Here is a 144179-nt window from a genome sequence, read left to right as displayed (position 1 = left end):
TGATCCGCTGGATAAGACCCTTTTTCGTTGTGCGGTTTTTGCTGGGTGCAAGCTGTCTGAACGTGAAATAAACCTGGTATGTCTGTTTGAATTTCTGTTGTGCTGCTTGTTCCTTCGCGCACGGAACGGACGGGCTGACGCCCCGAGGTTGTGGGAACTTAGGTTTCCACAGTTTGTAGAACTCGACTGGGAGGCGATCGATGCAGCGACACTTCCCGTTCGGTACTGACGAAACAGCGGCAAAAAGTTCATTTTGCGTGAGCGGCCTGAGTCTGCGAACTCCATTTGTTTCATTGGGAGTGGGCACTCCGGGCTAACCACCGGCCCGTTGGATGATGATAAAGGGCTACGCAATTTTCACGCATTGCAGCTCGAATGTCATCAGGTTGTGTGAGAAGTGAGCCGTCAGCTGACCGGACAACGGGGATATCCGAGGCCGGGTTTCCTGCCATATAGCGCCGGAGGAGTAAGCGGGAGCGGTATGCTTCCCGACACCAGCGTTCGAGGTTTCGCTGAGCAGCGAAATTGCGCCAGGAACGCATTCTCATGGCCTTTGTCGCGTTAACGTCTCGAGGACGGGAAAGCAGGGTAACAGCCCACATGAGTGCCAGACCAAGAATCAATCTTTATTTACCCGTGCGCAGCCTTTTACGCTCTTCCAAACATACGAACACAAGCTGTCAAGGACACAAAGATATGATAGCGATAGCTCGCTCGTAGGCTCGGTGACAGTGCAAGCAGATAACACCACATCTCCCTTTTCTTCAGAGCGAACAAACTAACAAAATGAATAAGTTGTCGCACTGGCGAATTCCGATAAACAACCTGGGGAACTGTCCAAGCGTTCAAAGCACATCGGAAAGTTAACTGCAAAATTAACACAGGCGGCGTAGGCACATCACGTACAGTTCACTTTTCAATTCGTAATCTTACCGACTGGTACGCTTTACGTCCGTATATTGTTACTGCTACGGGCGTTCTGTCGCCCTGATTGACAGGAGTGGGACGTTCGGCTCTTGGGGTTTCCAAACCCGGAGTACGACGCTCTCCTACGTTGACGACCGGACTTGTGCAGGGTAGAACAGGTAGGTGAAGCAGAGTCCTCGTAGAGTCCGACGGAGTGGAACCTAGCGGCACCAGGTATCTTCGGTTCATTCTAAAGCACCCACTCACAGTTCGAACCAAGTACTGTCAGGGACACTTCTAACTTTCTACTCGGTTCTGTGGCCGCGCTCTGATAAGCGCCACGCTAGCGGACAAGGTCGCAAATAAAAAGTGGACTCGTCCATGGGTGGCCGGGTGCCGACAAGGTATCGCATTGCCGCACGAAGGCGTTGGAAGGACCGAGGAAAAAACAATAAAGAAAACGTAACAAGGGAAAGCAGAGGCGACAACAAAGCGCAATCTTCTTGCTCCTTACAAAACATGGCACGACAGGGCAACAGATTACGATAGTGATATAATTCCCTGTCACATCGTCTGCTTTCCTTTTGTTACGTTTTTCTTTGTTTTTCCACGCTCTTTCCAACACCTTCGTGCGGAATGCGATACCTCGTCGGCACCCGGCCACGCCGGACGAGTCCACTTTTTGTTTGCGACCTTGCCCGCTAGCGTGGCGCTTATGGGAGCGAGACCACGGAAACGAGTAGAAAGTTAGAAGTGTCCCTGACAGTACAAGCGAGGTGTCCCTGCATACTGTTTGACCGTTGCACTTTTCTTCAGGTCCTTCACCCACACCTTCTCACCGGGCTCTAGCAGATGAAGTTCCTTGATAGCGTGCCTCCGGTTATAGTGTTGCCGTTGTTTCTGACGAACTCTTCCTCTCGGAATTTTGCGAAGGCTCGATGTCTTGGTTGAAGGAGATTTCCATACACAGGAACTCTCGTCCGAAGCCTTCTACCAATGGAAATTTCCGCTAGACTCGTTCCAGCAGGTCCCGGGGTATCCCTGTAAGCTAGGAGTGCAAAATATGGATCTTCGGGTTTTAGCAATAGTTTCTTGACCGTCTGTACCATTCGTTCAGCCTCACCATTCGCTTGTGGATAACGTGGGCTTGATGTTTGGTGACGACAATCATATTACGTGGCGAAGTTTGCGAAATCCCTGCTCGCAAATTGTGGTCCGTTATTAGGGATAACAAGTCCTGCTATGCCGTGGCGGGCGAAAATACTTTTATCGCTGGGATCACAGACGATGACGTTGTGTTCGAGAGTAGTGCTATCTCCGGGAAGCGCGACAAATAATCAACAACAAGAAGATAAGTTCTTCCGCCGAGATCAAAAAGATCTGCTCCCACTTTCTCCTAAGGGTAACTGGGAGTTTCCGAAGATATCAGCGGCTCGGCGGATTGTGAACGAAATTGCGAACACGTGTCGCAGTTGCTTATCAACGTTGACAGCTGCTTGCTCAGCCCTGGCCACCACACGGATTCTTGCGCTTTGGCTCGTGTTCTAGCGATGCCTTGGTGCCCATCGTGAAGAAAACGTAAAATGTCAGCCTTCAGCGCTTCTGGTATGATCGAACGGGTTCCTTTGAGAAGTAGTCCGTCGCAGCAGGTGACGGAACCACGTTCCTGCCAGTAACGTGATAGCTTGAGAGGAACGGCTTTGTTCCTCTCAAGTGTCGCAATAAAGTTTTAGCAGCTTACATATGTCGTCCGAGTGTTGCGCTGCCTTTATCCTGTCCACTTGAATATCGGAACGCAGACCGCTGATGGACGCAATGACGAATTCTTCTATTTGTGGCACCGAGAGGCTCTGCCGCTGCTTGTCAAGAGCGGTGATTGGCGACCTGGACAATGGGTCTGGCGTGATGAATTCTTTCCCGTGCACGTACACAATGTCAAAGTTGAAGCGCATCAGTCTCATTGGAAAACGTTGTATGCTCGGTGGCAGTGCGTCGAGTGCAGATTTTCCAAGAAGAGTGACCAACGGTTGATGATCTGTTTCAAACGTTGCAGTCAGTCCACAAAGGTACTCATGAAACCTTTCAGCTGCTCATGTCAGAGCCAATGCTTCTTTTTCTATCTGCGCGTAGCGCATTTCCGTCGGCGTCAGCGACCTTGGTGCAGACGCTACTGGTCCTTTTCCTCCGCTTGGCTGAACTTGTGCCAGAACTGCCCCGATGTCGTAAGACGATGCATCCGCTGATAGAATAGTGGGAAAGCTAGGGTTATACCGCGCGGTGCAGCACGCTGATGAAATTAAGCTTTTAACCTCGTTGAACGCAGTCTCTTGGTCCGGACCTCAGGTCCAAACAGCGTTTTTCCGTAGCTACGGAAAAACGCCCTTACAAAAATGGCTGTTAACTTTTTGTTTCCATTCTACAGAACACAGTCAACAGAGAACACAGACATTCAGTAGACTTTCCATTGACCTCATGTTTTCATCAGATATTTATTTTATATTGACTTATGGAACTTTAAGTCTTGTAGACAATTTTTCACAGGAAGGTAACAAGTTTTTCTGTAGACTTTGCATATCCTTTCCACAAATTTCCTGTGACTTTCACATGTAATATATGTTTTCAATTTCTCTGTTGACTACTTGTTGACTCAGCTGCCGCTGCACATAGCATTTGCCATGCACACGTGCATTGCTCAATAAAACCAACTGCAATTGTGTTGTGTATCATGCATGCAGCTAAAAGGAAAACAGTGGACTCCAAACGAGCATAATGACTATATTGATGGCGTTATCACATCATTATCACACATATGTTGGATGTTCGTGCATTTGACTTGAGATGAAGTGGGAGAAACATTCCGTTCTCAGTTCTGTGGCCTCGACAGTTTACTAAGCATCGCTGCTAGGCTGTTCTTGATCGGCCCCACAGGCTGGCGGAACTTCTGGCATGTGTAACCTGCAAAGAATAAGGCGTTAGTGAATGTTAAATGACAACAATAGCACTGCAATGTGTCACTTAACCATGTTGAAGTGTGAAAGTAAACATGAAAAAGAAGAAGAAACAAAAAGAAGTTGCAAGAAGTACGCATTCCATTCGAAGACAGCCCTAATGCTTGCACCCGAAATTAGTGCAGGGAGTCTCTAGCTGTCACCGAAGCCATGTAAGTATTTGGAAGCTGTCTCTCTACTTGCGTGTGCTGTGCTAGCAAAAAGAAGCACAAATGTAACAGGTACAATTAATGTGCGACGCCAGTGTTATAACATACGCAACAAAAATGAAAACAGTACAGTGTATCTCGTAATTTATGTATCTGCTGTTAAGTGGTACAACTATTTTATGGAGTTCATAAAAACAGTACAGTGTATCTTGTAATTTATGTATCTGCTGTTAAGTGGTACAACAGGGTAGGAGAACCGGGTGAGACAGGTCATTGTGCAGCGTGTTGGGCATACCGGTCACAGCGTTTCTTTTTTACTCTAGAAGTTTACTAACCGGCTCAATTCCATTTAGACAAGGCCACCCCTGGTACCCTACCCAATGGCCTAGAATCTCAATGACATCAATGAAGTATTCAGTTGCTGAAAAAATGGCCCAGTTATTACATTTAGCACTGAAGGTGCTCCAAGCTACGACTGTTTATGTCTCGCACTCAGCATGGCTCGTTGAGGCACCAACGCTTCTCTCATGTTGTGATATATTATTTTTGATACGTGGAAATGGCTGTTCGACAAATGGTGGGTTGAATCCCCCGAAGCCATTTGTCAGTGTTTGCCGGGTGTGACGGTGTTTCTCAGTATCTTGTGTAAGTCAGGATCGGTCGGGAATGGTCAGCTCTGCTCAGACTATTTTGTCTCACTTGTTTCCTCTAGCCGTTATTTCAGATCTGGATGACCACATGTGGAAAATGGGAAAAAGACGGCCATTGGTCTGCTTGTCTGTCATCATTTTTTAAAGTGAACAAGAGAGAACTGATGTTCTGAGGCTGGAACAACATTGAAGGGACAATCACATACAAGGCCTCAAGTTGCCTAAGAAATTAACGATGAAAGATGAAAGTGACTGAAAAAGCTAGCCAGCTGTAAGATTCGAACCCACATATTCTGGATTACCGGTCCAGGGCTCTACCAATTGAGCTAAGCTAACACGCCTTCGCAGCGACTTCCTGAAGGGACAAACCAGTCACTCTCTCTCACTCATCCTCCTTTCACTCTTACATTTTTGTTCAACATTTGCTGCTTGCGTCGATCCCTGTCGTATGAGTGTGCAAAAGTGTAACAGTGAAAGGAGGATGAGTGAGAGAGAGTGACTGGTTTGTCTCTTCAGATGACGCACCCTGGAAGTCGCTGAGAAGGCTTGTTAGCTTAGCTCAACTGGTAGAGCCCTGGACCGGTAATTCAGAAGATGTGGGTTCGAATCCTACAGCTGACTAACCTTTTCAGTGACTCTAATCTTTCATCATTTTTAAAGTGAGTTTGGGTGCTTTATTTAACTATGGGTGGCTTATTCTGTTCACCTTATGTTGTAAGCGGATATTGTGTGACCATGTGATACCCCCGTTTGTAACCCTTTTAAGCAAGGTTGCTGGGCTTTGTCTATACTATTCTGAGTTTGGAATAGAATCCTATCTTGGATAAACATCCAAACTGTTGTCTTTACTAAACATCGGGACTCTTCGCTTGACCACGTCCCATTTTAACCTAACCACAGGTACTCGGAACCCGACCAGTCTGGACACTGACCACCTCGGATCGTCGCATTATGGGCTACTTCGTTATCCCATCTTTTTTTATCATTTCTTAACTTGTGTCAGAGGAGGTCTACTACCCTAGGTTACGTACTGGGCATAGGGCGAGGTAATGACAGAATCGGCTCACCATTGTAGGCCTCACAGAAGTGAGTCTACGTACCAAGAACAGCATCCAGCTTTTCACGGTCCAATGGCGGCTTCGCATCACTGCCCTTGTTGGCATTCGATTGCACTCCGTAGAGCGACTTCCCAATAAGGTTCTCCCGTCCAAAGACATTGCTCAATAGCACCCGTGCATATGTGTTGGCAGTGTTTGCACATTGAGACTCGATTCTTGCAAGAGTGGTTGCCTCCACAAGCACTCCATATCCGATGTCAACCTGAAAGTGGATGCGCCTCAATGAGTTATTGATCTCCTCACGTGTTCCTATGATAAGTACAGGAGCGGACAGTAATCATTATCTCGATATCTCCACCAAGAGCCATGGTATCACACATATGCGCAGTGGCATAGCCACGGGAGGGCCAGGGGGGGGGGGCTCGAGCCCCCCCCCCCAACCTGCCACGGACCGACCTATGCAAATGTGCAAATCCGAGAAGAACGTAATACCGGGGGGGGGGGGCAGTGTGACGATCGCAAAAGTCCTCTCACATCATGTCGTCTAGCTTAGCAGCACTCTTGAATGGTTTTCAATGTATGAGCTTTTCAAAATATTTCCAATCTCGTGACACCACCTCATTGGTCATGGCAGCCTTACATGTAATCGTATTGCGAACGTCCAAATCAACTTTTTTTTTGTTCATCCGCACTTTGCAGTGTGCACAGGTTTCTGTGTGTGTCGCATACAGGATCAGCGGGGGGAGGGGGGAGTTTTGGTACATAGTCCCCCTACCTTGGAGGTCTGGCTACGCCACTGTATATGCGTCCCTTATGACTACAGTGTTCTGTTTATGGCATTGAAAAAACAACAACAAGGATAAGCAATTTTTCACCTTGCTGGCTTCTGCTGTCGGATTGGGCAAGAGCTGCTCAATCTGGCTCACAATCTTCTTCATGAGTCTTAGCATCCGTCCCAATTCTAGAAAATCAATAGTCAGGAACAGGTTGGATGCCCCCCCATACAATACCGTATTTTTCCTCTGAGTCCTCCAATTTTCTTCTCAGCTGGTCACGTTCCTCTGCATTTGCCTTTTGCCCCTCCTCTGCGCCCTTCAGCTGTCTTTTCAGTTCTTCACAGTCCTGGCAGCTATCCCTCTCAGCTTCATGCTAGAACGAGTCAAGCAATCACTGACACAGTAACTCTAGGTGGAGGGGGAAGCTTTCCCAAGATAAACCTGGGAGCACTGGAATTTTGCAAACAGGGCAGGGTGAAACGAGCCTTCTCCGCATGTCAAAACCATGAAATTGATCACAAAACAGTACGGGCTTCCTCTCAATTTCTGTTTCGAATCGCGCTCACCCATTACCAACACGGTAAAAATACGAACGCAAATTTGTAACAGTAACGACAACCCCAACAGTAACTAAGCTGCGGCACGAACACCCTAACTAGATTGATATGTATCAATCTAGTGACGTCTCAGAAGAGTAGGCTCGCTGCCTGTCAACAGAAGGCCACGCAGTTTTGTTTAGTTCGAACTGAGTGAAACTAACAGTCATGGAACTGATTTCCCTTGCCACTTGCAGTGCCTTCGCATACCGATCCCGTTTTCTTTCCACTTCGATTTGTGAACCTGCATGGAATAAGTGCGACCTTTCTAAAGTAAAACATAGACTACACAAGCATGACGCCGCAATCGTTGATAATCAGCGTCTATTAGTAAGACAAAGAGGCGTCGCACATGAATTTGGTCATAAACAGGACAGAAAAAACGCTGTCGGCAGTGAGCTTTCAAGATAGAAGTAAGCACTTACCTGCAGTTAATATGTAACGAGACGACGGGTGCCTCTTTGCATGCCACTTGATTTCAACCAACTGCCCTTTCAGTTCAGAAACGCTTTTGAGCTTCTCTTGAGGTTTCGTTGCAACTCAGCGTCGCAAAGTGCGCTGATAGGGTACACGTCAAACAGTGTGGTGTCCGGCCACATCACAATCACGTGCATCATCTTGAAAGCTCACTCTATAGACAAAAACGAACAGAACCGAGAGAACAAAATAGCCGAAAATAGCAACCACGCCAACTGACAGCTTCACGGCGGGAAAATCGGGGCGCGTACGAAGCGACGCATAGCGATCTGTTGTTGCAACGACAATTCAGAACAAATATTTTGTTGTTATGCATTATCAGCCAGATTTGATGAAAGATTCAAGCGTTTAAAACTAAGAGGAAATGATGGTTATGAATAGAGTCTGTGTGTGATTCCGAATGTTTTTTGTAGTTACGGTTTCCGTTGCAGTCATCGCAGTTGTAGTTTCGGTTTCCTGTTTCTGCAAGCTTGTGCCATTAGCGATTTCCATTGTTGTCTCTTTCTCTTGTGTGAGTGAACATTGTACACAGATACTATGTAGTTCAAGCAGCTCGAATCTCGAAACGACGACATCAACTTAGCAGCAGCGGGATCTCGGGTGATGTGAGGAGCTTGTGCACTGGTGCTGTGTGAGCTTCCCGTCCCGAACTAAGATATTACAAGTGCGCCGGCATGGCGTCGCAGCCGAAGAGATGCAAGTATCTGCACGACACCAGCGTAAGTCTCCCGCGAACAACCAACTATAGACTACAGTTGCGAGAAGAAAGCCAGAGTTTTCGTCAGCAGGAGGATGCAGCTGCTACTACGGAGCCGAGAAGTGACGATGATGGCCGTTTCTGTAATGGTGGTGTTAGCAGCAATTGCGGCGGTGATTCTTCGGAAACAAGTTTCTTGGACAGTTGCCAAGAAAGAGAAGGTCGAGGTTTTGCCCAGACCTCGAACACTTCAAGTAAGACAGATTCCGATGTCGACAGCTCCGACTTCGCTGACAGTGACGACGAAACACAAGAGCCTGATAGGGAAACACCAAGCAATGTAAGTGCCAATGTAAGAACTAGCTGAATTTCGAACACGCATGTACGTCAACTTCTCCCGAGCCACTCAGCGATTTAATGTTACTTGGGGCGAAGGGCGTCACGGAAAGTGCAGTACACGAGCATGACCTGGGCCTTCCATTCAATATATATCCCCCCCCCCCCCTGGGCAAACACTGCTTAATTTCTTCATTGTTGTTCTTGCAGGATGAATTGCTTTATGATGGCGCACGGATTTCCCGCAGTGAAAGTCTACTCCTCATCATGGCACATTCGCTTCGGTACCAGTTATTGAAAGAGGCAACAGAAAGCCTCCTGGAGGTATTAGAAGCGCATCTGCCAATGGGTACCACCTTGCCGTTGACAAAGTATCTGTTTTTTAAAGAATTTGATTATGGAAAAAAGTTCAATACCTGCAAGTTTTTGGTGTGCTGCATGTGGAGCATACGTGGGGAAGGAAGAGGACTGCAGTGGCCCAGACCGTGTACTTAATTGTTCTATATGCAACGAGCCATGTGACTCTCGGGAGAAGCTCCGGAGTGGACAGTACTTCATAACCTTTGAGCTGGAGGCTCAACTGGCGTACCAGATGAATACAAATGAGTTTGTGTTGCTGTCACGTAGCTCCTTACCACACGACGTTGGAGACATCACCAACAGCACTTCATATGGTACCCATGCTACTCATATTAGAAAATGATATTTCCATAACGTGGAACACAGATGGTGGCCCAGTTTTCGAATCATCACAATACTCCATATGGCCGTTACTTGTGCAAGTGAACGAGTTCCCGTATAGACTGCGGACTCAGAATGTGCTACTTTCGGGCATCTGGTTTCGAAGTGGCGAACCGCATCTGCAGTGCTTTCTAAGACCTTTTGTTGACACAATGAACAACCTTTCATCAGCTGGGTTCACTTGGACCAGCAAATCTGGTGGTCAACACACGACAAGAGTCTTCCCTGGTCCCTGCACAGTCGATAGTGTGGAACGGTGCCACATTTTAAACATGGCCCAGTTCAATGGAAAGTATGGCTGCTTGTGGTGTGAGCACAAAGGAGAAGTGGTAGAGGTTCAGAGCGGCTATGCTATGGTTTGCCCCATTACAAATAATCTGCCTCGACCAAGGACGCAGGAAAGTGTCATGCACAACGCTGAAATTGGAGAGGCAAAAGTGCAGCTTTTCATGGCATCAAGGGGCACAACATCCTGTTCCTGCTAACCTTCTTCGACGTTGTGACAGGGTGTGTTGTGGATTACATGCACGCCGTCTGTGCTGGTTTTGTTCGAAGCACGGCATCCATATGGTTCAGCAACAAAGCAAGACATCCGTACCACTTGGGTGGAAGACTAGATGAAATTGACGGCAGACTTAAGGGCTTTAAGTCAGTATGGGAACTATCGCGTCTACCTCAGTCAGTCAAGAAGTTGAAATATTGGAAAGCGTCGGGGTGACGCAGTTTTCTGCTTTACTTTTCACCACTGCTACCGAAGCGCATTTTACCACGAAAGTATTACAAGAACTGGCTCCGTTTTGTGTGTATCATGCATCATCTACTTAGAAAGGATGTACCTCTTGGACAGCTGGCCGACCTGCAAAAACACATGGTGTCCTTCCTGACGGAATACCAAAAGTTGTATGGTAAAAAGCACATGAAATACAACACACACCTAATGATCCATTTAGTGCAGTGTGTGAAGGACTGGGAGCTTTGTGGAACTACTCCACATTCACGTTCGAGAACATGAACGACCGGCTGCTTAATCTGGTGCATGGAACACGCTACGCCGCGGAACAAATTGCTCAAAGATATTTGTTTATGCAAAACATATCAAGAAAGTTGTCGAACCTCCCAGTGCACCGGTACTCAAGTTGTGCCAAGCCTCTGCTTGATGAGTTACTGAAGGCATACAAGCCCCACAAGAAAATTCGTGCTTCTAGTAATATTGTACTCTATGGCAAAGGGAAGGCATTGCATGGAAAGCTATTTTATAGAAAGTTCACGCGTGGCCCGTCCACCTTTTGTGTTCCTCGATTGGATAAATAACGGCGATCGAATTCTTATGTCAGAGCTGGAGAGAGGTTTGGACAGATTTTGGAAATATACGTTTGTGAGGAAAGAGGTGCGCCTCCGGTAGAAGCAAGAACGGCTCCAGTAATGTTAAAATTGCAAGTTTTCCGGACAAAGCAAACTTTGCTTCATGTTCTGCACAATGACTTCTGCATAGACAGCTTTGCATGTGTCGAACAATCTGAAGAAGTTCTCGTGATTGATGGGTCACAAGCCGAAAAATGCATTGCCTTGGCCATTGACGGGTCAATATACTTGTGTGCGTTGCATGATAATCTTGTTGTTGAGGCTACCTGACCATGCACCTTTCACAAGTTTCATTATGCTGCTCTATTCACCATTTATGCGATGTCTTGCATGACAAGTTTTTGAGTGCATTATTGCTAAAGCCAAGCAACGTAAACACATATATAACTATGCCAACATTAAATTTTGCTTCTTACTGCATTATTCTGCTTCCTACTGTCTCGATCTCAAATACTGTAAACTTATTGGAGTATCAAGGTGACAACATATTTGAACATTAGTGCCACTACGGAGCAGCCCAGTTGAAAATCTTGCACGTAATCAAAGAATTTGGCATGTCAACAAAATTTCAACACAGACACCTGTGGACTACATTTCTAGTAAGTACACAGAAATGCATTCAACAGGTTGTACACTCACAGTTAACAGGAATGTCGGTTGCCTTACTCAACAAAAAGTTAAAGTCAACAGCCTGTCAAATTAGGAAACAAAACATACACAAGAAGTCTGTAGAAAGTAAAAGTTCATTTTTGTAAGGGAGGAGTGCTCTCAAAGGCATAGTTCTTTCAGCAAGGTGAGGCAGGAACCTGCTCATACAGGGTGTCCCAGAAAACGTGTCATTGAATTATAATAAAAAAAAACTACGCCACCTAGAATCATGCGGTCAACGGCATTTGTTCTTATTAGGTTTGTGCCGCCTTGTAAAGTTAATGTTATGTACCCCAAGTTTAATTATGCAAACATTTGCGAACTGAACTCAGAAATTTGCCAAGGCAAGGTCACTTTTTTACCCCACCAATATGAAGAGCGTGCCGAATTCACTCCAATTCATGATAATTGACAGTGATATTCACGAGCTATCGCATCGGAAAAAATAGCCGAATATCATGCTTTTCGGAGCACCGGACCATAACGCGCGATGTCTTTTTGAGCGCAATCGCTCGCAGTCCGACGAAAGGAGGTTCCGAAGCCAGCCCACAGAGTGATAGTAGAAAAAGTAACAGTTCCTAAAATTGGGAGAGGGAAAGTATTATCCCAGCGAAATTCGGACGTGATAAGCCACGCCTGCGTTATCTCTTTCTGCGATGTCGGGGAGGGCTGGGTTTCCAACCTCCTTTCGTCGGACTGACAAAGATTGCGCTGAAAAATTCATCGTGCGCTATTCTCTGCTACCTCCGTAGAGCATGATGTTCGGCTATTTTTTTTCCGATGCGATAGCTCATGAATATCCCTGTCAATTATCATTAATTTGAGTAAATTAGACACGCTCTTCACATTAGTGGGGTAAAAAAGTGACATTTACTAGGCAAATTTCCGGGTTCAGTTCGCAAAAATTTACATAATTAAACTTACGTTACACGACATTCACATGAGGAGGTGGAAAAAACCCAATAAGAACAAATGCCGTTGACCGCATGACTCTAGGTGGTGTAGTTTTTTTATTATAATTCAATGACACGTTTTCTGGGACACCCTGTACATGTGACCATCCCAAGAACTCTCCGGACGCCGGAAACATCTGTTGGCGGTGGGGGCTTCGGTATCGCTTCAACTTTACTTTGATCCGGGCCGATGCCCTTTTCGTTTACGACGTATCCAAGAAACGAGATTTCTTTCGTCTTGAACTTGCATTTTGTTTCGTTGAGGTCACTCTCCCATAATCATCTCTCACACACTCACCGTAGTTTTGGCGCTCTATGGCCTTGTTGCCTTTGTGCCATTGAAACCATAATATCTCTCTCTCTCTCTCTCACTCCCGCTGCTGCGATTCGTTGCAGTACCTTGTGCAAATTTCTGTCATGTTTCTCAGCGCCGTTACCGTAGACAAATATGTCATCCATCATTTCGACGACTCCCGGCAATCCACTGAGTACTTCGGTCCTCTTCTTCTGAAAGTATTCTGGAGCCGACGTTATGCGAAAATGCATCCGTGTGAAACAGTACCTCCCAAAGGGAGTCATAAACGTAGTCAGCTCCTGACTTTCTGGCGACAGCTTGACCTGGTAGAAGCCTGAGTTGGCGTCCAACTTAGAAAATACGCTTGCGTTTCCGAGTAGCCCTAGGATTTCTTCTACCATTGGAAGCGTGTACCGTTCGCGTAGAACACTAGCGCTGAGCTTTGTCAGCTCGACACCAATTTGACGTCCCCCGATGGCTTTACAACCTGAACAATCTCTTCACACCAAGCAGTCGGCCCTTCTACTGGTCGGGTGGCTCCATTTTTTTTCCATCTTGTCCAGTTCTCGTCTTACTCTAGCTCTCAAGGGTATGGGTATCCTCCTTGCTGCGTGTATCATCCTGCTTGCTGAGGCAAATGGTATGCTCCCCTCCTACGGTCCGAAAGCCATGAAATAGTTCTGGGTATTTCTTTTCCACGTTGTCTGGCGTTATAGACTCTACAAAACTTGACGATGCCCAAAGCTTCTTGTGCTGGTAGTCCCAACCATGGCACGTGCAAGGAGTCAATCACGTACACACATTGCTCAGGCTTCTTGTCTTTCCAGACTATCTCGGCCGTGAACTTCCCAATCACCGGCCTTCCCAACCACCTGCCTATCTGGCATGACGGGCCTTTCAGCACTTTTCTTGACACCACAAGGTGCTGTGGAATCCCTTGAAAGGAAGCAGGTACTGCACATACTTCGGCGCCAGAGTCCACTTTTGCTTCTATCGCAACGCCATTGATGAGAACTTGTACAAACGTTGCGACACTTGCGACAGGCTTCCAACGAAGTACGTGTCGGGATTATTTGCAACTGTCGAAACCGTCAGCTTACGACTTTCTTTAAGAATACTTTTTTTAAGACTTCTTTTTGCAGGCTCTGGCGAAGTGCCCACGTTTACTGCAACTGTAGCGTGTCGCCGACCTTGCAGGACACAATACTCGAGCATGAGCTGGTCCTTCACACCATATGCAGGCAGTTTTGAAGCTCCTGTCTTGACTCGGATTCCGCCTGTGCGAAGCTCGTGCAGACTTCCTTTTGTGGACGTTGTCGACGTCTTGCCTCGGCTGAAGACCTATTTCTTGTGTTTGCGCTGGGTATGCGCTGGGTAGGTCATGCTGCTGCTTAAGGATCCTTTCTCTTAGTCGAGCTTTTGCCAGCGCTGCCTACTCGGTCGCTTCCGAGTCCATCTGAAGAGATGGGCCCAAAGTAAATCTATCTCTTGGCATCCTCTCCTTCAAGTCGCCGAACTTGCATCTGTCCGCCATCGTATGAAGACAAGTCATGCACTGGTCAACTGTTTCCGTCGGCTCTTGGGAACGGCGATGGAAGCAAAAAGCTTTCGTAGACGACATTTTCTACTTGGAGGATATGCTTGTCGAATTTCTCTTTGACCTTTTCGTAGTCCTTGGCGTCAGCTTCCGACAGTTGAAATGTACTGAAAATATTTCTTGCCTGGCGTCCCATGGTGTAGAGAAGTGTGCGAACTGGTGCTTCACTCGTCCGTTCACTAAGTCCCGAGGCGTAGCGATAATTGTCAAATTCTTGGATCCAACTTTCCCATTCCACTGCATTGCCAAAACTGAATGCTTCCGGCTGTCGTACGGCGAAAGGTGCACAGCTAACTGTCGATGCTGTCGACTGTTTTGTCATTGTAGTATGTTAGGTGGAATGCTATCCCAGCCACTTCTGACATCATGTCGCGTTAACGTCTCGAGGACGGGAAAGCAGGGTAACAGCCCATATGAGTGCCAGACCAAGAATCAATTTTTATTTTCCCGTGCGCAGCCTTTTTCGCTCTTCCAAACATACGAACACCAGCTGTCAAGGGCACAAAGATATGATAGCGATAGCTCGGTCGTAGGCCCGGTGATAGTGCAAGCAGATAACACCACAGCCATCAGGCGCCTATGCACATCCGCGATATCAGATGCAGTGTCATGGCTGCAAGAGCCAGGGTGGCGTAGAATAGCTAAGACCTGCCTGAGTGCGTCTCTACATTCCCTGTGTTCACGCGCGCGCCGTGTACCCCAACACCAAAAGCGATCGGCGGCTCCCAGCTTCAAAGCCTCCCAGTGATCAGACCCAAAATCGGGTACGAAACATTTTTCCGACAGCCAATGTTGCATGCCTTCTTTAATCTCGTGGTCGTCTAGCAAAGACACGTTCAATCTCCAAATGGAGGGACTGGAGCGAAAACTCCTCAGGCCCTGACAGAGATAAAACGACCCCATGATGATCAGTGAGGTCCCCGGCCCGGATTCGTGTTCCACCCACAGAAAGAACTCAGCATTCCTGGAAGCACATAGAAGCAATCCAGCCGAGTGTGATGGCCACGGGAGTTAACCCAAGTGAATTCGTATCTGTCACCATGAACGTGAGACCAGGCGTCAGTTAAGCCAATGTCGCTTAATAGGCGTTGCAGTTCTCTGCACGCCTGCCTCAAGTGTTGGCGGTCGACCATCAAACTAGAATCACCAGCAAGTATAAGGTTTTGATTGCCTAGAGAGCAGCCAAAACCTGATATTTGCTGGTGATTTTAATTGCACGATCGATCGGCAACCGTAGGATAGGACAAGCGAAAGCTTGCCCACATCACATTTAAAAAATATTAGCCCTTTCGCCCTCAAAACGAAGAACTGCAACTGGAACATGTATTGTCATCAAGCAGGAGAGCTGCCTATGGAGGTAGGTTCCTTTACACTAGACGCGCGCTATGCTGAAAGGCAGAATATAACGCTCTTAGGGGATATTGCTGCTTCTACGGGCCTTGCCACGCGAACAATCTATGATATACGGGAGAGTCGCGACGGAGGACAGTACAAGTCTAGCAAACTGGCTAGAACAGAATGTGCCACTCACCTTGATCATAGCGAAAGATGCGAGTGGAGCAGAGCCAGCGACGGGATCACTCGACTGAGCCGAGCACTGCCTGTTCCCTGGTGATCAGCGCCCGTAGTCTAGTGCGAACTGCCTGAAACAAACCTACGCTCCCACAATCGGGGTCACCGAAGGCCAACCTGCACCGGCGTATCCAAATTTGGAAATGTATTTCCGCAATCAAACACCCCAAATGTTTCCGATCCCTTGCTGCCACCGGCAACGGTTCCACGAATCTTACAGTGGACCATTCGACTCTTGGAAGGTCACAAACAACAGCCGCTCTGCTCCACAGGAGCAGCGGAATCTGGCACTGAAGGAAGCAGTGCTCTGGTGACTCAGAGGTGCCACAAGACGCGCACTGATCCGTGCGACAAATATGGAAGCGGTGTAAACGTTGACGTAGCGGGAGGACACCATGAGCCAGCTTCCACTGGAGATTCGCTCGACGAGCGTCCAACCTGCCAGCCGTGATACGTCGCCAAGCGCTTCCGGAAGGACTATCCACGGCACCAGGCAGGGAGGGACGTACGCCACGGTATGTGGTGCTGAATACGCGCAGAGTTCGGGGGTGGCCGATTAAGCGCAAGAAGTGCCATGTAAAGGCGCCGCACAGGCCATGATGTTATGTCATCAAAAGGGAAAGAAGCTCGCAGGCTGCGCATTGCCACAACGTATGCCTTCAGGTGGGGAGCCACGCACTCTGAGCGCGGGCGAGTGTGTGTCAGCTCAGACAAAAACAAAACAAAACGAATGTCGGGTCCTAACAGAAAAGTTAGCAGACCCTGAGCAGGATGCCGCTGCTCTAGGAGACCCTGGAAGACCGCGCGCAGACCTAAGGCAAGGCACTTCACTTTGAAATCGGGCACCAAAAGGCCGCCATCTACGCGAGGCCGATACATACGACCTCTTGATACCCATTCTGCAGAACCGCCCCAGATAAACTGAAACGCCGCACGTGTAGCGGCCTAGAAGAGTAGTCCGCGGAGGGATGGATATATTGGCTAAATATCAATATTTACTCAGAAACCAAGACGCAGCAAGGCGCGCTCTGCAGGTAATGGGGAGTACGAGCTCTTCCAAGTCCCGGAGTACAGGAATACTACTCATATGGACACGTGCCCAGGTACTGGGAGATATTCCTGAAGGCAGGAAATCATACCCAAGAACGCGCATGGCATTCTTCACAGGAATACCAAAGGGTGCGGAGCACGACGGGATGAGGTTGACGAAAAGTAGTGCGCTTTTATCTCTATTGATCTGTGCATTAGAAACCCTAGCGTAGCTTGCAATTACCTGGAGAACATTCCCGATATCTTCCTCGTCGGTAAGGATGAGAGATAGGTCGTCTGCATACGCAAAAAGCGATAACGCGGATGTGCCCGGGAGGGCAAGCATCCGGGATGCAACCGAGGATGCGAGGGACTCCAAAAACGGGCTGAACACTAAGGCATACAGTGCCGGTGAGGGGGAAGCCCTGGCGGACACCCACCTTTATGGGGAAGTTAGCAGAGGTACCCCCATTGACACCAATGAAAGCTGAAGCACCAGCATACAGTGTCCGAAACCAGGATATGATCTCGTGATCAAACCCACTCGCCTCCAACACACGGTACATGTATTCATGAAGCACACGATCAAAGGCCTTCCTTTGGTCAAACGACACTAAAACACAAGGTAGCCGCCGACTATGTCCCAGTACAAGGCGTCTCTTAAAGCCTGCGTATGAAGCGTGATGGACCGCTCAGGGACAGCACAGTCCTGGAAAGGAGGAATGACTGTACCAAGAACTGGAGAGATGCGTTGCAAAATCGATTTTGATAAAATTTTGTAGTCAGTATTAAGCAGTGAAACAGGTTGATAGGCATTTGGGTCTTGTTTTTTGGAAGCATCCTTGCACAACAAGGTGACAATGCTGTCACGCATGGACAGACAGAGGAGACGTCGTGCCAAGCACTGATTCAACAGAACTGTCAAAGACCTCCGAAGAGTGGACCAGAAGCATTTATAAAATTCAGCTGGGAGGCCATCGGAATCGGGAGACTTTCCTGTGTGAAGAGCTTTGACGGCGGCAGTATATTCGTCCACAGAGAACGGAGCTGCACTGAGCTCGATACGTCGTGCGTCCGGCAAAAAAGCTCGACCCTCGACGTCGGCAGGCTGCACGGAGTCAAAAAGCGCCATAAAATGATCACGCAGCAGTGATCGAACTCCATCAGGGTGCTCCTGAACCGAACCGTCGGTTGCAACAAGTTGCTCGATGACTCTGGGAGGCCGACGGAGGTAACGGCCAAGCAAAAGTCGAGAGCAATATGCTTCTCGCGACCAGCGCTCGACAGTCTGTGCTGCCGCAAACTGGTCCCAGAAACGTAACCTCAGAGAGGCTAGCCTCCCTAGCACGTCCTGTATGGCTTGATCATTGCCTGGGCCTCGCTACCCAGGATGGCGCGAAATAGACAGCACTTGCCAGAGGTGCACAAATTCCTCCCGGCACTCCCTTGCACGCCTAGCTCTCCATTGACGAAAAAGTCTCGCGGCTCCTAATTTGCTCTCTTCCCACCATTCCGATCAACAAGGAACGCTTTGACGTCGTTGCGAAGTTCTGTGTCTCGCAGTAGCTCGGCACAAAGCCTCCAACAGCCGGATCCGCAGCGAGAACCTCGCAACCCAGTGAGCGAGAGACGCACACCCTCATAGTCAGAAAGATCTCCAGCGGGAAGCACATCACATTTCAAAACGTGGCTACCCAAACAAGGAGAAACGAACAAACGGTCAAGTCGGCTATGTGCACCCTGAGCATTGCACCACGTGTACTGGTAAACTCCAGGATTTATGTGCGAAAATGCATCTATGAGTCCTAGGCCGCCAACTAATTGCAACAGGCCCTAGTTTACAGGCCTGTTTCCACTCCCATGACCGTCTCCCGCAATCACAAGGTTCGGGTTACCCACCATGAAATAATCAAGTCCCCTAAAAATTTCCATAAATATATGTATTGGCATCATCGTGGAAGACCAGCCATATTGGCTGGCTCCCTTTAACGCAACAAACGCACTAGTCTACAACCATCGCAATGCCAACACCCAAAGACGAGCTCACGGCAGGTCTGGGATTGATGTACGTGCTAGATGCCACCTCGCAACAAACCAAAACTCACGGAGAGTTGCTCGTGGGACAGCAGCACGAAGGATATTAGAAGCGGATGACATACCTACCATGGCTTTCTTCGAAGAGGGTCGCTGATGTTTGCCACCGCCTACCAAACTGCACGGCCCCAAGAACTGCTCTCTCCCTGTATAACACTCTACGGATGCCCGCTCTGAACGGAATGCCGTAAAGCACCTCAGCCTTGTGCCACAAAAAATCGGGGAGTAGACAGTTAATTTCCATAATCGTGTAGAATTACGGCGGCAATCACCGCAAACGCGAAATTCGAGCCTAGCTACTGCTACATACCATCAGTGCCAGTTATCCAACTTTGCTGGTGTGGCGGATGCGTTTAGAATAAAAATGTTCGTCACTGCCGCTCCCCTCGCGGTACGCGATCACGACGACACTTGAGTTAAATGGTTCTGGTGGCAGCATTCTGTGAAATATTGTATCGAGCGAAAAAGCTCCCTTTGCCCCGAAAACGTTAAACTTGTTGGGAGGATAAGATAACCAATAACATAAATTACCAATGACAGCAATTTGGTATAATCATGTGCCTATTTTAAGCCTGGCGAAACGACACTTTTCAAGAAAATGGTTTTTCAGAAATCTTCCCGGAAAGATCCAAAGGAAACCCCGAAAACATGTGTATTTGTTAAAAAAAAAGGATGGCCAACTTCATGGGCAGGCTTCCTGTGCCATCTCAGCGTTGTTCAAACCAGAGCGTCGAACGAAACCGAAAATCGGAATTAACCGTAATTTTTAGCTGGAACTCAACCGGAATCGAAGCTTAATTACTGCGCCACCTTGGAGCTGAGCCAGATCCGAACCGATATAAAAACTTCGGTTACGGGATCGGTTTCGTGTGGGAGGGTGAAGGAGGGGGGGGGGGGATTCGAGCAGTCTGTCTGCTTAGATTGGCTGCCCGTTGCTCGTGGAAAGGATGAATGGGGTCCTATAATTTTGTTGCATATGAGAACCTCGAACAGGGTCCCAACCGGTTTAGAGCCTCTGAGCCGGTTAATCGAATCGATATATGTGAGCTCTCCGATTCAGCTCCGGAGCTGAACCGGAACCGAACCTTTATGGCCGAAGCCGAAGCCGAAACAAACCGAAAAATGTTTCGGTTCGACGCTCCGTTTCAAACACATACTGAGTACAAACTCTCGCACAGGGACTTCGCCTCTGGCACCACCGTAGCGGTATGTAGTGACGACGACACTTGAGTTTTGAAAAGTGAAATACCAATGTTGATTATAGCGGTATGAGGGGCGCTGAATCTCTAGTCTGCCATAGTATGAACTATCGTCGTGGAAGTATAGTAAGACGATGATTTTGAAACAGTTTCTGAGTTAAGCGGCATAAGAGTCGACATATAGGCTGAATGTGTACAGAGCAGAATAGCGAAACCACAAGATAATAGGGTAGCTGACGCCCTATAAACTGACACACTTTGACAAAATACTCGCCACCATGTCTCAGTGAAGATGTAAATAGTACTCACAAAATTCAATGAAAAAACGCAGACAATAAGTTTCGCTAATTGACTGGTTATAAGAATGAACAGGACGGAAATAAGCTTGCAGTTGTCAACTCCACCTATTGTCGTATTCAACGAAAGAACGGAATATCGGGAGCGGACTTTGCAGAGAGTTAGCATATTCTTGTTACATTTCCGTTATATCCGCTCAGGACGTGCAATAGGGCAGTGTACTGCCTCAGCTGCGGTGAATCGCCCACGTCATCATCATCCTACGTATGTGTGCGTGTGTTGTTACATTTTGCTTTAGTGAAATGCAGCTATTGCCCGAAACAATATATACGTACAGCTTTGTATTGCCAACGTTTCAAACACACTGTTTTAATCTGGTTGAAGATATCGGGAGAAAAAGAGACTTCCGAAATGCCGCTTTGAGCTTAAACATTCCGGGTGTCTCAGGAATGATCTCGGCTACATAGTTCGTACACAGGCGGCACTATTCCAGGGTTTTCTCTTCAGTGAGCATTCTTGAGACATCGGCCCAGTATTAAGCAATGAGTGACTCATCAGCTACGCTCGTTCAATAAATATAGTTCCTAACTCCTAAGTTCTACATAGGAGGCTTTCGGAACCTCGCGGGGTGGGAGGTGGGTTGTTGGCACATGACAATTTGCAGCGAAGACGACAAAGGTAACACCAACGCAGCCAGCGAATGTGAAACTTTCAACCTTTGATCATTACCAATATTTATACATGAAAATTGGTTGAAAGTTCCACGTTCCCTGTCCGTCCATCTGTTGCTTTCTTCGTCTTCACTGGTGACTCTCTAAAGCTGTCCTTGCGTCTGGTTTTTACTGCATTGGTATTACTAGTACATTCCTACCGAAAGTTCCGTGCAAACCCTACATGGTCGATTTGTAATATGGTGCCTTCAATGCCAAAAGCAACGGTCTAGTTGAGTCGCAGGTTTGGTGACCTCGCACGGAAATTCGAGTGAGGATCCTCAGAGTCTAGGGGACTTGAAACGGAGATTTTTGCCGCGTTCTTTTCCGCAGTTGTAAATAAGTTCCTGCCGAATAGACTAATAAATTGAACTTACTGACCTCCAGTGCGACCCACTGATAAGAACAAGGTCCACGAGACAGTCGACAGCTGAAATGCTTGTGTTAACCGGCGCAACAGAAAAAAAAGAACATAAAACAGTACTCTGCTGTTTCACATGTCCCGCAGGACGGGCAACCGTCAGAGCGAGAGATGTGAAACCGGCGTAGTTCTCTCGCGGAGAAGAATACCGTCGTGGACCATTGAGTACTGGCGCGGACTGCGGGACCGGACTGCAACTCCCTGATAGCCGGATCAAAACGGAAGGATAATTCTATTGTCGCGAAAAACTCACGTGACCCCTAGCGTCGTGGCAATCGTTGGACGACGGTTGAGTAGCTTTCCGCTTTGCTTTATGTTGTCTCCCTGGGCGACAGTAGTAATGTTACAACCCAAGATTTACACGGAAAATCCACGGCAAGTATTGCACATTTTACTTTAAATTATTTTAAAATTACTCTAAAATTTTTAAAAAAATTGAAATTTTTAAAATTTTGAAATTTGGCAAAATCTGACTCAGTGCAATACTTGTCGTGGATTTTCAATGTAAAACTCGGGTTGTAGAAAATAAAAAACTAGATAGAAAGGAAGCAGACAGTGGGAAATGATTTATTTGAAAATCAACGACGTCATCTTGAAGAAATCACGCCGGTGCGGGCGACTGGAGCACGACGGTTGCAGAGGCAGGTGGCACGCTAGTTCCAAGGCATCACACCAGATGGCGCCAGCATCGTAGCTCTATACGAGAAACACAGAGAACAAGAAAGTACTGGCGACACGTAAAAATGGCAACACTGCTCGACAAGTCTAACCATGCCAGAGCGCGGGGAAAAGGCCTAACCGCTACTACTACTAAACAGCACGGAGAAAACACTACACATCAGGGGGAAAGGCTTAAGGCAATCGACAAGGCCTAACCACAGCGTCACAACACTACGCGGCTAACACATGGCGGGAACCACTAGCCACACGATGGTAAACGTGCGTCAACAGGCTTGGACACCGCTAAACAAGTCTAAACATTCGCGTACGGCGAGAAAAGGCTTAACACGAGCACGGTAAAACAACGCGCAAACATCGGCAAATCACTCACCTTTTTCCCCGCTGCGACGGAGCGTCCGCTCTCGTCGACAGCCAGGGATCAAGTGACGACGGAGCGACCGGCCGCACGACTTCTCCCTACGAGAGCCAGAGCTGGACTGTCTGCTGAGGCGGCGCGGCAGCTACGCATGCGCGCGCGCGCTCCTAGCGCCCTCTGCTCCACCCGACCGCGCATGCGCGCGCGCCCGCGCGCTCCCAGCTCCCTCTGCGCCGCCCGCGGCTGTTTTCGGTTTCGGCTCTCTGCTGCGCGCGCGCGCGCTCCTAGCGGCGACGGTTTCAGAGTTTCGGTGTCACGGTGTTTCTTTGCGCGCGCGTTTATCTGTATAAAGGCAGCGCGCACCGCGCTCGCGTCATCATTCTGTCCAATACGTGGAAAACGCCATGTGTGGTTTATTCTCCTGCGTTTCTCGTCGTCGCAAGGAAAAGACAAAAAACGAAGAACTTCGCGAATTTATACGCGGCATCGTGGAGGAAGCCTTTCAAGTCCACCGCCTGGAATGGTTGCAAGCGCGTCAAGAAATGTGCCAGGACAAGATGAAGACGCTCGACCGCATCTTAGTGGGGGACAGACTGGCGAAAAAGAAGTCCAAGAAGATAGAAGGCCTGGATAATCTGTATTGGGAACGCAGTTCCGATGTAGAGGACGACGACGACGACAACGTGTAAATAAAAGCGATGCATTTCTCTTCGAGTCTCAGTCTCTTCTTTCTCTTCGTGAAACGTGTACGCACGCAACATGTCTTCCCCCGAACCTTTTCGTTTCCGTCATCCTTTTCGCTGTATCTTAAGCGGCCCCTCCATGTGCGGCAAATCTACTTTCGTTGCTAACGTGCTGAGGAACCTGAACGACGTGGTGGACAAGCCTCCGTCACAAATATTCTACGTGCAGAAATATGCTTCGCCGAGCATGCAGGACGAATTCGGGGACTCCGTAAAATTTACCAAGGAGCTACCGCGAGAGTGGGACACGTCGCGCGCTACGCTGATCGTCGTCGACGATCACATGACCGACGCCGGTTCCTTGAAGGAGGTGACCGATCTTTTCATTCGGGGTTCTCACCACGCCAACGCGTCGATCTTCTTACTCGTTCAAAACATCTTTTTCGACAGTAGCCATTTTAGAACAATATCCTACAACGCCAGTTACGTCGTCCTGTGGCGCACCGTGCGCAGCGTGCACCAGATGGAACATTTCGGCCAACAGCTATTTGGCAGAAAAAGATTGGAGTATTTTCTGGACGCATATAAACAAGCGATGTCGTCGCCCCACGCATATTTACTCGTGGATCTTCACAACTATACGCACGAGGATCACAGGTTGCGTAGCAATATCTTTCCGGGAGAACGTCAATATATCTACGCTCCGAAATGAATCTCCGCCCTCACCTCACTTTACTCAAAGTACTCTCCACTCTACCCCCTCCACGCCGTCGCGACGTCTTGAGACGTTCGTCCTCGTCCGACATGAAACACCTCTCCGAAATTTGCCTCAATGTATTGAACGGAAAGGTGGCTCTAGCTCCAGATACGTTCGCGCGTTTGAAGAAGCACAAACGCTTTTTACGACGGCTCGCCTACAAAAAGATTCACAAGAATCCGCAACGTTTGAAGCGCTATCTGTCTCAGCAGCGAGGACAGGGCGTTCTTTCGTCGGTGGTTCCTCTCCTGCTTTCCGCCGTGTTGAACCTTTTCGCCAATGGCCAAGAGAATTGAAGTGACCACCTCCTCCTCCTCCATCGGAAACATTCTTTCCTCGAAGGAGAGTGACGACGTCAAAGTGAAACTCATACTGCAAGCACTGTATCGCATACTCAAGCAGTACGGATTTGACCCCTACGACAATAAAAACAAGGCGTCCGACGCTACAAATGACTTTGACTATTCGCTCCTCTCTCCAGAGGTGGACGAAGAGGAAGCGGAAAGGGTCGTCTCGGAATTAAAGAAGGTTCTTTCCTGGGATCGCGAGGGTTGTGTCTCCGTGTCGGGCAAGCCCATCAGACACTCCTCCGTTTACGAACTCGTCAATTATTTGTTGCAACGTAAGACGGGAAAGAAACCTTCCTGGTTCCCCAAAGTCTCGAAACTATTGCGTCTGATTTCTCTACCCAAATCTCGCGAGCCTCAACAGCAGCAGCAGCAGGCCTCCATTGCGTGGACGACTTATGGAGGGATATGAGAAACCAGAGGGTGGTTTGGGGGGTGTGGAACGCTATAGAAAAGCGCATCACTTGAGCAAAAAGAAGGCTCTCGCCATTCTCAGAAAGCTGGATGCCTACACGCTCCACCATCCGGTCAGAAGAAAGTTTAATAGGAGGCGCATCATCGCGCTCAAGATCAACGACGTGTGGCAAATGGACCTCGCCGATTTTTCAAAATACAAGAGATTCAACGGTGGCTACCGCTACATTCTCGTGGCAATCGATTCCCTCTCCCGCTTTCTGCGCACCCTCCCGCTAAAGACGAAGCGCCCCGCCGAAATGAAAAGGGCCATGATAAGACTTTTTCGGGGAGGTAACGTACCTACACGCATCTTTTGCGACAGAGGCGGGGAATTCTACAACAAGACCGTCAAGGAGTATCTCTCACGAAAGAAGGTACACATGTATTCTACCTTCTCTCCAGTAATCAAAGCATCGCAGGCAGAGCGCGTCATACGCACTTTACGCGACAGAATATTCCGTTATTTTAGAGTAACGGGAAAATACCACTTCGTTTCCGCGCTTCCCAAGATCGTGCGCGACTACAACACCACCAAACACAGGACTTTGGGCATCAGCCCGTCCGAAGTCACGCCCGAAAACGAATTGGAGCTGTTCAATAAGATAAATGGGAAGCCCGTCGTACCCTCCGTCAAAAAGAAGCTCAAACTGGGGGATAAAGTGAGGGTCCTACTTCACAGAAAAGGTTTTCATAAGAGCTCGGAAGGGAGTTGGTCGCCTCAGATTTTCACCGTCTCCCGCCTGAGAGACACCTCTCCTCCCGTCGTACACCTGGAAGATTACCGGGGTAAGGAAGTGGACGGATCTTTCTACCCGGAGGAGGTACTCGTCGTAACCCGAGACGCCAATCAGCCTTGGCCAGTAACGAAAGTGCTGAGAAAGAAGCAAGTGAACGGTCAGAGCTTCTCCTTGGTTCGCTGGTTCGGTTACGACAAAGAACACGACAGTTGGGTTCCGAGCAGCGACGTGGTCAAGATTGGGAAATGACGTCAGACATCTACGTCCACCTGCTCTCGAACGCCAGCATGGATAAGTTTCCCTCGAATAAACTCAACGCCTTCACGGTAGCTTTCGATACTCCGCTTCAGCTCTCGAACCGCTATAAAGTCGGTCTGATGGATCTCAGCATAAGCAACGATTTTTTAAATATCGGGTACGAAAGGCAAGATGCGAAAATCGAGGTTTCTTTCGAGGACACGGTCGAAGCCGGGAGAACTTTTCGTGTCACCTCGGATCTCGAGAGGGATTTGGGAAAAGCCCTTTCGGAATTTAACGTTTCTTTCGCGTACAATAAATCGCGATACGACTTCGTCTTACCCGTGGACGTGAAAGCCGTGGAATTAGACCCTCGGCTCGCACAGGCGCTCGACGCCTCGCTAGCGTCCCGCGAAGCAGGTCGTGCAGTCAAGCCTCCCAAATTGAGCGAACGCGAAGCCACCTCCATCTTATTGGAGCACGCCGCACCCGTCGCTTTCGGCGACGTCACTTTCAATTCGGAAACCACGTCCCTACGGAACACACTCAACAAGTATTTCCAGACGCACAAGCTGGACGCCTCGCTAGAATTCACGGATAACGTCTACTCTCTGAAAACGCCGAAAGGGTTGCACGTACCGGACCCCTTTGTCAAGCTGCTACATCTCACACCCGTCGAGGGACACGGAGAAACGCTACGCGTCTCTCTCCCCGTAGCGCGCCGATTTTCTTTCACGATCAAGACGAAAATTCCTCGATCTTTGCAAGTACATCTGCCTCCCGGCTATTATGCGACGCCGCAAGCACTTCTAAATGCGATTAACCAGCGCGTAGGCGAACGCGCGCGCTTCAGCTTCGACGGAACCGAACAGAAATGTAAAATTCGGCTTTCCGAGGGCACCTCCACCCTAAGACTTTCCGAGTACCTGGCCGTGCTTTTGGGCTTCGAATCGCGTACCGTGTTTACGGGGGAGGATGCCACTAGCTCCGTCGAGGTACTCCTGGAACCCCCGTTTCACAACATAATCGTCTACACGGATATCGTGGAACCCACGTACGTGGGGAGCGGGAAAAAACCGATATTAAAAATACTACCCTTTTATTACGAGAAAGACAAGCACGTCGTCACCTACACGTTAGATAACATCCAGTATTTTAACCTGTCTCAATTCGAAATTCCCTCAGTGACGATCGTTCTCGCGGACGAAACGGGAAGACGTTTGCCGTTGCGGTCCAAAGGCAGAACCAATCTAACATTGCATTTCAAATATGTACCGTAATTCCCCCAAAATAATTCCCGTGTACACGGGACCCCTTTTCCAACGAGGGGGCGGTGTGTTGAGCAACATATCCAAGTTTATCGTTCCCATGTGGCAGCAAATAAAACCGATCGCCAAGAGAACGTTGAAGCGCTTGGCGCGGAATTTGGCCGATGGCGAAGGAATATCGCGCGCAGTAAAAAAGACGGCCATAGCAACGGGGAGAGACGTGCTGGATTCCATGGAGGGCTCTGGAAACAACAACAACAATGGAAAGAAACGCCGCAAAAGACAACAAAAGGCGCCGACACACGACGCACCTGCAGATATCTTTGGTACGCCGTGAAGGTCACACATCCGCTGCGCGCGCTCCGTCATGATGTCAACGAAAGCAAAAATACAGACGCAACGGTCACCGCATTGTCTTACGAGTGACGTGATGATATTCGAACCCCCTTCCATTCAATACGGGGTGGAAGATACTTCGTACCAACTCTTTTATCCGGTCAACGGGGTAAATAATTCCGTGATCGAATTTTCTATTCAAAATTTGCAAAGGGCGCACTTGGATCTCTACGGCAGTTTCGTGTCTTTGACCGTGCGCATTGTTCGCGACGACGGGGAAGAAATGGACGAGAAAGATGTCGTTTTCCCAATAAACCACCTGTTGAGCGGCATGTTTAAGACGGTCACCGTTTATGCGAACAACAAGCTCGTCAGTTCCAACGAGTTGTACGCCTACAGGAGTATTTTGGTCGTCGTGCTTCATTCCACGCCCATGGCTCAAGAAACAGTGCACGCGGCTGGACTTTATGTCGAGGACGACGAACATTTAAAGGACGATTACGACGTCTCTTCTCGCGGTCCGAAACAACGTTACGAAGCGACGAATGGTGGAAAATACTTTAACCTGGTCGGACAGATCAATACCGACCTGTTTCAACAGCCGCGCCTGGTGGTACCTGCCGTCGAGATTCGCGTCGTTTTCCTCTTAAACAACGACGAATTTAAACTCATATCGGTCCCTAACGACAAGAAAACGTACAATTACGAGGTGGACATTAAAGAAGTGACGTTACACTTGAAAAAGGTGACGCTGGCACCTTCCCTATTTTTGGAATACGAGCGGCGGCTTCAGACCACGCCAGCCATCTACGTGTTACGCGGATTGGAAACCAAGGTGCGGAGCTTGAGTGCCGGGAGCTTGGACGCTCACTTTGAAAACGTTTACCCCGAAAGGGTACCTTCCAAATTATGCGTCGCCCTACTCGCCACGTCCGACTTTCTCGGCGACATCCAATCGAACCCCTACAAATTCCGTCATTACGACCTGTCTCATTCGATGCTCTCCGTGGACGGCCTGCAAGTGCGAGCCGAGTACGACTTTCAGAACGACCTCGTCAAAATTCCCTACTTTAACTTCTTGCAAGAACTGGGAGAGAAACATTTCAAGTATAGCTACGAGCGATTTAAAACGAACGGGTTCCTTCTGTACTTCAACTTGGACGTGGACAAGTGTTCTTCTCCTTCGCATTTGAACGAGTGGCGAAAAGGAAACGTTCGCCTGCAATTACGCTTCGCTAAAGCCCTTCCACACGCGGTCACCGTCCTCTTGATTTCCGAGTGTCCCAAGCTCATGTGCGTCGACAAGGACCGTACGGTCACCTTTCCATAAGAAAAGATGTACGAGAGCGACATCTTGGAACTCGTGTCCCTGAACCCCCTCGCTTCCTCCATGCTGAGAGGCATTTGCGCTTCCGACGAAGCCTTCGTTTTACGCAAGCCCGGCTATTTAATCATCAATACGGAAGAGCGAAGAAGGCGCGGGCAGCACTGGGTGCTCTATCTGAAAAACTACGACGGGTCTGCCGTGTTTTTCGACAGCTACGGACTTCCCCCCATCGAAGCAAACCTTCGAAGGACTTTACCTGTAGTGGACGAGTATAACGACAAGTGTATTCAATCACCCTTTTCGCCTTACTGCGGGCTTTTTTGTATCTACGTAGCCACGCGCATGTGGAAACGCTACAGCCTGAAAAATTGTGTATCCATGTTTTCCTGTAACCTCGAAGAGAATGACGAAACAATAAAACGTCTCCTCGTGAGCGAACTCGTTTCGTAAAAATAGACTATTTATTTTTTCACGACATACACAAGACCCTTGCGAGACGATCTTCCAACGTGCTGACCCGACGCTCGCCGTCGTCGCCGGTCTGCACCGTGACGTCGAGGGATGTGTGGAGAAGCCAGTAGCGACGGACGATAGGTCGGTTGAAACCCGCGTTGATGAGACACGGGTCGACTGTCTCTCCTCGTCTATACTTTTCCAACAGCTCGAGCTTGTAATCTACGAATCGCTTCATTTTCTTTGCAATCTTCCCACTGACGGTGAACAGACGTAAGGGTATCGTCTTGAGAATCGAGCGAAAGTCTCCCTCGCAGCTATCGCCGTGAATATAATCGCGTAATCGCAGCAAGTCCCGATACATTCGCGTTTGCACAAAGGTTGCAAACCTCTGCTCGGGCGTCATCATGACTGAGACGGAATGAGAGTAGACAACCTTTTTTATTTCTCGTTACACATGAATTAGGCTCCAGCTTTGGTTTCGTAGCCGGGAAGGCAGCCCAAATACGGACGAAGGCTCGAGTCTAACCAATGGCTGGGGTTTCTCGACCAGAGTCCACCGCAACGACAGGTGGTCAACTGATCGCCGATCCGCAAAAAGAAGGTCTTTGGAGGAGGCTTGAAGGTTAGGACCAGGGGTAGATCTCCCGTCAGTAGCCATTCGTAATCTGCAACGAAAGGAGTGTGAGAAACGCGTTTCTTTTTTTTTTTTAATCTCAAACACACACGTACAATCTTCTTCAGTCACAGAGTGACACTGATGGTCCATCTTCTCCATCTTCCTTCAATAGTCGAAGTCCTTCGCAACGTACGTCGAACGGTACCGTCCGACAGCCGAGAAACGGGCGAATCAATCGGTCCGTCCAATGCTTTTGCTCTGAAAAAATGTGAACGATTATAGAACGTATTTTAAAAAAAATAACGAGGAAGCGTACCTTTGGACCACAATCCACCGCAATTGGTGCAGAAGAAGCGGGCGCTACCAATCTCCCGAAATATGTGAGGCGGAAAAAAGACCGACTTCACGCGCAGCAAAAGTGTTGTACACTGGAAACGAAACTCTTCAAACATTTCGACGATGATGACGTCATGGGTATTAGTTACGAGGATCTACCAAGCTGATCATGATGGAATGACGATCGACCATTCGCTTCGACATTTATAGTAAAGCTTTGCCTCTCACTCTCTATGACGTCAGTGAACGTGTTTGAACATGTTAAGACGTGTTTGAACATGTTTGGACGTGTTCAGACACGGGCGGCGAAGTCGCCCCTGGACACACTCGTTCCTCTCACCCTCTCTATGACGTCATTGAACGTGTCTGAACATGTTTGAAGAGTTTCGTTTCCAGTGTACAACACTTTTGCTGCGCGTGAAGTCGGTTTTTTTCCGCCTCACATATTTCGGGAGATTGGTAGCGCCCGCTTCTTCTGCACCAATTGCGGTGGATTGTGGTCCAAAGGTACGCTTCCTCGTTATTTTTTTTAAAATACGTTCTATAATCGTTCACATTTTTTCAGAGCAAAAGCATTGGACGGACCGATTGATTCGCCCGTTTCTCGGCTGTCGGACGGTACCGTTCGACGTACGTTGCGAAGGACTTCGACTATTGAAGGAAGATGGAGAAGATGGACCATCAGTGTCACTCTGTGACTGAAGAAGATTGTACGTGTGTGTTTGAGATTAAAAAAAAAAAGGAAACGCGTTTCTCACACTCCTTTCGTTGCAGATTACGAATGGCTACTGACGGGAGATCTACCCCTGGTCCTAACCTTCAAGCCTCCTCCAAAGACCTTCTTTTTGCGGATCGGCGATCAGTTGACCACCTGTCGTTGCGGTGGACTCTGGTCGAGAAACCCCAGCCATTGGTTAGACTCGAGCCTTCGTCCGTATTTGGGCTGCCTTCCCGGCTACGAAACCAAAGCTGGAGCCTAATTCATGTGTAACGAGAAATAAAAAAGGTTGTCTACTCTCATTCCGTCTCAGTCATGATGACGCCCGAGCAGAGGTTTGCAACCTTTGTGCAAACGCGAATGTATCGGGACTTGCTGCGATTACGCGATTATATTCACGGCGATAGCTGCGAGGGAGACTTTCGCTCGATTCTCAAGACGATACCCTTACGTCTGTTCACCGTCAGTGGGAAGATTGCAAAGAAAATGAAGCGATTCGTAGATTACAAGCTCGAGCTGTTGGAAAAGTATAGACGAGGAGAGACAGTCGACCCGTGTCTCATCAACGCGGGTTTCAACCGACCTATCGTCCGTCGCTACTGGCTTCTCCACACATCCCTCGACGTCACGGTGCAGACCGGCGACGACGGCGAGCGTCGGGTCAGCACGTTGGAAGATCGTCTCGCAAGGGTCTTGTGTATGTCGTGAAAAAATAAATAGTCTATTTTTACGAAACGAGTTCGCTCACGAGGAGACGTTTTATTGTTTCGTCATTCTCTTCGAGGTTACAGGAAAACATGGATACACAATTTTTCAGGCTGTAGCGTTTCCACATGCGCGTGGCTACGTAGATACAAAAAAGCCCGCAGTAAGGCGAAAAGGGTGATTGAATACACTTGTCGTTATACTCGTCCACTACAGGTAAAGTCCTTCGAAGGTTTGCTTCGATGGGGGGAAGTCCGTAGCTGTCGAAAAACACGGCAGACCCGTCGTAGTTTTTCAGATAGAGCACCCAGTGCTGCCCGCGCCTTCTTCGCTCTTCCGTATTGATGATTAAATAGCCGGGCTTGCGTAAAACGAAGGCTTCGTCGGAAGCGCAAATGCCTCTCAGCATGGAGGAAGCGAGGGGGTTCAGGGACACGAGTTCCAAGATGTCGCTCTCGTACATCTTTTCTTATGGAAAGGTGACCGTACGGTCCTTGTCGACGCACATGAGCTTGGGACACTCGGAAATCAAGAGGACGGTGACCGCGTGTGGAAGGGCTTTAGCGAAGCGTAATTGCAGGCGAACGTTTCCTTTTCGCCACTCGTTCAAATGCGAAGGAGAAGAACACTTGTCCACGTCCAAGTTGAAGTACAGAAGGAACCCGTTCGTTTTAAATCGCTCGTAGCTATACTTGAAATGTTTCTCTCCCAGTTCTTGCAAGAAGTTAAAGTAGGGAATTTTGACGAGGTCGTTCTGAAAGTCGTACTCGGCTCGCACTTGCAGGCCGTCCACGGAGAGCATCGAATGAGACAGGTCGTAATGACGGAATTTGTAGGGGTTCGATTGGATGTCGCCGAGAAAGTCGGACGTGGCGAGTAGGGCGACGCATAATTTGGAAGGTACCCTTTCGGGGTAAACGTTTTCAAAGTGAGCGTCCAAGCTCCCGGCACTCAAGCTCCGCACCTTGGTTTCCAATCCGCGTAACACGTAGATGGCTGGCGTGGTCTGAAGCCGCCGCTCGTATTCCAAAAATAGGGAAGGTGCCAGCGTCACCTTTTTCAAGTGTAACGTCATTTCTTTAATGTCCACCTCGTAACTGTACGTTTTCTTGTCGTTAGGGACCGATATGAGTTTAAATTCGTCGTTGTTTAAGAGGAAAACGACGCGAATCTCGACGGCAGGTACCACCAGGCGCGGCTGTTGAAACAGGTCGGTATTGATCTGTCCGACCAGGCTAAAGTATTTTCCACCCTTCGTCGCTTCGTAACGTTGTTTCGGACCGCGAGAAGAGACGTCGTAATCGTCCTTTAAATGTTCGTCGTCCTCGACATAAAGTCCAGCCGCGTGCACTGTTTCTTGAGCCATGGGCGTGGAATGAAGCACGACGACCAAAATACTCCTGTAGGCGTACAACTCGTTGGAACTGACGAGCTTGTTGTTCGCATAAACGGTGACCGTCTTAAACATGCCGCTCAACAGGTGGTTTATTGGGAAAACGACATCTTTCTCGTCCATTTCTTCCCCGTCGTCGCGAACAATGCGCACGGTCAAAGACACGAAACTGCCGTAGAGATCCAAGTGCGCCCTTTGCAAATTTTGAATAGAAAATTCGATCACGGAATTATTTACCCCGTTGACTGGATAAAAGAGTTGGTACAAAGTATCTTCCACGCCGTATTGAATGGAAGGGGGTTCGAATATCATCACGTCACTCGTAAGACAATGCGGTGACCGTTGCGTCTGTATTTTTGCTTTCGTTGACGTCATGACGGAGCGCGCGCAGCGGATGTGTGACCTTCACGGCGTACCAAAGATATCTGCAGGTGCGTCGTGTGTCGGCGCCTTTTGTTGTCTTTTGCGGCGTTTCTTTCCATTGTTGTTGTTGTTTCCAGAGCCCTCCATGGAATCCAGCACGTCTCTCCCCGTTGCTATGGCCGTCTTTTTTACTGCGCGCGATATTCCTTCGCCATCGGCCAAATTCCGCGCCAAGGGCTTCAACGTTCTCTTGGCGATCGGTTTTATTTGCTGCCACATGGGAACGATAAACTTGGATATGTTGCTCAACACACCGCCCCCTCGTTGGAAAAGGGGTCCCGTGTACACAGGAATTATTTTGGAGGAATTACGGTACATATTTGAAATGCAATGTTAGATTGGTTCTGCCTTTGGACCGCAACGGCAAACGTCTTCCCGTTTCGTCCGCGAGAACGATCGTCACTGAGGGAATTTCGAATTGAGACAGGTTAAAATACTGGATGTTATCTAACGTGTAGGTGACGACGTGCTTGTCTTTCTCGTAATAAAAGGGTAGTATTTTTAATATCGGTTTTTTCCCGCTCCCCACGTACGTGGGTTCCACGATATCCGTGTAGACGATTATGTTGTGAAACGGGGGTTCCAGGAGTACCTCGACGGAGCTAGTGGCATCCTCCCCCGTAAACACGGTACGTGATTCGAAGCCCAAAAGCACGGCCAGGTACTCGGAAAGTCTTAGGGTGGAGGTGCCCTCGGAAAGCCGAATTTTACATTTCTGTTCGGTTCCGTCGAAGCTGAAGCGCGCGCGTTCGCCTACGCGCTGGTTAATCGCATTTAGAAGTGCTTGCGGCGTCGCATAATAGCCGGGAGGCAGATGTACTTGCAAAGATCGAGGAATTTTCGTCTTGATCGTGAAAGAAAATCGGCGCGCTACGGGGAGAGAGACGCGTAGCGTTTCTCCGTGTCCCTCGACGGGTGTGAGATGTAGCAGCTTGACAAAGGGGTCCGGTACGTGCAACCCTTTCGGCGTTTTCAGAGAGTAGACGTTATCCGTGAATTCTAGCGAGGCGTCCAGCTTGTGCGTCTGGAAATACTTGTTGAGTGTGTTCCGTAGGGACGTGGTTTCCGAATTGAAAGCGACGTCGCCGAAAGCGACGGGTGCGGCGTGCTCCAATAAGATGGAGGTGGCTTCGCGTTCGCTCAATTTGGGAGGCTTGACTGCACGACCTGCTTCGCGGGACGCTAGCGAGGCGTCGAGCGCCTGTGCGAGCCGAGGGTCTAATTCCACGGCTTTCACGTTCACGGGTAAGACGAAGTCGTATCGCGATTTATTGTACGCGAAAGAAACGTTAAATTCCGAAAGGGCTTTTCCCAAATCCCTCTCGAGATCCGAGGTGACACGAAAAGTTCTCCCGGCTTCGACCGTGTCCTCGAAAGAAACCTCGATTTTCGCATCTTGCCTTTCGTACCCGATATTTAAAAAATCGTTGCTTATGCTGAGATCCATCAGACCGACTTTATAGCGGTTCGAGAGCTGAAGCGGACTATCGAAAGCTACCGTGAAGGCGTTGAGTTTATTCGAGGGAAACTTATCCATGCTGGCGTTCGAGAGCAGGTGGACGTAGATGTCTGACGTCATTTCCCAATCTTGACCACGTCGCTGCTCGGAACCCAACTGTCGTGTTCTTTGTCGTAACCGAACCAGCGAACCAAGGAGAAGCTCTGACCGTTCAGTTGCTTCTTTCTCAGCACTTTCGTTACTGGCCAAGGCTGATTGGCGTCTCGGGTTACGACGAGTACCTCCTCCGGGTAGAAAGATCCGTCCACTTCCTTACCCCGGTAATCTTCCAGGTGTACGACGGGAGGAGAGGTGTCTCTCAGGCGGGAGACGGTGAAAATCTGAGGCGACCAACTCCCTTCCGAGCTCTTATGAAAACCTTTTCTGTGAAGTAGGACCCTCACTTTATCCCCCAGTTTGAGCTTCTTTTTGACGGAGGGTACGACGGGCTTCCCATTTATCTTATTGAACAGCTCCAATTCGTTTTCGGGCGTGACTTCGGACGGGCTGATGCCCAAAGTCCTGTGTTTGGTGGTGTTGTAGTCGCGCACGATCTTGGGAAGCGCGGAAACGAAGTGGTATTTTCCCGTTACTCTAAAATAACGGAATATTCTGTCGCGTAAAGTGCGTATGACGCGCTCTGCCTGCGATGCTTTGATTACTGGAGAGAAGGTAGAATACATGTGTACCTTCTTTCGTGAGAGATACTCCTTGACGGTCTTGTTGTAGAATTCCCCGCCTCTGTCGCAAAAGATGCGTGTAGGTACGTTACCTCCCCGAAAAAGTCTTATCATGGCCCTTTTCATTTCGGCGGGGCGCTTCGTCTTTAGCGGGAGGGTGCGCAGAAAGCGGGAGAGGGAATCGATTGCCACGAGAATGTAGCGGTAGCCACCGTTGAATCTCTTGTATTTTGAAAAATCGGCGAGGTCCATTTGCCACACGTCGTTGATCTTGAGCGCGATGATGCGCCTCCTATTAAACTTTCTTCTGACCGGATGGTGGAGCGTGTAGGCATCCAGCTTTCTGAGAATGGCGAGAGCCTTCTTTTTGCTCAAGTGATGCGCTTTTCTATAGCGTTCCACACCCCCCAAACCACCCTCTGGTTTCTCATATCCCTCCATAAGTCGTCCACGCAATGGAGGCCTGCTGCTGCTGCTGTTGAGGCTCGCGAGATTTGGGTAGAGAAATCAGACGCAATAGTTTCGAGACTTTGGGGAACCAGGAAGGTTTCTTTCCCGTCTTACGTTGCAACAAATAATTGATGAGTTCGTAAACGGAGGAGTGTCTGATGGGCTTGCCCGACACGGAGACACAACCCTCGCGATCCCAGGAAAGAACCTTCTTTAATTCCGAGACGACCCTTTCCGCTTCCTCTTCGTCCACCTCTGGAGAGAGGAGCGAATAGTCAAAGTCATTTGTAGCGTCGGACGCCTTGTTTTTATTGTCGTAGGGGTCAAATCCGTACTGCTTGAGTATGCGATACAGTGCTTGCAGTATGAGTTTCACTTTGACGTCGTCACTCTCCTTCGAGGAAAGAATGTTTCCGATGGAGGAGGAGGAGGTGGTCACTTCAATTCTCTTGGCCATTGGCGAAAAGGTTCAACACGGCGGAAAGCAGGAGAGGAACCACCGACGAAAGAACGCCCTGTCCTCGCTGCTTAGACAGATAGCGCTTCAAACGTTGCGGATTCTTGTGAATCTTTTTGTAGGCGAGCCGTCGTAAAAAGCGTTGGTGCTTCTTCAAACGCGCGAACGTATCTGGAGCTAGAGCCACCTTTCCGTTCAATACATTGAGGCAAATTTCGGAGAGGTGTTTCATGTCGGACGAGGACGAACGTCTCAAGACGTCGCGACGGCGTGGAGGGGGTAGAGTGGAGAGTACTTTGAGTAAAGTGAGGTGAGGGCGGAGATTCATTTCGGAGCGTAGATATATTGACGTTCTCCCGGAAAGATATTGCTACGCAACCTGTGATCCTCGTGCGTATAGTTGTGAAGATCCACGAGTAAATATGCGTGGGGCGACGACATCGCTTGTTTATATGCGTCCAGAAAATACTCCAATCTTTTTCTGCCAAATAGCTGTTGGCCGAAATGTTCCATCTGGTGCACGCTGCGCACGGTGCGCCACAGGACGACGTAACTGGCGTTGTAGGATATTGTTCTAAAATGGCTACTGTCGAAAAAGATGTTTTGAACGAGTAAGAAGATCGACGCGTTGGCGTGGTGAGAACCCCGAATGAAAAGATCGGTCACCTCCTTCAAGGAACCGGCGTCGGTCATGTGATCGTCGACGACGATCAGCGTAGCGCGCGACGTGTCCCACTCTCGCGGTAGCTCCTTGGTAAATTTTACGGAGTCCCCGAATTCGTCCTGCATGCTCGGCGAAGCATATTTCTGCACGTAGAATATTTGTGACGGAGGCTTGTCCACCACGTCGTTCAGGTTCCTCAGCACGTTAGCAACGAAAGTAGATTTGCCGCACATGGAGGGGCCGCTTAAGATACAGCGAAAAGGATGACGGAAACGAAAAGGTTCGGGGGAAGACATGTTGCGTGCGTACACGTTTCATGAAGAGAAAGAAGAGACTGAGACTCGAAGAGAAATGCATCGCTTTTATTTACACGTTGTCGTCGTCGTCGTCCTCTACATCGGAACTGCGTTCCCAATACAGATTATCCAGGCCTTCTATCTTCTTGGACTTCTTTTTCGCCAGTCTGTCCCCCGCTAAGATGCGGTCGAGCGTCTTCATCTTGTCCTGGCACATTTCTTGACGCGCTTGCAACCATTCCAGGCGGTGGACTTGAAAGGCTTCCTCCACGATGCCGCGTATAAATTCGCGAAGTTCTTCGTTTTTTGTCTTTTCCTTGCGACGACGAGAAACGCAGGAGAATAAACCACACATGGCGTTTTCCACGTATTGGACAGAATGATGACGCGAGCGCGGTGCGCGCTGCCTTTATACAGATAAACGCGCGCGCAAAGAAACACCGTGACACCGAAACTCTGAAGCCACCCGTCGCCGCTAGGAGCGCGCGCGCGCGCAGCAGAGAGCCGAAACCGAAAACAGCCGCGGGCGGCGCAGACGGAGCTGGGAGCGCGCGGGCGCGCGCGCATGCGCGGTCGGGTGGAGCAGAGGGCGCTAGGAGCGCGCGCGCGCATGCGTAGCTGCCGCGCCGCCTCAGCAGACAGTCCAGCTCTGGCTCTCGTAGGGAGAAGTCGTGCAGCCGGTCGCTCCGGCGTCACTTGATCCCTGGCTGTCGACGAGAGCGGACGCTCCGTCGCAGCGGGGAAAAAGGTGAGTGATTTGCCGATGTTTGCGCGTTGTTTTACCGTGCTCGTGTTAAGCCTTTTCTCGCATGTTTAGACTTGTTTAGCGGTGTCCAAGCCTGTTGACGCACGTTTACCATCGTGTGGTTCCCGCCATGTGTTAGCCGCGTAGTGTTGTGACGCTGTGGTTAGGCCTTGTCGATTGCCTTAAGCCTTTTCCCCCGATGTGTAGTGTTTTCTCCGTGCTGTTTAGCAGTAGCGGTTAGGCCTTTTCCCCGCGCTCTGGCATGGTTAGACTTGTCGAGCAGTGTTGCCATTTTTACGTGTCGCTAGTACTTTCTTGTTCTCTGTGTTTCTCATATAGAGCTACGACGCTGGCGCCATCTGGTGTGATGCCTTGGAACTAGCGTGCCACCTGCCTCTGCAACCGTCGTGCTCCAGTCGCCCGCACCGGCGTGATTTCTTCAAGATGGCGTCGTTGATTTTCAAATAAATCATTTCCCACTGTCTGCTTCCTTTCTATCTAGTTTTTTATTTTCTACAACCCGAGTTTTACATTGAAAATCCACGACAAGTATTGCACTGAGTCAGACTTTGCCAAATTTCAAAATTTTAAAAATTTAAATTTTTTTTAAAATTTTAAAGTAATTTTAAAATAATTTAAAGTAAAATGTGCAATACTTGCCGTGGATTTTCTGTGTAAATCTTGGGTTGTAACATTACTACTGGCGACGTGTGACGCTGGCAAGCATGGAGGAAGGAAACACAGGAGCGGCCGTTTCGAACAGATTTCCGTGGGACCCCTCTGGCGGTCGCTCCTGTCAAATCCACCATTACTTCCTGTCCACCACGTGATCCTCTCTAAAGTTTCGGTTTGGCAACGCTTTGTTGCTCACGCTGCTTTCCGTGCTTTTATGCATTTCGAACGTCATTTATTCTTAAAATGTGAGCACCATTGCGGAGACAACGTTACGTTAACGTGTTCCGACCACGGCTGCGGCTGTCGTTCAACAGAAAGCGGCTTTCTCATGGGAGTAACGTTTCATTCGTCGGTACGTACTTGATCGGTTGTTTCCATGGTTGTTTCGTACCTCTGTCTGTGATAGTCATCTTGCATCGTTCGTTTGCAAGCTGGCGCTGTGCTACAGTTGCAGACTCATTTGATTTCCTCCATTGTTGTGCAAGTTTGATTACTGGCACGCTTTACCACTTCAGCAACGACACAAAAAAGGTAGCGACGTCGTTACACAAACGTCGCTGCCACGGATGATGTTTCTAGTACTGCGTGCTTGTCCTACAGACCGTGACCGGTCTCGTAGTAGAAGGAAAAACCAAGAGTAAACCTCCGAATACACACAAATAAAACTGGACGTGCGGCGTTCATCACAATGCAACTCCAAGAGAATCACTACTCCCGTCGTCTGCTTAGACAGCTGGCCTGCGCATGCTCTTGGGGTCACGTGAGCGGTCACATGGTAGACAGGAGCATCCCAGAATGCAATGCGAAGGCCGGCACGCTCGTCCCAATGGCAAAAGGTTGTAAGGGCCGCTCCTGTGTTTCCTTCCTCCATGCTGGCAAGGCTTTCTATTTCTCATTTGCCCTCTCCCCCTCCGCGCTCCGCTGGTTTGCCGGTGTCGTCTTTCGTTCCTGTCGAGTGAAATCAATAAGAAGACGAGGAAGTTTGTTTCTGTCACACAATGGGGGTGCATTCTTTTTTTTTTGGGGGGGATAGGCATTTTTAAGTTAGAAATATGGAGTTTGCTGTAGGCCAGCCACACACGAATATGAGATTAACATCGTTTCTGAAGTTCGAGTGCTATGGCGAAGCAACTTTCTGTTCACTCATATCTGATATCTCAAGTGTAAGATTTCACAGTAGAGCAACTGTATATTGACTGCAGAGGTGGACCCACTGACAGGTGCAGCATGATACAGAACAGGTCCATATCTCTTTTCTGCTTGCGTAGGCGTCTCTTGACCCGTCACAGAGGGACATATGGCAGCTGGTATGTCGTAAGATCAAGGTCCTTCAAGCGCTCAGAGTTGCATGCCCATGCAGATGCTTTTCTGATATGGATATGACTTGAGTGCTTATACCTGAGCAAGAAAGATCAGAATAGGCATCAGAAACGTGAAAACCAGCAGCACTCCAGGAGACACATAGAAGCGAGACAGGCTACTGTGATGGCGACGGCAGTTGAACGAAGTGAATTCGTATCTGTCGCCATGAACATGAGACCTGGCATCAGTTAAGTCAATGGCGTTCACAAGGCGTTCGAGTTCTCTGCACGCCTGCCTACCGTGTTGGCGGTCGATCGAGCAATTAAAATTGCCTGCAGGTACCAAGTATTGGTTCCAAAGTGAATCGACGGAAGAAGTGCGATCGCTCAATACGTCGTAGCCGCGCGTAAACATGTACAATTCGAAATAATTTGTCGTCAAGCTCAAGCTCCAAGATGCTACTCTCCCATCCGTATCGTTGTCAAACCACCGGGTGGTTTCGCCCAGTCGGTAGCATCCAGTCGTTTGGCTCGCTTGCAAAGCAAGGAAACAAAAAGAAGATAACAAGACACAAACATACAATTAATAGATAGTCAAGTGACGTCAGGATCGTCGGGTATCGCCGATGGTTTTGAGCACTTTGTTGAGGTACTATACAAAGGTACAAAAAAGTGTCGTTTCCGTAGCTGGTGGTATGAAGTCTTCGTTTGACGTTACGTGTGGTGTCTCACAAGGATGCCTTCTCTCCCCTGCCTTGTATGCCCTTGCAACCAACCCCCTCATCGAGAGGCTGCGTTCTGTCCCAGTTATCCTAAGGCTACCTAATAAATGTCCACCGTTGACGATGTCTCCATCATACTCCGCCGGAGAGTTCCCTAGAGCAAGTGTTGCAAGCATTTGAAGACTACGGTACGGGTTCCGGAGCAAGTTTGAACAGATCCAAGAGTGTCGCTCTTTTTTTAAAAGTTTGTCCAACCTACGGTGCACCGTTTGAATCCATGTAAGACCTCAGGTTAAAATCCTGGGAGTTGGTTTTGACAGTGCAGCGATCTCTGCAGTCAACTATGTTAGAGCATTCAGCCTGTATTCAGAAAATTTTCCGAAACAGAACCACGAGCGATACTGCCTTGACGAACCCGGCAGGTAATATATTCTATTCCCTCGATGCAACGAAACAGGAACAAGGACGGACACAGAAGACGCACTAAGTTTCAACCAGATCTTCATAGGCACATGTATCGTCCGGTTATCCAATGGCAGCGTTATCCATACCGGTTTTGGCTCCCAATTGGCACATCACGTTGGTGTGTGTGGATGTGAGCCCTTGTATAAAGACACGACAACAATCAAATTTCCAAAGGACCTGCACACACGCCACGTAGTCGAAACAAAAACGATAATACAAGAAGAGGACGGCTGCGTGAGCAAATCAATAGCGCTTCTCACAGTTAAGCAACTTGGCCTTATCAACTCAAAAACCTGGTATGGATAACGCTGCCATTGGATAACCGGATGATACATGTGCCTATGAAGATCATCCACATCTATTGTAATAAATCTGGTTGAAAGTTAGCGTGTCTTCTGTGTCCGCCCTTGTTCCGGTTTCTTAATATATGTTTCTTTTTATCTCCTTAATTAATAAAGCAAATTCTTTACGCTGAGTGCGCGGAACCGGTAACCGTTCTACGAGCCGCACGGTGGCCAGGGGAACAGTCGAGAGCAGAACTACTTGCGTTAACGTGCGTCGTGGAAAAACAGGAACGTGACAACGCCTAAAAGAGTGCTCGACCGTTTCACACATTCCGCAAGACGGGCAACTGTGAGTACGAGAAATATGAAAACGGCGCAATTGCTCGCGAAGACGAAGAACATCGTGGGTTATCTTCCACTGAGGACCGGCGCGGCGGGCATTTAGCTAGCCCGCAGTGAATCGACGCCAAGACAGCTTCGTCGCCACCGCAGGGACTGCGGGACCGGACTGCAACTTCCTTATAGCCGTATAAAAATCTCTGATAGCCCATAACTGGATGTCAGCATCAGGAACCTTGGGTCGTAAATGTCTTACAACATCAACGGAGTCAGTGTATTGGTGAGGCAGGACTGCCTCACCAATCAAAAACATCAGGCAATCATCAGGCAGTCATCGACATCAGGTCATGCCTCGAAATAAATGCACGATTGATGTGCAAGGTACTTGGCGAGCACCACCGACAACGCTAAACGCCCTGGACACGTGCACGGTGCAAGCAGAATATCGCGACGCGAGAAGAACGGAACGAAGAAAACGGAACGCGTGCCTAGTGACGGCAGTACCGATTAGTGGTGGTGGCGTGGCAACGACTCCTAGGAACCACAAGCAACTGTAGTACAGGTCACTAGCAGGTGAGCGCGAAAACTGATGGGCAAATCAACGACCTTAAGCTACCGCAGGACAGCTCTGCAACAATAAAACACACGTGGTCAATTTACGATAGATATGCCTGTGCAATCGAAAGTCACACCAAGAGTTTTGACGTCTTGCCTCACTGGAACAAGGACAGGAGCTCTGCAGGAAGGCTGGAGGTTCAAAAACAGTGCTGCACTTTTTGATCTATTCAGTCTTGCGCCTGAAACAGCTCCGTAATCTCCAAACGCCTTCAAAACAGGCCCTAGGGAACACTCGCGGCGAAGGATCACACAGATTTCATCCCTGAACGCAAAAACAGGTAGAGGTCATCCATTGGGCAGTGCCAGTGTAACAGGAAGCCAGCACGGTCTCTTGTGTAGAGGGTTGATGGCGATGGCGTACAAGGCGGGAGAGAGAGGTCATCCATGACAGACCCCACAAGTTACATAAAAGGGGGACGACAGGCCGCCAGCGAGAGAGACAACGCTTCTAGCGCCCCTATTACAACGTTTCCACATACCTCACCCAAGTAATGGCGAGCCCGTATGCCGTAGCAGAGAGAATAGGTATTTTTGTCGCACACGATCAAACGCCTTGGATTGATCGAAGGATGCCACCACAGCGGGGGATGACCACTTTTAATCCAGTGGATGGCATCGCGAAGAGCGACTCTATGAAGGGCTGAGGACCTGCCGGGGACAGAACATGCTTGGTAAGGATGTAGCACCTTCTGCAACAGAGCTGAAACGCGTAACAGAAGAGTTTTAACTATTATTTTATAATCGCTGGTCTGTAAAATATAAGCATCTCCAGTTTCCGAAGCTTGTGTTTGCACAGAACAACAGCAACACTCTAAGTACTAGGGGATAGCAACCCCTGGGATAAGTAGATGTTAAAAACCAGAGGCATGCAAGAACCAATTACGCTCACGAAGCGCTTGTAGAACTCAACTGGGAGGGCTTCAATGCCGGGACACTTTGCCCTCGTCATTGAGGAGACAGACGCACAAACGTCATTTTGCGTGTGCGGCCCTGAGTCAATATGCTCCTTTGTTTCGCGTGCAGTGGACACTCTCGGCTGACAACAGCCTCGTCGTGAGGTGATTCCGGATAAAGGGCCGCGCAGTGCTCACGCTTTGCTTCCTGAATGTTACCGGGATCAGTTAGAATTGAGCCGTCACCTTACCTTCGGTGTCTGTGTCGCACCATCGGACGGTACCCCGGAACGACGAGAACACTAGAGTACCCGTGCCTGCCCTGTGCGACGAGCCAGACTGAAGAAAGCTCTGAGCCCATGGGAATCTTCAAGGGACTTGATCACGCGCCAGGAAAGGCAACCAGTCTCTTGAAGAAGGAGATTCTCCACACCAGCCAACTTTGCCCAATCGACAACCTCCACCTGCTTGGCCTCTCTGCTAAACCCCCCGCGTGTAAGCTTGCAAGACTGAACATAGACATTGAAAGGAAAGAAAATACAGCGAATTTAACATTAGGACTCGTCGTCCTCAACGTCCATTTAGCGACAGAAGCGCGAATATCCCTATCACCCTCGTGAACTGTCTTAGGGTCCTCATCGATCACCAAGCGCTCGGAGTCTGAGGGCACAACACTCATCCTCGCCACCGTTAGCTTCGATAATCTGGGAGTTACAACCTGCCACAATGCCACCAACAACAGTACATGAGGAAGGTCATACTACACAGAACAGAATGATTTGATTACGTGTTTGGGAGATTATTTAGATATATGTACTGGCATGTATTAAATGTATGTGTGTATTGTCATCAAGCAAGATAACTACCTATGGAGGTAGCCTCTTTTACACAAAATCTATCTTACACACCAGATAACAACGCTCCAAAGGGAGATTGCTTTTTGTACGTGCCATACCCTGCGAACAATCCTGAAACTCCAGAAGAGTTGCTACGGGGGAGCAGTACAGTCCTAGTGGGCTTACTAGAACTTGATGTGCCACTCGCGTTGATCACGATCAAAGAGCCGAGTCGCTGTAAGCCAGCGGCGACAGCACTCCACAGAGCCAAATAATGACTGAGTAGGTGGGCGACGTTTGACCGAGTGGCGTCGGAAGGTCACGTGGAACGTGATGTCCTCCTGTCAGGGTGAGAACCTCACCTCTGAAAGCCCAGTGCGAAGCCAGTAAAGTATTAAGTAAAAAAAAAGCAGAGGCTCTTTGGCTACACGTTGAACATATGCTTATAAGCCTATGCTTTTTTTTTCACTTCTTTCAGAGCTTCTCACCCTGACGGGAGGACATCACGTTCCACGTGACCTTCCGACGCCACTCGCTACACATCGCTGATGAACGACGCCCGCCTACGCATCGCTGATGAAGGCCCAATAAGGCCGAAACAGCTGTCCAATGCTGGTGTTGCGACATTTGGGACTTATAAACATATATTTAACGTACAGCCAAAGAGTTTATGCTTGTTGTTTTTTTTTTTGTTTTGTTTTTTCACGCAATACTTTACTGGCTTCGCACTGGGCTTTCAGAGGTGAGTTCCTCACCCTGACGGGAGGACATAACGTTCCACGTGACCTTCGGACGCCACTCGCTCAAACGTCGCCCACCTACGCATTGCTGATGAAGGCCCAATAAGGCCGAAACAGCTGTCGAATGCTGGTGTGGCGACGTTTGGGACTTATAAACATATGTTCAACGTGCAGCCAAAGAGCCTATGCTTTTTTTTTTTTTTTTTCACTTAATACTTTACTGGCTTCGCACTGGGCTTTCAGAGGTGAGTTTCTCACCTTGACGGGAGGACATCACGTTGCACTTGACCTTCCGGCGCCACTCGCTCAAACGTCACCCACCTACGCATTGCTGATGAAGGCCCTATAAGGCCGAAACAGCTGTCTAATGCTGGTGTGGCGACATTTGGGACTTATAAACATATCTTCAACGTGCAGCCAAAAAGCCTATGTTTTTTTTCCCACATATATACAGGGTGTCCACGCTAACTGTGAACATATTTTTTTTTAAATATGTATAACACTTTTTTCCAAGATGAAATCATTGCAATATAGCATATGCTGAAGGGCACTCCCTAGCAGGGCATTAGCAAAGTTCAAAGGCAATGTCTTAATTAACTTTCATTAATTAAGTTTTTAATTATAAAAGCTACAAAGTTGTCCCAATGAGAACATCTGTTCCTTTCGGTCACCTGATATCGTAGCCGTTTTGAGAACAAAAATCCGTTCGATAGATCGCCCGCAAAAAATTCGTGAAGGAACGCCTTTTTTTCCTTTATTTTGTTCATTGCGCATCTTCGGAGACGCGTATTTCCTTCATCCCCAACGGAAGAGTGGGAAGGAGCACAGTGCCGCCTCATACGTCGAAGATGAGCTTTAACTTGCGGAAACAAAACAAAAACAAATGTATCGGGTGACTCTATCGGGACTGGCCTTATCTTGGGTTGCATTTTCTGTATCCTTTTCATGTTTTTCCAGGACGCAAGAGGCGATAGTGTGCCTTTTCTCCCTCTCACATTGGGGGTGAAAGAAAGACGCGTCTTCTAAGAAGCGCAATGAACAAAATAAAGAAAAAAATGGCGTTCCTTCACGAAATTTTGCGGGCGATCTATCGAACGGATTTTTGTTCTGAAAATGGCTACGATATCAGGTGACCGAAAGGAACAGATGTACTCATTGGGACAACTTTGTAGCTTTTATAATTACAAACTTAATTAATGAAAGTTAATTAAGACGTTGCCTTTGGACTTTGCTAATGCCCCGATAGGGAGTGCCCTTCAGCATATGCTATATTGCAATGAATTCATCTTGGAAAAAGGTGTTATACATATTTAAAAAAAATATGTTCACAGTTAGCGTGGACACCCTGTATATATATATATATATATATATATATATATATAGGCTCACAGGCGTCGCTCAAAAGCTGCCTACCTGCGTACTGCTGATGAGGCCGAAGAAGGCCGAAACAGCTCTCCGGTGCCAGCATGGCGACATTTGAGTTACAAACATATGCTATGCGTGCGGCCAAAGAGCTCCGGCTATTTATTCTCTAGTATACTTCTCTGACTTTGCACTGGGCTTTCAGTGGTGGGTTAGCTCAACCTGACCGGAAGAATTACGTGTTACGTAACCTTCTGACACCATCCGCACAAACGCTGCCTGCCTGCGTACTGCTGATGACGCCCAAGAAGGCCGAAACAGCTGTCCAGTACTGGCATGGCGACGTTTGAGTTACAAACATATGCTATACGTGCGGCCAAAGAGCTCCGGCTATTTTTTCTCTGGTATACTTAACTGGCGTTGCACTGGGCTTTCAGTGGTGAGTTAGCTCACCCTGACGGGAGGAATTACGTGTTACGTAACCTTCTGAAGCCATCCGCTCAAAAGCTGCCTGCCTGCGTACTGTTGATGAGGCCGACGAAGGCCGAAACAGCTCTCCGGTGCTGGCATGGCGACATTTGAGTTACAAACATATGCTATACGTGCGGCCAAAAAGCCCCGGCTATTATTTCTCTAGTATACTTAACTGGCGTTGCACTGGGCTTTCAGTGGTGAGTTTGCTCACCCTGACGGGAGGGATCACGTGTTACGTAACCTTGTGACACCATCCGCTCAAACGCTGCCTGCCTGCGTACTGCTGATGAGGCCCAAGAAGGCCGAAATAGCTGTCCAGTACTGGTATGGCGACGTTTGAGTTACAAACATATGCTATACGTGCGGCCAAAGAGCTCAGGATATTTTTCTCTAGTATACTTAACTGGTGCTGCACTGGGCTTTCAGTGGTGAGTTAGCTCACCCTGACGGGAGGAATCACGTGTTACGTAACCTTCTGGCACCATCCGCTCAAACGCTGCCTGCCTGCATAGCGTGGGACTGCTTGTGTCCTTCAGCAAGACGGGCGTACCCCTCGTTCTTCGTCTTTGGGGCGATGCATTGTTTTCCTTTAATTGTATGCTACATGGATAAATGAGATCTGCAAAAATCAGAAGGCAAACAGAAGAGAGAAGTAATGTCAGTGGTGGACATTAATTCGGATAATGCTTTATTATTACACGGTCTTCCCGTTGGTGTTATCACAGAAATATTGGCGATGTTGCCGCAAAATGGGCTTGGCAATATGGGCAGCCCATATTGGTCCAATATTGGACCAATATTGGCTTGCTGGTTGGGTAAGCTTGCGAACAATATCCCGTGTTTTGTTTACATGTCAAACGCTTTTAACAGTACACAACGGTACGCCTCGCAAGGCATATATGCTTCAATAAGCATAGTGTTTCAGAAAAGCAGCCACCCTTACCATACTACATTGTACTGTGAACCCACGTAACAGAACAACACAGAGTAGCCGACCTCCTGAAAATGAAGCGATATAGTGCGCGGACAATGGGTTTGAAGAAGCATATCGTCTGAGAAGTACTCCGTGTCGACTGTGCTGTTGACATCAGGAACACCGTATGGAAGCGTTTCATATCTCTCAATTATTCAAATTTCAATGAGACACTTACTGCGGATTGTACACCGATGGATATGATGTAGCATCTCAGAACAGGCGGTATCAAAGAACAATACGCTGAAAGCCGGACAAAATGCTTGAACAGGGTTATTATTTGAAAAACACAAAGAAAAAGAACAGGAGGCTCAACTGTCAACTGTGCTGTCGACTCATGTGGCACATGTACTCCTAACCGCAGGTCTAGTGATAAGCAACAGCCGAAAAGAATATGCGAAGCTGGAGGAGGGGGAAGGGGGCACGATCAAAAACCCGATGAGAACGGAGGGGAGGTTAAGAAAGAATGGGGATAATGCCCCAGCCAAGCAGCCATCCGCTGCTTTTTGGCATATCCCCTCAAACTATGTATGTGTTCCACATTCGCAATAAAGAAAGAAAGAAAGAAGATCGGTCTGCGCATGCGCAATTCCCCGGACATTTTTGCCGCGCTGGCCATTCGTTAGCGCTGTGAGTGGCTCGTGTAGATCGCGTATCACGATTTTGGAACTCCTCCTTGGAGTATGGGCTTCTGCCCGGAGTGAGCCACGTGGTCAGTAATCGGATTACAGATTACGGGACTGTTACATGTATAATCGCAAAGGACAAACGGTGTACAACTTTTCCATTAAAGGAACCTCCTTGGACAACCTGCACCAAATAGTCATACAGCGGCAAAATGAAGTGGTAGATTGCCGTCCAAAAGGACTCAATATGAACTCTATTTCTTGTCTATACCCGGTATGCACCTTTTTGTAGAAAGTCTACAGAACGGCAACAAAATTAAGAAAGAGCAGTGTCGAGATCCGGATAAAATGAAGCAATAAAGAAAACTTCAATCAGAAAAGCGACGTGGAGTCAACCCGATACGCACGTGTCTGTCATTAATCAATGTTAATTAATCAATTAATGTCAAGTGTCTCAAATTAAAATTTGTGTGGGACGGATTCTGCTACGCATGTTCTCCAGTGTTTTCAACTAGAAGGTCACCGTCATAGGAATAGCCCACAACGAGTTCACTGCGCTGGCCCTTGCTCCATCGCCACTGTAGGTAATGGGCGATGAGGTCACACGTAATTAGGAGTGGAGCCAGATGTGTTTCTCTGGTCCCCTTCGGAAAACCTCTTAGCAAAATCGTATCTCATCTGTCAGGCCTGTCGTATGCGCATACTACTTTGAGCGTGTGTTTGCCCTGTTGCAGTTCTGAAAAACTGCGAACTCGGCGGCCGCAGAGCACAGCTGGGATGCGGAGACATGGTTTTGAGGCAAATGTACACCGCAAGTAAAACGAGGGAGTCATATTTAGAGCGAAGTATGAAAGGACATGCGTATTTCACATAACCGGGTATCGCATAGCCATTTGCGAGGTCAGGATACTGTTGGAAGGGAACTTTCCCTCTGCAAACTTCCATGGCAAATATGATGATTATGGTGCATTATAAGTAACCCGCTATGAACCACACTATGGCTTATGATAGTGTTGGCACACTGTAGTCTCAGTTGCTCTGTTGGTTATCAGCTATATAAAGCCCAATCATCATTATCATTACTGTTATGATTGTCGGCACGTATGACTGTACGTATAGGCACGTGCGGGTATGGAACATTGCATGTGCTGATTGAACAATACACTACACATACTGGGTCGGTGCTGGACGAAGCAAGTTATTCTAAAATGAAGCTAGTTATCCTCGCTCTTGTATCACTCTGTTTCTCAGGTGAGTCCAGTAAAAACCTTTCAATAACCGGGAGTTTTTGACTGTACATGTTTTGCATCTTCGCCTACTTCGGGCGATTATGAAGCGTTCCTCTTAAATGGATAAGAGTCTGAGTGCGTGTCCTTGTGAGATGAGAGTAACGCGCTTGCCGCCTGATGATGCAGCCTACATTCAATGACCAATTGGCACCTTCGTGCAGAAACCCCGCGTTGTGTCAATTCTTAACAAGTACCGCGTGCACCAGTACAGAGTGTATGTTGTACTATGTACCACGTACCAAGTGGATCCTGGTGCTATCGATCCGTGCAGATCCTTGGTATATATCCAGCCGAGGCTTCCGCCGCAACGTTAATGTAGCCCCTTCAGTTTCCAGCTTTAAATAAATAACCCTTCCTTACTTCCTACACCTTCGTTGTCAGCTTCTATATTTATACAAATAATTATATATAGGGTTGTAATGTTCCACACGGGAACACGGGAACCTTAACTTTATTGTTTTCCTCGCCTCCTCTTCTCTTCGTCTTCTGCCCACTACAAGGGTGTCCCAGCTAAATGTGACCATATTTTTTTAAAAATGTATCTATTACTTTCTCTAGATGAAATCAATTGCAATATAGCATATGCTGAAGGGCACTCCCTAGGAGGGCATTAGCAGAATCCTAAAACTAATTCTTGTACGGAAATGCCAAGCACTGCTTTCTATTTCTGTATCCCGATGTATCCCGATATAATATTTCCAGATTTCACTGCAGCAGAGTGCGCAAAAGATATGCTGGAGTCGTTATCTGCAGCCAAGGCTGAGTGCGATGCAAGATATAGACAGGAACACGGTCTCGGCACTAGAAAACCCTCAGATTTGTTTCACATCACAAGATGCTGGCAAGTATTGTTCCATATTTAGACAGGGGCTCCGAAGCAGCATTGTGATACACAGAGCCACAGTTATGTGCAGAGCAGTACGGCTAATCGCTTGGCCCGCGTAGCAGCGCGCAAAACGACTGTGAAATAGCACAGGATGTAACTTCTTGGGCGCGACAGGACAGCGAGGGACGATCGCAATAACCGGACGATTGCGTTTGTATTTCAGCCCCACAGGAGGTGGCGCAAGAGACGACAAGTTCACGGGGCTGAGCGGTAGACGTGCTGTCCATGTCACGTCGGGACATGTAGGCACCAGGGTTTCAGTCCTGGTGCCTGCTGTGCTGGCTGAGGTGTTTCCACGGTTTTCCTCAGACGCTGTCGGACATACGTCGGCACAGTTCCCTTAGAATTCCGTTTCCTTAGAAGTCTGCCCAGGACGCATATTTCCCAGTGCCTTATTTGTAATGTTGTCCATCTCTCTGAGGCCCATAACGGCGAGCTCTTTCAAAGTGCCTTTGAGAGAGCTAAAATAAATCACCAGGTCGTGCAAGATCGCTGTAGTGCGGCATAGCAGATGAACGCACCTCGTTGTGGGTACAGTCGAGGAATACGTTGTCATTGCACAGACAGTCTGAAGTGAGAAATACGTCGTAATGACAAGCATAGGAAGAAGTAGGAACTTAGCCGGGTAGTAGAAGACTTCAGTATTAAGCCTGGTGGTGTGCACTGCGATTTGCAAAACGGGTTCCCCGATGAAAATATTCATTAGCGGCTGGTGAAAGGAGTTGCCAATTTGTATAGCTCCTCCAACGGATACAGCAGAGAGAAGCACCAGTGTCGACCAAAGCAGGAACGGCACGTCCATCGAATTGGAGAGTATTAACATTGTGGGGAGAATATCTGAGGCATTGCAGTCTGTAACATCGCACATTTCAACGAGTACAACGCAACTAGAGCACGGATGAGTGTCCACTGAAAACCCTCAAACGTACGTCGAACTGCAAACTAAAAATCTCCAGAACTTGTAGTAAAAGCGCTCAGAATACGCGATGTTTTTCCTTGCTCTTGGAAATAGCGGTCTGCATTTTTAGGATTCTGTCAGCGAACGTGCTGCAAAAATCACACATGCCATAGTATGGGTATAAACAAGCATCTGTTGTGCTTCCCCACTGTCGTGCTACTTCTTCATTACACGCGACTTGTGCTAAAGAAGCTATTTGAAGCAGTGGGACAAAATACAGCTATAGGGTGGGGGCAAAAGTTTACTGAACAAGGCACTGGCAAGGCAAAGTGGGCAGTGGAGACCATGCAACTGAAACAACAATATTTCTGTAGCGTCGAAAGTATTAGATTCCACCCCGATTTAACCAAAGGAGTCGGGAAGCAAAACATTCCACGACAATGGGACAACAGAGCAAGACTCTGGATAAGCTGGTTCTCTGGGGCCCGTCTATATCGAATGCAGTAGCGTTCAAAATATGATTGGTTATGCAGCATATAGCATCCTTATAATAGGTTCGAAACCTGGACACAGACTGCTTTTTCATCGTCAAAGTACGGAAGCATTATTTATAAGCGAAAAATATGCATGTGCATGCAAGTCCACAGTCTAGTCACGATATTGCGATCGGAACGCAGGCTTCTCAGGGATGTTCTGCATGATGACGACGCATGTTTTCCATGAGCCTAGTTCTGCTGGATTACCTGGATCAATGAGTAAAACTGGCACTGTGCCTATTCTTCGTTCTTAGGACGAGGCATTATTTTTCTAACGCGATGCAACGTGGATCAGTTAGAAGATCAGCACGAAACAAATAAAAGAAAGACGAATTAAGTAATGTCACTTTTACTGCTGGATATTATATCAAAATAAAAATATTATTATTACGCCGGCTCATATTTATATTATCACGGCAGAATTGGAACAATACTGCAGAATGGGTTTGCCAATATGGGCAGCCCATAGTGGCCCAATGGCGAGAGCCTGCGGCTGCACTTTTTACGCGGGACCAATATTGGCAACCCATATGGGAACTATATGGCGAACTACGCAGCCCGCGTTGGCCCGATATTCGGCTAATATTGGTGTGCTTCCTGGGTTGTCATTCTCAACACACAATTTCGCACTGTTTTTCTTTTGCACAGACCACCTAACCGTCTGTTACTAGCATTGGCAACCGCTGCTTGGTTTTACATTTACTTATCATCTAGTTTGAGAAGATACATTTTCGCAGTTCTTCGTCTCCAAAATACGGTGTGCAGCGAATGTGCGAAAGGAAGCTGAAAACCTTTTAGGAAGCATGACTACTTTGGGAATCTGCAACTGTTGGTGCAAACTTATAAGCAATGACTTGTAAATTTATTGCATTATGTAAGCATGGATCATCACAATCAGTTCCTCTTTCGTATTTGCTGGTTCTTATCGACACAGCGTTGGGATGTGACACGCTTTAGGCTCGATACCAACAGTGACTCTCGGCGTGACATCAACGTTCCAGGGCACCAGCCGCAGTGCAAAGCTAGCAAGTACAGTTAACAAACAGAGAGATGAACAGAAGGACCGTGGCTGCACGTGAGGACATACGATTACACGTCAAGCGTCCAGAAAACCAGTTGTGGACGGCAGTTTCGAGCTTGTTGGAGTACAGGGTGTTAGCAACACCCCCGGAGCCCGCAGTGACCGGATTGAATTTAACCGATCAAGCACCTCTCGCGCGACGCATAATCAGGTGCTGAAGCAATCCTTTTCTAGAATCATTCGTGTTTTATGTGCGTTCTTTTGGACATCTGCCGCTAAAAGCAGCACAGCGCGACGCTCACCCAGACTTCTTGGCATGCTTTCAACAGTGATAATTACCAACGTTAATTCATGTCGGCAGAATTAATTTCCTTTAGTAAATCATGTTTAATTTCGATCGTACCGATGTGCACTGTATGACTTATTCACTGGGGATTTACGAATATCATTCGAAGTATTGACTTCGTAGTACTTCTTACTCACAACATATACTGCTTCGTGGCGCTACAGCCCAACAGTAAATAACAGTAAACAATACAATTCGTTTGTATACATCTCTTCCAGTATGCTGATTTACGGCAAGGCTTGCATTCCCTTACGGCTCTCAGAAAAAGGATGCGATCAGTGGAATATTGCGCCTTTAAAAAAGATGTGGGGCAAGCTAATAGAGGCTGCATGTGAACCATCAGACTGGAACTGTGAGTACAACGGTGCTACAAGACTGCTAGACGCATAATCTGTCCTTCATAGCGTATCCGTGACGTCGGTGATTAAGATATCCACATTTTAGAATCAGTGTAGTACATGACCGATGTCAGTCCACTTCATGAAAAAAAAAAGATCGACTGGTTCAACCGAACTTCAGACAATGAATAAACCTTAGACTCTGAGATTCGATTAAGAAAATCGATACGGCTTTGATGAATGATGACAATATTAGCAATTACACCTTTCCACTGTAGATCTATGCGGAGGTCTGCTTTGTATCCTGTGTGTTCGCATGTCATATTGTTTGTTTTCAGGCCTTCTTGAAGCAAAGTGCGACGCCCCAGCAATATCCGACGCGAACACTGATTGCTACAAAACATATAACCAGGAACACGGCGTCGATACTCGAAAGCCTAGTGACCCACTTGAACCAAGTGGGGATGTGGAACTACTCTGCTGGTAAGGGCTGTTCAGGCCATGGTCTTACAGCGGTGCCATCAAAAGGAAACAAAAAGTAATACCAATCGCTAGAAGTGAAGGCCACGCTAATGGAAGGTCACAATGAGCGAACAGAAGAGCACTCTAATGTAAATGTAGCATCCCTAGACGAAAACCCCGAAAATATTGTTTGTTGCTCCATCTGTCGTAGGTCACCTTAAGTACACCCGATCGAAGGCTATGTCAGGCTACGTTGCCCATCAGAAGGTCTCTGTCATTTAAGGGTTGTGTAAATGCTATCTTTTCCAGTATGTTAAAATACAACAAGTATTGCGTTCCGAAACTCCTAGAAGAAAAAGGGTGCCACCCCGACGCTGTTCTACATTCTGGTACGGCGATAGAGACGAGAATGAAAACAACTTGTTCGTCGTCCAAACCGAAGTGTGAGTATTACAGAAGGGATGATTCCGAAAACTTTGTCATTTTACCGGCCGCCGGTGGCTCAATTGCGAGCAGTGGTTTATCCGGAATACCAAGCACGGAGGGGTGTTGAAAAAAATGGGAGGGGATTAGTATTATAGTTACGTCATTAGAGCTTAACATATCATTACTCACATGTGTCTAAAGCAGAAGTTGCTAGGACAATCCTGTTGGGGGTACAGAGGTGAAAAAGGGGGTGTCACTGACATTTGGGGGGGGGGAGTGTTTGGGCGCACTGATGTCTCGTTCTTGAACGAACCCTTCCAATTGAACGATTTATTCGAGCGAACTGAACGAACAAGTTCACCGACGAGCAACACATTAGTTCAACAGTTCAGTTCACTCGGCCTCGGAGCCCGGAACTGCCCAGAACCCCACAGCACCCCAGAAAACAATCATCCCAGGGTTACTCTAAGGTCGTCGGATGGGGACAGGGATGGTATCCCTGGGGTGTGAAAATCTGATCCTCAGAGCATCATCATTCTGCAATTTTGACATATGAAATGACGTCCCCGAGGCTGTCCCTCACTCATCCTCTCTCCCTCACTTCCCTGCTTCAATTTGTTTTACTTTGCTATTCCTGGCGCGCACACCCGTCAAGTGCTTACAGAAGAATTGCAATGACACTAGGACACTTAGAGCCACTAGATAACCTTCGTTTTACAGTATCGACACTGAGTTCCAAGAGCTAGCACGCGCCACCTTGTTTCCACGCCACGGTAGCCACGCGCACGCGCACTTCAGTGCACGATGCCATCTATCGTACGCAGGTTAAATGTTCCTTTCTCTTTCAAGCAGCTCATGAAGGCTGAAGGCCCCGAGCTCTCCTTGACACCCTCAGGACGCTCTGGTTGACAACACATGGATTATCGCACAATAATCATACACGCTTCTCTATCGCACAGTGAGGATTATGTTAGTCGTCTTATATCTTCAACTGGGGATGGTACAGGTGTGGTGCGGAAACAAAATGGCGCTGCTGCTCTCCCTTGGACCTTAGTGTCGATTCTCAGAAGCCAAGCTTATTTAGTGACTCTAAGGACACTCGAGGCAATGAAATATTCATTCTTCAGGCGACCAGGCGACATCAGTATCGCTGCAACATGGGTTTTAAAGAAATAAAAATCGGGTACGGCGTCGCACGCGAGATCGCACGTTCGAGAGACTTCCCATGCGTTTCGAACAGTCGCAAACGCTGCACACGCTTGGCGTCCCTCGCGTGTGTGCGTCGTTTCGCTAGGGGGAAAAAGTCCCATGCGTATTGGCCTGTGGACTTTGAAGCAGAGAGATGTAGTTTGTCATGTTTTCTAAGCCTGTCGTTCGTGGGTAAAAAACAAGTTCGATTCGCTGCCTGTCTATGTTGTTTGTGTTACCCACTTCGGTATTTGCACTTTTAGGTTGCGGTGTCCCGCCAGCGGACATTTAATAATTGGGTGTTTACGTCGCGAGACAACTGAGCCGCCAGCGGACAATACTGGGTGTCTTTTTTTAGGCGATACAGATTTTTCATCCAAAAACTATAAGGGCTATAGACATCCTGTTTTCACTTCTATCATCTCTGGGCCGGCGGACGTTCTTGGCCATATGTTGCTCAACAGTCAAATCACTAATTACCTGAAATCGTTACTTAAATTTTTAATTATAAAAGCTACGAAGTTGTCCCAATGAGAACACCTGTTCCTTTCGGCGACCTGATATCGTAGCCGTTTTCAGAACAAAAATTCGTTCGGTAGATCGTCCGCAAAACATTCGTGAAGGAACACCATTTTCTTCTCTATTTTCTTTATTGCGCATCTTCCGAGACGCGTCTTTCCTTCACTCCCAATGTGAGATGGTGAAGGAGCCTCATGCGTCGAAGATGCCGCCACAGTGCCGCCTCATGTGTCGAAGAAGAGCTTTAATTTGCGGAAACAAAAAACAAAAAAACACATGTATCGGGCGACGCTATCGGAACTGCCCTTATCTTGGGCTGCATTTTCTGTTAATCTTTTTCCAGGACGCAAGAGGCGGCAGTGTGCTGTTTCCCCCTCTCGCATTGGGGGTAAAGGAAAGACGGGTCCCCGAAGGTGCGCAATGAACAAAATAAAGTAAAATATGGTGTTCCTTCACAATTTTTTTGCGGACGATCTACCGAACGGATTTTTGTTCTGAGAACGGCTACGATATCAGGTCACCGAAAGGAACATATGTTCTCATTGGGATAACTTCGAATCTCTTATAATTAGAAAGTTAATGAACGATTTTTAGGTAATTAGTCATTTGACGGTCGAGGACCATTTGGCCGAGAACGTCCGCTGGCCCAAAGATGATAGAAGTGAAAACAGCACGTCTATAGCCCTTATAGTTTTTCATGAAAAATCTGTATCGCCTAAAAAAAGACACCCTGTATATACAGGTCGCGTAGTACCACTATGCTCTACGTCTGAAGTAGCAAGATTGAGGACTAATGTACCTGGTTGAGATTAAAAGGACGAAAACGGGACAATATGGGAGGTGGAGGTGCGGGACGGACGTTGAACGCAGCGTTTTCTTCTGACAAGAAACATTCCCCTATTGGTCTGAGATTGGCAAAAGCTACTACTAAACGTTTTTGAGGGATTCTCAAATAAATTTCGAATATCCGATGAAGAGAGTTAAAGGGACGGTCTCGTACAGCCGGGGCGATTCCGAAACTTAGCCAAAACTAGCTTCACGAGTACTGTACACATACAATCGTCAAAGTTTCATTCGGATTTACCAAGTCGTTTTCGAGGAATTTGTCGAAACGTGCCGTAAGAGCAGACGACGAAAGCTGCGCTTCTCTCATGCATACGTCACGTATGACGTCGCCTGCGGGTGCGTCGTCGTTGTCATGGTAATTGTAACTTGCAGAAGCACCCTTTGCTCTCGAAATGGGGACAGTCAGGCATATACCTCCGCGAGTGGAGAATGTAGTCCGAGCATTGACTGTGGAGTCTCCGATAATGTGGCGCATAATCCGATACGTGGAAGCTAGGTCACGTGTTTTCTTTCCGCGAGTATTTAATGCGGTTTTTAAATAAACACGCACTCCTTCTCCATGTACGTCGTCAGCGACACTTCATTTCGAAGCATGATCAGTGTACAACGGGGAGTGTAATGAAAGCGCGCGTAATATATTTTTGGTCGGAGCTGTAATGCGACTGCGCGCGCCGATGGCCAGCGACTACAAATTTGTGATTGTGGATGGGGTTGTTCTGCGACTTTTAATTTGTCTCTGAGGGTTAACATAGTTGTTCTGAACCACCATCCTTGCCACTACTTAGAATGCGTGTTTTTCACCTGAGAACTGAAAGAAAATGTACGAGAGTTGCCGCGGTGCCCAGTAACTTCTGAAAATCGTCTGCTCACGCCGATGCACTAGCGCGCGCAAAAGCAGACGATTTCTGTATCCTATCACGGACTTACCCGCAGGGCGACGTGGCCGTTCTTATTGTTGCCAACACAGTTCGCGGCATGCTCTGCAATCTTTATAAATTTAATTCGGTTATTTAATAACTGTGGCGTGTTTTGTCGGTTAAATTAGCAGTATTCCATTTTCAACAAAGGGCAATCGAACGGTACACTTTATGAAAGGGGCAGGGAGTACGAGACCGTCCCTTTAAAGGAAGACGAAGAGGGCCACTGACATTTGGGACAGAGTACAATCCTATGGAGTACAATCTCTTCTAAATCCTTGACGCATGTTTGTTGGGGCGCTCTGCTTATACCACATCTTTCGTTTTCAGGCGTCCCTCCACCACAGTGCAATGATAAAACCTTATCAGACGCCAGGCTCATTTGCGAGCAAAGATATAAAGAAGCACACGAACCAACAGGTCCGAAACGTCGTGTAGACCTACAACCTAGAGATCAGAGCCGGGAAGAGATGCACAAAGAACATTGCTGGTAAGCGCTTTTCCGCGTGCAAGCGGCCGTTCAAGTCGCGCTGCGACATCATAGTAATGAATGTGGATGAAAACTGTTCTCATCCAGTTCTACCCCTGGCTACAGGAAATATTCCTCAGGTATTTCCCGTGCATTGCACTATACTACGTGTTTGAATGGACGAGTAACTGAGAAACACCGGAGACAATGGGAAGCTTGACTGTGACTGAGCTTTCGGTCCTTGCACTTCCGGAGGCAGAATAATGAGAGGTACCACACCCGAGACAGGGACGAGACACAAACACACTGACAAAAAAAAAGTTATCATACACAGTAAAGATCAATACATGACAAAACCCTATAGATTCATAAACTTCCGAAGCGGGGAAGACGAAGAACAGAGGGATTGCTTACGCAATTACAGGTATGGTCGTCACTGTAGTTTCCCCGAGGATTGCCTGCCAAGTGGTATTTTCTTTGTACAAAACACTAGTTTTAGAGAGAAGGGGTTTACAATTGTTACATTCACGGAGATGCAGAATAAGTTCAGTAGGCTTCTTCCAGTGTAAAACTGCTGTTTACGGACACGATCATTCATTCAGTCCATTCTGGACTTCATAACCCGAAAAACGCTTAAACATGGTACAATAGACATCGAACTGGTTGCAACAGACGCAGTTTGCGCTGATTTGCAGCAGTACCTCCGTAGGTAACTCGTCTGCTAGATGACAATACAGTTGCAGCACGGACATGAAAAACTGAAGAAAATCCAACTTAACTCAACTTAAAAGCATCGCAGAACACAATCCTGATGTCCAAATGTAGAAGGATAGAAAATCCAATCTACCTCTAAGAGAGTATAAGGGGAATGCCTCATGACGGGGCCTGCGATATTTCCAAGAGAGAATCATCTTGTGGGCACCGTCCGCGTATTTCGAAACCCTGACCGATACAGAAGTGCGGCGGCAGCGGCGGCAGAAAACCCCGAAAACCTGATGCGTTTGCTGTACAGACGCCGACGGCGGCTATTTGTAAATTTGTACGCATCGCCCACAGGGCAGGGCGGAGGGTGGTGATATGTGCTGGAGAACAAGGTTAGGTTGGAACACGCACGTAATTTTGAAGTTCTTTACTACGTGTTTGGATTACAAGCAAGGGTGGGTCAAATTTGACTACCCCTTGGACTGTAGATGAGACGAAACGTTACGAAGTTATAGTTAAAACCAGACAGACATTCGGAGAATGTGTTACGCCATATAAAGCAAGAGGGCAACAGCTGTTAATTTGAACGTTCGGAAACTGTCACACAAGGAACAGTATGTTCTGTCGCACTGTTAATGTCAATGTAGTCCTTTCCCTGTCTGATTTAGTATGTTCCTCGAACCACATTCGAAGCACATCAAATGAGTCTCTTGCGTCAAAACACTTGTCATTTAGAAGACTCCACTAATAATTCATATGCTGTGAGTAAACAAGGTGCGTAGAATTGACCCACTGTACTGAACTGTCAATACGCTGTGTCACGCTATGTATTGCTGTAGAGTGTGTAATGCCAAGGCTTAGACGTACACTGGAGGCAGGAACACAAACATGCTATCTGTATTTCAGTGCAAAAGTGAAGACCATTGAAAACCAATCGAAACTGGCAAATTAATTCTGTATGTGTTAGGCTGGGTTGCATTAGTGCAGATTAGACCTCCGTAAACTTGAGAGTGCGGTGCCATGGACTGTGCAGGCAATGGCTCATTTCTTTAAACATTTAAATTTTACTTGGGACACTTTTGGAACGTCTGTTTTACGTATCGGAACTCTGAACCTTCAGTGAAAAATATTTAAAAACTGGTGATTTTTTCAAGTTATCAGTTGGTTTCAGTTTACACATTTTTTTGTACAGAGAAGAGCTATCTTACTCAGCTCACTTGATGTATCTATCGCATGTTCATTTGTCTGTCACACAAACAAAGGTAACAAACGATAAGATAGCATTCACACAGGCCAACTTTCTGCACCAACTGCACATTCATGACCGACTCAAATTGGAGGGAATCTGTCACCGAACGAAACCTTCAGAAATTGGTTGTGCATTGGCAAATCAGCGAGAGGAGCATTGTCACATGACTTGCCCACACTTCCAATGATGATGGCACACACCACAATTTTATTTGTGTCATAGTGCCATAATACTATTATTAGCATAATGTAAAACCCCAGACTAGGGAACACGAAGTCTGTCCTTTCGTGTTCCCTAGTCTCGGGGTTTTACATTATACATCATCTTCACCAGCTCGCTTGCTTCCTAGCCATTTTTTCACTATAATTAGGTTGCATTGGTTACAAATTGTGCAGGTGTCTGTGAAAAACAATAGTTATTAGGTCAAAGCCACAGAAGCATCGTTGTCGGCATTCCTTAAGACAATGTTGTTCTCTTGGTGAAATAAGATGATGCGAGATTGTTTGTCTGCGGAGCTGCCTAGTATACGCAGATGGCACCGCCTCTAAGTTGGCCTGTTGGTCTGTGTGAACACTGCTTAAGGAGCAGCCACAAGGCATGCTTTGGAATCCTTCTCTACCTGACTTGTAGACAGCAAGGGTGATGATGTCATTCCGCAGATGAGACAGCACGAGTGCTGTGCACCAGTTCAGTAGAGAAGGATAATGCAAAGCAAAGTGTATCTTTCATCTGACCCCTAATTTCTGCCCCCTATGTGTGAACCACGTGGATGAGGACAAAACTGACAGCAGCCAAAGAGCTTCAAAAGCTTCACACAAGAAATACATCAACAGAATCCAACTAATAACTCGAAAAAGTCACTGAGTGTCAATGCAGTTCGTTCTCAGAATATTTTTTGCTGAGGGTCCTGGCCCGCTTGCACCAAACGTCTGCTAGGATGCTAACCTTGAGGCATTTCCTTTAACACAGCTCTCGCAGTACATTTAGCTTATAGGAAAAATTATGTCAGTGTGATGACCGCTCCCGGTAGGAACGACAGCACACGAGATAGGGGTACCTTTGGGGTAGTTTGTGGAAGAAACGAGGCCAACACCAGTAAATAATGGGCACACAATTTAATCTAACACAAGAGATCTGTACACAGGCTGCCGGCTCACCACAATTGGACGTTGTCCTTGGGGCACAATCTGTGACGGCACAGTGTTGATGGACGCTGTCGAGCTGCTTCTTGAGAGGTTGCACAGTCTGAAGTCCGTTTCGGGCCTTGCGACACCAGTTGTTCCGGGTTCTCCGTCCGAGCAATGACTTCTTGCTTCAGGCGGTTCTGTGACGAGTCTTGGTCGTCCGCCCTCACTTCTCCTTCTCCCTGGTTATGGAGCTGCTCCCCCTTTATGGACTCTCCAGTCGCCATTCCCACTCGCATCCCTCGCTTAGGGAAAAGCCGGCAAAGTAATGAAACGGCTTCCTGGAATCGGCGGTTTCGTGTGAAGTCGTGATCGCCTTGCCTCTTCCCATCTGTCGCTTCAGTTTACGTGCCCAGCTAGCCACCGCAGGCCATGGCTGTTCCCTGCTTTGGGAAACGTCGGGAAAACAGGGAAATTGCTAAAAAGAGAGCTTTCTCCGCACTATATCTTCGTGCTAGACGTTGGTTCGTCAACAGTTGAGTTGGCTCTGGGTGGGGGCGTTCAAAGAATGTCGTGCTGTCCATTCTTTTAAACGGCCGCTGTCACTCCTGGGGTGCTCATACACACCCAAAGAAGATGCTAGTAGTAATATACGACTGGCCTGCTCGATGGGCACATCTGGGGAGCCCATTTAGTGATTCTAGGAACCTCGCTTCCTGGGAACATCACATTGTGATGACCGCTCCCGGTAGGAACGACAGCACATGAGATAGGGGTACCTTTGGGGTAGTTTGTGGAAGAAACGAGGCCAACACCAGTAAATAATGGGCACACAATTTAATCTAACACAAGAGATCTGTGCACAGGCTGCCGGCTCACCACAATTGGACGTTGTCCTTGGGGCACAATCTGTGACGGCACAGTGTTGATGGACGCTGTCGAGCTGCTTGTTGAGAGGTTGCATAGTCTGAAGTCCGTTTCGGGCCTCTCGACACCAGTTGTTCCGGGTTCCCCGTCCGAGCGATGACTTCTTGCTCCAGGCGGTTCTGTGACGAGTCTTGGTCGTCCGCCCTCACTTCTCCTTCTCCCTGGTTATGGACCTGCTCCCCTTTTATGGACTCTCTGATGTGCACTACCATGTTGGACTGTTGAGAGGACGTCGAGCACTGCATCCGTGGAAATGCGGTGGCGACGAAAGCCTGCCATTTCGTGAGGGAATTCACCTTGCTTTTCGAGCCACCAGTCGAGATGACGCAAAACAATTCTCTCCGTAATTTTAACCACACAGCTTGTCGGGCTCACTGGGCGAAAAAAGGACAGGGCATTTGGGGTTTTGCCTGATTTCAGGAACAACAAAGAACGCCTCCTTGCATGTAGTTGGTAGGGCTCCCTGTTACAAAGATGTGTTGTAAACATGAAAGAGCGCTCGGCGTGACCAGACGTCAAGGTTACCCTGTGCGTTGTAAGTGATGTTGTCTGGTCCCGCTGAAGTATGACGATTTACGTTTGATGTAGCCAGCGGCTTCAATGCAAAAAAAAAGAAAGAAAAAAGAGAACGAGAGAGAAAGAGAGAGAGAAACTGTTTTTCTCTCCTGCGAAGCGCGCACATTGCTGTCTACTCTATGAGATGCAATCAACCGCGACGTGACAATTTATTAGCCCTCAGTATGTTAAGAATAATCTCTGATTTATGTAATATTTACATGCTACCTTTTCCAGTGTAATGGAATACAGCAGGGATTGCGTTCTGGGATATCTAAAAGAACACGGATGCAGCGATCCAGATTTTCTTGAGATTTTTCTCGAGAATATACGGACCGAATGTGGAGCATCCAAGTGGAACTGTACAGGTGAGCGATATTATGGAAAACGACGTACTGTAACAACCAGACAGGACCTAGCGAAGAGACCACAGTATTTTTTTTTCTCTGCGCGACGTAAAACGTTTGAGACGGGGCACAACCAGAGCACACGCGACTCAAAGCAGCCTAAGTTTCATTTTTACGAAGCAACTAACATGATATAAACGTGACTGGTAAGCAAAAGAGTAGGAAAAGGGACGAAAAGTGCTAACCAACGTGAGACAGAAAGGAATCATGTCAAGCCAAAGTACAGAAGGCGGATTAGTCGAATGTGCTCTCTCCCACGTTGTTGCCCCATTGCGACCAGTGATTTCCGTCGTGACGGCATCCGCCAGTCAAGGAAAGGAAATATTACATCATGAGGTGTCCATCATGAGGACCAACCAGTTGATAAGATTCTGAGTCACACGCGACTGTGTTGGGTTCCGATATAAACTATAACCTTACCAATGGTCTGCTAAAATTGCCTATTAGCTCCAAAATTTGTTTCGTTTTACGAATTTGCCAACCATGAAAAACAACATACTAACTGCCATTCTGATGCCTCGAAGTAGATTTTATTGGCAACATTTTTTAACCCAATCTTGACAGCATGAGGTATGACACTTTATGATAACACTGGAAAAAATGTGGTCTCGTTCCCGATCGCGATTACAGCTACCCTTGGGGTCATGAGGAAATCTTAATTGAACAGAATTATTCGTTAGTTTAACGCAAGGATTTTGATCACTCAACATTCGCCCAGTGTCCGAAGGGTGACTGTTATCGCGCTGGGAACTGGGACCGAATTTTCTCCTGTGTTGCTATTAAGTTTGACTGGAGCTTTACATGAACCGCGCCAGACGCAACTACAGAAGGCCGTCATGCGCCTCGTTGAGAAACACAGGTGTCGCTCGCCATTTTATTCACTTCCTGTTAAGGTCACTTAGAGCCAAAGTGTCGGCATGCCCGCACTACGTATGCTTACGGTATATTCGCACGATTCCTGGCTTTTTATACGTCATACTTGGATCACAAAATTTGGCATGGAACCACGAACAGGCAACGCGAAAAGCCTAATGAAGATGTTTAAGGTATATAGGTAGGCATATCGCTTCCACCGCGAATATGATGATTTGCAGCTAATCCACTTACCGCTCATCCCGTGTTTGTTCGAAATGTAGTAGAGGGCGATGCAGTGAACTTGCTTCTTTTGCGAAGTATATAGGGGAAAACGAACCTTACTCAATCAAAAGCATTTCGTTCCCAGCGCTGTATCGAGTGTGCGCAACGACTCAATGGGCAAAAATACTATTTTTTACGCAAATGCAAAGCACTGCCTTTTATTTCGAAGCGTATACGAATGCATCTCGATATAATATTTCGCTCCATTGCACCAGAGTGCAAAAGAGAAGATATGGTTGAGAGATTTTCTGAGGCCGACGCTGAGTGCGATGCGAGGTACAGACAAGAACATGGTCTCACTACCGGAAAACCCACAGATTTGGTTCCCGATACGACCAGATGTTGGTAAGTGTTACCTCCTAGTGAAATAAGGGCTCCGAAGCACCATTATCATACCGAGGGCGCTTTCGAAGGCAAGCTGTTATGTGCAGAGCTCTATTGCTAATCGCTTGATTCGCGTAGCAGCGCACAAAGCGACTGTGAAATGGCACAGGGCAAAACTGCATGGGAACGGTGGGAGAGCGAGAGAGGGTTGCAATAACAGGATGCGGGTTGCGCACGGTTTCCTTTGCATTTTAGCCCCACAACCCAAGCAGCACAACATTGGAGAGTCAAATATTGGACCAATATTGGCAATGTTGGCTCAAAGTTGAATCAAGGGTGAATCAATGTTGGTCCAATATTTGGGCCAAGATGTTGTGCTGCTTGGAAAGAGGGCAGCTCGCGTGGCCGTGTGGTTAACGTGCTGTCTAGGTCACGCCGAGACCGGGTCTGAATACCGGTGCTGGTGGTGCTGCCTGAGGTCTCGTCTGCCATTGGTCATCACCCCTTGACGGTCGCGCCTTCTTCACGTAACAACAAATGACTGGCAAAGACAAAGTAATCGAGGTCGCACAGTTTGACGAGAATAAGGTCATTGGGGTGTTTGCTGGGTTCTCTTCGGACGCTGTGAGACGTATGTCGACATACATACTGCCCAGGACGCAAATTCCCCGGCACGGCAGCCAGCATGTGTATGTTCCTGTTTGCTGCTATATACGGTGTTGCTCGAATGAACGAACGCGACACCGCTGTGTTCCCACAATTCTTTCCCAAGCTGTACCCGCTGAAGGGTGAACACCACCCGTCTTGGTACCGATAAACAGTGTTGTACGTAGCGCCGTTACTAGTAGCGGCGGTACCGTATCTGTTACTTTTTTCGGTAGCGGAGTAGAGATCGCGCTACTTTTTTAAACTGGTAACTAAAGAAAAACCGTTACAAATTTGCGGTGGCGCGATCTTTGAGCGCTGCCGCTACTTTCCGAGGTGGGCTTCGCGACAACTCGTTTTCGACCTATCGATGAAAGATGAAAGTCGCTGAAAAGGTTAGTCTGCTGTAGGACTCGAACCCACATCTTCTGAATTACCGGTCCAGGGCTCTACCAATTGAGCGAAGCTAACACGCCTCCCCACCGACTTTCGGGGAGCGTCATCTGCAGGGACAAACCAGCCACACTTTCTCACTCATCCTCCTTTCACTCTTACATTTGTGCTCACTCATACACATTCATACGACGGGATCAACGCAAGCGGCAATCATCAAGCGATCATTTGTCTCATGTTCGACCTATCATTAAGCCTCCACTGTGCCTGCCTTCGAACAAGCTGCCCGATATCACAACTCATTCTGCGAAGACCGGGCAAATAGCCGAAAGGAGGGCACAGAGGCCGTTATCTTGCAAAGAGACTGTCATCCACGTGTTCCCTATTTGGGATTAACCTTCTTGAAGATTTGGTGTATTGTGGGAGTTTTCTTCAAACTGACGTCACTCCTACTGCATTCTGGAACCGTCCTCGCTGACATTCACATGACAGTCAGACAGTCATGACATTCCACATGACATTGCACCACGTACGCTTAGGTGCTTGACCGTTGCCATTTCTTGTACGCTGCAATGGAGGGACCATGGCCTGCTACCAACCATCCAACCAAAACAGTAGACGTGATGTTTAGATGTCTACTATGCGCCTTGGTGGGAAAGCTTTATCTGTGCGTCAAGGAAGTCAACGTCCAATTTGAAAATGCACAATATGATATGTTTACTAGCTTCTCGTTCCGGGCAATCTGAGTTCTTTTTGTGACAAAGCTGTTGAACCTTTTATCGGTAGACTTGCTTCGTGCTTTATTTGCTTTAGAGGTAGAGGAAAGTATATGCAGGATATCGAGTAGGCTTTAGTAAATCTGTAAAAAACTGTTTTCCAAATTTTAGCCTTCAGGCGACCTACGTGTAACACCCATTGGACGTCGATTTATTATTTTGAGATATTATTTTATTTTATTATGTATTATTTTAAGACGTTTGAAGTACGCCATCAACGATACTGTTTGTTTCTTTCCTCAAAAGTACACATGAAGTATCGCGTTACTTTTTACAGGTAACGGTAGCGCAACTTTTAGGTGCGTGTAACGATATCGGGATTTCGTTTTTCGAGTAACGGGCACAACACTGCCGATAAATGAAGAGGCGAAGTAAAGTGGCCGCAGTGGAAGAGGTTTCTTTTCTTTCGTTTTGTCCCGGTCATATTTCTGAGAATATAACGAGATATTACGAGATTTCTGGGATATAACAAGAATTTAAACACCCTCGTTATCCAGGCACGTCTCGCGTACGTGTTAGTGTGTGTGCTTCGAGCCACTTTAAAGCTGAACCAATTTCGCAAACTGGACAGTAGGGACTGTACGATTGAAGCAACAAATATACTGCAGTAACAAGAATATTAAGGGGATAAAGACGAAAACAAATTATTCGACGACAACGGTGCAACAGAGCAAGTTCCTGGATAAGCTGGTGCTCTGGCAGGTGACGATATCGGATTATTGAAAGAATGCACTATATTCATGCATTTTCATACAAACTATGCCGTAGCGTTCAAACATGCGCTTTTATGCAGCATAGTACCCTTCTAATCAGTTCTGAACCTGGTAAAAAAAATGTCCCATCGCCTATTTTCATCCCCCAAATGCGAAACGAAGACATGCATGTGCATGCAAGTCCACGTATTGCTATCTCAACGAAGGCTTCTGAGGGGTGTCTGGCATGATATTTTGCATGAGGGGTGTTTTGCGTGGGTAGTTCTGCCGGACTACCTGAATCTTTGAACAATACCTGCGTTGCGCCTGTTCTTCGTCTTTAGGAAGAGGCATAATTATTTTTGTAACGTGATGCAACGTAGATGAGATAGGTGAATTTGAATTGAATTGAACGGACCAAGCGGCTCTCGCGCGATACACATCAAAGCTCTAAAACAGAGCTCATCGCGAGGTCCCTTGCCAGGCCTCTTGTCATTCTTCCAACAGCGATAAATGTTAATGTTAAATCACGCCCGTATAACGAATTTGGTTGGTATATTTTGTATACTTTTGACCGTACCGATCTGCAGTGCGTGACTTATGCACTGGGGATTTACGTGTCTTTGCATTTACGTTCATTGGTGAAACACGTTGCAGTTGTGTTGTGTGCGTATCGTGTATATATTGCCCCCCCCCCCCCCCCCCCGTCTATGACTTGATCGCGCTACAACCACAAGTAAATAATTGAATTCGTGTTTCGACCATCTCTTCCAGTATGTTGCTTTACGGCAAGGACTGCGTTCCCCTTCGACTCGTAGAAAAAGGATGCGATGCTTGGATTCTCGCAAGATCCGAAGAAATGTGGAGCAAGCGAATATTGGCTGCATGTGACCCATCGACCTCGAAGTGTGAGTACCGCAGTAGCAAGACTGCTGGATGCGTAATTTGTCCTCCGTAGCGTCTTCGTGACATCCGTGATAAAGACGTCCACATTTTTGGGTTCTCTCTAATACAGGACTGGTGTCAGTTCACATCAACACATTACTTCGCGAACAAAAAAAAAAAAAAATCGAGTGCTTCAACCGAATTTCGAACAAGGAAGTTGTCTTATATATGCCGAAGGAAAGGGGTACGAGCGACGGCGGAGTTCAAAAGGTCCCAAGTACATTAGAGTTTAGAAATGCTCAACGTAGCCATAGCAGCACTGCACAGCTGTTTCGGGCTTATTGGGTGATCGTCAGCCATACGCAGGCATGTGAAGTTTGAGCGAGTGGCGCCGAAAGGTCAAGTGACACGCGATGTCCTCCCGCCGTGTCAGCGACTCACCACCGAAAGCCCAGTGCGAAGCCAGTACTTTACTGCGGTACTTTACCAGCACCTTACTGGCCTTGGGCTTCCCTTAACTCTTGGAAGCCCTATGAGGCCACTTAATACGACCAGCTGTCATTTTCCACTTGTACAGTAGATGTCGGAGCTTCCGCCGTAACGTAGACTTAATATAAATTTTCCATAGCGCTTATATATAGGGTGTTTGCTCTAACGTGTCCAGAAATTATATTTAGAGCGAGCGATAAAAGAAGCAAATGGTGCCTTTCTGCTACGTGAGTAAGAAACAGGTACTGCTTCTCTAGTAGTTTCTTAGTCAAGCAGCCGAAAAGTAGCACTCGTTTCTTGAATAGAATTCCTGGACACGTTAGAGAAGACACAATGTGTAGAAATATATACAGTGTGGTCCACCAAGCATGACAGAAATTAACAGTAAAAACGTCGGCCCTGGAGGGACATGCGGTCAAGGGATTTTTTTCTGCCAATGACTTTTGCCGTAAATTGGTAACATTTTTACTTCATTTCAACTGACTGAAACTTAATTTCTTGAATTGATCTCCGAAATTTCCCGAGGCAACCTAATGTTTTATTTGCGTAAATTGGTTCCCCGTGGTTACGTTTACTCAGTATAGCAGTTAATACCACTCGTAATGCTATGGCAATTACCGAAATAAATTTGCCGAAATTCCGTGGAAATGAGTCTTACACTCTAAACCAGGTAACGCATATGTAACGGTTAAGTACCACTTGGCCAAGAGGTACATTTTTTTTTAAATGTACCTTTTAAATTTAAGAGGTACATGCGCCATACAATGCGGTACATGCAACGGATAGCGCGCAGCGATCTAGGCCTACCCGTCGGGGTGGTTCCCCCTTCTACGCTATGTTAACAGCCCCAGAAAGCTACGCTGTACGATAAATATCACAAAGAAATACCTTTGAACAATCTGTTGGTCCATCTGTTGGTTCGATCGATATTCAAAAATTACATCAATTTCCGGGGTGATGCTTGTCCATCCCGAGCGTGCATTGTCATGACTCATGATGCACAAACGCCGAACACACGGGGCACAACGTATATGGATGAACGCTGACCACTGCATCTCTCCTTCACTATTATCTGTGGTCACGCTTCTTTATCTTTTTCACACCTTTGGATTGCTGTTCTTTCCGCAGAAGCTAACACCAACCACAGAAGATGATTGACTCACCCATTTACGACATCGCCTGGACATAACCTAGGAGAAAATACAACGTAAAAAAACCCAACAACCGAAATACCTTACCTGGAAAACATGCCTACTTGCCTGTGTAATCCAGGTGTAAAGTGCAATATAGGCTTCTCTAATTCACGCATCAACGTTCGCGTATGAAGCGCAAAGTTCGTTGTCTCCGTCAATCACTCGTTGTGTCCAGCCTGCGGGTGATCAGGACCATTGAGAATCAGAGCGAAGATGTACGAAAATGCGTCGTGCGGACGAATACCGACTATGCGACCTCATAGATATAATACGGACCTTAAATGACTCTAATCTTGAAAGCGTCGAACGAGTTTCTTCAAAGACCGAGCAGACTCGTCCTCGCTCCCCGACGTTTCAAAACAAACTGATTTGCCAGCGGTTGCAAGAAACGCGTTCTTCCCTAACGTGCGATCCCTCACGGTCACGGGTTCTAGTTATTGCACTTCTTTGATAGAATGATAGTGCTGACCCATTATAGCACTGCTGCGTAAGGGAATTTATTGACTGGTATTCGGAATCACGCGAAATATTTTTGCTGCGCATGGAGATCGTGAGACGGCGTTTGTACTCATGCGCCAGAAACACGCGGTACACATGAGGTATAGAGGATGGCATTACTTGCTGCGCACATCCAGAATGTCCGGAAGGCGCTACGTATACAATGAGCACTCCGTTTTTGCGAGCTGTATTTTGGAAGGTGTAAGGGCCGTGGATAGCACGAGCCCTACCAGGGGTACCTTCGCGTACCACGACCAGGTTTCCTACGCGTAGCACAGGGATCTTGGTCGAATGGCGCTTATCGTAGGACATCTTCATTGATTGTCTGTAGCTCATTTCTTCACGAGGAGTAGTGCGTTTCTCATGCAGCTGTACGCCATCGCGGATATCAAGTTCTTGTCTGCATGGAGCACTGTTGCCCACCGGAAGCCGCAAAATGGGGTGAGCATCCAAGCGCTGCTGTTTCCGATCTATTGTGGTGGTAAACGGCTGCTTCAAGAGAACATTTTCAGCCTTCCGGGAACTCGGGGTACAACATGATGTACTGTTTGTTATCCCGGATTGCTCGTTCAGCAAGACCATTTCCCGCAGGGTGGTATGGCGATGCATATCTGAGTGTGATGCCACGTTGGTTCGCCCAGTCTTGTAGGAGCTTGCTCTTGAATGCCGTTAAGCCTTGAAAGCGTTATCGGATATTGTAGTCTTGGTGTTTTGAAACATGCGTCGGCTCAAAAGGGCTAGTATGGTGTGCTAATTTTCTTTTCCCACTCGCCCTGCAGTCATCCGTGTGCATTGGTCGATGGCCAGTCCGGAAGGACTCAGTTTTCTTCGTACTCTCTGGCTTCTTCTGGATCTAGGCAAAATCAATGTGGACGACTTCGAAGGGCACTGAAGAGTGTAATTACATCGGGTTGTGGCTAAAATTTCGCTTTTGCGAGTTGACATATATGACAAGATCGGACGTATTAGGTTACATATGCCATCATTCCATGCCAAGTAAAGCGCTGCTTAATTTTTGCATATGTACGGGAGAATCCGTCGCCACAATGGGGAGTGTCTTGATAAAGCGAAAGAATCGTGGCGTGTAGCGACGGTGGAACCAAGTACTTGCCGTCTTTGAAGCTCAAGTCTTGCGATGTGTTGAAGACTGTGAGATGGTCACCATTGTGGTTATGCGATAGCCCTGAGAGCGCGTCCCTATCCTGAAGAAGTCATCCAGGACGATGTATGACTTCACAGTCATAATGCTGGAGCTCTAATATCCACCTCGCTATCCGGTTTTTCTTTCGTGCTGTCTGAAGTAGATGCGTAAGGGCATCACCATCTGTGAGAAGGTGAAACCTTCTCCCATCCAGTTAAGGTTGAAAGTACCTCAAGGCCACAAGGGTTGCAAGTGTTTCCTTTTCAGTCGCAGAATAGTTGAGTTTAGCTTTAGTAAAGGTGTAGGAGTACTATCCTATGACATGCAATTGTTGGTGAGTAGATGCGGTACAGTTACGGTGATAGAGTGTAGCAGCAGTTCCATAGTAAGACGCGTCAGTATGTACCTGTAAGGGAAGTTTAAAGTTTGGCAGCGTAAGGACTGAATCGGAGGAAATGTCAGAAACCAACTGCTTGTACGCAGCTTCGCATTCTGCTGTCCCTACAAAAGGTACGTGTTTCTGTGTTAGAAGAGTCAGGCGCTTCGTTTTCCTAGCGTAGTCTTTGATGAAACCCCGAAAGTGTCCAGCCAGACCAAGGAAAACACGAAGCGAGTGCAAATTGTGTGGCTTGGCAAGCTGAGTTATCCGTGCTACGGACTCTGCTTTTGTTGTCTTTGTGTAGCCCTAAGTAGGTAACTTATAACATGAACTTGTAACGCAACCCTCACTTGTCCTGCATGTTTGAAAAACTCACTTTTCTTAAAGTTGACTTTAAGTGAGGCTCTGCAAAGTGCCTACCTCACTTGTGTCAGATGATGTCCTCCCGGCTCACGACGTGTCCCCACGCCAGCTCTCTGTTCGTTCCGGCTTGTCCAACCGCGACTACGAGCTCGTGCGTGGTAACGACGTCCTCCATGGGCAGAGGTGCACGAGACAGCGCATCTGCCACCTTGTTAGAGGTCCCCCTCCGATATTCGATCGACAGGTCGTACCGTGGCAACGTCCGACTCCAACGTGTAAGTCTTCGGGCGGGATATTTCAATCTACTCAGCCAGGCGAGTGCCTGATGGTCAGTCTGGATTGTAGATTTCGCAGCATCCGGATACATGTTGAACTTATTCAGTGCGAACATGATAGCTAGACTCTTCTTCTCCGTCACGGTGTAGTTTCGTTCAGGCGACGTCAGCGTGCGGCTTGCAAATGCCACAGGCCGAACTTCACCTTCGCGCTGTTGTAACAACACCGCACCCAGTCCATAATCACTCGCGTCTGTCTGCACTACAAATGAGCGATTAAGATCGGGGAGATACTGACAGGTGATCTGCGCTATCGCTTCCGCCAGAACGGAGAAATCATTATCTTGTGCTTCCCCCCATGACCAGCGCCCACCTTTCCACAATAGCCAAGTTAATGGCTCAGTTATATCCGAACACCTCGGTATGAATTGTCTATAAAATCCAATCATACCAAGGAAGCGCTGCAAGCTCTTTACATCCTGCGGGCAAGGGTAGTCTACGATAGCCTTCAGCTTGTCCTCGTCCGGCCTTACCGTGCCGGACTCCACCGTAAACCTGAGCGGGTCGATTGGGTTAGTGACCAACTGCATCTTTTGAGGATTGACCGTCAACCCAGCGGCTTGCATGCGTCCCAGCACCACGTTCAGATGAAGGTGTTCCTGGAATGAACGTGAGAAAATTACTACGTCATTCATATAGGCCATGGGCGAAGTTGTACTTCGCATCGCCGAGAACCTCGTCCATCATTCGCTGAAAACTAGCCGGGGAATTTGGCAGACCAAACGGAGACCGGACGAGCTCAAACAGTCCCCTATGACAGGTAAATGCTGTCTTTTCAACATCAGGTACTATCATCAGGTACTATCAGTATCTGCAGGAATCTTTGACCGCAGTCCGAGATTGTTAACACACGGGCTGACCCCATCGTGTACATGATCGAGCCTATAGAGGCTCACCTCGTTCAACCGACGGGAGTATACGCACAACCTTGCGGTTCCATCTTTCTTCGGAGCCAGCACCAGCTGAAAGGCCCATGGGCTGCGGGGGTTCTCACAGCACCCGTCTCGATCATCTCGTTAAGCGCAGCATCGAGCAACTTGCGCTTGTGAACGCTAAGCGGCCGAGGATTTCATCTCCAAGGCCTTGCGTCGCCGGTGTCTATGACGGTTCCAGGTAATCGGTCAAACCAGGTTTTTCAGTAAACATCCATGACGATGGTAGCAATGCTTGCGCCAGCACTTCCCGTTGCCCCGAGGTAGCTGCAAATCCTCACAGGCCCTCATCCAAGGCAGCAGTTGCAACTATAGGCTTTCGGTATTCTGTTCCGTGATGCACCAACGTGCAGTGATGGTCCAGCGAGGCGAGGTACTCCAGCGGCTTGCTGCTTTGGTTCATCGCTGTTGCCAGTCGGTTCCCGGTTTCGCCGTGGCCAGTCGCCTTGCACCAGGGGTCGTCCACTCCAGTAATGGATAGAAGGTACAGCTCCATGGGCATGCTGGTATCCTCCGAGATGTAGGTCCAGAATGAGTCCCCTAACGGATAATGAAGTCGCGCCCCAGGATCATTGCTCCAGCACTCCATGGAGGTAAGCAAAGCGTTGTCTGACCCGATGTCCATCGACGGTCGAAGTAAGGCGTATCGCACCACCGGCAGGTAAACCGCATCACAGGCGAGCCTTAGGCGATTTCTGGTCGTCCGTACCGAGATGTTCCGCCCTCGACACCAATCGTGGATTGGTGTCGCCGATCGGGGAAACAGCTGCTCCGGTGTCCACCAAACCTGCAGCGTTTTTGCCCTGAACGCGCACCACGATGTCATCTTGCAATCGGCAAGCTGGACCGAGGCCACTGTATTATCAGAAAAGACAGCACGGTTCGAAATAACCTGCCTCTTATCGCTGTTCGCTCCGGCAGAGACGTGAATGCGTGTCACCTCCTTTTTTTCCTCTACGAGACAGTTCGTTCCCCCATACAGTTCCTGAATCGCCCGAACTTTTTCCAAAAGGCTCTCATCACTATGCTGCGTTCGGGCTGCAAGCTCTTCGCGCATACGCATCACATAGTTTAGGGGGAGGAACTCGTCCCGAAACTGCTGCTTCAGTATGCTCAGAGAGAAATGGAGGCTGGGACCTACGCCACAAAGCCGCAGTGCTGCGGCTCAAATATTGGTTCAATACTGGACCCATATGGGCTGCCAAGATTACCAATATTGGACCAATATGGGGAGCGCAACCAGGCTCTATATTGGACCAATATGGGCTACCTATCTTGGCAAGCCCATTTTGCGCCAATGTTGCCCATATTTCTGTGATAACGCCAACGGGAAGTCCGTGTAATAATAAAGCTTTATCCGTAATAAAGGTTTAACATTCACATCTGATACTATTTCTCTCTTTCCCCCTTTTTGATTTTTCATTTCTGCAAATCTCATTGATCCAAGTTGCCATAGATTTACAAAAAAAAAAACACTGCATGGCCGCAAAAACGGAGAACGGGTGCTACGCCCGTCTTGCTGAAGGACACGGGCAGACCCACGGAATTGCCAGTGCCAAACATCCCTCAGAAGCCTTCATTGGGATCGCAACGGTCTATAAACCAAAAATTTCCAACCCGCTCCGAGAGTACAAAGGAGTGAAACACTTTCCTGACGGTGACGGACATACGCCAGAGGAATTCACATTGCTTGCATTAACTTGAAAACACCTAACTTTACAGGAGCCATCCCTTGCTATCAAACATTGTGTTTTTTACTTGACCTGCCGCAATTCCTCTATCATTTGAGTAATTAGAGACATTTAAGGGGAGGGGGCGTATCAAACGTCCGATCCTACTGTCGCGCATGCGCATTAGCTGTAGGACGCGTGATTTCGCTCAAACGGCCACGCTCGCTCTCAGTCAGTTCGACCTAGTGGCATCGGCATCGCGAATCAAGGTGGCGGCTGCTTTCAGTGTGTGGAAAGTTGAGTTGTCGAGTTTTAGTGAATGTTACAATGGGATTGCTAGAGTGTGTTGATTGTTTCGGATCGCTGGTTGTCGATTGTATCATCTGCGGGAAGTTCCTGGATGTAACGATGTATTGAATTGGGCATTCCACACGCTTCAACGTCCAATCTTGCCATGCTGCTTGGGCATTTGTGCAACACGAGTACGTGCCATTTTCTGTATTTCAATTAATATTCATATATCAGTCAACATGGGGTGTGCACAGGCAATATGAGGCCCATATTTCCAGGATTATCCTAATATTGGCTCAAACTGGGCATTATGGGACCCATATTGCCAAGATTTTCCTAATTTCGGAGAAACGGGCCCCATATTGCACCCGTATCGTCAATGACCAGCCAATATGGGCACAATACTGTGTGCTGCTTTCGGCAATATTGTGTGCTTATTTGACGGGAACAAATCAGCACGGGGAATCCCCGGGGGAATGACACGGCGGGTCGAAAACACCAGTGTTGGGCGCCAATTTTCTGGGATCCGCGGCCCACAAACCCGTGGTGATTTCGAATACGACTCGCCGTAACCCTGAAGAAGACGAACACAACAACTACAGAACGACGAACAAGGTTTATTTTCTTGCAGAGACAAACTTTCGCCACCAACTGGGCCCCAACAGTGCGCTCCTTATCACTTAAGTAGCTCCTTAGCAGGCCGTAATGCGCACGGGTGAGCACACGTTTGCTCCCAGCCTGATTTTGTTATTGCGCCGGTGCTATCAACGGGTTTCACGGCGACATGACACCTCCCACACCACATATATTAAGTGAATTAATGGATGTTAATGTTAATTGAGGATTAGTCGTTCAGCAGTTACATCCGCTGTCATGCAAGATGTCTTGTGTTCTGAAGTCGGAGCTATATTACGAAAATGTGAAAGATAAAGAAAGCCCATATACTGCATCCTCATTGTAAACACCATACTTTAATGCGGGATTATTAAATGAATATATTCTGCGCCCCGCCGCTGTACACTCAAACTTCTGTCCGCATTATTTCGCAGGTGATTCCACACGCGATTTTTTTTTCTTTAGTATGCATCCATGTCAGCAGGTCAAGCGCAAAGTTACGCGAGCAGGTCGAACGCTCTGTCATATAGAAAGTGGCGAATATGCTCTCTAGCGGAATTTTGTTCCTACTTCGAGGCATGATTTCGCTGGCTGTAGGTGTCCCCCATTGCTGTACTTGGTATGATTTTTTTTTCATATTTTAATGCCTCTTTCATTTTATGTATCGCTCATACAGGTATCTGCTGAAAGAGGCACACGTTTGGAATATTTCGAAAAAAAAAGGGATTTTACGCGCCCGTTTCTCGAAAAGGCCCCTTTTCATCTGAGTCATGTTTCGCCAGGACACTTAAGTCTGAAAGCAGGAAAAGTTTTGCACTGAGAAAAACTAAACGGAAGTCCAAGATAACGTAACAACCCAACCACAGAAGGTTAATTTACCAGTATAGATGCACAGAGCTTCGTTTTCTTCGTCTGAGCAAACTACAAGAGCTGGTTGTGCTGGATGCGCGGTCATGGTTAATATTTGGTAAACGTGCTCGAAAGCCATACAATACCCACCTGTTGCATACCGGCACTTTCATAACTGATCGGCGGATGCCAACTGTGCACGGATGCCCCGAGTGACAAGTTCGGTGAGAGTTACACGATGTCAACTGTGCGTTCATACAGCCCAGCAGTCTAGACTTTGGCATTTGACAACGCCACGCCGTCGCAATCTGTCAGTCAAGGACAGAAACCCATCGACAGAAACCCCCCGAAAACCATCGCGAAAACCAGAGAGCGGCGTCCGCCTGACTCTAGCCACAATCAAGCGGCCGACGGTTGCACGCAAAGTGATGCAATCTGCAGCACTGACACAGTTTCGAATTTGGCAACATTGCTAAGCACCAGGCTTCTATCCGGCACACTCTTTCGCGAGGCACTCAACAAACAAAACAAATAAAAGCATCCACTTTTGTTTCCGTCAACACATGTAGGGAACTTATTTTACTTGTCTCGTTACTCCATTATCTTTGTTTATTATTGTTGCTAACGTTTCGGTGGCACTGCGGATAACTCTGGCAGGCAATTAACGAGAGCAGCAAAGAATATCCGCGCTTTTATTCGTCGCCGGTTTTTACCGCTGATATATCTATGTGGGACAAGTCAAACTGCTAACAGGGGATATTCCCTAGGCAAGTTATAAAAGGGGGACTCTGAATTGCTTTATGAGTACCCAAATATGTCGTCTTGTTCGTTTTCAGGCTTGCAGTGCAATCAAAAAACTATATCCGATGCCGAAGATGTGTGCTTAAGGAAGTACGAACAGGAACATGGCATTATTTCTATAGGCCTGATGTCCGGCAATGACAGAGGACTATGCTGGTAAGCTCTTTGTCGAGTGCATGCGGCGGTTTCACAGGGCCATCGCGATAAATAAGAAAATGCGTAAACAATTTTGCGGAAGGCTTCGCGCAAGGCAGGGCAGAGGCTTTGTTGTTTTAGGTTCTGACGTTATCGGCCAAGTTAACATCTTTATCCAGCGTCAGCCCCTGTTCCAGTACCAACCTGGCACGAACGCATTGGTCTCGCAGACTCACAATGAATGCTGTGAGCAAGGAGCAAGCACAAACATCCGTTTCAGTTTCACACGCACAGTGAGCGATGATGGCCGAAAGGCGTTGCACGAAATCCTTTACTGATTCCGTACCACCTTGCTTTGTCGTGAAAAGCTTGAGGCGTTCAAACTGTTTTTGGGAGTATCATGACCAGCAAGTCTGCTGGTCAGCCCTGAAATATGCCGCGGTCAAAACTTCGTGAGGCAGAACAAGGTTGCACAAATGTTTGGAAACCTCTTGAGTCGGAGACGTTATTAGCAGGCTGCATTTGTCCGCGTCTTGGGTGAACCTAGCCACGGGAACAGCTACTTCAAACCATACTGGGTACATATTCCACTTTTCGTTCGAGAGTGCTATCTTCTAGAGCCACTCTTTGCTAGGTTACTCCAGGTGGGGTCGCCATTCTGGTCGCCAGTTGAGGTGACCCAAGACGTGCCAGTAGCAAGAATGAAATATTTAATGAAACATAGCAGCCAGATAGAGATGAACGGAAGCAGCCGCTTCGGAGGAAAATGAAAAGCCAAAATAGAACTACGTGCACGCACGCAGCTCTTCTTCATACGAGGAAAACACAATGTATTGGCGTTCTCTGTAATGGGCAGTGAAGGAACACCTGCAGGAAGGGTGCAGAGGAACACCCTAAGGAAAGGGAGTCCAGGGAACACTTTTGGCAAGGGAGCAAAAAGTCATATTTGTGACGGTCGTGAATACCCCCATGGGAGTTTCCCATACTCCTTTTTTCTTTCTTCCCACGGGGTATAGCACTCGTAGCGCTGAGGACCTAATTGCCATGACATGCTCGCGGAAATGGAGTTTGGCGTCGAAAGTTACACACAGATCACAAATAATGTCCACACGGCATATCTCATCAATGCATGAAATAAGTGGCAATAAGTTGCAAAAAATAGTGGCATTCTTTTTAGGAGCGAACTAAACTACCTTAGTTTTAGCGCTGTTGGTTTTAAGATGATTGTGAGAGAACCAAGAAATGATATTCGACACGTCCTCCTGTGGCAATGCACAATTAGAGCTTGCGCACACAGTGGTAGGGAAACGGAAACAGGGAGCCAATGACGGGGAGAGGGTCTTTTTTTTGGCGCGATTTTCCCAGGACTACCGTGTTTCTCTGTTTAACTTCGTTGCTTACATAACCGCAGTGAACTCCTTCGTCGGGTTCCTGGGAAGAGAGTTGTCGTGAAGGGTGGTGGTGGGACGACGCGAGTCTGGTCCGCGGCGAGAGAGCCGTGTATCAATGAAAGTGACTTTAAACAAAACCCACTGGAAAGAAATAGGCAACCGAGTAAACCGGGTTCTGGCAAACAAAATAAAAAAATACAAACAGCAGAGGGGTGTTCTCGATGATCATAGAAACTTAACAGCCGCTTTTTTGGAACACAGAACAAGCATCGGAATCAAGGCTGATTTTCGAGTTGGGGCGATGCCAAATAGGAACATGCAGGTCCATGCGTACACATTCGAGAGTATGTGCGTGCGTGTTTTCCAGACCCAAAAATTTCTAAAGAAGGTACTTTCTCGCGCCAAGTGTCAACTGATCGAGAATAATTCCCCTTTCCAAGCCATGCTCCTCAATCACGTACAACAGTTTGCCTATTTTGTGTTTGCCTATTTTGTTTTGTGTTATTATCGGGGAAAGAGCTCAGTCTTGCTAAATAATTGCCTTGGCGGAACGAAGTACGTCCACCAAACAACAATTTTTTGATAGGATAATAGTTCACGGTTTTAATGGTACCAGCCTTCGAACAGTAGGGTACCTACCCCACTGAACACAAAAATTTTGTTCTACTGAAACCACACCAGTAGGCCCGGCAACCTGGCAGCACCCGAGGTAACCTAACATCATACGTTGACCAGAATAACTATTACAATTGAACGACTATTTTTGTGTGTGTGACGTACGGTCACTTGTGAATTACAATGCTTACGCTTTTCTTCTATCGTTTTGAGTGTTTCACCGTTGTCCCCAGTGTCCTGCGGAAGTGCTGTGCATGTATATTTTTCTCATCCACTAGTTTTCGGCCCGTGGGACAGGACCGTATCCTATTTACGAACATATTTTTCGTTGCGTATAACAATAGGTTATCTACTGTAACTTTTCCGCATTTCATAGGAAGCTGCAGTATTATTCCCGTGAATACACTGTTCTTGGGCAAGACACATGGGTTAAGCATAACCGCCCGATTCCTCCCCCTGCTTTCTCCATTTTTACAGAGATCTTGCAAGAACCAGTGGAGCATTATTTAGTTTGGATAGCCTCAAACGTGATGGCATTTTCTGTGGTAACCTACCGTTTTGGAAGGTAAACGAGTCGGCACAGCGAAACCGATAATCTCCGCGTCCCCGTCAGAGTCAGGCATAAGCCATTGTTCGAGTCATTTCGCAGGCATTTGATGACACTTAGCCGAGCCTACAGAGGGGTCATTTAGATGTGATTAAAGGTTACCGAGCTACAAGGTTTTTACGTTTCACACCAGAAGTATATTTTATTGATGAAGGACGGACTCCGTCCGAAAGCTTGTATTTTAGTAAATACATTATTTATGTTTCAATATCTTTGAATACTTATCTTATTCTATCAAAATACTTCACTTTTCCGAAAACGCCGCCTCTGTATTGTGACACTCTCCTCTGTGACACTCACGAAAATGTTGCCATGCTGCCTTATTTTATTAATATAAATCTTTGAAGGTACCACTACCTTATTTATTTCTGAAACCTTCCAGAAAGTGTTTTCCTGGCAACAATAGGACTATGCACAGCTGATGTCACATTAACATATTTTGCCTCCGCCAATTATCCCCAGTGTTTGTGGAAGCACTCACTGGTCGCTGATCTTCCATTTTTGTGCTTAATGTTTACGACTTCACCACTGATCACACAATTGGCGAGCACTACGTATATGAGAGTCGAAGATCATGTCATGGTCACCCCATGGATGTGCTTGCTACATACAATGAATGGCCGGATTACTTATGCCACAGAAATAAGAAAAATTACATGATGATAGCAGATTTACGCCTTCTTCCATTGTTTCGAAAATGCGAATGTAAAAGTTAAAACTTTGTACCCCGACAGTGGAACGCAGGTCGGCAGAACCGGCGGCGGCGGTGCGCCGTTTGAAGCGACCGGACGGTGGCGGCGAGCACAAGTTTACCGTGGCGGCTCGGCGCACACCAGGGGGGTCGGATTCGCTCAAAAAAGCGTGACCACACGGGAGCAGCTGCCATCCGTTGGTCATGGAAGGCGTTGCCTTCCGTTGGCTGCTTCATTCCGCTAAACTTGACGTGCTCGTTTTCCTAAATTCATCACTTGCTATCTAAATTCGGCGTACTGTGTACGTTATACAATGTACGTATGTATTCGTTAAACAAATAAGCATTGAATATTTTCCCACTACAACACTTGCTTGTGTGCTGCCGTTCGTTCGTCACTTTATTATCACGGTTTACTGTGTGTCCTGCTGTGTGTATTCATCTTTGGAATTCTGTTGCCTTCGGAAGTACATGCCTACATTCGTTACGATGGTTAACGATTCATTGATCTCGCTCGCAAAGCATACAAACGCCACTTCAATACGTCATAGGCGGTAAACGTCTTCATCCGTGTCGGTGGAAAGCAAAGGGTTGGCGGTGTCGCAGGTAATCTCATAGATAATATATGATTCACGTTTGATATGGCAACGTTCACCTCGTGATTCCGATAGCACTACTCAATTCTGCATGTATCCCGAAGCTTCGTGCGTACTCAAATACACGGCTGGCCTCGCTTCCAACAGTGGACGCCGATGCCTCCGTCGGCGCGTTCCCCCGTGTTTCGCCCGACGTGACTGCACAGGGTTGGCAACAAACGGAGCAGCTCCGCTGTAGTTAGGGGGCTGAAATTCGTCCACTAACACTGCCCATGACCAACGGATGGCTGCGCCCGGGCGGTCACGCTCCGGGATAGGAGAATCCCATTGACGGCGCGCCAAGTACGTTCTCTAGAGTCTTCCTATATTAACTCTATGGCGCACACCTATAACTGTCATACAGTGCTTTAATGCGTTAGCGTTAGGAGCGTCAAAATGGAAAAAGCTGTATGTATGTATGTGTGTGTGTGTATGTCCGTATAGACCAGAATTTTAGCTACGAACCAGCGCGAACGAGGCACTCCCGGTACTCTCGCCACAGCGCGCCACCTGCGAGCACGTTCGGCGCGGGGACTGCGTGTGAAGCTGTCGGAATGCAAGTTCACAGTAGGCGCGGTGAAGGTTTGTGGCATTTTCGTACGTCCTGGATTATTCTAAATCAACAACATATGTTTATCTGGATCACACTGCTCCGTGGTTGATTATACGAAGAATAAACGCAAGCAAAATGTCCAGTTGGACGGGATTTGTAATACGAATGAAGTCGAAAGGGCTATTGCATTGCGTGTACACCAGCTGCACAGAGTTCTCGGTGCTTGAAAGGCGTCGGAAATTCGTAACCGCTGTCATGTGGATGCACGTTGTTTTACGTATTCACCGAATAGGAAATTCTGGTGTAGTATTATTATATAATAACGAGTTCATTTTGCCCGCGCGTCCGGCAAACCGTTATTTTAAGTCCGAAGATTGTTTCATTACACATTTCAATGCCAAATGTGTACACAGCAGCCAATGCTTTCACCAAATAAGCAAATAAGCTTACCGTAGTAGTTGTCGTTGTTCAAAATTCAAGCAAATTTAAACTGAGGATCCACAGCGAACTGCCTGGTGTTCATCGCGAACTACGAAATTCCTAGCGTGTGCACAGCATAAAAAAAATTGTAGTAAGCAATTCGGCAAATCAAATTATGAAAATCTTGTTCATGCAACGTAACAGAGTTAGCATTTTACATTCCATATTGCGGATTAGTGATAACAAACTTTCTTCCTTTGCCGCTCAGCGCTTTGGTCGTGTAACTTTACCCTTTTATGCCGGTCGGTTGACGGACTGTTTTCCAGCGAAGAGCGACATAAAAATCGAAGTATGGGGCATTATGAGTTAACGACCTGTTCTACCATGAACTATTAACAACAATCAGAAATAATGATGCTGTTGATATTACTGTTAGAGTGTGGGGTCCTTGCTTCACACGTGTACTTATTTAATTATGTAAAGCAGTCATTCCCAGTCAACACAACATTGCAAATTCAACGCTGAAAACAGGTTGCATGTGAATGCAGGGTCAACGTTAACAATTAACGTTGATTCAGCCTGGCTGATGTCACAGGAAGAAACGGGTTAAATTAACAGCGACCAGAACGCATATTCCACGTAACTGAAACGTAGTTTACGCGTGAATTCAACGTTTACCAATGTTGAAAAACTGGAATAATCAACAGCAAACTGACAACGTATAATTAACGTGCGATGAAAATGCAAATTACACGTAACTACATTTTTAATTATTATTGAATACATGTTATTTCTCGACGCTTTTATTTCACAAATAGGCATATTGTCATGATAATAGCCATAAATAATAACACAAGAATATGCTTGCCGTAAGGTTTTATTCTCCTTACATTTGATTAGCACTACTACATTTTTCCATACTCTCTCTTGTGAACAATAAAGGCAGTTAACTGACCGTTCTAATTGTTGAAATGCACTAGAACCTCGCGGGAAGCAACGTCATTTCGGCATTTAGGCTGTCTTCTTTCTTTGCGACTACGCCTGCATAAAAGTGAACACAAACAAAGCAAAAGATCAATTCGAACAGCTAAGAGAAAACTTACGTTACATCTGTGTACAGGCTCGCCCTTTCCTCAACATCTGCCTTTCTTTCACGCATCGCTCTCTGTCCTGAAATACAAGTGACGATAATTATCGCACGAATTTGAAAGGGCCAACAACGCTGAAAAACAATTCGGGAGCCCACCATGTAATAGTGGCCCTATTTGCACACTCTACAAATGTAAAGAAAATTATGAACTCAAAACAGATGTGCACATACCTGCGCTTTCTACGAATCACTCATAAACCGCACACACTGGACTTGCTAGCAGCGCCGATAATCTCTGAGTCAGCTTCCTGGTAGTAGAAAGCCCGTCGTGACCGTCATACCCGATTCGTATATCCCAGCAGTGTGAGTGAAACCTGTGCTTACCGATATCACAGTCACCAGCACAAACCGGTTCGAAACCAAAACAAGCTACAAAACAAAGAAGGAGCCGCAAAAGCGAAATAAACTTGAAACGCAAGCATCAGTTCATGGCGGTTACGATCTGAGGAGAATGGCGTCTGGTGCGGCTTCCCCGATTCTCGCTTTGAAAGGAACTGACTTGAATTGGATCATGGATGGGATTGGATTGGATAATGCAGTTGCTTTACGTATGATAAATCAACGTGATTTCTACGTGTGCACTTTGCATGTGAAATCATGAAGTAAAACTTGTGCAGAAACAACGTTGTTCGTTCTACGTTTCCGGTTACGTTAAATTCCAGCGTAACTATCAACGTTGTCATAACGTGCTCCATTCCACTGCTGGTATATGAGTGTTGAATCAGCGTTGAATTCCTGCATTACAATTCGCATGTCGAAATTTTACGTAAAATCTGCGTGAAATTCATGTTCTCAACATGAATTCTCAACACGTTTCTCAACACGTTCTCAACACGTTTCACATTGTTCAACGATATTCAACGTAGATTTTACATTCTGTCAACCATGTGTGTTGACTCGGTTTTTTTTGTTCACTGCAACACCAGCAAGCATTCGTGCGAGACAAATTTAAATGTTCGTAAGTGTTCGTATGTGACAGGAATATTCTGGTAGTCAAGAACGGCGATACTTAATTGGAAGTGAGAACGGTGAATGAGAAACACATAGCTTGACAGGTGAAGGAATATGTGAAGACAAAATCATGTCATGACATCAACAGTTCATTGAATACTACCCGCAATGTTAAAACATACATATAGGGAACATAACTATGTTCGATATGTGGTTCAACAAAAAGGAAATGCATGTAGCGCCTGCGCTATCGCAGAAGTTTACTAGATGCCACGAACTTTGCTGACTTCGGTTTTTGCTCTGTTTCATTTCTAAGTCTTATGAAACCAAATTCATATGCATAAATATATACACTTATGCATCTCTAAAGCCCACGGGGCGCCCGAACAACGATTCATACCTCGAACGCACAGCTTCGCCAATGGACTGAACCGAAGCGCCCGCAGTCCCAGCAGGAAAAACCCGCACGATGGCGCCACAGACGCTACAAAATGGCCGCGCAGTGGAGCCGGCGAAAATTATTGTCTATATGAGATTGCGAAGCCCCACCGAGGCAGTGGTATATAAGTGGCCATGTAAGGGGATATGAGAGGATAGATATAAATAGAGCTAAATGATTCATGAATTGAAGTAGTCGAAAGACCTTAAGAGTAAGAGGTAAGAGTAATTTAAGGTAATTAGAGGTAATTAAAGGCAATTAATGAAAGAAAGTTGAGCTTAAAGATAATGAATGTAAGATATATATAATTAAGAGAAATATCAAATGAAATTATAGGTTACCATAGGTAATTAAGTGTAATTAATGTCAACTAAAGCGGAATTGAGAGTAATTAAAGCAAGTAACCGCAATTCAAGGGAATTAAATGAAATGCAAGATTAGCTCATGTAATCTGCAGTTACCTAAGGTAATTAAAGGGTAACTACATGGTGATTGAAAGTAATTGAGGCTGATTAAAGGGTAATTAACTGTACTTAAGTATAGTAATTGAAAGTGTCGAACCGGAAGTCAAGTATACACCGGAGATGGACAACCGGAAGTCGAGTTGGATCGGAATTGGATACTGGAAGTCTAGTATTGGCGGGAAGTGGATACCCGGAAGTCAAGTATGAATCGGAAAAGGCGCTTAATGCTACGCGTTACTGTCCCATTTACCACTAAATCGCCACTGAATTTTGTGGCTACCGACGGTCATTGACATTCCATGAGTATTTCCATAATATGGGCCATTAATCAATTTTATGGCACTAAGCCTGTTTCAAACAGTGTCATACAGCGTTTTGTGACTCTCGACGGTCCTTATGACATGCAATTACTATATTCAAGGTATGTGCCATGAATCGATTTTATGGGCCTACCACAGCTTCAAATACTGTTGTACAGTATTTTGTGGCTACCGACGGTCTTTATGCCATTCTATGACTATTTTCATATGACTATGATTTTGGTCATGACTGGACTACATCCAACACACAAAACGTCGCAAACCACTATGTGACACTGTTTGAAGCAGCTCTAGCCCAGTAAAATCGATTCGTGTCAGATATCATGGAATGTCATAATGACCGTCGCTGCTCAAAAAACACTGTATAACACTGTTCGAAGCAGCTGTAGTCCCATAAAATGGTTCACGGCACATATATCAAAACAGTCATGGAATGTCATAATGACCGCGGTGATCACAGACTACTGCAGACACCAGTTGAACCAGCAGGAGTACCATAAAATTGATTCATGGCGCACATGGTGAAAATAGTGATGTAATGTCATAATGAGCGTCAATAGTCATACAGCATTGTATTACACTGTTTGAAGCAGCAGTACTCCCATAAAGTCGATTCTTGGCATATGCATGAAAATAGTTATGGAATATGGTAATTACCGTCGGTGGTTATAAAACACTATGCGACAGTGTTTGAAGCAATATTGTTCCGATCAGATTAATTTGTGCGCATATCATGAAAATAATCGTGGGATATCATAATGACCGTTGGTTGTGACAAAACACTGCGTGACGCAGTTTGACGCAGCTGTAGCCGGGTACAATTGATTCATGCCACACATCATGCAAATAGTCATAGAATGTCAATGACTGTCAGTCGTCACAAAACACTGTGGCACTAGTTGAAGCTGCACTAGCCCAGTAAAATTGACCCATGCCACGTACCATGAAAATACTTATGAAATGTCATAATTGCCGTCGGTAGTCATGAAATGCTGAATAGCATTGTTTGAAACAGCGGTAGTCCCATGAAATTGATTCATGAAACACATAATCAAAATAGTCACGGAATCTCATAATGACGATCGGTAGTTACAGAACACTGCAAGGCACTGTTTGAAGCAGTGATATTAAAAAAGTCATAAATTTGTTTTGCCATGTGTCGAGATTTGGGCGCACGTTAGATAACCCTACGGTTGGCAAAATCAATCCAGAGACCCTTCCATTTCTGGCGTCGCTCATGATCACAGTTGTGTCGCGACGTAAAGCCCTGACTTAGAACAACAGTCGTAAAAGCAATTCATGGAGCATATCATGAAAATAGCCGTGAAATGTCATGATGACAAAAAGCTGCCATAAAACACCGCATGCACTGCAAAACCCATGGCTTGTTGGCTCGGTAGCCATAAATCATGCTACATTCACGTAATCATGAAAGTCTCAGTCATGACAGTTTCCATGACGGAATACGTTTACATGTGTTGCTTGGGTTAAATTTGGTTGACCACTGGATTAAGTTCGGTAAAGCTTGGATTAAATTGAGTGACCTATGGATTAAAATGAGCGGGGAATGTTTCTTAATTTCCAAAATTTCTTATTCCCAATTCAAACAACTGTGGGATAAGAGCCTTATGCGTCTGTGTGTGAAAGAGGCGTTTGAGGCGGAAGTGTCTGTATCGTCCCTAATTGTGCTCTAGCTGGGCCAATGCTCCATATTTCTAATAACTTCAGCTTTTGGCTTTTCACAAATTCAGCTTGACCGCTGAGCAACTTCAAAGTGTTGGCAACATGTCCCTGAGCATGGGAGAAGTATACAAGTATACTCCAGCTCGCTTGCATTTTACTCCTATCTTCAACTTCAAAGTACCCCGATGTTCATTCTCATCTACTGATGAGGGTTGCTGCAGGGTGCAGTCACTCTGCTAGCTGCTGTTTCCTCATTGATTCCTCAGTTCGTATTCCTAATTCCTCGCACAATACCAGGAGATCGACTTTTAGAAGCGATTTCAGGTCCATAATGGCAGAGGTGAGCCTACCTGTTCCAAACTGTTATGCCTAAACGCACACGTGTCCATGTCAAACGTCCAAAACATTTGAGCTTAGCGTGCATCAAGAAAACCTGAACCATCTCGAAGAACGTGGACTCCACCCGAGTAAGCCTCGATGCTTTTCGTCTGGGAGCACCTGCTGGCTTCATGTATCCCATCGATCCGCCAGTTGTTGCACTACTGCCCCAGAAGAGTGGAAGGTCACCAGCAGCAAGCTAGAGAGCTAGCGAGCAAGCTTATGATATAAATCCATACTGAAGCGATCAAATAGTTAGAAAGCAATCTTTTGTCCCCGTTTTTCCGTGTCCCTCGTCTCGGCATTTCTTCTGTGTGGAAAGCTAGAGGAGACCTTGGGCTGTCTCGCTTCCAAGATGCAATCTAAACTAACATGACAATGGCCTCAGCTGCCTCGTGATAGCCTTGACTAGCAAATGCACCCGGTGCTATGAGAAGGGAAGATCGTAAAACGCTGCCATAAACGCGTCTGCGCCCTCGGTTGACGTGGCTCCGCCTATCGCCCGAGCTGAGTTTTTGACGCCGACCACAGGAATTTCTGAGGGGAAGCTCAGTAATGCTATCCACTAATAATGTAGATAAAACCTACCATTACCCAACACCCTGTCGCAAGTGGGGTCCCGAGTCAGCTGTTGAGAATGCTTCTTCTTTGAATGAATGAATGTCTGACAGAAAAAAACGCGAGGAAATGGAAATCATGATTGTTACTGTTGTGTACAGCCTCTACCGGAGTCACAATAAGTCGACACCAGGATCGACACCATTTTGGTGTCCTAAATATAGCATCCCTAAACAGAACACGCATTTGCGTTTTCATGAATTATCTGTATTCATGTTTGACATATCTTGCCGCACCGAATACAAAAGAAGTCTTCCACCACCCCTGCGCGGGCCGCTGTACACATCGACCAGTTCTAGTCGAAGCCTATATGACACTCACGAAAATGGTCCCTCTTATGTAACATATATTTGTATGCTATCGTTTGCAGCACGTTGGACTACAAGAAGAATTGTGTTCCAGACCAATTAAAAGCTAAAGGATGTGATGAACAACTTCTTCAGAATTATGTTGCAAAGATACAGCGTGAAATAACAAACCAATGTGCAGCATCGAACTCGATCTGTGAGTATAACCACAGGAAGAGCGCTGGCGCATAATGCATCCTACATGTCTTCTAGGAACCGTAGTTTTTGTGGTGGCGGTAGTAAAGGTCGCCACACCTCAGGAGGAGTGTGTTATACCATCTGCTGTCTTCCATTGTCGTTCTAAGGATTGTTAGATTTTTAATATTTCAATTATTTAGTAAGGCACGTAATTAGGGGCGTGGCATGAAATTTGTGAGTGAGATTACTCTTTGGGGGGACACACAAGCCTTATCAGCAGGACCAGACCGCGGTATTGTAACCCTACCAGCATTGCAGGTAGTTGTCCGTGAGTCATATTCTGGAACATTCCGCAAGTTCAAGTCCGTTTGGTGATATCATTCTTCTTAGTGAGCCAGCTCAGGGTGAGCTGTACTGAGGGCGTAGAAAACTGAGGGCTGAAAAGAAAAAAAAGAGGGAAAAAAGGAAAGTATATCCCATCTAAGCGACCAGATTCATTAGTGTTGCAACTACACCGGGATCTTCGTTAATGATTGATTGGAATTTGTAAACGAGGTAAGACTTGTGTTGTTCCCTGCCTTGACGGAGTTTGATCGAAGCATAAAAATAAATTCGAATTCGAATTAGAAAGAATAAAAAAAAATTTACAAATTAAAATCAATCATTAACGAAGATACCAGTGTAGTTTCAACAGTAAGGAATCTGGTCGCACAGAAAAGAAATTCGAGACCGCTACCTGTACCAAATAAAAGTAACGCAAATACTTTTGTTATGCTATTATCCCCCTACTTACCTCCGCGTTCATGCGTGTTTGGCGACGGTCGGTTACTTATATTCCTCAATAACACGGCGTACGGCATGAAATACTCAAGTTGCACCCAACATGCCGTTTACGAGACAGCATTTGTTCAACAACCCGATGGTTTTATTATCTACAGAACTTGTTTACAATAAGGCTGTGGAGCGGCACAGGTATAAGCATGGTTTCTGCACCGGGGTTATGCGGTCAGGCGTACGTCCTGTGGGAAAACGCGTACATCTACTGCACGACTAATTACCTGAAATACGTCAGTTCACTTATTGACTGCTTTCGGAGAAGTAAAAGATAGCAGGTTTTCAGCAAGCCGTTATTTAAATCCTAGCTCCTTTTCTGCGATCCGAAGACAAGAACGTAAGAGAGATAATCCGAATCGGCATGACCTTCGGTGTCGGCAGCTTATATGGGCCACAAATAGGGCCGATCTATCTGAACAGCAGATCACCCATCAACCCAATCAGCTTCATCGCCCGAAACCACGTGGCCCTTTGACGTGGAATGGGCGTCGCTCTTTTTGCACACAAGAGTTTTGGGGATTCAGTTACTCCTCATATGCATAGCAAACTTTAGCGATTTGTGTTTCAAAGTAAGTGTTCGTTTGAGGATACGTAGTACATCACGCGTTTTACCCCCAAAAATATAATAAGTTGAATTTCAGGTAATCAGCCATCCTGTAGTTCCTGAGAGGATGTCCACGGGCTCGTATAACATGCCTGCAAGATGGCGTCTCAGTTTTGCTTCTTTTTTTTTCTCCAAAATCTGTAAACAATAAAAGCACACTGTACATAATAAGGGTTCATACAGTAGCTTTCCAGAGATCATTTTATAGGTGTCTCGCTTTCTCTCTCTTTTTTTTCCTCTGTTTCATCACGGCACAGTGCAGAGAAATATAAAAACAGGAGCTAGAGGAAGCTACAAAATAGATGAGTGTAGAAGAACAGGCGAGGTAAAAGGACACGCGCTTCATCTCAACAAAGAGAAAAATCCGAAAGAACCATTGAGTCTCAAGGATGATAACGACCATGATGTCGGTGCCAGTGGCTACACCTTTCACACACAGTGTTTCATTCGTAATAGATTTTTGTAAAAAAAATCGTAAGGATAGAGCAGCGTAGATGCCTTTTTGCAGTTGAGCGATACAGCCCAAGCAGCACAGCCCATTGGCAGACGCGCAGACCGATGACGGGCGAAGATCCTGACAAATCGGGCGCGTGTCGCCTGCAGGCAATGGTCCTACGCACGTTTGGCAATACTGGGAAGACATAGGCCCGATCAGAATTCCCGATATCTGCTCCGGACTCTTTCCCCGAAAGTGTCCCATTACCATGCCCTCCACGCATTCCGGTGTATTTTTTTTTTACTTATACGAATTGATGAACGAAAAGCAGAAGCAATCTGAATAACGTTTTATAAAGACATGATGCATTATATATACGTAACAATTACACAACTGGATGAATATATTCCTGACAGAGATACACAAGTGCACAACAGAGATTCAAAGTCTTTAGCATCAGAGCACTGGGGAAGGACAGGAGGCCTAAAGAGCAATGATATCACGAGAGGTGAAGTGACTGCTCAAAACGTACTGTAGCCAGTCCTCCTCAGGTACCCGAGGATGCGGCTGTAGAATATGGACCACTGCGCCCATCTACAACGTTGGAAGCTCATTGGCCGAGACTGTGTCCGCTCTCCGATTGTGCTTTGTGTGGATAAAATGTTTCTTTTAGCCAAAGGTCGCTTCAGTTACTCAATACCGTACAACGGTGGGAGGCGTGAAATCCAGTAGAAGTTCATGGTGGCCAGGACCGGCTGAAAGTTCAGCAAAACGTTGAAGCTCCTGATTGGCCCAATGGCTATGCATAATATCTACGACGTCGCACTCTGATTGGTCGTGTGCCCAGTGTTGTGAGCCTGCTGTAACTTCGCGGGGCAATATGCTATATCACCAATGATTGAAAATTATGTTTAAGAAAGACTATAATGCAGACAAATGACCAGCCGTACAAACCTAGTGGAATATGTTTGCAATCGGATCCAGATACCATACAGATACTTTAGATGCAATGAACATCCATATGCTGCAGGAATCACACTTGCAAAGACGTGAACACTAAACCGATTGTGTCTCGGTTCACAATTCACAAACTGGCTATTAAGTCGTATAAGTTCTTCATAAGCGCGTAGGGGAAACGTTGGGGGGGAGGGGGTGCTGGACCTGTCCTGAATCTCATTTAATCCGGGATGTCCTGTACAAGCCTTCCAATCTACTTTTTCATGTCAACAAGGAGTTCTCGAATTCTGCAAGATAACACATGTTAAAAAACTGCACGACGCGAGTGTAATGGGGCACTTACTCTGAGCTCTTCCTAATAAAACGGCGTCGCACCGGAACGATTTTACGGAAGAAGCATCAAGCCCTAAACACTGGCAACGACCACAAATGTACACGAATGCACTTGTTCGCCATGACCTGTCTGTATTCTAGACAGGTCATCGCGAAAAGTCTGCAAGAGAACAGTAATCTTTCAAACTGTAGGAACTTAAAACGTAAGTCATATGAAAAATTGACTACCACGTAATCACTGTTGGATGCATCTTCTACTGGGTTTCTTGAAAGCAGGGAGATAGTCTTTCTGAAATTATTTGTACAAGTTAGTTGGGGCAACGTTACATGCATAATTGTTCCCCTTTTCAGGCGACGTTGCATCAAAGTGCCCAAACAAAACGTTATCACTTGCACAGACTGTCTGCGAAGAAAGCTTTATGAGGGAACACGGCCTCGTCCTTCCCCCCGAATATGTGAACAAAGAGGCGAACAAATGGTACTGCTGGTAAGGACTTTTTCACGTACAACTGCCGGTTCCACAGTCTTCTTGAGATACTTATCCGGACCAAGGCTGTCTTCACCCCACACCCTGTTAGAAGAAGTCTGCCACAGATACCGCCCACCTCGTGTTTCACTGGATGAGTGACTTAGAAACGCGTGACGAGACAGGAATCATGACTGATTTGTCCGGCCCTGCACTTGAGGCAGATAATTCAGGTGAAAGCCAAGCTGACGTGCTACAAAGGTGACATCGCTTGACGGAGATCCGGAGAGTGAAAGTTCGAACCCTGCCACCACGCGCATTGGCGTTTTCCTGAATTGTCGTTTGACGTAGCTTGTCGCAGTAGTATTCAGTCATGTCCAGGCTACGGCCGGTCCACTCAGCAACCTGGACCCCTGGGCCCTGCCCCTGAGCCCTGCGCGTATTTTTCCCCACGCGGCGCGTGTGCGGAGGGTTTTCCGCGCGCTTATAACATGCAGAGGCATGCGAAGAAGGGTCATACACAAAAAGTACAAGTGAAAATATATTTATTAATGCCAATTGTAATGCCAATCAAGTTGAGATATATATATTAAAGCCAATAGTGCTGGGAATTGTGCCGATTGTGATGCCGATCAGGTGAAGGAGAAAAACCCAGCCGAGAAAACTTCACGACCTGTAACAGAAGAAACAAAAACACAAGGCAGTACATGTGAATAATATACATAATTTATTTATTAAGTCCTTAGATTTTGAAATTAAAATGCAGTAGCACATTTAATCAAAGAAAATGTTCTTAATATGATTACAATCGAAATTACAAGTTTTATTATAAAAAGTCCGAGATGTGGGCACCTGATAGATGTAATTTTCGAGCATAATATGGAAGCTTAGTTTAATATTCCAATATGACACACATTTAATTAATCAATTTCTATTGAAGTGAATAGCGCAGGAATAAAGCAATAATTCGAATCAACACATAGCATTAATACAGAACCAATAATCCAACATGTAGGGAAATAATAGCTACACCATATGAAAACGAGAAACGATGACCACATTTAATCAAAAAAGATATTCTTAATCATTGTGATTACAAACAAAATTGTAAGTTGTGTTATAAAAAGTCTAATATTCCTATACCTGAGAACCATCAGTGCAATAGCGGGAAGTTCTGATGGTTGTATGTAATTAACTGTGAACAGCAGAGACCCTGGAAGAATATGGGACATGAACACAAGAGGAAATAAAACATATACCACTACAAAGAAGATATTCGTAATCAATATGATCACAATCAAATTACAAGTTGTGAGAACCATGTGAGAACCATCATTGCAACAGACGCAAGGAAATAATGAGAAAAAACACAATCAACAGCTACAAATAATAGAAAGCCAAACGTGCACACCATCCAACACGTAGAGAAATAATAGCTAATCAATCTATCAAAAGGAGAAATATTACAATATAGCACAGACTTAACACTGAAGAACAGAGGAACACTCTAAGCGGCGACATGTAAACAACAACAGAGGAAAATAATCTATTATGAACCATCATGAAATCGACCAACATACAATTTTCATTCTAACAAACACTACAAATCTTGATGGAGATATCCAAGACATAGAAAATATGCAATGTTTACATCTCCGTTTTCACTCTTTTCCTTAAAGCCTGGAGACTTTATGTCTCTATCTAAATGACCAAGACGAAGCAACTCCCATGCTTTATCACCCAAAGGGTTGGTGGCTAATTCCTTCGTCCAGCAAACAGGGCGTTCTAGAGGTCAGATAAGATAGTTCAAAGGCTATATATTTTATTGTGCCACGCAAATAGATGTCGATATTATTCGCGGGGATCACTATATTTTCGTATCCTTTCCTTGAAACGGAAATCTTCAATCAAAGTGGTTGAGAAGTCGACTAAGTTTGTACAGATGCGATATTATTATTGAACATCTAGAGAAAGTCCAAATTATTAAATGGTAGCAACAATACTCAATCAAAAAACGAGAAACAAATTTAATTACATCAAGTTTGGTAATATCTTGCAGCAGAAAGTTCTATATGGATGAACCACACAGAAAAATCAAATGTGAAACACAACTCAGAAATATCAGGCATTCCCAACTCAGACATTATTTTTACTTATCTCAATCGAGTGAATAATTGAAACAAATATGACACAATTAATACATCATGCATACATAATGTCCAACTCATAGAATATCAGTCGAACCTGAAACAAAACAATAATTAATTCAGACAAATCATTTCTAAGCTAGCAGCGTGAACACACCGTAGAATCTGTACAGAAACTTGCCATTTTCAATGAATAAACATGATCAACTAGTGGATTCAAGCGATAAAGTGTGATGAAACCCGACGACCCCCAACACCAACATCAAGTTAGGGAGGGTCGGGCTCTAGTATGGCCTTGTGCATAGAATCATTGAAAGCGCACATTTTTTTCTTACTCATCACATCTTTTTGTAAATCGATTTTCATAATTCTCATGGCATGTACATATTAAGCCATTCTAAAAAAAATTATCAATAAAATGAGCATAGATATGCTTTTAATTAAGTGTAGACGCGCACTTGAAAACAGGAGAGACAATTGTTCTACATTGAAAAGATAGACAGATTTTGTAATCGCTACCATAAGTCATGGGAAGATGTGATAAAACACTGATTCGAAAACGAAGAGCCGCGAAACGAAATATGATAATTTGATCTGACTGCTTTCTTGATGAACGCAATGCCCATTGCAATGATTACAATTACATCTGCTCTAGTGTATTTCAATTCTTCGTTAGCAAATCTCAAAATCTCCGCCATCAATCCCAGTGGCCCTTCCGACGTTGACGACGTATTGAAATGCAGCGATAATGAAATCGTTTCGCGGCTCTTCCTTTTCGAATCAGTGTTTTATCACATCTTCCCATGACTTATGGTAGCGATTACAAAATCTGTCTATCTTTTCAATGTAGAACAATTGTCTCTCCTGTTTTCAAGTGCGCGTCTACACTTACTTAAAAGCATATCTATGCTCGATTTTTTTAGAATGTTATTAATATCTACATGCCATGAGAATTATGGAAATCGATTTACAAAAAAGATGTGATGAGTAAGAAAAAATTTGCGCTTTCAATGATTCTATGCACAAGGCCATACTAGAGCCCGTCCCTCCCTAACTTGATGTTGGTGTTGGGGGTCGTCGGGTTTCATCACACTTTATCGCTTGAATCCACGAGTTGATCATGTTTATTCATTGAAAATGGCAAGTTTCTGTACAGATTTTACGGTGTGTTCACGCTGCTTGCTTAGAAATGATTTGTCTGAATTAATTATTGTTTTGTTTCAGGTTCGACTGATATTCTATGAGTTGGACATTATATATGCATGATGTATTAATTGTGTCATATTTGTTTCAATTGTTCACTCGATTGAGATAAGTAAAAATAATCTCTGAGTTGGGAATGCCTGATATTTCTGAGTTGTTTCGCATTTGATTTTTCTGTGTGGTTCATCTATGTAGAACTTTCTGCTGCAAGATATTACAAAACTTGATGTAATTAAATTTGTTTATCGTTTTTTAATTGAGTATTGTTGCTACCATTTAATAATCTGGACTTTCTCTAGATGTTCACTAACAATATCGCATCCGTACAAACTTAGTCGACTTGTCAACCACTTTGACGAAAGATTTCCGTTTCAAGGAAAGGACACGAAAATATAGTGATCCCCGCGAATAATATCGACATCTATTTGCGCGGCACAATAAAATATATCGCCTTTGAACTATCTTACCTGACCTCTAGAACGCCCTGTTTGCTGGACGAAGGAATTAGCCCCCAACCCTTTCAGTGATAAAGCATGGGAGTTGCTTCGTCTTGGTCATTTAGATAGAGACATAAAATCTCATGGCTTTGAGGAAAAGAGTGAAAACCGAGATGTAAACATTGCATATTTTCTATGTCTTGGATACCTCCATCAAGGTTCGTAGTGTTTGTTAGAATGAAAATTGTATGTTGTTCGATTTCATGATGGTTCAATGATAGATTGTTTTCCTGTTGTTGTTGTTTACATGTCGCCGCTTAGAGTGTTCCTCTGTTCTTCAACGTTAAGTCTGTGCTATATTGTAATATTTCTCCTCTTGACAGATTGATTAGCTATTATTTCTCTACGTGTTGGATGGTGTGCAGGTTTGGCTTTCTATTATTTGTAGCTGTTGATTGTGTTTTTTCTCGTTATTTCCTTACGTCTATTGCAATGATGGTTCTCACATGTAGGAATATTTATAATACACCTTGTAATTTGATTGTGATCATATTGATTAGGAATATCTTCTTTGTAGTGGTATAGATTTTATTTCGTCTTGTGTTCTTGTCGTTCGTGTTCCGTGGTCTTCCGTACATCTAACGGCACCCATCTTCAACAAACCAGGGCAGATATCATCAGAGCTGGTTGTTGGCTAGGAGCGTGCTATGGGGTGAAGTTCATTTTTAACATATCTATTTTCTGTGTTGGATTCATAAAACAAAGTGTTTGTAGTGTCTCTTAGAATGAAAATTGTATAGTGTTCGATTAGATTATGTCACGAGGATGATTTTATGATAATTAAAATGATAAATTATTCTCCTTTGCTTTTTTGTTTAAGAATAACTTCTTTCTAGTGCTATAGATTTTATTTCCTCTTGTGTTCGTGTCCCATAGTCTTCCAAGGTCTCCGCTGTTCACAGCTAATTACATACAACTATCAGAACTTCCCACTATTGCACTGATGGTTCTCACGTATAGGAATATTAGGCTTTTTATAGCACAACTTATACTTTTGTTTATAATCATATTGATTAAGAATATCTTCTTTGATTAAATGTGGTGATCGTTTCTCGTTTTGCTATTATTTCCCTACATGTTGGATGATTGGTTCTATATTAATGCTATGTGTGGATTTCTGGATATGTGGATGTCTGCACTATTCACTTCAATAGAAATTGATTACTTAAATTTGTGTCATGTTGGAATAGGAAACTTAGATTCCCTATTGCGCTCGAAATTACTTACATCTATCGTGTTCTCACATCTCAGGCTTCTTATAATAAAACTTGTAATTTTGATTGTAATCGTATTGGTTAAGAACATCTTCTTTGGTTAAATCGTGTTCTCCCTTCTGATTCACTGAAAACTTGTGTGTATGATTACAGTTAATAAGAAATATTGTGTTTGATCTGTGATACCTATTCAATTTTGTTGTATTGTACCTGTAATAAATATTTCTTTGTTACACGTATTGTTTCTCTTCTGCTTCAGGTTTTTTGGCTGGGTTTTTCTCCTCCACACAGAGTGACAGCATAATTCCTAGCACTATTGACTTTAATAAATACTTGTACTTTTGTGTATGGCTATCCTTTGTATGTAAACAGCCTACTGTACACCTGTTGTAGCTGAAAAAAAATTATGATTGAAGTCGACACAGATTGAAAAATGACAAAAGAAGTCGACCCAGGCTGAAAAGTGTGAGCTGTTAAGCGCGCACGCAGCCCTCCGTCCACGCGCTACCCACCGGTAAGCGCCTCCACCCGAGCGCCGCCCGGCGGGTGCGGGAACAAATACGTGACCCAAGTCGGCCAAGCCTCCAAAATGTCGAAAGAAGTCGACCCAGGCTGAAAAATGTGAGGGTAAGGGCGCATGCAGCCCTCCCCCCGCCGATAAGCATGTGGACAACCCTCCACACACGCGCCGCGCGGGGAAAAATACGCGCAGGGCTGAGGGCATGGCGCAGGGGTCCATGTCGTAGTTTCGCCCTGCCGTAGTTTTGGCATGACAGAATACTACTTGCCGCTTCCAAACTGGCGGAAAAAGCTGCTTATTCGCTCGTGCGCAGCTCACTGCGTTGTTCATTCGGCGCGAACCGATGTTACGTGCCCCTGTAGTTTAACAGCTATTTCTTCACGATGTTTTCCAGTATGATGCAGTACAGCCAGAATTGTCTTCAGGACACGCTCAAACAACAAGGATGCGATTCCGAAGACTTTTTGCAGGGGTTCACTCGGAAAGTTGAGACTCAATGTGGAACGTCCAAGTCGTTCTGTAAGTACAATAAAAGAAGAATGAAGCAGGGATAACACATAATACGAGGCTTGGGACAACAGTAGTCTTTGTAAGTCCAGTGATAAATATCCCTCCGGCGATCAAAATCATTACATTGGGACATTGCAGTGGGACTTAATGGTAGTTGAAATCGAGGAGGATCGCCAGACTGTCAAGCTGAATGTCAACGGAAACGAAATCAATGAAAACGAGATCAATATGCAAGCAAGAAATTAAACTGAGAAGAAAAAAGTGTTTTATCGGGAGGCCTCGCTTTCTTTTTCTCGGCTATGTTTTACATTCCCACTTGCATTAAACGAGCCCTCAGCTGCTTGTAGTTCTAGCGGAAATACCTTTTCCTCTTGTAATTTAAATCTTAGCGGAATAGCTACTCCGCTATTGAAACAAAAATGTCAAATGCTTTGGCGGTTTTATGTTGCGGATCCAGAAGTACCAGAGAGTAGCACACAGTGGCATGAAAGAAGAGAAAGAAACAAGGGAATTGCGTCATCTTAGCAAATGACAAGGATGCGCAGAAAAAGGAACAGTGCCATCGGGAACCAAACCCAACACTCCTTATGTAGAATACGCGTTTAATTTCAACAGAGGGGAAAAAATAATTGATTCTCGCACACGATCACGTTCTTTCATATTTGATGTTGCTGTCGATGGTTGCACATCTGGAAACATTTCACATACAATGTGCATTTACTTTATTCATTGTAGTTGTTTTGTAGGAAAAGGAAACATATAGAAGCGTCGACCCCGTGTTTGTAGTCGACAGACCATCCTCTCGCAGATAGTGCGCAGCTTTCCAGTGGCTCACATCATATTACATCACATTACATTATTGGTTACGTACTGCGAAAATGATTATTGAGAGAGGTCTAAAATTTTCACACTGCAGTCTTCTATTCAGGAGGTAAAGCTTCCCACGTGTACTATTTCTCATTTGTCTCGCTACTGAAGCGCGTAACAACGTACAGGGCTGGGCAGAGGTCTACGGAAGACGCTCTGGCGCATTCCTTCCTCAGAGTCAGAGGGTAGCAGCGAATGGTACCTTGCGAACTAGTACGTGCATAGGTAACGCAACCTCTTCTTTGCAAGTCCGTGCGGTACCTTACACTCTAAATCTTTTCACACCTTTAAAGGTGTAATAACGTGCATGGCGCATAGCTTTTTAGGTGTAATTTTCATAACACCATAATGGAGCACGGTTTCGCACAAATTTTCTTTACTCGAGTGTTGTCTGTCCTCAAAAATTGAGTGCACGAGTGCTTATGGGAACTAGCGTGCCTTGAAGCATTACGAAACTGCAACATGCAGAGGTAGAGGAAGAAGAACGGCACTCCCGGTGTGCACGGCAGCCGCGTCAGCCGGGATAAAACATAGCACGACACAGCAGTGTTCCAAAAAGTTATCATGCTGCTTTGCGGCGCGCACAAAGTAGCATTTTCTATCTTCCCTGGCCGCCATAAAAGACTGCACAGCACGCAATCACATTAACACTCCGCTGCCCTCCCCACAGAAGATGTGGCGGCTTCAAGCAACTTGGATGTTAATCGCGTTTTCCCACGATCATCTCATCTGTATGTGTTTCAGAAACGAAGAACGTTACACCCATTTCAGGTACGACGAAGTACAGTAAAAAAATACAGAAGGTATGAAACACGGTATCCCCCTAACAAAACGGAAAACACACGGAGCGTATGGCGCGTTTCCCACTGTTTATTTTTCCGCTGTTATGACGTGGAACGGACCGAGACCCTGGCGAATGTGAGAGCGGTATGTCACCACAAACTCGATTTTACATCCTCGCCCTCTTCTGCTGCGCAGAAACCTACAAGCAGAGCAATAATATAATGGCTACTGCGGTGCAATGCCGTAGCAGCATTTCTTGGCACTGGGCATCTAGTAGCAGTTTACTGGGGTTCCTTCACGTACAGCGTACGCCCTTCTGAAATCCTTCCTGTATGTTGGTTGGGCCATCTTACATGTACAATAATTTTTGTTTACAGGCTCTGCTCAGTGTAATAACAACACGTTATCCCATGCCCAGTTTGCGTGCAGCGAGAGATATATGCAGATCCATGTGCTGAATCCTGAAAAACCGGGACAATTGCGCCCGGATGCTCAGAAACGTTACTGCTGGTAAGCGCTTTTTCTTTTACGTGCAAACCGCAGTTCCATAGCATTTTTGTGATAAGCGTCAGACCACAACAGCACCAGCAGACGGCGCCTGTGTCCACCCAACACCACAGAGTGCACCAGAGGAAGCCTGCCTCAGATGCCGTTCACCTCGTGTTTTAAGGCCCAACCGCATTAGTCAGCGCATTATCCAGCGGCCTGCAGTGGCGTTTGGAGAGCGGCAGAACGATAGAAAAGCAGCGACACCACCGAATTCCGAGGGGTGCGGATATCGTGGATGGGCGACTGCTGGACGAAGGAAGCGTCGGAAGCGGCGCGAGCAAGTTGCCCATCAGGGATTAGCCGTGGATGGCGACACGCGGAACTGCCCAGAGTGCTCGCGTGGATCGCGTTCAGCAGAGGATCAGATGCTGCTGATGTTAACCACGTGATTCTTGTGTGAGCGTGCAAAATGCAAAACACGAAGGGAAGAGTGCAACAGATTAATATCAAATGAAATGCTGTGTTCGCCCCGTGTATTTGGATGTCTTGTGAATAGCGAGGCACAACAAGTGGCTCTGTGAGTGCGTACCCCTGCACTTATACCATATCTGTGTTTCAGTTTTTAAAAGTATGTAATGTTTTATGGCCATTGGTTATGGGAAGGAGTTCGTACCGCACGTTCTGCAAAGTTATAGATACGTTTTTAGTTCTCCTTTAACTCTTTTCCACCTTGTAATTTCACCATCACTTACCTAGTGTAGCATATCGTCAGCATCGACAATGAGGAAAATAGCGCAGAGCGCGCGACCTATAGCAACCTAAGCGATCGTGTCCAATAAACCAGTTGTTGTTGTCACTCGGGCCGTTCACTTCATCCCCCTCGGGCTCCTACATATTTGGTGACCCGGAACACCCGCCGATGTTTGGCACGAGCCCGCCTTCTGATCAGCCTTCCGCTACCCTTCCACCTCCTGGTATGGCCAACTTCTTCTCTGTACCACCCGTGGCACACGTCGCCGTGCGGCTTCCCCCTTTCTGGACCTTCAACCCGAAGATCTGCTTTTTGCAAGCCGAAGCACAATTTCAGCTGGCAGGTATTACAACTCAGGCGACGCAGTACCGACACATTGTCGCTGTTCTGCCTCCAGACATCGCCTTGGAGGTAGGCGACGTTCTATCCAGCCCACAGGCTGACAGCCCCTACGACCAGCTCAAAGACGCTATTCTCCAACGTACGACGGCGTCTGAGCGCAAGCGGCTGCAACAACTGCTCACAGCCGAGGCGTTAGGCGATCGGCGGCCTTCCCAGCTACTGAGGGCCATGCAAGCTCTGATTGGTGACCGTGCAGCAACGTTCGACGATTCGCTGCTACGCGAACTCTTCATGCAACGCTTGCCGCCGCAAGTTCAAATGATTTTGACCACAGCTTCAAGCCTTTCCCTTTCCGAGCTCGCACAGCACGCTGACAAAATCACGGAGGTCACAGGCCCTTCCGTCGCAGCTGTTTCTGCCCTTTCTCAGCAGGCTCCCTCCGCGCCTCTCCCTTCATTTTCGAGTCAGCAGCAAATCGAGGAGCTTCGCGCCGAAGTGCGAAACCTCTCCAGTATGGTTTCTGCCCTGTCTCGCCGCGCTCCCAGACGAAGGCCCCAACGGCCACGTTCCTCTAACCGCTCACGTCGCCGCAGTGCCTCACCAGTTCGCGACAATTCCAAGAGCTCTGGATTCTGCTGGTATCATGAGACCTTTGGCGATGCGGCTCGCAAGTGCCTGAAGCCTTGCGCATGGCCGGAAAACGCGGCCTGGCAACGCTGATGGCGACCTCCGTTGCTCCACAGTTTACAGAAAGTTGCCTCTTCTACGTCCAAGACCGGCAATCCAGGATACGTTTCCTCGTCGATACGGGAGCTGACGTCAGCGTTTTGCCAGCCTCCCCTGCTGACCGTTTTCGGAAACCCCTGTTTCACCTGCTGGCAGTCAATCACACTGGCATACCGGTCTACCAACAGAAGTCCCTTTCGCTAAATCTAGCCTCCGGCGATCCTTTCGCTGGGTTTTCCTTGTGGCAGCAGTTAAGGACGCCATTCTTGGGGCAGACTTTCTGCATCACTTTCGACTGACCGTGGACGTTTCTCGCCGCCTCCTCCGCGACTCTACCACGTCTCTTGCCGTTGCAGCGATACCTGCTTCTCCTCGTTTGCCGCTGTTTGGCTCGGCTCTAGCCCACCTAAAGTCTCCCTTCACCGGGCTGCTTGACCAATTCCCCTCCCTCACGCGCTCTCCGGACTGGACGCGACCCGTGCAGCACGACGTGGTCCACTATATTCAAACCACGGGACCGCCTGTTTCAGCGAAGACACGGCCGTTGCCTCCGGAGAAGCTGTGCATCGCCAAGCAGGAATTCGAGCATATGCTCTCAATCGGCATCGCTCGCTCTTCTTCGAGTAGTTGGTCTTCAGCGCTCCACATGGTCCCCAAGAAGACAGGCGACTGGAGACCATGTGGCGACTACCGCGCACTCAACCTAGCTACTGTGCCAGACCGATATCCTCTGCCCAGACTCCACGACTTTGCCGCAAATCTGCACGGGAAGAAGTTCTTCTCCAAGATAGATCTAATGAAGGCATATCAAAAGGCAAATCCCCGTTGCATCAGAAGATATCCTTAAGACGGCTATCACCACCCCATTTGGTCTTTTTGAATTTCATCGTATGCCGTTTGGATTGCGGAACGCCGCTCAAACGTTTCAAAGATTTATCGACAGCGTCCTTCGCGGCCTTCATTTTACCTTTGCGTACATCGACGACATTTTGGTTGCCAGCTCGTCTCTTGAAGAGCATCTCGCGCACTTGCGTCTCGTTTTCACCCGTCTGGCAGACCACGGTATTGTCATGAACATACAGAAATGCGAGTTCGGGCAATCGTCGCTGGAATTCCTCGGCCACATGGTCTCGAGTGACGGCATCGCGCCTCTTCCCGCCAAGGTCGAAGCGATCGTGAAATACCCGGAGCCCAATCTTTCCGCCAGCTCAGACGTTTCCTCGGGCTCATCAATTTTTATAGACGTTTTATTCCGCACTGCGCCCACACACTACGCCCGCTGGAAGAACTCCTCCGCGGCGCCCACCACGGTGCGCGTACTCTGACGTGGACCGAATCAGCCCGCCAGGCTTTCCAGGGTATCAAGGCCAGTCTTTCTCACGCGACACTCCTTCACCACCCTCAGCACGAAGCCCCAACAGTCCTAATGGTCGACGCCTCAGGAGTTGCAGTCGGCGCTGTTCTCCAGCAGAAAATCGATGACGTCTGGTGCCCCATAGCGTTTTTCTCGAAGGCCCTCAAACCGGCAGAGGTCAAGTACAGCACCTTCGGAAGAGAGCTCCTGGCAGCGTACCTGGCCGTACGCCATTTTCGTTTCTTTCTCGAAGGCAGGAAGTTCACTCTCTTAACCGACCTTTCGATCTGCAAGCATCCGCTACTCCCCGCGGGAAACGCGCCATCTAGCTTTACTTTCGGAGTTCTGCACCAACATCGTGCATGTGAAGGGCTCAGACAATAGTCCCGCTCACGCACTCAGCCGCATCGACGCAAAACACGGCACGACTTGTTCCTCCGAGGACATTGCTCGAGAGCAGCAAGCGGACGCCGAGCTCCAAAGCCTCCGGCAGTCTTCCTCCTATCTGTGCCTTGAAGATTTCGAAATTCCCGGTTCCTCCCTCCGTATCATGTGCGACACTTCTACAGGCCGACAACGATCATTCGTGCCTTTGTCACTCAGAAGAACTGTCTTCGAGTCGCTGTACCGCCTCTCGCACCCAGGAATTCGCACCTCACAGGAGCTCGTTGCTGAGCGTTTCGTATGGCCCAAAATGCACGCGGACATACGAGCCTGGGTTGCTTCCTGTCCTGCTTGCCAGACCACCAAAGTCTTTCGTCACACCACAGCTCCCGTAGGACGTTTCGCCCCTCCCGACGCACGTTTCGACGTGGTGCACTTGGACATTGTCGGGCCACTGCCACCTTATCAAGGGTTTCGCTACCTACTGACAGCGGTTGACCGCTTCACGAGATGGCCTGAAGCCACACCAATGCCTGACGCCTCAGCGCGAACGGTCGCTTCCACCTTCCTTTCATCGTGGATCTCTCGGTTTGGTGTCCCATCTAAAATAGTCACCGACAGAGGCCGTCAGCTCGAAGCGCACCTTTTCGCCGCCTTCGCGACGCTCTTGGGAACATCTCGCAGCCGCACAACCGCCTATCACCCTGCTTGCAACGGCCTTGTAGAACGGTTACACAGGCAGCTCAAGGCAGCCATCATGGCTCACGCAGACCCTACCAACTGGGTTGACATCGTTCCCATCGTACTCCTCGGAGTCCGTTCTGCCGTCAAGCAAGACCTCTCGTGCAGCAGTGCTGAGCTTGTATTTGGCACCACGCTTCGACTCCCGAGCGAATTCTTGCATCCGTCAGCTCAGCCCTCCACAGCCGCACCAGAATACATTGATCGCCTCCGCCATACCTTCGCTCAGATTCGTCCCACGGATACCCGTGTACCCTCCAACCGCCCGCACCACGTTCCCCACGAATTGGCCACGGCGTCTCACGTTTACCTTCACCCTCCATATTCCGGTCCGCACCTCGTCTTGTCCCGTTCACCCAAGCATTTCACCATCTCGGTAAACAGCCGTAAGGACACAGTCAGCATTGACCGCCTGAAACCCGCCCACGTCGACAACGAGCGCCTCGCCGCTGCTGTCTTTCCCTTCACGACGCCTTCTCCGCCGAAGACCAAACACGTTCGTTGGTCGGATGCCTCTTCGCCGTCTCTGGAGGGGGGGGGGTTATGTAGCATATCGTCAGCATCGACAATGAGGAAGATAGCGCAGAGCGCGCGACCTATAGCAACCTAAGCGATCGTGTCCAATAAACCAGTAGTTGTTGTCACTCGGGCCGTTCACTTCATCCCTCTCGGGCTCCTACACTAGCTTCGCGCATCATAGCCATAAACCCCATAGCCATATAGACCAGAACAATCCAACTCATCACCATCATCACCTGTGTTCATGAATTTGACAAATAATAAAAGTGTTTATCAAATTATGCGGATTTCCTTTCCTTAAGAGGGTACGGAAACGTTCGCTGGGGGCGCCGTCAATCCGTTATTGTAGAAACGTTGCGTGACGTTAGCTTTAGGCGTTTTACGACAGCGTCGCTTGCCACCGAGAAAAACTCGCGTTCTGCCGCTCACAGAACGGCTCATACGGTTGAACCTTTAAAGGAATGAGTGAAACAGGCGGAAGGATGGGAATCATGACCGAGGTGTCCGACCTTGCAATTGAAGGACGATAATTACGTAAAAGCCACTACGGTAGGCTACACAAGCACAATCGCTAAACAAAAACAATGAGAGTAAAAGGTTGAATCCTGGCGCCTATGGGCGGCGTGCAGCGCCTATAGGCGCGCTGCTGCTCGTCCCCCTTGTGAAGAAACTGCACAACTGCTCTAAGAGAAATTTGGCGCAAGCATACTGCACCGCGCACGTTTGCATTCACGTTTCGTGCAAGCGTTCTCGTGGGATTGCCTCATATTAGATATAGTGTGTCCAGTTTACGAGCAGGCGCTTCCTCGTAAGGGTAAACCGTATGTAATTTTTACCACATAACGCGTGTGTTGTTTCTATTCAGGCAAAGTGCCTCAATAGCTTTAGATGCAGAGGGCCCCGATGTTTACCCATTTGCCGCAATCCCTGAACCCGTGAAAAAATAGGTTCTTTCTTGGCAACAATCTTCCTGGGTTCCGTATAGTTATTTCCAGAGTTGTGAGCAAACCCATTGTTCGAGAAGTCGCGGTTATTAGAAAAGCTAAAAAGGCTCCTTAGTATGCCTTCGCACTGATCGAGTGGAAACAATTTTACGTTATTTATCATGTTCCTAGCGCTGTTGCTCTTTTAGTGATGAGATTTTTTAGTTTCCTAACTTGTCGGGAAACTGAAAACCCGAGGTATAGAGGACGATAACAGACAAACACGATTTCAAATTTCCACACAACGTCAAATTCTACTTCCTTCAAAGGAAAATATGGTCGATCCATTGGTGGATCAGACGAAAATGTGTTAATGCTGCAAAAACCTTCACACGACCGTACACAACGCGAACGCAAGACATTATTCTCAGCCGAACGAGCCTTTCGGGGTTCCTCCAATTCAGCTTGGCGGCGTCATCTCGCAGCGTCAGCCTTCTTTCGCCGCCGCTTGCTTGCTTAGTAGGGGGAGCTCCTTCGCACAACCTTAATAACCCATGGCGCGCCTGGAACAACGCGCCACGCCATTTTAGCGTGGCGCGCCACCTTCTTCTACGGCGCCGCGGCCGCCAGTTGTGCTGGCATTGCGACCTGGAGGCTTTATATATCAGTAGATCGATTTCGAAATTCAGTCAAATCGATTAATTTCGTGCAAAAAAAAAAAAAAAAAAAGCTCGTTCTTCATATTTTCCACTACTTCAGTGTGTGAAGCGTGGTGAAGGAAGTGGTAAATCTCGAATCCGCAATACGCGCAGGCGCGAAGCGAGCCGTTGACTTTTCGTCCATGACCCGATTCATTGCGAATATTTGGCCCAAAATACTTTCCAAAACGTTCTTCGTTTTCCCCCATACCAATACCTTCCGTGGTGTGTGAGATGATGACAGCTTTCTCATTTACTGGCGACGCGTTCTATGCTTACTCTTTGACTGTACCTTTGACTTGCCGCATGGGGCTAATTGCGGCAACTTTTCCGCATACGCTTCGCGTTAGTAAGCTTGCAACCATTGTCAGCAGTCACCACAGCGCCTGTCGCGTTGGGAAAGTGGCTCTCAAATTGATAGTATACCTAGTATCAATACATCCTCTCGCGCTGTGACGAACATGTGGCATAACTGAAACCTTCGTACGCATTGGGCTGGCCGCCAATACGTGTGCGAGTACACGTCGGGATGTGCGGGTACGGGTTGCACCAATGGCATTGCTGCGGGCCGTGCTCCCGCATGCGCTGTGCGGCTACGGGTACGAAATTTCGTACCCACGCTCATCTGTACCTATATTGCGCATGTTGCTCATCTTGCGCATGAAGGGAGCAAGTCACAGCGGTCAAGATCAGCTGCACGAGAAAAAAGCTAGGGGGAAGTGGGCATGCGCAGACCGACCTTCTTTCTCAACCTCCTTTGCCGTCTCTCCACGTGCTTTTCGTCTTTTTCTCGTTCCCCTCCCCTCAGTCACAGCTTCCTCTGTTTTTCCTTTTCCTTTCCTTCCTTTCCTTTTTTTTTTCGCGCTTGCTGTAGAGTAACATGCGTGTTGCTCCATAGCAGAGAAACAAAGAGCGGTGGTGGTTCATAAAGCAAGTTTATTTATCCTCGCGAACTGTTCAGATAAAGTTACAGTACATATCTTTTAACGTCTTGTAACGCAGGTTTCACTGGAGCTTTAGGTGCTTTGACACCGAAGAGCAGTTCGCGCACACAGTATGTAAAGGTGTACAGTTTTCGAGAACAGCTGTGCCAGGTGTGTCGTAGTTGCCGATGGCTGCGGGAGCTCTCAAAATAGAATAAAAGTTTTTTGATGATGCCTAAGTCTGAACGAAAATCACTGTTATAAATTGATGTACCTTTCGTATTTGAAGACCAAAGCACACCTGCCACAAATGTTCCTAGATCACACTGAATGAACGGCTGCGACGTGCATGAGGGGCAGCTATAGCATAACCACACATATAATTTATTAGCAGCATATCCGAAACGCACAAGTAACGGCAACGCACTGCACTGACGCCCCTAACTTACAGAGTTACTCGTAAATGTTGTACGTAACACACTTCACACGATAAACCTGTATTACTTCCTTCGGAAACAAGAAGCATCCAAACTTGTCTTACCATTGACCTGCGGAACATCGGAAGAAGAGTGACTGCCTCGCGATTTCTGCTTCCTTTGAAGGTGCATAGATTCCCTGTCATGCTCGTCTTTCCACTGTTGTGTTGATCAGCTGGATGCGCCATTCCATTTCACACTAGCTGTTCCCCACAAGCTAAATCTGAAGCACTCAAAACCTTAGACGCTACCCGCTATCATCTGCGAGCACAACGGTTGTAGACCGAGAGAACACGCATGGCCGGACAGACATGTTTCCTCCGTTCGACCGACCGTTCGGATCCTCGCGCCTGAATCAAATGACTCTCACCCAATCAGCGCGAAGGAAGACTGATGTCAGTTATTGGAGATCAATGAGCATCCTAATATTTACACATATATCACGCAGCCACTTAGGGATACTGAGATAGCTGCGCCAGTGGCGAAGATATTTTGGAACCGGTGTGCTTCGCTTTAGAGCCGGCGGCTGGCTGCACTGCCTAGAAGTCGCGCCATTTCCTTCCTTCTTCCCTCTACACTAACTGCGCATGCGTAGCGTGGCTACAGACTGGCCACGCCGCGATCCTTGTCTAGCGAGCACTCTAATGCTAACGCATTAAAATAAAAAGGGCAAACTGAAATTATATGTCGCCGCTGCCATTCAGGTTAAGGGCGGTTTTTATGAAGAAGGTGCAGTTCGGAGCCGTCGGGTGCTCGAGTGGCGGCTGACTTCCACAGAAATAATTTCCAGCGTGTCATTACGTGCGGCGCGAAGCATCCAAGCCCCCTTTTTTTTATAAAACAAGGTGATGGACAGACACGGTAGCTGGATCACTCCTTGTGAATTTCCCTGTCTCTCAATGCAGTCGCAATATACGACCCCCAGAATGTTTGTGGTTGTCTCCCGCACGGCAGCACGGAGGTCGCTCTGCACACTGCCTATACACATTGTTTTTTTTTTTTTTTCGTCTACGTAGGTTGCCGCTCCCAGCGCCGAAACAGCTGACATCTCTCCGCCGCCATTGTATTGCTTATTTTACGCTACCTGATCCAAAGTTTTCTTTTTCTTATTATCTTCTTATTATCCACCAGGATATGTTACGAGTCCCTGTAATTAAACACCAGTTTCTCCACCGTCTTTTCTAGTATGATGGAATACAGCAAGACTTGTCTACCAGAACTACTCAAACAACAAGGATGTGACGACACGGGTTTTGTTCAGCTCTTCATCCAACGAATAAATAGAAAATGTGGAACATTTAAATTGGACTGTAAGTACAATACCCATGTATAATACTAACATAGCTCATTGCTTCTGACAACAGTCGCCGTTGTCAGTCTAGTCACAAAGGTCGTTTGCCCCCAGTGGGGATAAGCGACCTTGGGTGGCATATGGTAACATGACACAAAACGAGTCAGTATTCCAGAACCGCAAACGCCGTACCCGAATTGTAACACCATGTAGTGGTATCCTGCAAAACACGAGTGACTTCACAAAAACACGCCAAAACAATCGAAAATCGGTTGCTTCATCACAACAAATGTAAGCAAAGAAACAAAAAAACGTAAGGTAAAAAGGAAAAAAAATCCCGCAAGTTCTAGGCACCTTTTTTTTTTTCTTTTCCTTTTTTGTCGTTTAGACACGACAAGGAGATTATGTAGCTACAGAACTATCTCACATTAATTAATTAAATCTTTACTCAGGGAATTCCGACCAAAACTAATATCAGTCAGAATCTGTGTTAAAATCGCTGAAAACTGTTTTATGTGTCAAAATCACTCGCGCGTGCCGTGAAGTATTCAATGCTGAATTCCACTATGCGAATGAGCCGGAACGAAGACTGCGCCCTACTAAAGCATCACCTTCGCCGGTGGACTCTTATCAGGAAGGCTAAGTTCGATCAGTACCAATATAACTTGAAGAAAAATAATCAGAACGTGTGTATTGGACAGCAGGCAGCATCGTGTGCAGCGCTGTCCAGTGGGCGCTTTCTGATTACTGATCTGTACTCATCTGGGCCGACTTCAGGAGGAACTGTGCCTCAGACAGCACAGCCGGTGACAGGATTCGAACCCGTGTCACCTCCCAGTCTCAGCGTGGAAAGCGATCATCCTAACCACTATGCCACGGGATCTGGTGAACGTCGATTGTCCAGCCTTCCTCCCGAAATTTCCTCAATATAGTTGAATAATGAATTTTAGGTTATTCGTCACGTTGCGGTTACATTCTTCAAGCCGTCCCTCGACGTATAACGGGCGTATAACGGGCGTATATGACGGGCGTAAAACTCGACTGCACTTTCGAACGCGCAATGAAATTCGTGGATTATTGTTGAAGTATTTTAGTAGTGTATTATTGGAACTCCATGAAATCAGGAGGAGTGTGACAGTTTGCGCTGATATAGTGAATTACGGGCCGATCAAATCTTTGTTCTGAAGGTCGTGATTTAGGCGCCTCGAGCTCACGACCGCACTTGAACAATGCGGAATAGCAGGCTGGTGGTGCAGCGAAGACTGCTTCCGCACCGTCGTACTTGACAATTGCTTCGTTATATGGATCACAACGCGGAGAATATACTACGCCGAGATCTTCAAGTGAAAGCAAAGCGAGCGCCATCCGGCGGCGGCGACATGCTGCACTTCAGCGGTAGGGTTCCGATGAGGCCACGAGGTTAGTTATGCTTAGCTGGGCGGACACGCAGGCGGTTGGGTAGTCTATTATCAGGTCAGATCAGTTGAGGTGTTGGCATTTCTTATCCTGTTTTGTATAAGTTCGCTGATGGCAATTTCCTGCATGGCAATTTCGTGGGCGTGACTGCATTTTCGGCAGCTTATTTTCAATCGGAGGACCACAAAACATTTATGCCCAACATTTTATTTGGCAACAGATATATTGACCACTGTGTTTTTGAAAGCATAGAAAATGACCAGGTAGAAAGTTATACCACTGTCCCTGTTGCTTACATAATGAAGGTCATATGTTGTGTAAAACACAACGTGATCCGTCACGTTGACTGAGGAGGCAAAGCCGCTTCGGCGGCACAGTCTGGTGCTGGCGAGACCACCTCGGCACCCCCCCCCCCTTCCCACACACACACATGCCCTAGCCTAACCTGGACTAGCCACACCGAGATGTGCTAACCTAATCTCACCTAACGCTTCCTACCTTTCGCAGGATGGCGACCACCAATACGGTTGGACTTTGCGAGGCTGCGGTTCTCACGTTGTAGAAGTGATTCAGGTTGTGAGATTCAAACGCACATAAAAAGGGCTATAGACCACACAATTTTATGATTATTATATTTTCAGTTGCCTCGAATGACCCTCTTTCACGCGAATATGCGGTATTTACCTTTCAAACGCTTTCACTAGTGCTTAAAACCCAGTCGTCCGGGTAACAAACTACACCGAAAAATACTCGCGACTACCATGAAATGCTGATAGCAACATTTACTTGGTTCTCGTTTGTGTAGATCCCGTAGTCTTTCGTTTTTTAGGTGGGCGCATGTTAGTTGGACATACATTAGTTAGTACATATCTCATTACCACATCTTTCGCTTCCAGGCGTCCCTGTACCGAAGTGCGCCCCAAAAGCAGTATCCAATGCAGAGAACGATTGCGCCACAAAATACAAGCAGTTGTACGGCCTTACTACGCGAAAACCTGATGAGAAGCAAAAGCCGGCAGGTCTGAGCCCCGAGATTGACAAGCAGCGGTGCTGGTAAGTGCTTTCTCACGTGTGAGCGGCAGTTCCACAGTCGTGATGAACAGCCTGTATTCGGTGCTGTACCTACCCAACATCCCGATAAGAGGACCGGAATAATCAATTTCGCGTGTCTTGCATTAAACGCTTCCCGCCGTTTTGCGTTTGAATGGGTATGTGACTGAGAAAGACGTGAGAAAGATTGATAGCACTTGCCTATTTGTGTGGCCGTGCACTTGAGCCTCGTAATACAAGGGCAGCCACGCCGATGTGGTGTGAAGAACATAGCACCCCCAACCGGAAATCCGTGGCACGAAAAGGATGGCAGCAAAACGTCGAGACTAAAGAAACTCAGGGGGCTGTGGTGCAGCACTCGGACTCATTTACTTGGTATTAACTGATGCGATAGCGTTATTGAGGTGTCCTCGCGGGAATTTCCGTGATCTGCACCCAAACGTTCAGGTTCAGCTTTGCATAGTCCTTTCTGATATAGGCCAGGTACTATAAGGCCCCACAGGCGAAATCTAGACAGACATCCAGATCTTTAAAAAAAATCGATAAAGGGTTGATGGGGCGCTGCTAGTCTTGATGCAAGTATGGGGGCTTGACTTCGTCTGGACAGTTTTTGGCTGTTTCGCCTTCGGCTTCATCGGCCCGCGTTTGAGGTTCATAGAACGCATGTTCCAATTCCCCGTTGTTGATACTCCACTAGCTTGTGTGCTCCTGTACATAGACATATGACGTCTCTGCATACGTGGCCTTTAGGACAGTGCTCGTTTTTCAGCACCCTTTTTCACATTTTCGTAAGCCTGGTAAGGGGGCCAAGACAGGTGCAATACTTAGCGTTTTTCTTGTTTACTTTTTGTTCAGTTTTCGAAGCCAGTTCATGCTGTTTTGCGTACCTTGTTTTGTTCTCATTGTAGGTGTAGCGTTGGAGTGAAACTTGGGGTATTTAATAAGCAGAGTTTTCCACGTAACGTCTCTTAAAGTTATATTTAAAGATAACCTTCTTCGAACTGTATGCTGCCAATGCTATTTACCTCGGAAGGGGTTTTACCACGACTTCGGAGCACTTTTATCAATTCTAAATAAAGGGAAATTGAAGCCAAGCCAACATCGCGTGTGTGTCTTTGTTGTTTTTTTTTTGTTTTTTTTCATAAACAGAAACCACATGTCGGAGTTACCCCATTTCGTTGCAAAAGAGAGTTATGGCTACAATGATGATAGAAAAAAAAGGAAGAAGAAGAATAACGTTCGTTTTTTTTTTTTTTTTGTCTCGCTCTTCTATTCGATAACTTTGTAACCAAGCTGGCTTAATCAACAGAAGCATGAAAAAGAAAACTAAAAGGGCAGACCCACGACCTACTCGCATCGCTGCTTTCGGACGTCTGAGCGCGGACGGCAATTTACGCCCCTCGAAAGAACGGTTTCACAATTTTTTTCTGGTATTGCCACTGTGGTAATAAATGTAATTTGCAATGAAACGGCGTAAATCCGACATGTGCTTTCTGTTTATGAAAAAAACAAAGCGAGGTCGACTCGGCAAATTTGAGTTCCGAAGAAGAAACGCGAAATTCAAATTCGGAACATTGAATTACTCGTGCGTTCAAAAAAAAAAAGTGCTCCCTAGTGGCGGCAAAGTCTCCTCTGAGAAAAACGACGTTCGTTGTATAATTTTCGGACAGCTGGATTTTTGAATAAAGTTTCGTGACATTTTACGTGAAACACCCTGCATAGTTGAAACGTCAGGCGCAGCAGCACCAAAACACAACGCGGAGGAGGGGACACCACGAAAGCGGAAATACTATATTTGTCCTCAAAATTCCGAGACAGAGTCCGTAAAAAATACGAATACCCGGCTATCAGCTAATGACCTCTCCCACCGTCGAAGTACTCACTTCAGCAGTGAAGGCACTTTTTTCGGCGTTTCCTGGAATCCTGGAAGCAGGTGGAAAATCCCTCTTCTGAGAAGATGGTCATCTCCATCGGCGTGGCGAGTCTATTAGCATGACGAACTAGCACTGGGAACGGGACAGAGAGAGGAGACGACAGGACAGGTGCTAGACCTGTCCTGTCGTCTCCTCTCTCTGTCCCGTTCCCAGTGCTAGTTCGTCATGCAAGATCAACACCAACACGCCCGGTTTTTCCCTTTGAGTCTATTAGCCTGGATGTTCTCGTGGATGTCACGGTGAGATGCAAGGCGAGTAGGAGGGATGTGGAAGGACGTGGTGTCTATCGCATCATCACCATGAGAGCTGCGTGTGGTTTTGCATTGTCATGGTTTTTGTTTTCATGAGCTCGACTCCCGGCGTGGTCTCGTCATCATCCACCGACTCCCTGCGCGACATGAATCGCCTGTGCCATTCAAACACTCGCGCCCACACTCTAAGAAAAAAGGACGTGAAAAGGTGGTAACTTCCATCGTTACCACCTAGGTCAACATAGCCTCTGATAAAGTGTGTAAAAGAGTGTAAAAAGAAATTATCACATATCCACACTGCGAGAAAAAGGCGTACGACCTTTCGCTCGACGAATCAGAAGATGTAACTTTATCGTTCGTACGTAGCATGTAGAACTTGTGGGATCCCCTTCCCTAAACCCCACCGGGGTTTCCCTGCCGTTCCTTCTTACAGCTTCCCGAGAACACGGACACAACCAAGAAATGCAGCAATACAACTTTTATTCCTTACATGCTTATCAGCAGTTCAATTCCAGTCCGCGGCGTACACACCTCTCTCTTTTTTTTCTCCCGCGCTCACTTCTTTTTAAGCAGTTCCGGGGAGATGGGGTCACGGCTCTCGCCCTTCCCTGCTGTGCCTATACGTCGCCCCCTTGTGGCGTCCACATCTTCCCCTCCCAAAAAAAACGTAGATGTCCGGGAAGTCGGGGAGGTCCAAAATCCGTTCATCTTGCGGGCGGGCCCGAACTGGTGTCCCGGTAAGAAGATGGGGTTGGTAGCGCCGCACCAGGGCCAATGCGGCTTCCAAGTCTTGCAGTCCAAGCATGGGAGTCGCTGCGGATGCTTGCTGCTGCGCACGGGTGAGGTGGAGAGGCCCCGCCCGATGGGCTTCCGGGCTGACTTGTGGCACCCCACAAAGAGGGCAGAGGCGACTCCTCTATTCCGGGCTATAGATGGCCGGCGGCTCAGTAGGGTGTCTGTCCTGGAGGGTGAGTCCTTGGAAGGGCTCGGGGACCTGGGCAGCTGGGTCCCCTCGAAGAGGTCGGGCCTGGTCGCGCCAGCGTCTGCGGGATACGAAGGAGACACTGGTGTCCCCTCGGAGAACCGTCCAGGTCGCAACGTGACAGGTAGGGCGGTTGCAAGGAGTCGCACCATAGGTGGGCGGACGGGTGTCGTGGCACGGGGCTCGGTTTCGTTGGTCTTGTGGAGTGCGGGACCTCGCTCGGGGCCTGCATCAGAAAAACGAAAAACGTCACCTCGGTCGCTTACGTGGGCGAAGGTTATAGCAGGTAATCCCGGGAACCCCGCCCTGGGCAGTAGTCTCTTGGGGGGATGGTTGACCGGCCCTAGGGGGACTTGAGAAAGAGCGGGCTTGCGATGCTCGATCGTGGTCCTCCTCCCGCCTGCCGTTGTCCGAGATGCGCTGGCTGAAGGACTTGAGGTCTTGTACGTGGACGGGGCCCGTTTCCGCGTTGTCGCTGCAACGCTCGAGCCTGTAAGTGACCGGAGTTAGCTGTGCGCTTACCCGATAAGGACCGTCCCATCGATCAGCGAGAACGGCAGCAAAGCCTTTCGCTGCATCGCTAAGAGGATGTGTTCGCCTTAGTACCAGATCTCCAATGCGGTAAATGACCTGGCGCCGACCTTTGTTGTACTGGAGAGACTGCTCCAGTCTTGCGACCTCAAGACTCTCTCGTGCCAAACGAATGGCAGTCGAAATTCTATCGCGAAGATCATTAGCATACTTCGCGAACGAACGACTAGGCTGTGCGTGCCGTGTTCGCAGCGTGTTTTCCAGGGGGAACACAATTTCCCGTCCGAAATTCAAATAAGCCGGGGTAAATCCTGTCGACCTATTTTCCGTAGTACGAGTGGCAAAGCCAAGCTCCGTAAGACGGGCGTCCCAATCTTTATGCCTTTCGGTAAAAGATACCAACATCATCTTGATGTTGCGATTAACCCGCTCAGTTATGTTCGCCTGAGGGTGATAAGGGGACGTCTTTACGTGACGTATGCTCAATGCAGAGCAACTATCGACAAACACCTTACTTACGAGGCGTACGAGTACGAGGCGTTATCCGTGATGAGCTGTTCGGGAATCCAAACCGGGAAAAAACGTCCAGCAGTCTGTCCCAGATCCGAGCGGACACCAACTTGCGCAGCGGGTAAAGCTCAACCCACTTCGTGAAGTGATCTGTAACAACTAGCAGATACTGGTTACCACGGGGACTTCTGGGATAAGGACCCATTACGTCACATGCGACTATCTGCCAAGGTTTCTGGCTAACAATCGGTTGCAGCAAGCCGGGAGGCTGCCCTCCACGCGGCTTAGACTTCTGACATATCGGACAGCTGCGTGTGTACCGCAAAACATCCTGTCTCATGCCTGGCCAAGTCGCGATACGACACAACTTAGAATAAGTCTTGCTGCCGCTACCGTGACCCGACAATGCAGAATCATGGAAGTATTTGAGGAATGACTTACGTAGCTTCCTTGGAACTACGATCCGAGAGGGGCTATCACCAACCTCCTCGTCGTCCGCCTGGGGAATGTACCGGACCAGGAGACCATCCTCACTCAGCTGATAGGAGTCGTACCTCTCCTCAGCGCCTTCTGTGCCTTCCAGGTTTGACGTTTCCAGCCACCTTGACACACGCTGACAAAGGCCGTCGGCCCTCTGCGCTTCCAGGATGTCGTTCCTGCTTACAATCTGTCCCCACGAGAGCTTCTCCTCCGTGACGGTCCGGTTAACCGCGGCCACAAGCTCCTGCGGAATAACGACGTCCTCAAGGGGCAACGGTGCTCGAGATAGCGCGTCTGCCACCTTATTTGAGGTTCCCTTCCGGTATTCCACCGAGAAGTCATATCGCTGCAACGTTAAACTCCAACGTGCGAGCCGTCCGGCTGGGTTTTTCAACCGCTTTAACCAGGACAGTGCCTGCAGTTTGGATAGTGAATTTCGCACCATTCAAGTACATGTCGAACTTATGTAGTGCGAACATGATTGCTAGGCACTCCTTCTCCGTCACGCTATAATTGCGTTCGGGAGGCGTCAGCGTACGGCTTGCAAATGCTACGGGCTGGAGTTCACGGTGATGCTCTTGTAACAAGACTGCACCAAGGCCGTAATCGCTCGCATCTGTTTGAAGTACAAATGGGCGATTGAGGTCCGGGAGATACAAGCGGGTAGTTTCCGCAATCGCTTTAGCGAGAGAGGTAAACGCCTGTTCCTGCGCTTGACCCCATGACCATCGTGCTTCCTTCCGCAAAAGCCAAGTTAGCGGTTGCGTTAGGTCTGCGCATCGCGGTATAAGCTGTCTATAAAAGCCAATCATACCGAGGAAGCGCTGCAAGCTTTTCACATCCGTCGGGCGGGGGTACTCAAGGATAGCCCTCAGCTTGTCCTCGTTCGGCCTGACCGTGCCGGACTCCACCTTGAACCCGAGGAGATCGATGCTGTTGGTAGCCAACTGCATCTTGCGGGGATTGACGGTCAATCCTGCAGCCTGCATGCGTCCTAACACCACTTTCAAATGAGAAAGGTGTTCCTGGAATGTACGTGAAAAAATTACTACGTCATCCATGTGCGCCATAGCGAAATTGTATTTCGCATCGCCAAGCACCTCGTCCATCACTCGCTGAAAACTAGCGGGAGAATTAGACAGTCCAAAGGGCAGTCGAACAAATTCAAATAATCCCATGTGACAGGTAAATACTGTTTTCTCAACGTCATCCGGTGTTATCGGAATCTGCAGGAATCATCTACTGCAGTCCAAAGTTGTAAACACGTGGGCAGATCCCAACGAATACATGATCGAGTCTATCGAGGGAAAAGGGTACGAATCTCTTACCGTCACCTCGTTCAGTCTGCCGTAATCCACGCACAACCTTGCGGTTCCATCCTTTTTCGGTGCAAGAACCGCCGGAAAAGCCCAAGGGCTGCGGGAAGGTTTCACAGCGCCGGTCTCGATCATTTCATCCAGCGCAGCATCGAGGAGCTTGCGCTTGTGCACACTCAACGGCCGAGGATTACATCGCCAGGGCCTTGCGTCGCCGGTTTCTATCCGGTGCTCCAATGCATGGGTTAGACCTGGTCTCTCTGTGAACATACAGGAGAATGGCCGCAATGCTTTAGCGAGCATGCGTCGCTGGTCTGGGCTTCCTGGAAATCGTTTCAGGACGTCCTCCAAAACAGCGGGTACGACCGTCGCTGTTAGGTGTTCTGCTCCGGAAAATAGCTCAACGGACGTAGATTGTCCAGCTCCGGGATCCTGGGTCTCCTCACCAGTCCGGTTCTGCTCCGTTTCCGGCGTCGTCCACTCCATAAAGGGGTAGAAGGTAGTACCGCTTGCATGCTGGTAGCCTCTGCGACGTAAGTCCAGGACGAGTCCCATCCGGATAATGAAGTCGCGTCCCAGGATCATCAGTCCCGCCAATCCGGGCAGGTAGATGAAGCGTTGTATGACACGTTGTCCGTCGACGGTCAAAGTGAGACGTACAGGGTCGGCCACACTTAAAAGTATCGCGGGAGCGCATGACCTGCAAGTATGCCAGCGCCGCGTAACGGATTCTCCTGGGTTTGAGACCTCGCGCCTGGCGAACGTTCGCCACCTCTCGGCTGGGTTCGTCATTGCTCTCGTAACACTGGCAGGCGGGGTGACCAACCTGCTGTTGCTATTCTATCGATGTTTTGATCAGTGCGTGGCGCGACGTAATCTCTGTCTTATCGGAATCGAGAAGAAAAGTAAAAGAATACGCCGCGCCACGCACTGATCAAAACATCGCCAGCAGAGACTGAATAGCAACAACAGGTGGGTCTCCCCGCCCGCCAGTGTTACGAGAGCAATGACGGACCCAACCGGGAGGTGGCGAACATTAGCTAGCGCCAGGCATGCGGGAGGTCTCAAACCCAGGATCATCCGTTGCGCGGCGCTGGCGTACTTGCAAGTCATGCGCTCCTGCGATACTCTTAAGTATGGCCAACCCTGTACTGCTCCTCCGGCTGGTACCACTGCATCTGATGCGAGCCTTAGGCAGGTCCTGGTTGTCCGTACGGAAATGTTCCGCTCCCGGCACCAATCGTGGATGGTGTCACCTATCAGGGATACAGCAGCTCCAGTGTCCACCAAAGCTGCAACGTCCTTACTCAGAACGCGCGCCACGATAAACGGTCCGATGTTGCATATGTCATCTTGCGCTCGACATGCGAGCGGGACCAAGGCCACTACGTTATCAGACAAGATAGCATGGTTAGAATTCGCTTGCTTCTTATCGACATTTTCAGCAGCCTACGACAGAATTGAGTCATTCCCAATTACCGCCGCCGGCGTCCCGGGTTTCCCTGCGGGGGTTGTCTGGGGGTGGTAGTGGTCTGCTGCGGGCAGTTACGACGAAAATGACCGCGTTCACTGCAACCGTAACAACGGGGTTGTGTTCCTGCGTCATTACTTGCTCTAGAGTCGCGCCTGTCCTGCCGTGGTGCATGACGTGCATCACCGACTTCCCGCTTGCGCGGCTCTGCTCGTGCCAACCTCGCTCGGTTCCTTTGCTCATATGCAAAGGGATCCAAAGAACGGTAAACTGGCCCGGCGGACGAACCGCCGTGTGTTCCAACAGTCCCACGGGGGTTTAGTTCCGCGTCTAACGACTGTCTCGGCCCGTTCCATGCGCAGCTAGGCTCCAGCGTTTGTTCCGGCCTAGGCGGTGGGCGGTACTGCAATTCCGCCAACAAATCTGCTTGGATGACACGGGCTTCTTTAACGAGGTCATCGAGCGAAGAAAAGCTTCGTCCCCGCAAATAAGGCTTAAAACGAGGGTGACATTGGCGAATAGCGCGGGCCACCTTCTCGCTTTCCGTCGCGAGCGGTTCAGCTCTGCGGTACAGCTCTTGGATTGCCCGGGTATATTCCAGCAGGTTCTGCTCCGCGTGCTGCGTTCGAGTCATGAGTTCCTCACGCATACGCATTGAATAATCCGGGGGCAAAAATTCCTCCCGAAACAGCCGCTGAAATTCGGTCATAGACGGAAATGCGGGTTGAGACCGGCGCCACACAGCAGCTGAGCTTACCAATGCAGCGGGTAGTATCCGGCGCAGGACGGCTTCGTCGGTTGCTCCCACGGCTGTCTGGTAAGCCTCCAGGTCCGCAAGAAAATCTTCGACGGACTTGGCGTCGCTGTAGCCCGAAAATGTCTGTATCGTCAGGTTCAGGCGTAGCGGTGGTTCCGAGGACGGCTGGGCGGCGGACGTGCTACTGGGGAGCCGCTGGGACAATAAAGCGCAAAGGGCTGTCATCTGCCGAAGCAGGTCCTCCGCTACTGGCGGGTCGTCCTCGTAGACGGGCTCGAGAGGGGGCCTCTTGGGCGGCATGGCCAGGAAACGCACACTCCCGAACTACAAATAAACAGCAAAAGCGTCAGCGAGCGAAGGGCACGGGCGACAAATGCTACTAACAACACTACAAATACACTAGCTGTCAGTGCCCTCGGGAGTGCGGCAAGACGGGTCGGGCCCCACGTGTGGGCGCCAATTTGTGGGATCCCCTTCCCTAAACCCCACCGGGGTTTCCCTGCCGTTAAGTTTTACAGCTTCCCGAGAACACGGACACAACCAAGAAATGCAGCAATACAACTTTTATTCCTTACATGCTTATCAGCAGTTCAATTCCAGTCCGCGGCGTACACACCTCTTTTTTTTTCCCGCGCTCACTTCTTTTTAAGCAGTTCCGGGGAGATGGGGTCACGGCTCTCGCCCTTCCCTGCTGTGCCGATACGTCGCCCCCTTTGGCGTCCACAAACTTTGCAGCCTTTTAGGCACAACGTATGCGACAGCTATTACCTCCTAAAAAGTGTAACTGCTCCACCCTTTTTCTGACAGTGACAGCCTCATCCCCGTTGGCATCACATAGACGCTGCCATGTTTCTGTGATTACTCTTCGATTACTCTTTCCTTAAACCGTTGAGATTGGATAGGATTGGATTGGATGGATAGGATTTTGCCGCATTTGATTTGTAATCGCTGTGTAGTAAGTTCGGCGTATAATTTATACAAGACAGGAGTTCAAGGAGATCAAACGTCGACTCACGTCCATCGATTCCTTGGCGCATTTCAACCCTAGTCAAACTTTCTAAGTGGCTCCTGACGCTTCCTCGTTAGGCGTTGGCGCAGTGATTTACCATAAAGTCAATGGTAAAGACAGGCCCATCGCCATGCTTCTAACGCGTTGACGTCGGCTCAAAAAAATTACGCCCAAATTGAAAAGGAAGCCCTGGCCATTATATGCGGTGTTAAGAAGTTTCACCAATATCTGTGGGGAAGGGAATTCATCTTATATACAGGCCATAAACCACTGACGTCAATCTTTGGCTCAAAGAGAGGAATTCCAGTCACAGCGGCGAACAGAATGCAGCGCTGGGCGTTGACCCTGCTTGGTCATAGTTTTGACATTCAGTACAAGCCAACGGCCCAGTTCGGAAATGCGGACGGCCTGTCTCGACTTCCGCCAGGCCCGGAACCTGATTTTGATGCTGCGATTTCGGATGACGACTTCCTTGTTGGGAGCACTGGATCGCCGAATGTTCTCTTCCGTCCTCTCAGTAGGTATTGATAAAATTCCGCTGAAAGCGTCTGCAATTGCCAACGCCATTGCTTCAGACCGGATTCTTACACCGTCTACATAAGGTCTACCGTTACATCATAGAAGGTTGGCCTTCTCGTGAACGGGACCCCGAGCTTCAACCGTACTACCTGCGCAACACTGAGCTGACAACAGAAAAGGGTTGCATCGTATGGGGCATGCGCGTTGCCGTCCCGTCCCAGCATCGCAACACTGTCCTCAGCCTACTTCATGATGGCCACATTGGGCAAACAAAAATGAAGATGTTGGCGCGCTCCTATGTATGGTGGCCAGGAATGGACAATGACATTGAAATGACTTGTTAGTCGTGTGGACCATGTGCCGCTTCTTCGGATCAACAACTTCCAGTCCCTCTTCACCAATGGGAGGTTCCGAAAGAACCGTGGTGTCACCTTCACGCTGACTTGGCAGAGTTGGGCGGAAAAACTTACCTAGTGGTAATCGATGCGTACAGCAAGTGGCTCGAGGTGAAGTTGATGAGGTCTACCAAAGCTTCAGCCACAATAAAAGCCCTTGAGGACATCTTCGCTGCCTCCCTTTCCAGCTGGTTAGCGGTAATGGACCTCAGTTCATCTCGGCAGCGTTGAAATATTTCTTGGATCGCCTTGGAATTAAACACATCTTGACTCCGCCGTATCACCCTAAGTCCAACGGACAGGCTGATAATCTTGTGCGAACTCTGAAAGCCTTCCTTCGCCGTCAGAAGGAAGGGAGGGACAGTGCAAAAGAAATTAAGCATGTTGTGCTTAAGTACAGGATAACGCCTCACGCAACAACCGGACAGCCACCGTGCGAAATGCTTAAGAAGAGGCACTACCGTACAGAGCTGGACCTTCCGCGCCCTAACCATCCAAACGCCTTGTCTCCAGCGAGAGATCGTCAAAAGCGCAATTATGACTCTCGCACAAGACTGCGGAACTTGCCACCAGCGACGAAGTTTGGGTGAAGGACAAGTCCCGGAAGAACCACTGGATTCGGGGCACCATTGTTCGCTGTTCGGGCGGCCCAACATATCAGGTCATGACGGAGTATCTGTAGCAGCGCAAGATGCATGCTGACGACATCAAGCCGCGTCTGCCCGAATTGCCGGATATCGACTGGTCACATGGAGTCGAACCTGCAACAACAGGTGGGAACGCTGAGTCTACCTTGGCCGCTGACGAGGACACTCAACCCGTACCTCAGGCCCGAAGATACCCTGCTCGAAATCATCGTCCGGCACAGAGGTACGGACGGGGAGGTTTGTAGTGGCGCCAGCTGAAGAAGCAGAGGATTGAGATCCGCCGCGCTCGTGTTGTGAAAAAGATCACTCTCTTTCGGAACTGGAGCCGGACTGGGAACCACGCACACGTGGTTCAACTTGGTTGTATATAGCAGTATTAAAAAGGTGTTACTACTATTCTACCAACCCAGTGTTTCTTGCGCTGATAAGTACTGAGCCTCCCCCCCCCCAAAAAAAAAAAAAAAGATTGAGCTAGGAAGCCCCAACTGCCACACTGTTCTACATTTCCCCCCGGAAGTCAATCCCGATATCTGTCTCGCAAAAGTCCCTGCAAATAAAATTCTCCCGACTGCTGGTGAGACCACATTTGCAGCAATAGTTGCCTTGCCTCCGGAACATTCTCAATTCGTTGTCTCTTTAGATTGGGGAACAAATGATATTCAAAAGGAGTCAGGTTGGACGAATAGTTCCCCGTGAACAGTTACCAGTTTGTCCTGCACTGTAGCCGTTTTCACACATTTAAAGGAGTAATAATGTGCATGGCGCACGCCCTTTCCGGTGTAATTGTTGTAACAACATAATAGAGTACGGTTTAGCACTATTTTAGTCGCATGTCGCCTGTCCTCCAAAAATTCAGTCATTGTTGGACAGTATAGTACACACGTGCACGTGCTGGAATATCGGTAGCGACGCATATAAGCATTAGCGCGTACCTACAGTATCTAAGACACAACGAAAGCAATATTTGCACAGACACCTGATCTTTTGTAATGGTTCCTGAATTTTGTAAAATATCAGCCTGGAGGTACAATGTTAGGCAACCAAGTTTGATGTGCATGGCGCGGACCTTTAAAGGTGTGAAAAAGTTTGCAGTGTGGAAGCATGACTAATCTTTTGCAAGATGTTCTGAAACAGTCACCGATGTCTCCACCAAAGTTGCGGAGTTGCCACTCCGGAGATGGAATGATTCCGGAATCATTCCAGATTTATGAGAGCGTGGAATCTAATTGGAATAAATTGGCTGAACCTGTCAGAGGAATGGAATGGATCCCAGGAGTGGGGATTGACCATACGGTTTCAATCAGAGGAATTGAAAGGAGTGGAATTATTACAAATCTCGATTCATTGGAATGGGATTGGGATGGAATAGGCGACCTCATTCCGTATTTTGTCGCGTTGTCAAAAATTTTGGGATGCACTGTGCTTCAAGCTTTATCATTTCCAAGTCGTTGTCGATAATGGCAGCAACTCCCTCACGTGAGTTTCCCTGATATATATAATAGCAATACTTTTGGATGACATTTGCCGGCACAAAGAGAGAAACCCCAGACATACCACTGGGTTTCTCACAAGAGGTTTCTGGGTTTATTTCAACACCGAAATGTTGTAAGATTGACAACCCAACGTTTAACTGTTGCATATGTGAAAGGTCAGTGTCATCCGAAGTTGGTTATATTTCATCATGGATGTGTTCCGCACCTTTCCCTTAGAGAAACAGGAACTTGATTATGGTCCAATGCTCTTCGAGACTGCACTTTTCTGGAGGTGCTCCCATGCTCACTGCGACCAGGAGAAAAAAATATCAGTTGCAATCATTGGTAGTGGATTCTTGCGTCATTGAATGTAGACAAATTGGCCACTACATCATTCATCATCAATATACAGCTTCCTAGCTCAATGTTCTTTTTTTCTTTGGGGGGGGGGGGGGGGGGAGTTAAGCTAAATACTCAGTACCTTCTCATATACGTTGCGATGAAGGGCTATTGGTACACTGATGAGCAGAAAGCTTCTTCCGGTTTATCTTTGCCCTTACATAATATCTTGATCATGAGAGAACTGATGTTCTAAGGCTGGAACAACATAGAAGAACAAACACATACAAAGCCTCAAATTGCCTAAGAAATGAAAGATGAAAGTCTCTGAAAGGTTAGCCAGCTGTTGGATGTTCGTAGGGTGTTAGCTTGACGTTCGCATTTTTCCATTCCTCGGCCTCATGTATATCTCTCTAAAGCAGGTAGTTCGTGTTTTCAATTGTAATATTTTGAGCAGCTCATGCAGTAGATTTTCGAGCCACATTCCCTTTCCCGATGTATTTTTATCCCTCAAAGTTAAAACTGCATCGAAGGGACGCGGACAAGCGAAAGATAGGCCTGCAGTTTTACAGTTTTTACTTCAACGTATACTTCAACCAACTACCCCGCTTCAACCGACTTGTTTGTTATTCCTCACTCTGCCTCTTTTGCGCAATAAAGGGAGTCGTGGACCCTTCATTATTTCTGATGTCGTCTCTATCTGACTGGGTTCAAGTTAACTGTCTTTATCTAATTCCGCTCGTACTTTGACGTTAGAAGCATGTCTATGTTAAGCTGGCGAGGAATGTAGATTGTAGATCTCGTCGTAGAAGTCGTAGCAGGGGTCCGCTTTCTTCGCGATGTTTCAGGCTGTCGATGAAATTCTAGAGTATGAAAGAAGTGAGGAACTTGAGCTAAATTGCTGGGCGGCTAATTTTTCTTGATAAGTCCGTATTTTATCATTTACAATAAATCCACTTTTACATGCTGTTCCTCGTCGTTCTCCTGATTAATTTTTCACATCGTTCGCGTTTTGGCATTCTTTCCCTAGCGATAGTGTTCATGGCAGAAGCTGATCGCGACTTTCACTTCGTGTTCAATCTATTCCAGACAGCGCCCATGGTGATTTTTTCAAGATGACAAATAAAACTCAGCTCGGGCGATAGATGGCGCCACGTGAACCATAGACGCAGAGGCGTTTATGACAGGGTTGTCAATCTGACTCCTCCTCCTTCGCTGGCGCATCCCTGCCACACAGTTTTAGATGATGCGACTGAGAAAGGAGGAGTGCCTAGTAAGGGCGTAGCACCGGCCGTGTTTGCTCAGTGAGCCGATCACGAGGCAGCTTGCGGCCTTGGAATGCTATGTTGTTATTTCTTACAAGGGAGACGGCCTAGGTGGGACAGCGACGTGCTGTTTAGCCGTGGCGTCGGCCAGCCGAACGGAGAACCGAAGGAACAGTCTTTCTTGGATTTCCTATGTTTGCGGCATTTGTCTGCGGCATTTGTTGCAGTTAGGCTTGTGCTTATCCTCGCAGGTTCCATATAAATGTTTTCAGATCATTCAAATCAATTACTCTCGATATACACGACAAAAAACAGTGCTATGTATGCATCATGCACTCGAGGAACTTGCCATACGCGACGGTATGATAATCTTATTTCTTCACGCCAAACGCAGCGCTCGTTATCCCCTCTAGCATTACATCATCATGACTCATTGCGGTTGAGGTCCTACAATTGTCCCATATCTGCTAACCATTGCGTACAATTATCCCCACATTACCTTAGTAGTTCAACGATAGCTATCGCTCTACTCATTGCGTTAGCACGGACACCACTGTTTCTGTTTCTCTTCACCCTTCTTTTACGTAGTTTGCCGCACCCTATAGCAGAAGATTTGTGCGCTGCTCATTATGTTTAATACTGTCTACAACCTTGCAAAACGCAATGTCAGACTTTAACAGCTTAATTTAGTATTTATGTCAAATCTGTCTTTCCCAGTTCCATGGAATACAGCAAGAATTGCGTTACGGAAGTACTAAAGGACAAACGATGCGGTGATGAATTCAGCGCATCTTTTCTTGAGCAGAAAAAGAAGATAATGGCAAATCTGTGTGGTACGTCGAAATTGGACTGTGAATTCGACAAAAGCAAGAGTGCTGGGTGCATGAACTATCCAGCATGGACTCTGGCAGCAGCCGTCATTGTGGCTTCAGTGATGAAGGTAGTGTGACGTCAGTTGTAGTGAAAAAAGGGATCTACTGGTTTCCATTTCGCTTGTTCGGGCCAATTGATCACAATAAATATGGTTGTGTGACCGACCTATTGCACGGAAGTGTTCGCATATTCAACACCATGACATCCAATATCGACGGCGACAGGGAAGTACTTTCTGGTTCAGAGCAACATTTCCTATGTGACAACGTTTTGTGTTACGAACAGGGCACAAGTTAGTCTCTACATAATGACTCTTAATTTCTTCATCAAATATTGGCTAGCTATTTCTCAAGTACTGATTGGATGCATGCTGCATGTTGTAATATAATTGTGCTCAGAACAGCTCTCAATGAATGACTCATGAGAGGAAAATAAACTGGCACGACAATGTTTCCACATCTCCACATCCTCACCCACAGCTCCATCACAGCAAATGGACCAAATAGAGCACCGCTCATTGTTGTATGGCATAAAGTCCCAACATTCACTTTACCATCAGAGCAGAAGAAAAAAAGAGCAGGGCACAACACATGGAAATTTGCAAGTAATACCCCTCTCACACGGGCTAATATAGTGTCATTTTCGTGAAGTGCACTCCAACCAAGCGAATCTCACTTTCACTACGTGCTTGCTTTACCGCTGGAGTAAGCGTCATTAAGAGATAATGGCCATTACGATAGATAAAAATAAACAGCGGCAAAACATTGAGGTGTGCGCCACAATACATTCCTCAGAATATTTCTCTTCGGTTTAGAAACGTTTTCTGCAAATCTTCTCCCAACATGCCACTGCATGAGCCACAACCACCCAAGCAGCACACAATATTGGGCCCATATTCGCTCGTCGTTGCCCAGGCAGCACAAATCATTGGCCCAATATTGGTTACATATTGGCAAAAGCGGTCCAATATTGGACCAGTATTGTTAATGTCCTCCCGATATTGGCTGAATATTGTGCATATCCGGTTATGCACCGGATATGCACCGGACATACCCAGTGGTTTCCCAGTATTGTCTGAATAACTGATATACCGGCCCAATATAACCAGTACTCTTGTACTTGTACGCATGCATGTGATGCATGTGTTTTTTATTCAAAAGAAATAGCCATGCAACATCTGGACATTTGAGATGGAGTACATCACGGAGTGCTGATTTTTGGACAACCGTGTCTCCTACAGAACATAAGCTAACTGATGAAATGAAAATGTTTGATGCTCCTATAATATTGGAATGACAAGGCAGTGCTCCCTGTAAGGCAGGCGTAAACATTGTGTACATGCATTGACAGACTGAATAGAGAAGGTAGGGTGAGACGTTGAATGATTGCAAATATAAATATTCATCGCAGCTGATGGCAATGGCACTGAGAAAAAGCTGCTCTTTCTAGATAACACCTGCGTCTGTGTCATTTACTGCCTGGACAACGACAGGTGTTGTTCCATCGAGGAGATAACAAGGTATATCTAAACAGGTAGCGCTCCCATGGGCCCCTGTGTCTTCAGAATGACGCCATGATAGAGACGGTCAGCGCCATCTATACGTTGCGCGGACTACTACGTTTGTAAATAAATGGTGTCAGAGGTGACATCATCAGTATGAATAATAAGTAGTGCATAACTAGACGTTTACATTCGCGCACTTCGTTTGCGTTGTATTTCCTTTTCGTCACCCAGGCAACAATACCAGACGAGAACACTGAAAAATAAATCATATCAGGCTTAATGAAACATATCAATTCGAAATACATACAATTTTCACAGATTTTGACAACTCCAAGCAGAGAGGCATCGTGATGACCACACAGAAATTAGGAAGGTCCCCTTAAGGTTAATTTATCACCTAGAGCTATACGTACCCGTATTGATTAGAGGTTTGCATTTATTCAATGAGTGGCCATTATGCAACAAAACATCACATCGTTGGTGCACAGCTGATTCCTGCTAACACTCACGCTATGATGGCCGCTCGTCCCATGAAGAATTTTTTTTTCGCGGGGCCCTCAACAGGAGATGCATTGTATTCATCTGCTCACTTGTGTGAATCTTGGTCTACAGCTCCGAGATGTGAACGTCGCTTCCTGTTCGTACACCCAAAAAGTGTACGAACTCTGTATTGCAATGCACGGACACACGGCACGGATACAGAGATACACGGATAAACACGCCCACTGTGACACATGCGCAAAGGAGCAGGATATGGAAATGTACTCGGGTGGTAGATGATTTCGTACATGTGCACGAGTGGGGCAACATATTTTTTTCTACATTGAAATTATGAATAACATATTAGTACACACACAAGCCATGTCCTTGTTGTAAAGTTTTTTTTTTTTTGTTTACGATCGTACCCCTACTACCAACACCCATCACTCGCGCCTAATAATGGTAGCCTTGCCGATGGGTCTGTTTTTGGTATTTTCTCTTGTTTTCGCTACCAGTTTAGATATACCTTGGAGATAACAGTAGTTTTTTTCTTCTTGGAAGGCCGTACCTGCACCCCATCTGAAAGTCTCCTGCTAATCTGTGATAAAGGTCGGTTAGGATTCTCTTGAGCTTGCCTAGGAAATTTTCAAAAAGGAATGCGGCTAAAGCAATCCAGGGCGCCATGTGTCAAACAATCATCTGCCAGATGCCACAGGTTGTGTACGTTGTAAACAATGTTGTCCTTGCCATAGATGTCAGCAAAGTCTCGAACAAAATTTGTGAGCAATTCTTTGGCACAGCTGTTGTAGTGTGAGCAAAACTGAGTGGAAGCCAGCAGTCTAATAGCAACATGGAGACAAAGAAAGTGCTAATATTTTTACACGGGAAGCAAATCTTTCAGTGCTGCAGGCCCCATGTATAACAAAAAGCTACGAAATTCTGTCGACTTCCACCGCTTCAATTCCTCTATGCCCATTGGCTTACGCTAAAACACAGATGGAATATGCTTTGCACATGCCTTCAAATGTTCGCTTGATAACCTGCATTGCGTTGCACTGAGGCAATGTGGATGGGTACCTCGAACCCACATTACGAGTAGTTTTCGCACAACACTGAGGGAAACAAGATGCATGTAGTCTGCTGGGAAAAGCTTGCTGATGAGTCCAGTGATATAAAAGGAGAGGTGCCTATGTGGTGCTCTGCCTGTTGTTGCTCTCAAAATGACATATATGTCCTTCTGTGTGCATTCAATTCGGGTAACGTCACTCTTCGGTTGTTGTATAACCCTTTCTGAATACACTTGTCGCATAAGTAGTACCCAGTGTGCGACTTAATCTGATTGAGAAAACTCCTACCTGAGGCATCAGAGATTACAGCCGTGAGTTCAACTTCTATATGGACATTTTGTAAATGAATCCTTCTTGAATCAAGTTAAGCAGTTCTTCAGGGAAAAGATGCAGAAACTCTTGCAAGTTTTCGGGCTTCCCGGTGCCACAATAGAGGCTCACCATGAAAGTGTCATTGTCTGCAGAGTTTGTGACTCTACATAAAATGGGCCAGAAGGACTTTCCAGAAGACTTGAACAATGGCAAGCCATCCACATTTCCCTGCAATTTTATATTTGTAGGAATTTTTTCAAACATCAAAGCTCCTCTGCAAGACATCAATGTTTCAGAGTGCAGGGACACATTGTCTGTGCCGACCCAAGAGCGTGTCTCATCCCTACGCTGTGCCGATAAGTGCCAAGAAGCTCGAAACGGCCGTCCCTAGCTGGGATTGTGGCACGCTTGAACAGTAAACATATGCCTCACGTGCAGCCATGGAGCATTTGCTCATTTTTATATTTGTATCTGTACTTACTGGCTTTGCACTGCGGCCTCCAGAGGTGTTGCTAACACCCTGAAACATTGATGTCTTGCAGAGACACAGTGTCTGTGCCGACCCAAGAGCGTGTCACATCCCTACACTGTGCCGATGAGAGCCAAGAAGCTCGAAACGGGCGTCTACAGCTGGGATTGTGGCACGCTTGAACAGTAAACATATGCCGCACGTGCAGCCATGGAGCATTTGCTCATTTTTATATTTGTATCTGTACTTACTGGCTTTGCACTGCGGCCTCCAGAGGTGTTGCTAACACCCTGAAACATTGATGTCTTGCAGAGACACAGTGTCTGTGCCGACCCAAGAGCGTGTCACAACCCTACGCTGTGCCGATGCGAGCCAAGAAGCTCGAAACGGCCGTCCACAGCTGGGATTGTGGCACGCTTGAACAGTAAACATGTGCCTCACGTGCAGCCATGGAGCATTTGCTCATTTTTATATTTGTATCTGTACTTACTGGCTTTGCACTGCGGCCTCCAGAGGTGTTGCTAACACCCTGAAACATTGATGTCTTGCAGAGACACAGTGTCTGTGCCGACCCAAGAGCGTGTCACATCCCTACGCTGTGCCGATGAGAGCCAAGAAGCTCGAAACGGCCGTCCACAGCTGGGATTGTGGCACGCTTGAACAGTAAACATATGCCTCACGTGCAGCCATGGAGCATTTGCTCATATTTATATTTGTATCTGTACTTACTGACTTTGCACTGCGGCCTCCAGAGGTGTTGCTAACACCCTGAAACATTGATGTCTTGCAGAGACACAGTGTCTGTGCCGACCCAAGAGCGTGTCACGTCCCTACGCTGTGCCGATGAGAGCCAAGAAGCTCGAAACGGCCGTCCACAGCTGGGATTGTGGCACGCTTGAACAGTAAACATATGCCTCACGTGCAGCCATGGAGCATTTGCTCATTTTTATATTTGTATCTGTACTTACTGGCTTTGCACTGCGGCCTCCAGAGGTGTTGCTAACACCCTGAAACATTGATGTCTTGCAGAGACACAGTGTCTGTGCCGACCCAAGAGCGTGTCACAACCCTACGCTGTGCCGATGCGAGCCAAGAAGCTCGAAACGGCCGTCCACAGCTGGGATTGTGGCACGCTTGAACAGTAAACATATGCCTCACGTGCAGCCATGGAGCATTTGCTCATTTTTATATTTGTATCTGTACTTACTGGCTTTGCACTGCGGCCTCCAGAGGTGTTGCTAACACCCTGAAACATTGATGTCTTGCAGAGACACAGTGTCTGTGCCGACCCAAGAGCGTGTCACATCCCTACGCTGTGCCGATGAGAGCCAAGAAGCTCGAAACGGCCGTCCACAGCTGGGATTGTGGCACGCTTGAACAGTAAACATATGCCTCACGTGCAGCCATTGAGCATTTGCTCATTTTTATATTTCTATCTGTACGTACTGGCTTTCATTGCGGCCTCCAGAGGTGTTGCTAACACCCTGAAACATTGATGTCTTGCAGAGACACATTGTCTGTGCCGACCCAAGAGCGTGTCACATCCCTACGCTGTGCCGATGAGAGCCAAGAAGCTCGAAACGGCCGTCTACAGCTGGGATTGTGGCACGCTTGAACAGTAAACATATGCCTCACGTGCAGCCATGGAGCATTTGCTCATTTTTATATTTGTATCTGTACTTACTGGCTTTGCACTGCGGCCTCCAGAGGTGTTGCTAACACCCTGAAACATTGATGTCTTGCAGAGACACAGTGTCTGTGCCGACCCAAGAGCGTGTCACATCTCTACGCTGTGCCGATGAGAGCCAAGAAGCTCGAAACGGCCGTCCACAGCTGGGATTGTGGCACGCTTGAACAGTAAACATATGCCTCACGTGCAGCCATGGAGCATTTGCTCATTTTTATATTTGTATCTGTACTTACTGGCTTTGCACTGCGGCCTCCAGAGGTGTTGCTCACATATACTGTGCATGTTACGGCTGACTGGCTCATTTTCTGGGACGTGTTGGTTGGCGCCCATGTTTGACTGATAGACGCGCTTTGAGTGACTCATTTCACCACCTACAACAAAGAGGAGGAGGACTCAGAGCTTCGGTAAGTGTTTCGGAGGTACAGTGTACTGTGAGCATACGCGCAGAACAGCTTCGGCACTAATCGTTCGTGTTCCACTGTATTCTGAAACCGCATGGTGTGCCGCGCTTAAGTAAAATGCATCATACACAAATCTTTAAATTTTGCTGTCTGCACGGGGAGTTTCAATTGTTCCTTCTTAATGCTCACCTAGGCACCCAATGGGAAATAAGATATCCTAGGCACCTAGCGAGAAACAAGATACTGAACGCCGAGAGGTGCATGACGCACGTGAAACGCCGTGTCTTCATTTTGTTATTTTGAACATTTACAAGCTTGTCTTGGTGATCGCCCTGGTCACTCACACACGCGGACTGCAATATAGCTTTCCTATGGAATTAGTGTAATTCCTGTGAATGTTTCACATCGTATTCTAGTTTCAGCGGGTTTCTCGTGCACGAAATGAATGGGGCGACGATTTTGATCGTAGGCAATCTGGCTGTGCACGCATTTATTGGGTCATTTACGTTTCGTAAGAGCGTTATGAGAATCTTTTTTTTTTATTCTGCATCCGCAGCATCGTTTCTGTTACTTTGGTTGCAGCTAGAGGAACCGTTATTGAATGGAATCCACCTATCCAAAGCAGTGACTGTATATTTAGGTGAAGCAGGTCACGTTCTTACGTGGCCTCAGGGTGAGATACTGTCGGTACTTGACAGCTACGTTAGACAAGGTCATGTTATGTTTCCACGTGGTGAGAAACGTGGTGCTTGGCTGGTTACATCAAGACATGTTGTTGCATCGCCTCATGGCGAGAGACTGTGTCGTTGCTTGAAATTTAGGTTAGAGGTCATGTTGTTACGTTGCTTCATGATGAGGCAATGTGTCTGTGTCGCCGCAGTGTGTGTACATGTGTACGATGTTGGCTTCAGTTAAAAGGTTATTATTCGAGATTCAAAAGAAGGACCTCTGAATATTTTTTGCTACGTCTTTTTAATAGCTTTGTCACCAATTTTGCTTTTGTTACGGATGCATTCACTTGGCTAGGCTCTTAGACATAAGAGTATGGGGTACCTAACACTCTCTATTATTCAGGGTCAGCATGGCAAAGTTTGCGGTTGTGGAGTTTCCACACGAGAAACCTGTAGCTGTCGTGCCATCCTCATGGCTGGCGGGAAATGGTACCCTATGCATGTGGCCGCCAAAAACCTGGACGAAGTACAAGGTTTCAGCTGCAGTTAAAGGTGGGAAACCACCACAAAGTGGATGGCTTATCTGCCCAGCAAGGCGCATAAGGAAGTGTGGGGAGTTGTCGGCAGAAATTTTTGCTGCTGCTACTGCGTTAGCTAACTGCTCTGCATTATTTCTTACAGTATACAGACAGTTACACGCAAGCCTTACGGCGTCTGGACAAAAGCCAATACACTTCACACTGTGAGTCAGTGGAGAATGAGAGTGACAGGAAGACACGTAAGTGTTGCAGTAAGCATCATTGCATGTTGCTTATGGCTCCTATGGCACTTCATATAATCGCAGGAATAACTGCACAATCATATATGCTTCAAACAGTTATTTCGGCGTTTAATTACAAAGCTGAGCACTCGTCCGTAATGCAGCTTCTGGCAAGTCCAGCCGTCAACATTCTGCTTTCTACGAATCTCCCAATGTATTAGAGAGGCCTGCTGGGGGCACCCCTGCTAGGAGTGGGAAGTCATCAGCTTTACGGGGCATACTTCGGCCCCTGTCACCAACTCAAGGCCGTTTTCTTCTGGCCAACCTCGTCGGCTCAATCCGTCGCCATGCTCAACGGGGAACGTCGTCGAATTCAACATTGCAGGTGTTGGGTATATGCGCTTTCTTTACATGTTGAAAATTGATTTCTGTGTAAGTTCATTTCTCTATACCCACTTGTTTTTATTGTGCTTGGTGATGTGTAAGAAAACTTCAGCACGGATGCCAGTAAGTTCTATCTAGGGGACAACATTTATAGACTGCAGCGAAAATCTGTTGTGCTGCTTTGCAGGTGTTGCAGTTGAGGTTGTGTTATGGCCTGCTGCTGTATAGCTTGTGTTAATTACATTGTACCTAATTTCGTATTTTTATGCCATGTGTTTTCTCCAATGGTTTCTGCAACAGAAAACTTGCCAGTTTCATGCAGTTCTCCACGAAATGAACTGTTGACAGAAATTCAGCAGTCAGCAGAAGAAGAGGGGGAGAAGGAACCAGACAACCAAGACAGTGAACACATTTTCCAGTATAACAAGGTTTTACTTTATACAAGTTTTTCTGGCAGTGGTGTATCAAATTCTGTCTTTACCTCAAAAATTCCCTCTCAGTCGATGGCACTTCCTTTTTTGTTCTTCGACCAGCACAACTTACAGGTACACTCTACATCCTGTGAGGGACATGTGCCGGCTCAAAACGTCATCTTAGAACGAGCCGGTACACAGGCGTAACGGTCTGGAACCACCCGTAACAGTTTTCAAATAGCAGGCACGAGGACCTCCATCGACAAATTACAGCAGGTACAAAGCCGTCACATCGCCATGTAACGGCTTCATCTTGCAGGCTTTAGGACAACTTGAAGGGATTGTACATCTTGATGTGCCTCGAATGAGATTGCTCCTCAAGCTAACCTTCAATGTTAGGCAATTTGAACATCCTGAGAGACTCCCAGTTTACTTCATTAATGAGGAAGTCGTAAGTCCTGCAACTTGGTGCAAACTGTTGAAGGTTGCCCCTTAACTCCAGTCTTACCCTTTGAACCCCTTTTTGCAGCTTCTCTTTGAGGCAGAACTGAGATTTGGGATACCAGCAGACGAAATGCTGAAGAGGCTAGAGCACGTGCGACTGGTGTACACAAATCTCCATGGTGAAGCAACGTTTGCAGATATTCACAGTTTCCTACGCTCAAAGAAGTCAAAGGCAGCATTCATCACACTTGTGAGTACACATTTTCCATTTGAGTCAGAGGCGGAGTCTTTTCCAAAAATAAAGATGAGCATACTGCAGAGCTGTGCCGTGATTAATTACAAGTATCCACAGTTACACAGATAATTGCGTTTGATGCAGTAGACCACAGTAACTAAGTACTATCAAAACTGTGTTACTTTTAAGTTACTTTTTCGTGTAGCTTATTGTACTGTAATTACTCGCAAATTCCTTCTGCATTATTGTGAAGTTATGCTCTAAGTGTTGTAAGTTGCATTGAACATCTCTGTGAGCATATGTCACCTGTAGTTGTTCTTTATTGTCAACAGAGTACATATAACAGAGTACATATACGTTGCCCTTTTTGGGAGGTATTAATATTTGTCATTTAATCAATATTTACGCTCTTGAGTGGGTAGCTCAGTCACAATTGATAAGTAACACTAAGTGTGACTTAATTACACTGTGGTTGCAAGAATCATCATACGTGGTTTAGCTGCTTGACTCGCATGTTCTTGGGTCTTAGTGAGCACTGTGAGTGTTGTTCCGCCGTTATTCCAGCTAGGCTGGTGGGATAGTCAAAGCAAGCACCTGGCTTACTTTGCCCTGCTTAAAGCTCGAATTGCACTTAAATAGTTAACTCCATTAACATGCATGGAACATAGTTGTAATCTCTCAACATCTGTTGTGCTACTAGTTTGCATGCAACAGGTAGCCTTACGATATCACACTGAGATGATGATGCTAACGGTTTGGCTGAACAATGACAATTTCCCCCCTGATTTATTTAACAGGGGGGCCCTCCAGAGGGACATGTCCCCGGACCCAAGGTTTTCTTTTGGACAAGGAAACAGAGAGTGACAAGGAAGGAGTTCGTCAGCTTAAGTGATAGTTGCAGCCTTGAGAAAGTTCTTGTGCTTGTTTTATGTATCTACTACATAAAGGACCTCGACTATACCTGTGCATTCAGCCAAACGCTTGGCTTGATCCAAACAGTGTTGGTTAAACAGTCACCCTTCCAGTGTTACCTGCACACACATCGCCTATCCGAGCTCTTCAAGGCCCTCTAAAAGTTATTGCTGAAGACGAGAAAGCAAGTTAAAAGAAGCAAGATGGCTTCCCATGATTTCACTGTACCAGCTGTTGCACAGAAATCTCCGAGCTGTGTAACCTAAAGAGTGTTGGAGTTTGTCAAGAAATTGTTCCCATGTCATTTTTCTTTTTTTTTTTTTTTGACGTGTTTGCAAAGTTATTTAGTATGGAAATGATGTGGAGGGGCTTCCCAGGCAGCACAATGTACTGAAAGTCGAATGCAATGGGGTGGATTGTGTGTGTCTTATCAACGTTCTTTAGTTTCACGGCTTTGTTCAAGGCCTTCCACCCACCCGTCCACCCCTATGGCACTCGACCTTCAGTACAGTCTGCTGTTTGGGTTATTACTTTGATAAGAATTCTAACTTTTATTGTATACAATCCACAGCTTATGCAAAACTATCCAATTGACAAGAAACAACTGTTACCACAGAAGGAAAAACAAGGACATTTATTTGTGTAATGAACACGTTTGACCTTGCTAATTTCATGCTTGTTCCTCCGCCCAGCCTCCCCTATTGTGTTTACCTGCTTGGCTCGCCTAGAACATAGAATTGGAGGCTGGTTGAAAGAACTAACCGGAGTCTTTCTGCCCTGCTAGAGGCAACCTGTGACGTACCGGAGAAAATTAACTACTTCGAGTTCAATGGCGAATACTACCTACAAGTACACGGTACAAGTATGGGCACACCTGTTGCGCCCACATACGCAAATATCTTCATGGGGTTCTTAGAAAACAAAGTTCTCAGCGCCCTCTCATTAAAACCCACGGTGTGCCTTCGATGCATCGATGATATACTGATAATATGGGAACACGGGGAACATGAACTGCAAAAGTTCGTAGATCTACTGAACACCGCGCATAGCAACATAAAGTTCACATCACAACAGTCAACTCACTTAATTAAGTTCCTCGACACCACGATATCACTAGACAACGGCAACCTGATCACAACCCTGTACAAAAAGCGAACTGACAAACAACAATACCTTCACTTCAAGAGTCACCACCCGCGTCACTGTAAGGTTGGAATTCCTAATGGGCAGAGTGTAAGACTACGCATAATTTGTTGTGTCTGTGTAGTATGTAGTGTGAGTATGTGTGTATGTAGTATGTGTAGTCTGTGTACGCATAATTTGGTGTGTCTGTCTGTGTCAGCGTAATCTGTGTCGCACAAACGACACAGATTACGCTGAGAAGATTGACGAACTCTGCAGTACACTTGCGCAAAGGGACTATCCAGACTCCCTCCTAACCGAATTCCGTCGCAAGGCACTCACACTCGATCGAAACGAGGTTCTGGAAAACCGAAAAAATCGCGACGCGTTCCAAATAAGCTTCATCAAAAGATATTCCAACGCACTTCCAAACATCAAAGCTATTCTACAGAAGCACGAGCCCCTCCTCCAAAGCAGTGACCGACTTAGCAACATATTCACAAATCCCATACAGGTGACATACCGACGCGCAAGAAACCTGGCAGACTCCTTGGTCAATGCCAAAATCAGCAAAACGAGCACGCCGTACACGGGAACACGACACGGCAACCTCCCGCGCTGCAAAACATGCAAGCACGTTCAACACGCTAACTCCATCAAAAGCACTGCTAGCAATTACACCCACCCAGTTAACCACACATTCACATGCACAAGCTCCAATGTCATATACTGCATTGAATGCGGCGACTGCTCTATGCAATACATTGGTGAAACCGGCCAACAAATGAACAACCGCCTTACCGGACACAGAACCGACACGTCCAACAAACTCCCCAAAGCAGTCGCCGAACACTTTAACGTTCCTGGTCACAATTTTGACAACATTAAACTATATATTCTAGAAACTGGGTTTAGATCCACATGTGACAGACGTGATAGGGAGTCTTATCTCATATACAAGTTCAACGCTCTTCACCCGTCCGGTATCAACAAATCACAAGGCACCCTAGAAACACTTCACAAATAAAATATGCTTTTCCCTTCTACCTCCATTATCATCTGTTATGTTCTGCATGGCCACTGCTTTCTGCTCTCTTTATCGCGTGCCACAACTTTGTGTTACAATAATATATTTAAAAAAAACCTTTGCTCGTTCTGGAATTTTCCCCACGTAACCACTAACCTCCTTATCTTTCGCTATGCTTGCCAATTCTTGCCTGTTGTCCCGTTTCGTCCACGTGTTCGTGAACCTTCCATTTTTCTGCAACCGGTCTGTAGCCTAGATCACTACGTTCACATAAACCCCTCCACACTCTAACACAGCAGCCATTCACTCCGGCCGTAGAAGCCCGTATGGACCCTTTCTTCCCTCCGGGCTGTTGACCCACAATTCGCATGAACCTTTAAACACGTCACACCTAACCCTTTAAATACCATGTCAATGATGAGGACGGTGCCCAGAAGAAGAACAGTCTCTGTTCGAAATATCGGCGGCTTCTGTCCTGAGGCAACTCCCTTCATAACTGTCAATGCAGTTTTTTTTTAATGCCTCGATACCATAAGACGCATGCATTCTTGGATTGAGTGTAGTTGACCTGAAGCCGTCTGATACATACTTTGACAGTTAGAATCCTTGTGTAATTATGAGCAGAAACAAATGAGCCTTATCTGGCACTAAAAATGGTCGGTCCCAGAGGTTCCCACCCAGAAAAAAAAATTCAATTGTTAGCTTTACCTACCTCCAAAGTGTCAGTCAGAGGGACTGCACCAAAGCATCTGATATGTCAATATGGTCTCTTACACTGGCCACAACACCTGTACCCTGTGCTCTTTTTTTAATGCTGTGAGCTTTTGAACTGCTTAAGAAAGATGAAGCATTTCACTTTTTTTGCGAGATTCCATTAAAATGCTTGAAGGGAATCGATGGAAAACTTTTCCTGAAGCAACTTTAGTACGCTATTTATGTTTGTATGTTTGTGAACCTCTTGTTAAATGCCTAGAAAACGTTTTGGCATGAGGGTTTCCTTAAGGTACTCTGGAAAATAATAAACGCTTTCCCCTGAGAAGTTTTTTCTCACTGTAGTTTGTACACATTGATGGTTTTGTTCTTGAATGCTTGCAACACGCCTTTGAAATGGCTAGGAAAACTCGTACCATATAACCCGTTTTTTGAAGACTGCTCTGTCATTTATATAGTTTGAAAATTTTTCTGAAATGCCTGTGTGTAAAACCAACCTTTGTATGCTTAGGAGCATGTTGAATGGTTTTCAAAATGTGCATAAAATAAAAACAAAAACTACCCAATCTTCGATGAAGAGATCGACATTTTAGTCGCAGCAGTTTATGTAACTTGGTACTCTTCGCTTGTGTTCATAGACTTGCACTATCATTTAAATAAACTTGGCATTTCGGGTGAGGATCTGTCCTGTTCGTCAGGATGAACTTGACTCACCTTTGCGCAGACTGCCTGTTCGAAGTTTCGAGGACTGTGTGGGCGTGCGAGGACTTGCGGATTATCGGATTATTAGTGTCCGTGCAATATGTGCTCCATATATGTGAACGTCGGAGTTAAGTAAACCGTGTATGCTTTCCAATTCGGCAAACGATGATGTACTGGATGACAATTTACAGGTACGTGCATACCAATAAAATTTAGTGTTACATGTTTGATGTTCTTGGTGCATTTTCATTCCTTTTCTCTTTCTTTTTTTGCCAATTGTGGAGCCCATCATACTGGGCTCCAACTCGAGAGGCACTATGTGACTCCTGTATTAGGGGGTACGGGTAACCCTTCAAACGGCCGGAACACTGTGGCTCCTGGTGTCAGCAGGGATGTCGTACCAGCTGCTTCAGGGGGCACGGAGTACCTACAGCTTTCGCAGGCACCGCGGTCCTCTTGAAGTCATCTGGCACATTTTTTAAACAAATGTGCCAGTTGATCAGATGGCACATGTCCGTCACTGGGTTTAGAGTGTACACGTGTTCGCCCCCTCGTTGTGCTGCAAATGCTGGTCTTTGACATAGAAAGGTAATATCGTATTACCGAACAAGATATTTATGCGAAGACCACTGGGAGACGACAAAGTGACGACGGGCGACGACGCCGTTCGCGACGACGTTCGACTGTATGTGCATGTAGTGTATGATGCCGGAGACGAAGACCTTTGAAAAGCTTGAGCTTTTTTCTTGCATTCCTGAGGGTATATGTACCGGGCATAACACTTTTTTACAACGACATTTCTCAAGGCATCTAAAATTCGTATTCGGAAGTCGCGCATGCGCAAAGTTGTCGATCTCTTCGAAACCGTTTTCAAAAATGTTAGATTTTTTTCTTCGAACCTGCGCGAATTCGAACCGCGCGTTTCGCGACATACTCTGACCAACCGGTATCGTGTAGGGTTCTTCATTTTCGGGTTAAACCTGATCTTTCACAATATTTGCACCCCGAACTTTTTTTTTTTCTGAGATTCGGGCATAAACCGATTTCTCTCCGAATTCCGCGAGGTCTCTCAACCTCGTATACCTTCTCAGTGAGCCACGAAGGGGATGAATCACATTATCAACCTTGTTTCCCAAGAAAACACCTGAATATGTTCCTGCCAGTCACCTCATAAGAATTACCGGGTGCTTCTTTTGCTCTCCTGTTGCAATGGCGTGGTTCATCCCTGCAATTATATTGGCAGCTTGACTCACGCGATTTTAGTTTCACCCAGAAACTCCCGACACGTGACAGAGCACGCTCGATTCTTCCCCGAATCTCCTTTCTAAAAAATCACCCAATTTTTACCCCCTCCCCAGAATTTCAAAAATATTAGAACCCGAAAGCTAAGAACACTACGCGGTACTACACCTGCGGTTGTCAGTCTCGGCTTATTTGCGTATTGTAGCAAAATTCGACGATGGATATTTAAACTCACACAATCGTTTCAAGGTTATTTAAATAGAATGACCTTCAACGAGGATTGTGTTACATTCCGTGATCTCGCTTTCGACCGAAATCCTCGCCTTTAAAGAGTTCGTCGATTAATATTACGTAATGAGTTATTACTAGACCTCAGATTCCTAGGCAAACGCCTTCTCTCTCTCTCTCTCCTCTCGTGTGGTTCGTTCCAATAGCACCATATCAATTCAGGAGCACGAATTGGGTACTGGGAACCTCTTGTATCAACTTGATAGTAGCTATAAATGCACGTGTCATAGTTGGAACTTAAGAACAACGATTTAACAGCCGCACTGCTCCCCCTGGTGATGAAACTCCCCCAGCCCAATCTTCATCATCAAGTAGAGTCACCTTAGCTTTAAAGATTCGTACGTTGTAGTCCAGCGATTCCACTCACAAAGTCCAGCATTATTCTTCTGAGCGCTTATTTTTTAACTGTTGGGCTTTCAAAACTGATTTTTTTTTTTCAAACAACCGTCAAAGGCGACGCCAAAAGACACGGACGAAGGCAGGAAAAGATCCAAGTCTTGGACCACACGCCGTATACACCACCTAAGGCCATTTGAAGCACTGTGTGGCCGGAGATTTTGTGCAGAATTTATTCTTAAAAATGGAGGAACAATGTTAAAAAAAATCACAAGATTCACTGAAACTGCACCTGCCAATGATACTCCTGAATCATCTTCATGGAATAAAGTAATTACTGCATATTTTGCAACATATTCTTGCATCAAGTATGTTCTTTAGAATGACTGTCTGGATTGTGCAGCTTCCGATAATGTTACATTTGATGCTTCTAAGCTTTTTTCTGATTAACGTCTGAAGCAACCTTGGCAAATACATGGATAACAGCACTGTTCAAGTTACATATTTAACCCTTGGACACTGCATGCACATCCACAGAATGGACAGTGGAGAGTCTATGGCAGTTCTCATGCACAGTCTGCTTCATCTCAAGTGTCTTTAGATGCAAATGACATTCGACCCGAATGCAATATTTTAAAATCAGTATTTTACTGCCTCGTTCACATCTGAAGTGTACTGCAGACCGAAGTCTGCAGTACACTTCAGATGTTGACACAATATTGCACAAAGCAGGGATGAGTTCCAGGGAGCACACGTGACAGACTGTACCGTTTTGAGAAGATGACACAAAGCATTGAACGTCGTGCAGCCATGTTCCGTGAATCACTGTCAAATATAATCAGACAGGCAACATGGGCACTCTTCAATGATTACATGAGAGGAATTTTAGGAAACAGCTGCTTAATAAAAAAAACGTTATTCCAATGACATCAACACCAGAACACATCTTGACACAAATGAGAGCCTCAGTACGTTCACACAGACGTAATCCGCAAGTGTTCCACCCTTATTTAAAGTGCACTCTCAGGTGACGCTGTAGATGATGATTCCGTTTAAATGCACACCGACAGACGGAGCACGGGTAGTTCCTCTGGCAGTCGTGGACTGCTTCCGAATGTCTGTCCAGGGAGGCCTTCTGCGAAAATCCCCTGAAGCACACTTGGCAAACATAAGGTCTCTCTCCAGTGTGAATTCTCTTGTGCATTTTCAGATTAGCCGTGTAATCACTGGAGTAGGGACAGAAGCTGCACCGGTGC

General features: G+C 47.1%; 2 protein-coding genes across 2 annotated transcripts; one reads left to right on the top strand and one right to left on the bottom strand.

Moving 5' to 3' along the window:
* Nucleotides 1-3667: 3667 nt before the first annotated feature.
* Nucleotides 3668-7729, bottom strand: LOC135373684 (uncharacterized). Its single transcript, XM_064606769.1, has 6 exons — nucleotides 7569-7729; nucleotides 7308-7387; nucleotides 6782-6920; nucleotides 6647-6732; nucleotides 5814-6033; nucleotides 3668-3861 (listed from the first exon to the last, which is right to left on the bottom strand). The coding sequence occupies exons 2-6, from the start codon at nucleotides 7311-7313 to the stop codon at nucleotides 3770-3772; spliced, it is 543 nt and encodes a 180-aa protein (XP_064462839.1). The 5' UTR covers nucleotides 7314-7387; nucleotides 7569-7729; the 3' UTR covers nucleotides 3668-3769.
* A 41896-nt stretch (nucleotides 7730-49625) lies between these two features.
* Nucleotides 49626-127917, top strand: LOC135373691 (uncharacterized). Its single transcript, XM_064606774.1, has 17 exons — nucleotides 49626-49751; nucleotides 50492-50630; nucleotides 53695-53828; nucleotides 54153-54297; nucleotides 54586-54719; nucleotides 58503-58662; nucleotides 63436-63566; nucleotides 64958-65087; nucleotides 68347-68480; nucleotides 78049-78169; nucleotides 89434-89567; nucleotides 93064-93199; nucleotides 99154-99278; nucleotides 101297-101429; nucleotides 110431-110555; nucleotides 112849-113005; nucleotides 127598-127917. Exons 1-17 carry the CDS (start codon nucleotides 49709-49711, stop codon nucleotides 127827-127829), a joined length of 2313 nt encoding a protein of 770 aa, XP_064462844.1. The 5' UTR covers nucleotides 49626-49708; the 3' UTR covers nucleotides 127830-127917.
* The last annotated feature ends 16262 nt before the right edge of the window (nucleotides 127918-144179 follow it).

The sequence above is a fragment of the Ornithodoros turicata genome, unplaced genomic scaffold, assembly GCF_037126465.1.
Source record: "Ornithodoros turicata isolate Travis unplaced genomic scaffold, ASM3712646v1 Chromosome29, whole genome shotgun sequence".
NCBI lineage: Eukaryota > Metazoa > Arthropoda > Arachnida > Ixodida > Argasidae > Ornithodoros > Ornithodoros turicata.
The sequence above is the reverse complement of the archived record's forward strand: the minus strand, read 5'-3'. Positions and strand labels throughout refer to the sequence as shown.

Excerpts from the sequence above, each read along its gene's own strand:
- LOC135373684 (XM_064606769.1), bottom strand. Across the intron at positions 6,034-6,646 it reads CGACAGCAGAAGCCAGCAAG|GTTGACATCGGATATGGAGT; the intron begins GTGAAAAATTGC and ends ATCCACTTTCAG. Across the intron at positions 3,862-5,813 it reads AAAGCTGGATGCTGTTCTTG|GTTACACATGCCAGAAGTTC; the intron begins GTACGTAGACTC and ends TATTCTTTGCAG.
- LOC135373691 (XM_064606774.1), top strand. The coding sequence starts at position 49,709 with ATGAAGCTAGTTATCCTCGCTCTTGTATCACTCTGTTTCTCAG. Across the intron at positions 54,720-58,502 it reads TTCGTCGTCCAAACCGAAGT|GCGTCCCTCCACCACAGTGC; the intron begins GTGAGTATTACA and ends TTTCGTTTTCAG. Across the intron at positions 63,567-64,957 it reads ATCCAAGTGGAACTGTACAG|AGTGCAAAAGAGAAGATATG; the intron begins GTGAGCGATATT and ends CCATTGCACCAG.